This window comes from Phyllostomus hastatus, unplaced genomic scaffold (genome assembly GCF_019186645.2).
Source record: "Phyllostomus hastatus isolate PE091 unplaced genomic scaffold, TTU_PhHast_1.1 phas_contig_38, whole genome shotgun sequence".
Lineage (NCBI taxonomy): Eukaryota > Metazoa > Chordata > Mammalia > Chiroptera > Phyllostomidae > Phyllostomus > Phyllostomus hastatus.
The window spans coordinates 3,773,085-3,883,633 of record NW_025333869.1 but is presented as its reverse complement, the minus strand read 5'-3'; the positions used below and the strand labels follow the sequence as shown (position 1 = coordinate 3,883,633).

General features: G+C 38.4%; 1 protein-coding gene and 1 pseudogene across 2 annotated transcripts; one reads left to right on the top strand and one right to left on the bottom strand.

Annotated features, from left to right (window-relative positions):
* Window positions 1–18,494: 18,494 nt before the first annotated feature.
* Window positions 18,495–109,214, bottom strand: CSGALNACT2 (chondroitin sulfate N-acetylgalactosaminyltransferase 2). Of its 2 annotated transcripts, XM_045842074.1 has the most exons (8): window positions 109,108–109,214; window positions 57,595–58,525; window positions 56,039–56,255; window positions 54,636–54,737; window positions 50,746–50,924; window positions 47,815–47,909; window positions 44,576–44,657; window positions 18,495–22,848 (listed from the first exon to the last, which is right to left on the bottom strand). In XM_045842074.1, exons 2-8 carry the CDS (start codon window positions 58,253–58,255, stop codon window positions 22,556–22,558), a joined length of 1,629 nt encoding a protein of 542 aa, XP_045698030.1. In that variant the 5' UTR covers window positions 58,256–58,525; window positions 109,108–109,214; the 3' UTR covers window positions 18,495–22,555. The 2 variants fall into 2 exon arrangements, with proteins under 2 accessions (XP_045698030.1, XP_045698031.1); XM_045842075.1 differs by lacking the exons at window positions 47,815–47,909; window positions 50,746–50,924 and having other exon boundaries at window positions 22,715–22,848.
* On the top strand, window positions 80,494–89,689 carry LOC123821120 (annotated as a pseudogene).
* Window positions 109,215–110,549: the final 1,335 nt, after the last annotated feature.

Sequence of the window (110,549 nt, the reverse complement as noted above, 5' to 3'; positions counted from 1 at the left end):
CAGGCCTTGTGTTTGCCACCTGTGCACTAGAGTCTGGGCTATTTCTGTGTAGGAGCCAATTATGTAGCTGTGTGGCTATCAATCAGCATGGTATACAGCTCCTAATAACATCATATGATGACTGAATGCTACCTTTTGCTTCACACGTTTCAGGAACAAATCTGTTACAGATCAGCTGTGACTAGAAGATAAGCTAAGGTCATAGAGACTTCTGTGACAAAGCTAAGATTATTTGTGAAATATACACCAATTATGCCTGTAAGTAAAATGTGTATCAGATCGCTTAAGCTGGGTACCCTTGGACAAGGTGTTTACATTTTCAAGTTTCTGTCTTCTCTCAATTAAATTGGAATGACAATACTCTGTATCTCATAGGGTTGTTGTAATGGTATATGGCAGAAAGTGTGGCCCCTGTTCCTTAGATGCTTCTAAGTGTTAGCTGGGTACTCACAATGGCACCTCTGTTGACAATGAGTGTCTTTCCTCCTACAGAGGGCAGAATCTTCTGGAAAAGTGAAACACAGGAATAGAAGTGCCCTTCTCAAAGGAACAGTTGAAGTCCTGGTCAACAAATATATTCTAAAAACATTAACAAAGAGTCACTTACATGTTGAATTTAACCAGTATATAAACTTCTCCACAAATTTGGAATTTAAAACTACTTTCTAAATGAAAAACCTACTACCCACCTACAGGCTGGTAATGTTAGATTACACCAACACAATTTCTATCTTAATTCCCAATATTGGAATTCATGATATTGTGAGAAAGGTAAGAGCTACCAGAAACATTTGTCCATTTGTCCATTTCTAGCAGCATGAAAGACTAAGTGCTTGCCTGCTGAAATCAATTGATAAAATTATGTGAAATTTAAAAAGTCCAAGTGGACACAGGAACCCAGAAGGGTTAGGGAAGCCTTTGAAGCTAGCATTTACCCTGAGGAAAGAGACCCCAAACTTCCACTTCAAGTCCACAGGGGGATGGAGAATAAAGTCTAGGGCTTGGCTCAGAAGAAGGGTCAAACAGGAGACCCTTGTCCATAAAAGCTGGCACCCCTATGCACAATAGTGAAGTAAAATACTCGACCCTCCAACCCCACCAAGAGGGTTGGTTAAAAAAAATCCCTGTTTGGAACCTCAGTATGAATGGAGGAAAATTTTACCCCCAATAGTTTGTAACCACAACTTAGTGAATTTCATTAAATTGTGCAGCATAAATCACAGTGGTCAAAAATATTTTAAGCCAAGGATTTAGTTTAATGAGGCCCTGAAATAGCACTGCCCCTAAGTTACTCAGTAGAAGAAAACATTCCGACCTACAGTATATTCTAGTTCAAAAAGTGCCTCCCCCTAGCTGTGTCTAATCTGTTAAACCCATCTGTTGGATTTTAAAAATTCATTTTCATTTCTAGAAGAACCAAATAGAGATTCTTTCCCAAATCCATTTGGTCGTAATTCTGAAGAAATTACAAAAATATAACACAGACAAAAATAAGGGAAAGTGAGAGCTAGGAAGATGGTAGTGAGGTAGGTAGAAGCAGAGCCCAGTTCTCCCTGTGGCCAGCTGGAACACCTACCCAGTCTTCTGAGGAACAAAGTGAACAGCCAACAGAATCCCAGCTTATATGAAATTTGGAGGCCAAAAATTGCAGAGGGCATTGAAAAAACAGATGGGGAGGAGATTGTGCCAAGAAGGTAAAAGGTCCCTGGGATCTGTGCAGGGACCAAGGCTGCTGCAGCCCCTGGCCCAGTGCCTGCCACAGGATATGAGGAGGATAGTTAGATCACCAGCTCCCTCCCCTACCGGAGCAGGTAGGGCAGCCCAGCACCAGGAGAGACCTGGATGCTGGAAGTCACTGGGGGGAATAGAGACACAGAGGTGGACCACATCTGCTGGGACTATGGATGCCAGCACCAGAGAAATTGAGGTCCCAAGGCAGTACCTGGAGAAGGGGGGAGTGGGGTTGTGTGTGACCCTAACTCAGATAGTCTCCCAACTGGTTGGAAAGTTGGGCTGTGTAAAAAGTGGGGCACTAGTTAAGAACGGTGGGCAGCTGCTTTGTAAGGAACTCTGGAGCAGCAGCTGACTCGCCCTGGGGGCAATTTCAGCTGCATACACCTAGAGACTGAATGGCTGAGCAGAACCTTAGGTGCCTGGCTTGTCTCTGGGTTCCACACAGGAGATTAACTCACTGAGTGCTCAGAGACTGAGTGGCTGATTTGAGCCTGGCAGCTCATGGAGGGCCTAAGACAGCAGAGGCTGGGAAACTGTGAATATTGCAACCCAGACCTGCTCCAAATCCTCTCAAACCCATAGGAAAGGAGAAAAGTGAAGCCCAGCACCCCTCTTCCTGTGGCATCCAAGAAGACCAGCAGAACTCAATGAACAAGTTTAAAGTCAGCAAGAGGCTTATTTTTTCTTTGTGGATCCTTTCACTTTTTTTTTTCTTCCCACAAGTGAGACAATAAGAAGTTACTAAGGGTCCAGAGACAGATCAAAAGGGGAGCACAAGGTTAACCACAAACACTGAGAAACTGAGACAAATGTCACTTTGCTATCCCATAGAGCTGACATTTTATTGTTTATGTGTTATCGTTTCATTATTCTTACTTTTTTATTTCTCTTTCTTATGTTTAGTTTTCCTCCTTTTATTTCTCTGTTTAATTGCATTGTTTGACTGGTTTTCCTTATTCTCTCTTTATTGTACTTTAATTTTCCTTCTTTCACTTCACCTGTGTTCCAATAACACACAGCTCTTGATCAGGTACTTTCTATTCTGGTTATCTAAATCATACATTTCTTGTCATATTACTGTTGTTCCAGTACTACTGTAAATAATTGTTGTTCCATACAATTATGCATACTACACAGCAACCCTCCCTCATCTTAGCCCACTTCATTTCAAATCCTGAGCATTATTATTATTGTGGTTAATTCTACTCTCTCTCACAATACGCCTACTTTCTATCCTTTACTCTCACTATATCACATCATCTAACTTTGCACAAGTACACTATTTTCTAGATTCAGCTCACAATCCTCCTCTCCTCGAACAAGAATCTTCTCTCTCTTTCACCTTTTATAAAAAGTGGCTAGTTGGGTGAAATATCACAGTTAACACTATACTTATCCAAGACTCTGCTATCTCTTCTCTACTTGCTGGTATTTAAATCCCATAAAATACTTTCCTGCTGTCTTAATCCATTTTGCCTATTTGCCTGCCACTGATCACATACAAGAATAGGTGGGAGCTCTGAACATCATTATATCTCCTGGAGGAGAGAACCCACCAACAAAGAAACCACCAAAAGGTAAAACCCCAAGTATAACAAGAGAGTCCACGCAAACAGAAAAAAGGGCAAACCTAGAGCGTCCAGACAAAAAGGTAAAAGAGACCACACCACTGAACCCCAGAGAATTCCTACCATAGAAGTTCACTAGCAAAGTGAAACATCAGAAAGCACAGAAACAAACAAAAAGAGTCATCTAAAATGGGGAGACAAAAAAAGAACATGCAATCAAAAGGAATGGAAGATGCCCCACTAAAAGAGCACAACAAAATGGAGGTAAGCAAACTATCAGATATAAAATTCAAAATAGTGGTAATAAAGATGGTCAAGGAACTCACAGACAACTACAAGGAACTGATCGAGAACTACATCAGCATGAAAAAGGAAACAAACTATAAACAAAAACCAGGAAAAACTGACAATAAAATCTCAGAAATAAAAAACAAATTAGAAGGAATAATAACCAGGCTGGATGAAGCAGAGGATCAAATCACCAAGCTGGAGGACAAGGTAGAAAAAAAAACCCAGATAGAGCAAGAAAAAGAAAAGAGACTCAGAAAAAATGAACAGGTGGTAAGGGAGCTGCAAGACAACATGAAACATAACAATATCTGTATAATAGGGATACCAGAAGGAGAAAAAGAGGAGCAAGGGATAGAAAACCTGTTTGAAAAACTAATGATGGAAAACTTCCCTAATTTGATGAGAGAAAAAGTCACACGAACCCAGGAAACACAGAGAGTCCCAATCAAGAAGATCCCAAAGAGGCCCACTTCAAGACACATCATAATTAAAATGGTAAAATTCCAATACAAAAAGAGAATCTTAAAGGTAGCAACGGAGAAACAGGAAGTAACATACAAGGGAGTCCCAATAAGGTTAGCAGCTGACTTATCAATGGAAACCCTCCAAGCCAGAAGAAAATGGCAAGATAATCCAAGTAATGGAAATCAGAGGCCCGCAACCAAGACTACATTATCCAGCAAGGCTCTCAATTAAGATGGAAGGCCAAAAAAGGACCTTCCCAGACAAAAAAAAGTCTAAAAGAATACACTTCCACCAAATCAGCTCTGCAAAAGAAGCTGAAGGGACTGCTCTAAGAAAAGGGAGAGAGAGAGAGAGGGAGGGAGGAACACAGGTACAAAAAAAAATGACAATGAATAAGTGCCTATCAATAATAATCTTAGACATAAATGGATTAAATGCTCCAATCAAAAGACATAGAATAGCTGAATAAATAAGAAAGCATGACCCACACATATGCTGCCTACAAGAGACTCATGTCAGGGACTGTGCAGGACAAAAGACCTAAACAGACTGAAAGTGAAGGGCTAGAAACAAATTTTCCAAGCAGACAGACAGGAAAACAAAACAAAACAAAATGGTAGCAATACCCACATCAGACAAAATAGGCTTCAAAAAAGGGCCATAAGAAGAGACCTAGAAAGTCACTTCATAATATTCAAGGGAAGAATCTACCAAGAAGACAAAAACGTTGTAAATATAGATGCACCCAAGAATGGAGCACCCAAATACATAAAGAAAATCTTGGAGGACTGCAAGAAAGATATTGACAGCAACACAATTATAATAGGGGGTTTTAACACCCCACTGTCAAAAATGGATACCTCTTACAAACAAAATATCAACAAAGATATTGTGGCATTGAATAATGTCCTAGATCAAATGAACTTAACTGAATATATATATATATATATATAAAGAGAGCCTTTCACCCCAGAGAAGCAAAATACACATTCCTTTCAAATGCACATGGAACATTTTCAAAAGTAGACCACACCACAGTATACAAAACAAGCCTCAACAATTTGAGAAAACTGAAATCTAGCAAGCATTTCTCTGACCCCAAGGCACTGAAACTAAAAACCAAGCTCAAGAAAAAACTCAAACACACTCAAATTCTTGGAGATTGAGTAGCATGCTATTAAACAATGAATGGGTTAAGAATGAGATGAAGGAAGAAATCAAGAAGTTTCTGGAAATAAATGAAAATAAACTCACAACAACCCCAAAATTAGGGAACACTTTCTGGAGAGGAAAGTTCACAGCAATACAGGCCTACCTAAAAAAAGTAGAAACATTTCAAATAAACAACCCAACCTATACGTACAAGAACTCAAAGAACAAGAACAAAGACAGCCAGAGCAAGTAGAAGCAAAGAAATAAGCAAGATCAGGGCGAAATTAAATGACATAGAGACTAAAATCACAATTCTAAGGATCAATGAATCCAGGAGCTGATTCTTTGAAAAGATAAACAAAATCAACAAGCCCTTAAGCAGACTCATTAAGAAAAAGAGGACTAAAATAAACACAATCAGAAATGAAAGAGGAGAGATTACAACTCATATCACAGAAATACGAAGGATTGTAAGAAATTACTACAAAGAACTATATGACAAGAAATTTGAAAACCTGGGTGCAATGGACAAATCTAGAAAAATATAATCTTCCAAAATTGGATGAAGAAGCAGAAAAAAGCCTGAGCAGACCAATAACAGCAGATTAAATTGAAGTAGTAATCAAAAAATTCCTGACACACAAAAGCCCTGACCCACAGAATGGTTTCACAGAATTTTGCAAAAAAATTTAAGGAAGAGCTAATCCCTATCCTTCACAGACAGTCCAAAACATCCAAGATGATGGAAGACTCCAAATTCTTTCTGAAGCTAGCATCATCCTAACCCCAAAACCAGATAAAGACACAACAAAGAAAGAAAACTTCAGGCCAAAATCGCTGATGAACATAGACACTAAAAACCTCAACAAAATATTGGCAAATGATCCAACAATACATTAAAAAGATCATACACCATGACCAAGTGGGATTCATCTCAGGGATGCAATGATGATACAATATTTACAAATCAATAAACATAATACATCTCATAAAGAAAAGCAAAGGAAAAATCAGAATATCATAGCAATAGATGCAGAAAAAGCATTTGATAAAGTACAACACCCATTTAGGATAAAAACACTCAGCAAAGTAGGAATAGAGGGAGCATTCCTCAACCTAATAAAGGCCAAATATGAGAGACCTATAGCCAACATCATACTCAATGGGCAAAAACTAAAAACTTACCCACTAAGATCAGGTACAAGACAAGGTTGTCCACTTTCACCACTTCTATTAAACACAGTATTGGAAGTCTTAGCCACAGCAATCAGGCAAGAAAAGGAAATAAAGGGCATTTTATTGGAAATAAAATTGGAAAAGAGGAAACAAAACAGTCATTGTTTGCAGATGACATAATAGTGTACATAAAAAATCCTATAGATTCCACCAATAAACTGCTCGACCTAATAAATGAATTTGGCAAAATAATGGGATACAAAGTCAATATTCAGAAATCAAAAGCATTTCTGAATACCAAAATGAAACATGAGAAACAGAAATGAGAAAAAAAATTTTACTGGATATAGCAACAAGAAAAATAAAATACGTAGGAATAAGCCTAACCAAGGAGGTAAAAGACCTGTTCTCAGAAAACTACACAACACTGAAGAAAGAAACTAAAAAAGACACAAACTAATGGAAACATATACCATATTTATGGATTGGAAAAATTAACATCACCAAAATGTTCATACTAAAAGCGATTTACAGATTCAACATAATACCTATTAAAGTGCCAATGGCATATTTCACAGATATAGAACACACATTTCACAATTTATATGGAACCACAAATGACCCCGAACATCTGCAGCAATTTTGAGAAAGAAGAGCAAAGTAGGAGGGATCACAATACCTGATATCAAACTGTATTACAAGGCCACTGTAATCAAAACAGCCCGGTACTGGCATAAGAACAGACACATAGACCAATGGAACAAAACAGCCCAGAAATAAACCCAAGTTTGTATGGTGAATTAGTATTTGACAAGGGGGAAGCAGCATAAAATGTAGTAAAAATAGCCTCTTTATCAAATGGTGTTGGGAGAGCTGGAGAGCTACATGCAAAAAGAAACTTGAACACCAACTTACATCATACACAAAAATAAATTCAAGGTGGATAAAAGATTTAAATATAAGTCATGGCACCATTAAAGTCCTAGAGGTGAACACAGGCAGGAAAATCTCAGATATTCCACACAGCAATAGTTTTACTGACATGTCCCCTAAAGCAAGGGACATAAAGGAAAGAATAAACAAATGGGACCTCATCAAAATAAAAAGCTTCTACATGGCTAAGAAAGACAATTAAAATGAAAGAGAACCAACAGTATGGGAAAACATATTTGTCAATGATACCTCAGACAAGGGTTTGATATCCAAAATATATAAAGAACTCAGATGACTCCACTCTAGAAAAATAAAACACCCAAATTAAAAATGGGCAAAGGACTTAAACAGACACTTCTCCAAGGAGGACATACAGAGGGTCCAGAGACATATGAAAAGATGCTCAGTATCACTAGCCATCAGAGATGCAAATTAAAACCACAACGAGATACCACATCATACCAGTCAGAATGGCCATCATTAACAAAGCAACAACAGTAAGTGTTGGAGAGGTTGTGGAGAAAAGGGAACCTTAGCGCAACCACTATGGAATTTCCTCAGAAAACTAAAAATGGAACTGCCTTTTGACCCAGAAATTTCACTGCTGGGATTATCTCCTAAGAACACTGAAACACCAATCCAAAAGAACCTATGCACCCCAATGTTCATAGCAGCACAATTTACAACAGCCAACCGCTGGAAGCAACCTGAGTCCATCAGTAAATGGATGGATGAAAAAACTATGGTACATTTATACAATAGAATCCTATGAAGTAGAAAGAAAGAAGGAGCTCCTACCTACCCTTTGCAAAAGTGTGGAAGGAACTGCAGAGCATTATGCTAAGTGAAATATGTCAGGCAGTGAAAGACAAATACCATATGATCTCACCTTTAACAAGAATCTAAACAACAAAACAGGCAAGCAAGCAAAATACAATGAAAGGCATTGAAATTGAGAACAGGCTGACAGTGACCAGAGGGGAGGGGATAATGGGGGAAAATGTGAAGGTTTTATAGGAACAATTATAAAGGACATATGGACAATAACAAAAGGGGATGGAAACAGGGGAAGGAGGTGGGGAGGGCTAGGGTGGTGGGGCGGGGTGGGAGGAAAAGGCAAAAAGCTACTTGAACAATAAAGATTACTTACAAAGTCGTATTAGCTGTTGATAGCTCACTTTACAACAGAAATAATTGAGGCTAGAGGACAATTAAGTAACATCAATGTGTTAAAAGAAAATTTTCCAATCTAGAATTCTATATCCTTCAAAACATTTAAAAAATTAGATAAATATATTTACAAACTAAAATGGAGTTTGCTCTTGGAAAATCTTTACTCAGCAAAATTCTAAAGGATGAATTTTCTATTATACAGGGTCCAGAACAAATAACACCCCTTTTATTACAAAATCTTTTATTATAAAATCATAAGCATGTAATTCTGTAACATAACAATATCATGCTGAAGCACACCATATGACATTTTAGGTGAAATGTTCAAATTAAAACTATAAATTATAACACCCATATTATCACCCTACCAACCACACTCAAGCAAGACCTTATTTCTGTGGGACCCTCTATATATAAAAATTATTTCCAGATGGATCATAGATTCAAATATGAAAGACAACACAATAAAATGCCTAAAAGAAAATATAAGCACTTCTTTAGAGTACACAGGGTTTTTTTTTTAAATAGACACCAAAATCACTAGTCATAGAAGAAAGAAAATTGATAATCTAGATCTAAAAAATTAAGACCTTTTGTTTATTAACAGATAACAGGAGAAAGAAAATTGATAATCTAGATCTAAAAAATTAAGAACTTTTGTTTATTAACAGATAACAAGAGAATCAAGAAGAGTCTCCTGCCTTGGAGAAGATATTTGTAAGACATAAATCTGACAAAAGACTCATATACAGGATACAGAAGTAACTCCTAGAAATAAATTTTTTTAAAAGGCAACAAGAAAACAGCAAAACATTTTAATAGGCATTTCATAAAAAGATAAATGACCAATAAGCATGTGAAAATATATTTAACATCATTTCCTTGATGATAAATTAAAACAAAAATGAGGTAACTGTATACAGGGGTGGGCAAACGTAGGTTTACAGTTGTAAGTTTGTGAAACAGCTCATTCTTGTGTTGTTGTTATTGTATTTTTGTCTATATGAACAACTGTAAACCAACTTTTGTCCACTCCTGTATACACAACAGATATTAAAAAGTCTAAATTAAAAACACTGAAAATGCTGTGTTGGAAGGATGAGAAGCAACTGGATCTCTCATATGTGGCTCATAGGAGCTAGTTATTTGAAAGGACCTAAAAAAAAAATTGCCAACCTCTGGCAAAGCTAATTTTAAAAAAAGAACAAAAAAGGCAAAAGTAAACAAGATCAGGAATGAAAGAGAGGATATCATTGTAGGTCTTGAACATATTACACAGATAAGAAGATATTGCAGACAACTTTGTATATTTCATCTACATTTTCAAATTTATCAGTATAAATTCCTAGAGAACTTCACCTTACCTCAAATAACCAAAGCTGACTCTAGAAAAAATAGAAAAAATCTGAACAGTTCCAAAATCATTAAATAAATTGAGCCAACAATCATAAATCTTTCCATATAAAGAAGTTCATGCCTACGTGGCATTCAGGCAGTTCTGGAAAATATTCAAGAAACAATTCCAGTCTTACAAAACTTTTCGAGGAACAGAATAAGAAGGAACATCTGCAACCTATTTTATAAGCTAGAATATTTTATTTTTTATAAAAGATTTTATTTATTTTTAGAGAGGGGGAAGGAGAGAGGGGAAAAAAACATCAATGTGTGGTTGCCTCTCACATGCCCCCCTACTGGGGACGTGGCCTGCAACCCAGGCATGTGCCCTGACTGGGAACTGATCCAGTGACCCTTTGGTTCACAGGCCTGCACTCAATTCCCTGAACTATACCAGCCAGGACATAATCTAGTATATTTCTATAGAAAAACTCAACAAGGATCAGAAAGGAAAGTTGGAAGCATTCTCACTCATGAACATAAATGAAAAATACCTGAAACACATATATACATACATCCTTGCACACACAAATTCATACACAGATATGCTCATGGTGTGTGTGTGTGGGCATGTGTGAGTATATATGCAAATGATCTAGCAAAATGTAATAAAGATAAGACATCATAATAGATTGTAGTTTACTCCAGGAATGCAAGGTTACTTCAGAAGTTTGATTAGTTCATTTCATCAATTTAACATATTAAAGATAGAAAAAAATTATGTAATTATCTTAGTAAAGTAACAGTATTTAATTAATATTCTTAAGCATGATAAAAAAAACTCACCAAGTAGTAACAGAAAGTAATTTTGTTAACCTGATGAAGGGTATTCACAAAAACACCTCCAGTAAATATGACTTAGTGATAAAACACTGAGAGTGTTCCCTGTGATGTCAGAAACATAGGCAGGAAGTTCACCATTATCAGTTCCAGTCAACACTGCATAACAAATCCTAATTAGCATAGTAAGACAAAAATATAAATATTGAAAAGACAGAAACAAGATTCTCACTACTCATAGATATATGTGATTATATAACAAAAAATGCAAAAGAAACTAGAAATACATTTTAGAATTAGGTGTTTTGGCAAAGTTGCTGAACACAAAAATCAATTTGTTTTCTAAACCCCACCAGTAGACAGTAAAAATACAAGATAGTTACAATGCCATAAAAATGCAACAGATCCAGAAAAAATGTAAAATGATACTTGTTTCAGTCCACTGTGTGAAAAATATAAGACTTATTTGAAGACGGATTGGGGGCTAAGATGGCGTCGGAGTAGGAAGGAGCAGATTCGGCTTCCCTCTGCTCAGGGGAGAAAATGCTGACATATCTATGGAGTAGAGAAGCAAGCAACCAACATACTTGAGCATTTGTGAAAATAGGGGACAAAGGATTGTGGTGAAACCAAAAAACTAGACCCTAAGAAGAGTTTTGCAACAAGACAAAAAAGAATAGGTGGAGGTGGTGAACACCAGGATACCTACCGGAAGAGGAAACCCAACAAAGGAACCACTAACACATAACAACAGAAGAAGGTGAAGGTGGGAGTAGTAACCACACACACCTCAATCCAGGACCTATCTGGAAATACAACTAAACAGTCGAAACAGTACCCAATACAAACAAATGAACAAGAGCAGGAGAGAATTCTTTAAACCTTATACACACGAAAGAACCACCTTCAACACAACCTGCACTCACCAGCACAACAAAATACAGGAGGTGGTGGACAGAGTGATCCTCATTTAACCAGCTGGTGGGAAGGAACCACCAAAGAAAGACTCAACAACAATCAAAACCCAAAGACAAACACCAAGCCAACTTAAATGACAGCCCAAGACCAGCGAGCTTGGGAGATCAAGGAAACTGCATCACTGAAACTCATTGCTATTCTACTAAAGAAGTTCACACCACAAATCCAGGGACCCAGAACAGATCAATTTAAGAAGCTGAGGCTAACAAGAAGAGTCTCACAAACAATGGGAAGACAAAGAAACAATACTCAAATGAAAGGAAAGGAGGAAGCCTGAGAAAGAATGCTAAATAAAATAGAGGCAATTCAACTATCAGATATTGAGTTCAAAGCAATGATCGTCAGGAAGCTCAATGAGCTCACAATGAGCTACCAGAAACTACAGGGAAGCTACAATGAACTCACTGAAAACTACATCAGCATGAAAAAGGAAATAGAAACTCTCAACAAGGGCCAAGAGCAAATGAAGAATACAATTTCTGAACTGAAGAACACAGTAGTAGGAATGAAAAGCAGGACTGATGAAGCAGAAGATCCGATCAGCGAGCTAGAGGACAAAGTAGAAGAAAACACCCAGAAAGAGCAAGAAAATGAAGAGGCTCAGAAAGAATGAAGAGGGATTAAGAGAAAGGCAAGGCAATATGAAACATAATAATATCCATATAATAGGGATACCAGAAGGAGAAGAAGAAGAGCAAGGGATAGAAAACCTATTTGAAAAAGTAATGATGCAAAACTTCCCTAATTTGATGAGAGAAAAAGTCACACAAATCCAGGAAACACAGAGAGTCTTAATCAAGAGGAGCCCAAGGAGACTCACCTCAAGACACATCATAATTGAAATGGCAAAATTTCAAGACAAAGAGAGAATCTTAAAGGCAGCAAGGTAGAAACAGGAAGTAACATACAAGGGAGCTCCAATAAGGCTAAGGGCTGACTTCTCAATGGAAACCCTCCAAGCCAGAAGAGAATGGCAAAAAATAATCCAAGTAATGAGAACCAGAGGTCTCCAACCAAGGCTACTTTACCCAGCAAGGCTCTCAATCAAGATAGAAGGCCAACTAAGAAGCTTCTCGGACAAAAGAAGTCTAAAAGAATACACCTCCACTAAACCAGCTCTGCAAGAGATGCTAAAGGGATCTCTTTAAGGAAAGAAAGGAAAAGAGAGAGTGAGAGAGGAACACATGTACATAAAAGGCAATGAATAAGTACCTATCAATAATAACCTTAAATGTAAATGGATTAAATGCTCCAATCAAAAGACATAGAATAGCTGAGTGGATAAGAAAACATGACCCACACATATGGTGCCTACAAGAGACACACCTCAGGATAAAAGACCTGCACAGGCTGAAAGTGAAGGGCTGGAAACAAATTTTCCAAGCAAATGGACAGAAAAAAAAAAGCCGGGGTAGCAATACTCATATCTAACAAAATAGACTTCCAAAAAATGACCATAAAGAGAGACCCAGAAGGTCATTTCATAATACTCAAGGGAAGAATCCACCAAGAAGACATAAATATTATAAATATATATTCACCCAACATAGGAGTATCCAAACACATAAAGAAAATCTTAGAGGACTTCAAGAAAGATATTGACAGCAACACAACTATTGTGGGGGATTTTAACACCCCACTATAAAAAATGGACAGATCTTCCAAACAAAATATCAACAAAGATATTGTGGCATTGAACAATACCCTAGATGAAATGGGCTTTAATGATATATACAGAACCCTCCATCCCAAGAAGCTAAACACACATTCTTTTCAAATGTACATGGAACATTTTCAAAGCTAGACCACATGACAGGACACAAAACAAGCCTCAACAATTTTAAAAAAAATTGAAATCACACCAAGCATTTTCTCGGATCACAAGGGACTGAAGCTAGAAACCAATCCCAAGGAAAAAAACCCAAAACACTCAAAAGCATGGAGATTAAATAGCATGCTATTAAAAAATGAATGGGTCAAGAATATTAGGTAAGAAATCAAAAGGTTTCTGGAAACAAATGAAAATGAACTCACAACAACCCCAAAATTATGGGACACAGCCAAGGCAGTCCTGAGAGGGAAGTTCATAGCGATACAGGCCCACCTAAAAAAGTTACAAACATTTCAAACAAACAACCTAACCCTACATCTACAAGAACTCGAGGAATAACAACAAAGACAGCCCAGAGCAAGCAGAAGGAAGGAAATAACCAAGATTAGAGCAGAATTAAATGACATAGAGACTAAAAGCACAATTCTAAGGATCAATGAATCCAAGAGCTGGTTCTTTGAAAAGATAAACAAAAATGACAAGCCTTTAAGCAGGCTCATCAAGAAAAAAAGAGAAAGGATCCAAATAAACACAATCAGAAATTAAAGAGGAGAGATTACAACTGACACCACAGAAACACAAAGGATTGGAAGAAACTACTACGAAGAACTGTATGCCAAGAAATTTGAAGACCTAAATGAAATGGACAAATTTCTAGAAAAATATAATCTTCCAAATCTCAATGGAAAAGAAACAGAAAGCCTGAACAAATCAATAACAGCAAAAGAAATTGAAGCAGTAATCAAAAAACTCCCAACACACAAAAGCCCTGGACCAGATGGTTTCACAGGAGAATTCTACAAAGCATTTAAGGAAGAGCTAACCCCTATCCTTCAGAGACTATTTCAAAAAAATCCATAAAGATGGAAGACTCCCAAACTCTTTTTAAGAGGCCAACATCATCCTAATTCCAAAACCAGATAAAGACCCAAAAAAGAAAGAAAACTTCAGGACAATATCACTGATGAATATTGATGCTAAAATCCTCAACAAAACACTGGCAAATGGCATCCAACAGTACATTAAAATGATCATACACCATGACCAAGTGGGATTCATTCCAGGGATGCAAGGATGGTTCAATATTCGCAAATCAGTAAATGTAATACATCACATAAACAAAAGCAAAGAGAAAAGCCACACGATCATATCAATAGATGCAGAAAAAGTATTTGATAAGGTACAGCACCCATTTATGATAAAAACACTCAGCAAAGTGGGAATAGGGGGAGCATTCCTCAACATAATAAAGGCCATATATGAGAGACCTACAGCCAACATCATACTCAATGTGCAAAAATTAAAATCTTCTTCACTAAGATCAGGAACAAAACAAGGATGTCCACTTTTACCAGTTCTATTCAATATAGTACTGGAAGTTTTAGCCACAGTGATCAGACAACAAAAAGAAATAAAAGGCATCCAAACTGGAAAGGAGGAAACAAAACTGTCACTGTTTGCAGATGACATGATAGTGTACATAGAAAATCCTATAGAAAAAATCCATAGAAATCCACCAAAAAACTGTTGACCTAATAAATGAATTTAGCAAAACACCAGGATACAAAGTCAATATCCAGAAATCAAAGGCATTTCTGTACACCAGCAATGAAACAGCAGAAGCAGAAATCAAGAAAAAACATTCCATTTGAAATAGCACAAAGGAAAATAAAATACCTAGGAATAAACCTAACCAAAGAGGTAAAAGACCTGTATTCAGAAAACTACATAATACTCAGGAAAGAAATCAAGGAAGACACAAACAAATGGAAACATACACCGTGTTCATGGATTGGAAGAATTAATATCATCAAAATGTCCATACTACCAAAAGCAATTTACACATTTAATGCAATACCTATTAAAGTACCAATGGCTTATTTCACACACATAGAACAAACATTTCAAAAATGTATATGGAACCATACATGACTCTGAATGGCTGCTGCAATTTTGAGAAAGAAGAGTAAAGTAGGAGGATCACAATACCTGACACTAAACTATACTACAAGGCCACTGTAATCAAAACAGCCTGGTACTGGCATAAAAACAGGCACATGGATCAATGGAACAGAACAGAGAGCCCAGAAATAAACCCAAGTCTCTATGGTCAATTAATATTTGACAAAGGAAACAGCAACATAAAATGGAATAAAAATAGCCTCTCCAACAAATGGTGTTGGGAGAACTGGACAGGTACGTGCAAAATAATGAAACTTGAGCACCAACTTACACCTTATAAAAAATAAATTCAAGGTGGATAACAGACTTAAATATAAACTGTGACACCATTAAAGTCCTAGAAGAGAACGTAGGTAGGAAAATCTCAGATATTTCACGCGGAAACTTTTTTACTGACATGTCTCCTAGACCAAGGGACATAAAGGAAAGAATAAACAAATGGGACCTCATCAAAATAAAAAGCTTTTGCACAGCTAAAGAAAACAGTATCAAAACAAAAAGAGAACCAACTGTATGGGAAAACATATTTGCCAATGATACCTCAGACAAGGGTTTAATCTCCAAAATATATAAAGAACTTACATGACTCCACTCTAAGAAGACAAGTAACCCAACTGAAAAATGGGCAAAGGACTTGAACAGACACTTCTCCAAGGAGGACATACAGAAGATCCAAAGACACATGAAACAATGTTCAATATTGCTAGCTATCAGAGAGATGCAAATTAAAACCACAATGAGATACCACTTCACACCAGTCAGAATGGCCATCATAAACAAAGCAACAAACAACAAGTGTTGGAGAGGTTATGGAGAAAATAGGACCCTAGTGCACTATTGGTGGGACTGCAGACTGGTACAACCACTATGGAAAGCAGTATGGAACTTTCTCAGAAAACTGAAAATGGATCTGCCTTTTCACCCTGCAATTCCACTGCTGGGACTATATCCTAAGAACACTAAAACACCAATACAAAAAAACCTTTGCATCCCGATGTTCATGGCAGTACAATTTACAATAGCTAGGTGCTGGAAGCAACCTAGATGCCCATCAGTAAATGAATGGATCAAAAAACTATGGTACATTTACACAATGGAATTCTATGCAGCAGAAAGAAAGAAGAAGCTCCTACCCTTTGCAACAGCATGGATGGAGCTGGAAAGCATTATGCTAAGCGAAACAAGCCAGGCAGTGAAAGACAAATACCATATGATCTCACCTTTAACAGGAACCTAAACAACAAAACAAAGAAACAAGCAAAATATAACCAAAGACACTGAAATAGGGGACAGACTGACAGTGACCAGAGGGGAGAGAAGAGGGAATTTCAGGGGAGAATGGGAAGGGTTTACAGGAACAAATTTAAAGGACACATGGACAAAAGCTAGGGGGAGGGTGGTAGTGGGAGGGAAGTGGGGAGGGTTCGGTGGGTGGGCTGGAATGGGAGTAAAAGAGAGAAAACTGTACTTGAACAATGATTAAAATAAAAAAAAAGACTTATGTGAAGACGATGAAGACCTAAGTAGATGAGTCAAGTTCAAGGATTGGAAGGCTCTAGCATAAAAATGTGAATTTTCTCCCAGATGACCTTATAGATTCAGTGATATTCCAACTGAATTCATAAAAGTTTTTGTGGGAATTAAGAAGCTTATTCTAAAACTTGTATGAAAGACCAAGGCTTCAAATAGACAATCTTTAAGAACTTGGCAGATAGACTTACCCTAAGAGATAATGACTTGTATAAAATTAGAGTAATTTAGACTGTGATATCTAAATTACATACAGCACAATGACAGATAGAAGGCCTAACTCACAGGTGGCAAACACAAGGCCCACGGGCTGAATCTGGCCCTTCACCTTGTTTTATCTGGCCCGGCACCTTGTTTCTACCTGGTGGGAACCCCAAGCTCCTTGCCCCTAGTTAGGGTAGTTAGATTTATACAGCCCTAAAATTACATTCAGACCTTTGAAGGCAACTGCAAGGCTGATGTGGCCTCTGGTGAAAATGAGTTTGACACACCTGGACTAACTGAACAGATGACAGCCCAAATCAGACCTGTGAATTCATGAACATCTGACAGATGAGAGTGGTTTTGCAGATCAATGAGTAAAACAGATCTTATAAGAAGGTGATGCTGGAAAGAAGTAAAATGCAATTATTTCTCACACAAATTCACAAAAATCTCTTCTACTTAGGTTAAGGACCTAATTGGAAAAAGCAAAGCTATGTTTGAAATATTCAGAAGATAATATTTATTCACAAAAGTATATGCACCCCTACATTCATTGCAGCACTATTCATGGTGGCCAAGTCATGGAAACAACTAAAGTGTCCTTTAATAGAAGATTATGTAAAGAAGATGTGGTACATATATACAATGGAATATTACTCAGCTATTAGATGAAGTACTGCCATTTGTGACAACATGGATGGATCTTGAGAATATTATGCTAAGCAAAATAAGTCAGTCAGAATAAGCTAAGAACCTTATGATTTCACTCACATGTGGGATATAAAACTGAAACTCATAGACACAGACAGCATTGTGGTGGTGACCAGAGGGAAGGGGATTGGAGTAAGGAGTAAAGGGGCAAAATACATGGTGCTGGAAGACGATGACTTTGGGTGGTGGACACACAATGCAATATACAGATTATGTATCATAGAAATGTACCTTGAAACCTATACAATCTTATTAACCCCCAACACATTTAATTAAAATAAGATACATTCTGATTTGTATTTCTTCTGCACCAACTGGGTTTAACTAAGCAGGAAGTGGCAGAATCAGATGAATTTTACTTCTTTCCCATCTCCTCCCAGGGGGAGGCCTAGGTAAAGAATGAGGCAAGAGGACAGGAGGGTTGCTCTGGGAAAGCTGAGGAGTGGGAACAATGTAAAACCCCCACACTGCATCATAAAGTCTAAATTCTATGGTTAAAAAATTATATATATAAAAAACAATAGCTTTAAATATCCTTCCCTTTGAGGTCAGAACTCAATAATGAAAAGTAGGATACAAAAAAAAAGTAGGATACATAAAGGAAGATTAGACACAGTAAAGTTAATTTTTATTCATCAAAAAGTACCAAAAAGAATGGGAAAAGATATTTGCATACATGTAACCAACAAGAATTGGTATCTGGAATACATAAAAAATTCCTATGAACTGAAAAATGGGCAAAATGACTGGCAAAATGCAAATTACAATTTTTGTTCCATTGATTCATGCCTAAAACCCATTAGATTAGCAAGAATTAATAAGCCTGACAAAATTAAGTAGTGCCTAGAATGCAAAGTGAGCTCTCTCACAGTACTGGATGTCCTCAGTCTACTTTGGAAAGTAAGCTGAATGTGCATACCACAAATGATCCAGCACCATCACTCCTGGAGAAACTCTCACATTTTTAAGAGACATGTAAAGTGGCATTTATGACAATCCTGCTTGTGATGGCCAAAACCAAATAAACAACAAAAATCTACAAACTCAAATATCTATAAAAGTAGAATACTGTAGTATACAGTTACATGCTGCTTAATGATGGGATACATTCTGAGAAATGTGTCATTAAGCAATTTCATCCCTGTGTGAACATCATAGAGTACGCTTACACAAACCTAGATGGTATAGCCTACTACACACCTAGGCTATATGGAATAGCCTGTTGCTTTTAGGTTACAGGCCTGTACAGCATGTTACTGTACTGAATACTGTTGGCAATGGTAACATAATGGTTAAGTATGTGTGCATTCAAACATATCTAAACATAGAAAAGGTACACTAAATATACAGTATACAAGTTAAAAAATGGTACACCTGTGTAGGGAGGGCACTTACCATGAATGGAGCTTGCAGGACTAGAGTTGCACTAGGTGAGTAAGTGAGTGAGTGAGTGAGTGATGAGTGAATGTGAAGGTCGAGGCTATTACTGTACACTACTGTATACTACGCTTAGGCTACACTAAATTTATCAAACATAACATTAAATCAAGCACAAGAAAATGATATAATCTAGAGGAAGCAGTAAACATGATTTGTAAGAGGCTGCTGCCAGTGTAATACCACATAATGTTGCACAGCAAACATTTTTTTGTAAGAGTACACTTTAAAATAATGATAGAAAGTATAGTGTAGTAATACATAAACCAGTAACACAGTCATTTACTATTATTATTAAGTACAATAACTGTATGCTGTATGACTGGCAGCATAGGTCTGCTTATACCAGTATCACCACACACATGTGAGTAATGCATTGTGCTACAATTTATGTCTCTCCAGAAGTACATTTATTGATTAATTTTGAGAAAGAAAGGGAGAAGAAGAGACAGAGAGAAACAGATTTTTTTTTGTTCCATTGATTATGCATTCATTGGTTTATTCTTGTACATGCCCTGACTGGGGATCAAACTTGCAACTTTGGCGTGTCATCTGGGATGACACTCTAACCAACTGAGCTACCTGACCAGGACTCTCCAGAGCTATAGTATAAACTCTACTACTCTTTTTTTTTAATCCTCACACAAGGATATGCTTTTATTGATTTTTAAAGAGAGAAATGAGAAACTTCAATTGGTTACCTCCTATATGTGCCCTGAACTAGGACTGAACACACAACCTAGGTATGTGTCCCGACCAGGGATCAAACCTGCAACCTTCTGGTGCACAGGATAATGCTTCAACCAACTGAGCCACATGGCCAGGGCTAAGCTCCACTATTCTTGTTCACTGTGGTACACAGTGTCTAGAACAGTGCTAACTAAACATATAGTTGGGTTTCAATAAACATTCCGGAATAGTTGGTTTAAAGGCAATGGTGTACTCCTTAGTCCTCAAGACAGTAATTCTGATATTTTAACATCACAAGGTGACAGGAATTTGTCAGCTCCATTTTAATCTTATGGGACCACTGTCATATATATGGCCTGTCATTGACTAAAAGGTCATTATGCAGTGCATGACTGTATTCACAGTGGAGTACTAATCAGTAATAAAAACAAATTAATTTTGAGATTAACATGGGTGAACCTCAAAACCTGAAAGTTAAAAATATATACTGAAATAATATGTATACAAATTCACTGGGTAGATATAAATACGCAGTTGGGAAAACTACGAAGAAAAACGTAAAAAATTACCATAAACATCAAGTTGGTGATTATTATGGAGAAAGAGGCTAGGTGATTAAGCAGCAGCACACAGAAGGTGTTTTACTGCTAATGCTCTGTATGTTCATCTGGGTAGCTGGTGTCCTGGTGTTTGCATTATTATTCTTTAAAGTATACAATTATGTGCTATACACATCTCTGTACTTAAGATATTTTACAACAGAATGAAATTAATTTATCACATTTTTACTTAATTTTTGGTAATAAAATACTTTATTGGTACCATTTAATGTAAAAAACATGATAATGTCTCCATGCTTAGCTTCCATCTTTAAAATAAAAGCTAGTTAAAAAAAACAGGAAAGATAAAATCATTTGATTCTGTCACAAAACAAGCTGAAACTTACCTTTGAAAATAATTAGGTTCCCTCACTTTTCACTGGTCTTCATAATACTTATACATAAAAGGAGCCAACAGCCTGAATAACTTTGCACAGACATTTTACACATCTTAAAAAAGCAAGCCTAAGTGCTATCCCAACTTAAAACTTATAAGGGTAATTAGTAAGAGTTATTATAAAATTGAATTCATATAGCACCAAGAAATTTAGAATTCATAATATTTCAGATGATATGATTTACTGAGTCGAAAGAATAATGTGCTCTGTGATTTCTTCTGCAATTTCTCAGAGGTGTATATACAAACAGAGAGAATATAACATAGGTTCCTTTTTAAAAGCCAAAGGTTAAAAGATCTACACATGCCTTTCATCATATCTAATTTCTGGATCTAGCAATTGACCCAATGGTAAAAGATCCACGTGTGATATATAACATAGTATAGTCCTAGCTGAATACAATTTCTTATTCATCTTGTCTTTTAATGTAATTTATACCTCAAAACATCCTACTATCTGCAAGTAATATACATCTCTAAAATATTCTGTGATCCAGATTTCCATTCATACTGCTCTCCTCTCTTCCCCTTTCCTCAAATCAGTGTGATCTTATGTTATATATACCTCATTTTGCTTTTCTCCCTTCAGTGAAACTATAAACTCAAAAGTATTATAATAATGCAAATACAGATGTAGCATATATTCACACATTAGGAAAAAAGCACACTAATACATATGGATCCATGCTAAATGAGACAGTGTAAAGCAGAAACACATAGCACCATGCTATGTTCATCTATTCTGAACCACCCACCACTAGAAGGCCCTTATAAGCCCTGGCTCATGATGTTCCCAGACCACTGGTGTCCTGTGCTCCAACATAATTATGTCTGTTAAAGACATTTCCATGCTGATTGTAGTTTGTTCAAAACAGTCTGCAGAAACTTTGACTTCTAATCCTGAACATGATGACAGAGTAATAACATTGTATTTTAATCAAGTCATAGATTCTAAGTATTTCCTATTATTACCTATTTCTTTAAAAACAGACATTTAGGGGACTAAACAACAAGAAGGGGTTTTTACTTCTGTCTTGACTGGTTGGAGATTTCAGAATTGTCATTTAAGTATCCTCTGCTTCAGTGAAAAAGGATTCTTCAAGCAACCAACCAAAGATCTTGATTGCTTGATTTAAAAACCAAGCAAGTTGACCCAGTGGTTGGCAGGTGAAAAACCTTTGTCCACACAATCCATCTGTAATTCTCCATTCCTGCAGGAACAAGATGCTTCTTACCCATCATCATCACAGATGCAACCAGGACACATAAGAACATGGGCACAGAGCAGAAACTAACTCAAAACTATTTTTGGAGCCAAACACCAAATTTTGATTTATCAATGATTCCATAGTGCAGACTTTGCATTGAAACAGTTGCTTTCTCTGTTCTATGAAGTTAAACTGCTAGAGTAAAGTAATGTCAGAAAGAACACAAAACATAAGCACATCTTCTCTGAAAGAGGCACTCCATCTGGAACTGGAATTAAGGCTAAATAAATAGTGCTGGTTTGAGGTTCAGTGCTGGCTTGTGGTTTGGACTAATGATCACATTAACCAACAACTTCACTATTTGTCCTGTATGCTTGTTTGTGAAGATGTGTCTCTATCTCCTCCCTGAAGACCAGCATTCCCATGTGTGAGTGAGAGGCTTCATTCATAGCTTTGGACTGGATGCACATGCGATACTGCTCGGGGGTCAACTCATCAGCACAGCGTTTCTCATGCCAGAGGTGGAAAAGCCCAGGAACCGGAGTCCGAATCACAATCAGGTCACCATGTAAGTATTTTCGATAAAGATGAACATCTTCTCCACCCCAGCCTTTAACTTCCATGTCAAATCCACCTGTGGGATCAAAATTAACACTCTAAGTAACTTCCTAGAAGCTGGAACATAGTCAAATCTTATAAAGATTTAAACATTCTGCTTCAAATGAGATGTCATGGAATATAGCCCACAAACATCTCATGTTGAGGATTGTATGTCCTGGTTTGGAAGTCCAGTTACCAGATGACATCTAGGAGTTCAGTCTGTTGTTTAGAGTACTGAAATGAAATTAAATATTTGAGACTACTTTGTAGACTTCAAAGTCTATAGAAAATTTTTAGAAAGCCAAGGAGAAAGAAATATAAATCACCCATAATCTAACCACCATTAATATTTTATTATGTTTTCTTTCTCTCCTTTGAGATGTAAGTTTTTCTGGGTTGCATAATACTTACCAGTGGGGAGATAAAAGAAATGTCTAAGCTAGAGATATAAATTTAAGAATGAGCACACGGATGATTTAGATACAAGGAATGGGTGAAATGAATGGTTTATAAAAAAACTGAGTCCAAGTCTAAATGCTAATAAATAGAGGTTAAATAGGCAGAGGAAGATAAGTCTACAAGAGAGACTGAGAAATGGCCCCAGAGGAGGGAGAAAATTCTGAAAAATGTGCTATCACAGTAGTTAAGTGAAGAAAATGTCTTGAAGTGTGCTGCTCAACTAAGAACATAAAAAGGAATCAAGTAGATCTGGTAACACAGATGCCATTTAGAACCTTGTGTAGAACAATTCTGAGAGAATGACATGGCAGAAGGCTAACTACAGAGGGCATATGGAATGGGAGTTGAGTTAAACAAAAAAACTTTTTAATGAAGCACGGAGAACACAAGCCATTTTCAGTTATTTTTTGAAAAGCTCCAAAAGATTCTTAAATACTAAAAACATTACTTTAAATAGTCACGGCTTTACTAAATGCCATGTCTGATATATCTGGGCTTTTTCTCCTTTTAAGTACAAATAAATTCTTCAAATGTCAGGGATGGTGTAGATACTTAAAATAAATGGGGAACCTCAAGTTTCTGGTTCAGCATGTAAAGACCTTAGAGGTCAACACTCTGTCCTAACAACAAATTTTAAAAACTGAACAAATTAAAAAACCAAAAACTTTTCTCAGCACTCAGAGAAATAAGGTCACAGTTTGGGGCAAACTGCCTCCCTGCCCCAAGCTGGAGAGACATGATAGATGGGTAGGATAAAATCACAATTATTAGAAGAGAAATTATGAGTAGAAATCTCCAGGGGAACCAGTGTAAGGGTAGACAAATCTCAGCTGTAATCAATGAATTGCTAGAGGCTCAGGTCCAGGAGGGCCTATTCATAGGAGGGCCCCTACACTTCTATGAGTTTTACTTCTAGGAGCTCTACAAGGTTATAACAGTGAAGATGGGAGAAAAAACCCCTAATGATTTCAGCAGAAGGAAAGGAAAGTAATGGTTCTAAAACACACCAAATTTATTTTATTAATTGTTCTTTAGTTACAGTTGTCCTCATTGTTTCCCCCATTACTCTTGCCCACCCTCCCCTCCCTTATCTTCCACATTCAATCCTCTTCACCCCAGGGTATCTTTGCCCATGTGTCCCTTATACATGTTCCTTGACTCTTCCCCTTCTTTCCCCCAATTGTCCCCCTCCTGCATCCCCTCCAGCCACTGTCAGTTTGTTCTTTGTTTCCATGTCTCTGTTCCTATTTTGAGCACAAGTTTGTTTTGTTGATCAGGTTCCACTTACAAGGTGAGATCATATGGTATTTGTCTTTTCATCACCTGGATAATTTCACTTAGCATAATATTCTCCAATTCTAATCATGTTGCCACAAATGGTGGGAGTTCCTTCTTTCATTCTGCTGTGTAGTATACTATTGTGTAAATGTACCACAGTTTTTTCATCCACACATTTAATGGTGGGCATTTAGGTTACTTCCAATATTGGCTATTGTAAATGGTGTTGCTATGAATATTGGGGTGCATAGGTTCTTTTGGTGTTTCAGGTTTCTTAGAGTATAATCCTAGCAGTGGAATTACTGGGTCAAAAGGGAGCTCCATTTTTAGTTTTTTGAGGAAATTCCATAGAGTTTTCCACAGGGGTTGCATCAATCTGCATTCCCACCAACAGGGTACTAGGATTCCCTTTTCTCCACATCCTCTCCAGCACTTGTTTGTTCATTTGTTCATGATGGCCATTCTGACTGGTGTGTAAGCCTCTTTGTGATTTTAATTTGCATCTCTCTAATTGCTAGTGATACTGAGCATCCTTTCATATGTGTCTGTGTCCTCTGTATGACTTCCTTGGAAATGTGTCTAGTCAGGTCCTTTGCCCATTATTTCCCTGGATATTTGTCTTCCTGTAGTGGAGTCGTGTGAGTTCTTTATATGTTTTAGAGATTGAACCCTTATCTGAGTTATCACTGGCAAATATATTTTTTCATATGGATGTTCCCCTTTTGATTTGACTATTTTCCTTAGGTGTGCAGAAACTCTTCAATTTTATGTAGTCCTATATGTTTATCCTTTCATTTATATCCCTTGCTCTAGGGGACATGTCAGTAAAAATACTGTTGCATGAAATATCTAAAATTTTCTTGCCTATGCTCTCCTCTAGGACTCTTATGAGGTTGCAATTTATAAGTCTTTTATCCATGGTAAATTTAGTTTTGTGTATGGTGTAAGCAGGTGGTTGAATTTTCTTTTTGTGCATGTAGGTGTCCAATTCTCTCAACATCATTTGTTGAAGAGGCTATTATTCCATTTTATGTTCCTGCTACTGTGTCAACTACTAATTGACCATAGAAACTTGAGTTTATTTCTAAGTTCTCTATTCTGTTCCATTGACCTTTGTGCTGCCAGCTGATCTGTTGTTATGCCAGTACCAGACAGTTTTAATTACTGTGGCCTTGTAATATAGTTTGGTATCAGATTTTGTGATCTCTCCTTTGTTCTTTTTTTCTCAAAATTGCTGAGGATATATGGGGTCATTTATGGTTCCACAAGATTTTTGAAATCTTTGCTCTGTATCTGTGAAATATGTCATTGGTGCTTTAATAGGGCTTATGTTGAATCTATAAATTGCTTTGGGTAAAATGAACATTTTGATGATGTTAATTCTTCCAATTCATGAACAAGGTATATGCTTCATTTATGTCATCCTTAGTTTCTTTCCTTAGTATTGTGTAGTTTTCTGAGTACAGGTCTTTTACCACCTTGGTTAGGTTTATTCCTAGGTACTCTATTTTCCTTGTTGCTATATAGCAAATGGGATTTTCCCCTTAATTTTTGTTTCTGATATTTTGTTGTTAGGTTACAGAAAAGCCTTTGAATTCTGGATCTTCACTTTGTATCCCACTGTTTTGCCAAATCCACTTATTAGGTCAAGTAATTTTTTGTTGGAGTCTATAGAGATTTCTATATACACTATCATGTCATCTTCAAACAATGACAGTTTTGCTTCCTCCTTTCTAATTTGGATACCTTTTATTTCTTTTTCTCATCTGATTGCTGGGGCTAGAATTTCCAATGCTACGTTGAATAGCAATGATGAAAGTGGACACCCTTGTCTTGTACCTGATCTTAATGGGAAAGCTTTTAGTTTTTGTCCATTGAGTAAGATGCTGGCTGTAGGTTTCTCATATATGGCCTTTATTGTGTTGAGGTATGCTCCTTCTACTGCCACTTTATTGAGTGTTTATCATAAATAAGTACTGCACCTTATCAAATGCTTTTTCTGCATCTGTTGATATGATTATATGATTTTTGTCTTTCCTTTCATTTATGTGATGTATTACATTTATTGGTTTGAGAATATTGTAACATCCTTGCATCCCTGGGATGAATTCCACTTGATCATGGTATATGATTGTTTTAATGTATTGTGGGATGTGGTTTACCAATATTTTGCTGAGGATTTTAGCATCTATGTTCATCAGCGATATTGGCTTGTAGTTTTCTTTGTTGTGTCTTTATCTGGTTTTGGGATTAGGACAATGCTGGCTTCATAAAGAGAGTTTGGGAGTGTTCTGTCTTCTTGGTATTTTTGGAATAGTCTGTGAAGGATATGGGTTAACTCTTTCTTAAATGCTTTGTAAAATTCTCTTGTGAAACCATCCAGTCCAAGGATTTTGTGTGTTTGGAGTTCTTTGATTACTGCTTCAATTTCACTAACTGTCATCTGTCTGGTCAGGCTTTCTACTTCTTGATTTAGTTTTGGAAGATTATAAGTTTCTAGGAATTGTACACTTCATCTAGGTTTTGGAATTTTTTGGCATATTGTTGTTTGTAGTAATTTCTTACAATCCTCTGTATTTCTGTTGTATCAGTTGCAATTTCTGCTTTTTAATTTCTGACTTTATTTGGGTACTCTGTCTTTTTAAATTTTAATATATTTTATTGATTTTGCTATTACAGGTGTCCAATTTTTTTTCCTCCCTTTATTCCCCTCTGCCTTTTAACCTCCCTGCCACTGTCATTCCCCGACCTTAGTTCATATCCATGGGTCATACATATAAGTTCTTTGGCTTCTCCATTTCCTATACTATTCTTAATCTCCCCATCTATTTTGTCCCTATCCTTTATGCTTCTTATTCCCTGTACCTTTTCCCCCATTGTCCCCACTCCCTGCTGATAATGTTCCATGTGATTTCTATTTCTGTGAATCTGTGCCTGTTCTAGTTGTTTGTTTAGTTTTTTGTTCATTTTTGTTTTTATAGGTTCAGTTGTTGATAGTTGTGAGTTTGTTGTCATTTTACTGTTCATAGTTTTGATTGTCTTCTTTTTCTTAGGTAAGTCCCTCTAACATTTCATATAATAAAGGCTGGGTGATGATGAACTTCTTTAACTTGACCTTATCTGGGAAGCACTTTCTCTGTCTTTCCATTCTAAATGATAGCTTTGCTGGGTAGAATAATCTTGGATGTAGGTCCTTACCTTTCATGACTTCGAATACTTCTTTTCAGTCCCTTCTTGCCTGTAAGGTTTCCTTTGAAATATCAGCTGATAGTCTACTGGGCACTCATTTGTAGGTAACTCCTCTTTTCTTGCTGCTTTTAAGATTCTCTCATCTTTAATCTTGGCTAATGTAATTTTGATGTGCCTTGGTGTGTGCTTACTTGGGTCCAATTTCCTTGGGGCTTTCTGAGCTTCATGGACTTCCTGGAAGTCTATTTCCTTTGCCAGATTGGGGAAGTTATCCTTCACCATGTTTTCAAATAAGTTTTCAGTTTCTTGCTCTTCCTCTTCTCCTTTTGGCACCCCTAGGATTTGGATGTGGGAACATTTGAAGTTGTGCTGGAGGTTCCTAAGTTTCTCCTCATCTTTCTGAATTCTTGTTTCTTCATCCTGTTCTGGCTGAATGTTTATTTCTTCCTTCTGCTCCAAACCATTGATTGGAGTCCCAGTTTCCTTCTCCTCACTGTTGGTTCCCTATACATTTTCCTTTATTTCACTTTTAATAGCCTTGACTTCCCTCTATTTTGCGACCATACTCAACCCTTTCTGTGAGCATCCTGGCTACCAGTGTTTTGAACTCTGCATCTGATAGACTGGCTATTTCTTCATCACTTAGTAGTAATTTTCCTGGAGCTTTGATCTGTTCTTTCATTTGGGCCACATTTTTTTTTGTCCTGGCTCACCTGTTATGTAGTAAGGGGCAGAGCTTTAGATATTTGCCAGGGTGGGGCAATCTATGTCACTGTATTGTGGAACTGTATGTGGGGGATAGGTCCAAGAGGGAGCAAAGCCACTTGCTCAGCTCTTGGCAGGCTGTCAGTTTCTCTGCTACCCACAAGCAATGTCCTTCTGGTGCTGGTTTCCAGGTGGATGTGCTTGTGTACATTCTAGGACCCTATGAGTCTCTGCAAGGAACTCTCCTGTGAGGCTGGGAGTTTCTCCTGGCAACACAGGTTGTTTCAGTGAGAGGTTTTGAGGCTTTATTTTCTGGTGCTGGATCCCTGGTTTAGGCTGTCTGGCTGGCTCACCAGTTGTTCCTCCTGGTCTATCCATACGCAAATGTGGGATGAACTGCTGTGCCAGCCACTGCCTCCCTCACCCCCATCCACCAGCCTCTGCCTTGCCCTCCATCCTGGCTGCTTGTCTCCACCCTACCGGTCCGGATGCATATTTCTTATTTAACTCCTTGGTTGTTGGTCTTCTATACAGTTCGATTTTCTGGTAGTTTTGGTTATTCTTTGTTTTTAAATTTGTTGTCCTTCTTTTGGTTGTGTAAGGAAGCAAAGTGTATCAACCTATGCCTGCATCTTGCTCATATGTCTCTTTTTTTCTTAATGAGCCTGGATAAAGACTTGTTGATTTTGTTTATCTCTTCAAAGAACCAGTTCCTGGATTTATCCTTTGAATTGTTCTTTTAGTCTCTAAGTTATTTAATTTTGCTCTGATATTGGTTATTTCCTTCCTTCTACTAGCTCTAGGCTTTGTTTCTTGTTGTCCCTCCAGTTTTTGTAGATGTAGAGTTGTTTTTTTATTTGGAATGTTTCTATCTTTTTTAGGTAGGCCTGTATCAATATAAACTTCCCTCTCAGGACTGCCTTTGTGGTGTCCCACAAGTTTTGGGCTGTTTTATGTTCATTTTCTCGTTTCCAGAAACTTTTTTATTTCATCCTCGATCTCATTATTGACCCATTCATTGTTTAATAGCGTGCTATTTAGTCTCCATGAATTTGAGTGTTTTTGAGTTTTTTTTTAAAGATTTTATTTATTTATTTTAGGGAAGGAAGGGAGGGAGATAGAGAAAGAGAAAAACATCAATGTGTGGTTGCTGGAGGTTATGGCCTGCAACCCAGGCATGTACCCTGGCTGGAAATGGAACCTGGGGCACTTTGGTTCCCAGCCCATGCTCAATCCACTGAGCTACGCCAGCCAGTGTTTTTGAGTTTTTTAAAAATGTGTTATTTATTTATTTTTAGAGAGAGAGGAAGGGTGGAAGAAAGTGAGGGAGAGAAACATCAATGTGTGGTTGCTTCTCATGTGGCTCCCACTGGGGACTTGGCTTGCAACCCAGGCATGTGCCTGACTGGGAACTGAACAGGCCACCCTTTGGTTCTCTGCCTGTGCTCAATCCACTGAGCTACACCAGCTAGGATGAGTTGTATTTTTTTGTTTTGTTTGTTGTTTTAAGTTGTTTTCTAGTTTCAGTCTCTTGTAGTTTGAGAAAATGCTTGGTAAAATTTCAGTTTTCTTGACCGTGTTAAGGCTGGTTTTGTGTTCTATTATGTAGTGTATCTTTGAAAATATTCCAATGTCATTTTAAAAGAATGTGTATTTTACTTCTTTGGGATGAAAGGTTGTATATATATATATCAGTGAAGTCCATTTGGTCTAGGGCATTGTTCAGTGCCTCAAGATCCTTGTTGATATTTTGTTTGAAAGATCTATCCATTTTTGACAGTGGGGCGTTGAAGTCCCCTACTGTAAGTGTGTTGCTGTCTATATCTTTCTTAAAGTCCTCCAAGATTTTCCTTACATATTTCAGTGCTCCTATGTTGGGTGCATACATGTTGACAACATTTATGTCTTCTTGATGGATTCTTCCCTTGAGTACTATGCAGTGTCCTTCCACGTTGGGAACCACCCTGCCTGGTTTCAGAGGCTGTAACCCCCTCCATGGCTAGGACTGACTGAGCAACCTTCAGACCATAAGCCACTAATGAGACAAAGCTTATCTCCCTGGCAGGGGAGCCAATTCTGCTCCTTTTACTTCACCCTGCCTGGCCCCCAATGCTTGATCAGTTAGCCAATGATGGGTAAGATTCCCCCAAGGGGGCGATGACCTAAGACATGCACAATTATGTGGAGGCCCCAGGGAAGGACTTGGGGGACTATAGCAAAAGGGGGTGATGGACCCTTGTCCCTCAGCTTTTACATAGCCTGAGTCCTTATTCTGTCTGCAGCAAGTCTCCTAATCTGTTGGCTACCTTACTTCCCGTGCCTGACTTAAGCCTGAAACAATGCCTTAAATCTGAAACAATGCTGGTGGTGGGTATCACCCTGTGCTGGAAAGGGTGGGTTCCCTAGGGCGATCAGACCTAAGAAATAATATGTAAAATCATGAGAAACCTGCTTTGTTTAGAATGCTCTCAATTAAATAAGGGTCCAAGCAGGAAGTGAGTTTGTTCCTCAAAGTTTTATGGCTCTTTATCTATCTGACCCTGACTCAAAATAGGCCCTCAGAGTTCTTTGTATGTTTGATTCTTACTGCCTGATAATGATTAATGAGCTTTACCTGTATTCTTGTGCAAAATGAACCCAATAAAAGCCTATCAAGGCAAGAGTTGTGAGCACTCTCCTCTTGAGACAGTGGCCAGGCCACTCCAAGGCACTCTCCCCTTGAGAGGGTAGCCATGCTGTCCCTGTTCCTCCACAGGACTGGGTAGTCCATGTGAATTTGTCTCGTGTCTCATCCATAATGCCACGGACACTGCTGGTAGGTGTCTGCGTTACTTTCTTGTTTCTTTGTATGGCCTTTGTTTTGTAGTCTATTTTGTCTGATATAAGTATTGCTAACCCAGGTTTTGTTTCCTGTCCATTTGCTTGGAATATTTTTTTCCAACCCTTCACTTTCCATCTGTGTAGGTCTTTTGTTCTGAAGTGAGTTTCTTATAAGCAGAATGTGTGGATTATGTTTGTTTATCCATTCTGCTTCCCTATGTCTTTTGATTGGAACATTTAATCCACTTGCATTTAAGGTTATTATTGATAGGTACTTATTCATTGCCATTTTCCCCCTTTCTACCTGTATTCCCCTCTCGACTCTTGTTTTTTATCTTCTAAGAGTAGTCCCTTTAGCATGTCTTGCAGTGCTGCTTTGGTAGACATATGCTGTTTTAACCCTTGTTTGTCTTGGCAACTCCTTATTTCACTTTCCATTTCAAATGATAAGCCTGTTAGGTAGAGCAGTCTTGGTTGCAGGCCATTCATTCCTTTTCATTACTTGGAATATTTCTTGCCATTCCCTTCTGGCTTGTAGTGTTTCTGTTCAGTAGTCAGCTGCTAGCCTTATTGGAGCTCCCTGGTATGTTAGTGTTTCTGTCTTGCTGCTTTTAGGATTTTCTCTGTCTTTAAAATTTGGCATTTTAATTATCATGTGTCTTGGAGTAGGCCTCTTTGGGTTCATCTTTCTCAGAACCCTCTGTGATTCCTGCACATGGCTTTTCTTCTCTCCAACTTAAGAAAATTTTCAGTCATTGTTTTTTCAAACAGATTTTCTACCCCTTGCTCCTCTTCTTCTCCTTCTGGTATTCCTATCATTCAAATGTTGTTACGTTTCATGTTGTCCTGCTCTTCTAGTACTCTGAGTCTTTTTTCATGATGGTGCTCTATCTGGGTATTTTTTTCTACATGTCTTCCAGCTCACTAATTCGGTTCTGTGCTTCATCCAGCCTGCTTGTAATTCTTACTAGTATATTTTTTATTTCAGACATTGTACTCTTGATTTCTTCCTGATTCTTGTTTATAGTTTTATTTCCTTTTCATATTGTTATATTTCCCACTCAGTTCCTTGTAGTTGTCTGAGTTCCTTGACCATCCTCATAACCATTTTTTAAAATTTTGTGTCTGATAGATTGCTTGCCTCACATTCATTTAGCTCTTTACTGGGTGTTCTTCCATTCCTTTTGATTGGGACCTCTTTCTTTTTCTCCCCATTTTAAGTGACTCTTTTTGGGTATTGCAGTGGTCCAGGATGTCCTGCTTCATCAGCTGTCTTTGTGGGGTGGTCTTCTGTGGTAAGAGTTCTGTGTGCCTTAGTGGTGCAGTCTCTGTGATCTCTTTGGATGGTTGAGGGTTGCCTTTCTTCCAAATGTGGCGGCTCTCTTGTTGTACTTGCTGGTAGCTTCTATGTTGATGGATTATCCCCTCTAGCAGGATACTGGTAGCCACAACGCCCACCTTGTCTTGTACACTGTTGTATACGTGTTGATTAACAAAGCAATATTACCAAAGCAACTGAATGTATCTCAGCAAATGGGACTGCCCTACCACACCAGCAATCTCACTGCACTTGAGCAAATAATGATAAAGGGTAAAGGAGAAGAGAGCTTACAGATATTAAAAGATATGGCAAAGGGAATATGAGATGATCAAAGAGGGAAAATGTTATTAAGTGGTACGAGGGAGGAGAATTGATAAGGGTAGGGATAGAACTGAGGTTAAAATAGGGAGAGAACATTTTAAACATAAGTAAAACACATAAGGGTAAGGATGATAGGAACAATGTGGTAAGAAAAGGGAAAAGTATACTATGAGGTCTGAGGTACAATAAAAAAGGTACTAGACCAATGGGTGCAAAACTGGAGAAAAATCACAAGTAGTGTTAATAACAATGACAGCTGAAACAAGTTGTATAAAGGTGGAACTGGAATAAGAATATTGTGCTAAAACAAAAATTGAATATGAAATGTATACCTTGAAATAAATGATTTTAAGAGAATGTGGAAGCAAATTAATAAGAGTAAGAAGGTAAGAAGTAAAACAAAAACAAAAATGAAAAAACAAAAACAAGTAAAGCCTAGGTTGAGAGACAGGGAACCAAAACAAATAAAAATAATTAAAAAATAATGAAATAAGATTCCTGACTCTACTGATCCAGGGCATAGAGAAGGTGAAATGGAGTAAGATGGGGGTGGGAGGGTTTCTATGAGGTTTCAACGAATACTGAACAACTATGAATTCTGTTGGAGCAATACAGCAGTAATCATGGTATTTTGCCTAACTATCCACTGTTTATATAAGGAAGAAAAGAAATAAGACTCTTATCAGAGGGGAAGAAAAATGTGTGCTGATTTAAGAAAGAGAAGCACTTATGCGAGGTTCGATGAAGAAGCAATAGTGAGAGTAAGGGATAGGAAGTCAGCATAGTGAGAGCAAATAAGTTTACCATAACAGTAATAAAGCTCAGGAAGATGGCGAAATGGATAAAGACCAGGGAGGGGTGCTACATGGTCTTTGGAATAACAATATGAAAAAAAATATATAATCTGAATAAAAATAATAAAAAGTAAAAGACCAAGAGTAGAGAGTTACTTGGAATTTGAATGAAACAAAAAAAGAAAAGATACAATGACAAGGAGAAAAACAAGCCACAACAAGACAATCAGAAATAATGAACAAATAACCATGACTTATATAATCAAAAAGAACAAATTAAATTAAAAAAAAATGCAAGTTTTAATGAAGGGCAAGGTGAACTTTTTATCTGATGTTGATTTTTGCCTGCTGACTTTCTGGAACTGTCTCTGGTTTTCTCTCACCTCCAGGACTTACTGTTTTACTCTTGAATAAAAAACAAAAAGGAAAAAAAAAAAAAAGAAAATAAAAAGAGAGCTCCCCCCCGCTGGTATTTAATAAGCATGCTTGCGGGTTTTGCAGATCCTACCCGCTCCTGCAGGCAGTGGAGGGTGGGCTGTTTTTACTTTGTGGTGGTTCTGTTCTGAAGTTGGCTCACTCTGGGCTGCAATAATCACAGGTGCCTAGTTTCTAGCCCACACCCTTGGAGTCCTGTGTGATCCACACTCTCCACTTTGTGCCTTTGCATGTGTATAAACTACCTCACTTCACACCCCTTTGATCAATTCATGAAGCATGCCCAGAGTCTATCACAGACATGGCCAGTTGTGGCCCTTCTCTTTTCCCAGCTCCGGGTGCAGTTAGGACCTTGACCATTCTCTGGCACCATCCCTGACTATCCAGCGGCCACTGCCCTACTTGGGTGCATAGCCAGCTGTGTGTCTGTGCCTGCACACCCTACGCACCTTTTGTTTCTCTGAGCAGGTCTGCGTTTTTCTTACCCTAGGTGGGGAGGGAGCCACTAGTCTACTATCATGGACCAGGCTCTCTTCTGAAGTCCGATACTGTCCGTGCAGGAGCCATGGCTCGGGGTGCCCTGCCCAGGGACTGTCCTGGGCCAGCTGGTGACCACCACCCTGGCTCTGGTGTCCAGCTAGCTGTGTGTGCCTGCACGCCTTTTGTTTCCACCCCAGCGACTTTGCACAAACCTCTCAGGGCATGGATCCGTGTCTCACTCTCCTGGCTCTCCTCTGAAGTCCAATGTTGTCCACGTGGAAGCTATAGCCTAAGGTGCCACACTGGGGACTTTCCCCATTTGCCTTATAGGCAAACCTCTTTACCACACAGTTTTTGAAGTGTCCTCTGCTTGCTTTGGCTTTTAAACTTTGTCAGTTCAATTTTTGTTGTCTGTTAATTTTGTTCTCCAGAAAGACAGCTAAGTTGGGTGCTTGAATGAATGTGATCAGCTCCTACCTACTTTGCCACTACATTCGCTCCAACAGAGAACTTTCTTCCAGAGCATTTTAATAACCCACTTTAGCCCTCCTGTTCCACCTAAGGTGAGGAGCAGTGTTTGACAAACACTTGTGCAGTTCACAGTCCAGATGCACCTCTTCTCCCACAGCCCACTATCACATTACTAAAGACCTATTTATTGCAGCTTCCTTTGCCCAGTATGTCATGTCCAGCTATGAAGAAAAAACTAGGCATATTAAAAGGCAAAAAACTGTTTGAAAAGACAGAGCAAGCACCAGAACCAGACTCATGTGGCAGGGATGTTAGAATTTAAAACACCTATAATTAACATGTTAAGGGCTCTAATGGAAAAAGCATGAAAGAACAGATGAGTAATGAAAGACACAGAAATTGTAAGAAAACATAAAAAATAAATGCTAAAGATAAAGAATGAAACAGAAATGAAGAATGTCCTACTAGTAGGACAACAGGTGGAACTGGCTGAGAAAAGAATGTCTGAGATTGAGTACATGTTGATAGAAACTTCCAAAGCTGAAAAGCAAAGACAAAGAAGACTGAGAAAAAAAAAAACAGAAAAAAAATATTCAAGAACTGAAGCACAACTACAAACGGTATAATATATATGTAATAGTATTACCAGAAGGAAAGGAAAGGAAAGGAAAGGGAAAGAAACAGAAACTCCAAAATTTCGGAAGAAGTGCCCCTGAAGGCAGAGCCTCCCTTTCTCACCAGCCAACATAGATAGGGTGGTTTCCTTTGCTGTTTAAAGACTTTTTAGTTGATGTCGTCCCATTTGTTTATTTCTTCTTTTGTTTCCTTTGCCCCAGGAGATACATCAGAAAAACTACTGCTAAGAGAAATGTCAGAGTTTTTACTGCCTATGCTTCCTTCTAGGAGTTTTATAGTTTTGAGTCTTATAAAGTCTTTGATTCATTTGGAGTTTATTGTATATGGTGTAAAAAGGTAGTTGTTTCATTTTTTGCATGTATCTGTCCAATCTCCCAAAACCATTTTTTGGAGAGACTGTCTTTACCCCATTGTATATTCTTGCCTCCTTTTTCACATATTAATTGACCATATAAGCATGGGTTTAATTCTGGGCTATGTGTTCTATTGATCTATATGTCTTTTTTATACCAGTTATAACTATGGCCTTGTAATATAGTTTCATATTAGGTAGTGTAATACTTCCAACTTTGTTCTTCTTTCCCAAGATTGCTGGGTCTGTCTATTTGAAGTCTTTTGTGCTTCCATATAAATGTTTAGAATATCTGTTCTAGTTCTGTGAAATACACCATTGGTATTTTGATAGAAACTCCATGGAATCTATCGATTGCTGAGTAGTATAGACATTTAATGTTAACTCTTCCCATCCATGAGCACCGTATATGCTTCTATTTATTAGTATTTTCTTCCTTCAGTCTTAAAATTTTCTGAGTACAAGTTTTTTACCTTCTTGGCTAAATTTATTCCTAGGTGTTTTTTATTGTTGCAATTATAAGATTGTTTTCTTAAGTTTCCTTTCTGATAGTTCATTATTGGTATATAAAAAGCAATTGATTTCTGAGTATTTATTTTATATCCTTCTACTTCACTCCATTTATCAGGTCTAGTAGTTTTCAATGGAATCTTTAGGACTCAGAGTATACCATGTCACTTGCCAATAATGCTTATATTACTTCTTCCTTTCCCATTTATTTCTTCTTCCTGACTGATTGGTGAGGGAAGGACTTATTCTGTATTGAATAAAAGTGGTAAAAGTGGGCATGCCAGTCTTGATCCTGATGTTAAGGGAAACATTTACTTACCTTGCACTGAGTATGATGTTAGCTGTGGGTCTGTTATGGCCTTTATTATATTTCCTCTATCCACACTATGCTGAGAGGTTTTTTATATCATAAATTGGGGGTTGAATTTTGTCAAATGCTTTTTCTGCATCTATTAATATGACTTTTATCCTTCATTTTATTTGATATATTATGTTAATTGATTTGCAGATATAGTACCAACCATGCAACCCAGGAATAAATCCCACTTGATTATGGTGTATGATCTTAATGTATTGCTAAAATTCAATTGCTGGTATTTTTTTTTAAATGTAACTTATTTTTTTTTAAGATTTTATTTATTTATTATTTATTTATTTATTTAGAGAGGGAAGGGAGGGAGAGAGGGAGGGAGAGAGAGAGGGAGAGAGAGAGAGGGAGAGAGAGAGGTCAATGTGCGGTTGCTGGGGGTTATGGCCTGCAACCCAGGCATGTACCCTGGCTGGGAATCGAACCTGCGACACTTTGGTTCGCAGCCCGCACTCAATCCACTGAGCTATGCCAGCCAGGGCAATTGCTGATATTTTGTTGAGGATTTCTGCATCTGTGCTCAACAGGAATATTAACCTATACTTTTCCTTATTTGTCGTGTTCCTTTCTGGTTTGGGAATTAGAATAATGCTGGACTCACAAAAAGAGAGCTTGGGAGTCTTCCCTCCTCTTGAACTTTTTGGAGTAGTTTGAAAAGGATAGGTGTTAGTTCTTTGACTGTTTGGTAACAATTCACCTATGAAGCCATCAGGTCCAGGACTTTTATTTGTTAGAACTTTCTTGATTGCTCTTTCAGTTTCATTAGTTGTAATCCATGTATTTAGATTTTCTGATTCTTCCTGCTTTAACTTTAGAAGATTGTATGTTTCTAGTAATTTATCCATTCTTCCCAAATTGTCCAATTTACTGGCATATGGTTGTCTGCAGTACTTCCTTATAACCCACTGTATTTCTATGGTGTCAGTTGTTATTCTCCTCTCTCATTTCTGATTTTATGTATTTGGGTCCTCTCTCTTCTTTCTTTCTTTTTCTTAAATATTTATTTATTTATTTTTAGACACAGGAGAAGGGGGAGAGAAAGAGAGGGAGAGAAACATCAATGTGTGGTTGCCTCTCACACATCCCCTACTGGGGACCTAGACTGCAATCCAGGCATGTGCCCTGACTGGGAATCAAACTTGCAACCCTTTGGTTTGCAGGCCAACACTCAATCCACTGAGCCACACCAGCCAGGGCTCTTTATTTGTTTTCTTGATGAGTCTCTTTAAACATTTATCAATCTTGTTTATCTTTTCCAAGAACCAGCTCTTGTTTTCATTTATTTTTTTGTATTTTTTACATGCCATTTTGTTTATCTTCTCTGATTTTTATTATTTCCTTTCTGCTACTGACACTGGGCTTTGTTTGTTGTTCTTTTTCTAGTTCCTTTAAGTGTAATGGTATTTTTGGAGATTTTTCTTGTTGCTTGCGGTTGACCTATAATGCTATGAATTTCTCTCTTAAGGCTACTTTCACTGCATCCCATAGATTTTGGGTTGTGTTGTTTTCATTTTTTTCAAGGTATTTTAAAATTTCTTCCTTGATCTCACTGTCAACTCATTCATTGTTTAGTAACATGTTGTTTAGCTTCTGTGTGTTCATGTGTTTTCCAGTGTGTTTTATTTTTGTGATTTCCAGTTTAATACAACTATGGTCAGAGAAGATACTTGATATGAGTTCAGTCTTCTTAATTAACTGAAACTTGTTTTGTGTCCAAACGTGTGGTCTTATCCTAGAAAATGTTCCATGTGCACTTGAAAAGAAGGTCTAGTTTGTTTCTTTGGGGTGAAATGCTCTGAAGATTTCAGTTAAATCCTTTTGGTCTAGTGTGTCATTTAAGGCCACTGTTTTCTGTTGATTGTCTGTCTGGAAGATCTATCCATTAATGCCAATGGGGTATTAAAATCCCCTATACTATAACTGCATTACTAGGCATCTCTCTCTTTATATACATCAAGATTTGCTTTATATATTTAGGTGCGCCTACATTGGGTGCATAAATGTTTACAGGAGTTAAATCCTCTTGTTGGACTAATCCCTTTATCATTATGTAGTATCCTTTGTCTCTTATTATACCTGTTCTTTTAAAGACTATTTTGTCTGACATAAGTATTGCTACTCTAGCTTTTATTGTTCACTAACATTTGCATGAAATATCTTTTGTCCATTCATTTACTTTCTGTGTGCATTGTCATTCTGAGGTGGGTCCTTTGTAGACAGCATATTTTAGGGTGTTGTTTTCTTATCCATTCAGCTAACCGATGTCTTTTTATTGAAGTATTTAAACCATTTACATTTAAAGTGATTACTGATAGGTATGTACTTATTGCCATTTTATTCTTTATAACTATGTCCCCCTGATTTTGTTTCTTTCTTCTTCTTAAAGAAAACCCTTTAACTTTTTCTGTGATACTGGTTTGATAGTAATGTCTGGGAAACTCTTTATTTCTCCTTTGATTTTAAATGACAGTCTCGTTGGCCAAAGTAATCTGGTTATAGGTCCTTCCTTTTCATCACTTTCAATATTTTTTTGCCAATCCCTTCTGGCCTGAAATGTTCCTATTGAGAAATCAGCTGACTGTCTTATGGGAGCTCCCTTGTAGGTAATTGTCTTATTCTTGCTGCTTTGAAGATACTCTCTTTGTCTTTAACCTCTGTAATTTTCATGATGATGTGTCTTGGTGTAGGCCTCTGTGTATTCATCTTGTTTGGGAGTCCCTATGCTTCCTGGATGTATCTGTCTTTTTCCTTCACCAGGTTAGGGAAGTTTTCAGTCATTATTTCTTCAAATAGGTTCTCAATCTCTCTGTCTCCTCTCCTTCTGACACCTCTATGATACAGATGTTATTATGCTACATGTTGCCCCAGTGGTACTTTAAACTATCCTCATTTTTAAAAACTCTTTTTTCTTTCTGCTGTTCTACTTAGGTGATTTTTGCTATCTTGTATTTAAAATCACCAATTCAATCCTCTGCTTCATCTAATCTATTGCCTATTCCTCCTAGGGTATTCTCATTTCAGATAATATAGTCTACATTTCTGAATGGATTTTTATGGTTTCTATGTCCCTTTCCATGCTTATTATCTCTTTGAGTTCTCACTGATTTCATCCATTCTTTCACCAAGTTCCTTGAGCAACCTTCTAAGCATTGTTTTGAATTCTATCTGGTGGCTAATCACATTTATTTCATTTAGATCTTTTTCTGGAATTATCTCCTGTTCTTTTATTTGGAACATGTATCTTTGTCTTCCAATTTTGGTTGACTCTTTCTGCTTCTGTCTATTAGGTAGATCTGCTACGTCTCCCAGTCTTAGTAGGGTGGTCTTATGTAGTAGGTGTTCTGTGGGACCCAGAGGCAATGTCTCATTGATCACCTGAGTTGGGTACTCCACAAATGTCCCTTGTGTATGTTATGTGAGCTCTCCTGTTGCAACTGAGTCTTGACTATTGTTGGCCCATTTGTGCATGGGGTCAACCCTTAGAGTGGCTGGCTATGAGGAGGCTGCTGTGTGGGTGCTGACCACACAAATCAGAATTCGCCTCAGCAGGTGCTAGAGCATGCTGAAATCTCCCTTTGGATGTGCTGCTTCTGAAGCTAATTGGATCCTGCTCTGATGTTTGAAGCCCTCAACTGGGTGTATTATTTCTGGGACTTCTTGGGAGGGATTCTGGTGCAGATCAAAGTCAGATGCTACCTTTCATTGGCCCCAAGCAATCCATTTGAAGTTAGAAGGCAATATACAATTTGTGGCTGCCTCTGCGAGGCCTGGGTATGCATGTGAGGTAAGCTGCACAACCAACTTCTACCAGCATCAAGCCACAGGGCAGGTCAGTACAAGGACCAAGATACACTGGTATCTGCCTCTGCCTGCCTCCATCTGCCTCTACCTGTTGGCTGCCTTATCAGCCTAGTAGCTGAAAGAGCCTCTGGCAGTACTCAAGTTGCATGGGGTATGTTCTCAGTGAGTCACCAGGTAGGGCTGGGTGGTATTCAACAGATTGATATAGGTTCAAACTCCATGTTAGTGCTGGGTCTGAAGCCATTGAGCAAAAGTCCCACAGTAGCTCTTCCACATGGTTCAGCCAGTTGGAGTATCATCCCATACACCCAAGGGTTGTGGGTTTGATCCTTGGTTGGGGTGAGTATGGGAGGCAAGAACTGATATTCTTTCTCTATGAAATCTCTCTCTCTTTCTAAAATCAATAAACATATTCTTGGGTCAGGATTAAAATAAAAAGGCCCACAGTACACCAAGGCTAGCTGCCACCCCCCTAGTGACCTCAGACCTTTGTGGTATGGTGGCATGTCAGAGAGTCATCAGTGTAAGACCAGCAGAGTTCATCAGGCCCAAACATACCAAGGTTTGGCTGTATGAAGAGAGGGCTCTGTACAGTTCAGATGTGAAAGTGAAAAATGGTCCCAGTCCTAGAATCACACAACTCAATCTGTACCAGATTCTGCCTGGATCTCCTGGAGAGCCTGAGATCAGCAGGATGAGGTCACTGGAAATACACAGGATGAAGCCAGTAGATCTCCCCTGGGTGAGAGGCACAGGCCAGGCTCACAGGAAACTGGGGGCAGAATGGCTTCCACCTCAGAGCCACACAACTCAGTCACTGACACCTCATATCTGCTTGAAAGTCCACCCTCTGGGCCCAGGCAGCTGACTCCTCTACAAGATGTGAGCTCTGCAGTATGGTGTGACAGAGAATCCAGAGGGTGGGACTATTGCATTCCCCCGGGCTAATGCTGTATGAGGAGGAGTGATTCACTGAAGAAAGATGGTGTCTGTGGTATAGGAGGACTCAGCACAGGGCCCCTGGTGGCTGTCCCATCAGTTCTCTCTCTGGAGCCAAAAAAAACCCAGTCTCTCCTCACAAGACTCTCATCCACTCTGTCCTCCCTCAGTTGGAGCACAGGGTGAATGGCTGTGAATAAGATTTTGTGCATTGACCCTTTAATATGTGCCTGGGTCTCTAGCAGACTTTTCTCTCATTGGCAGTTGAATTTCCAGATTTTCAGAGCCAGGTGTTATGTGGGTACCTCTTCCCAGCTCTGGGGCTCTGGTCTGGGGAACCCAGTATGGGGCTGAGACCCCATACTCCTAAAGGGAAACCTCTGCAGTTGAGATATCCCTCTGGAATCTCAACCACCATCGGTAGGGTTGGGGCCAGCACCTTTTGCATCTCCACACTTCCTACCAGTCTTGATGTGGCTTCTTCTGTAAACACTTGGTTATAAGATTTCTATTCAGCCAGTCTTCAGTTGGTTATTCAGCTTGATTATTCTACATTTTAGTTGTAATTCCAATTTGGTCCTGTGAGGAGGTAGTAGTCCACCTAATCCACTGACTAATTCGTTGTTAAGGTCTCTGTGGGAGGTCTCACTGATTCATCTATTTTTTCCCCTAAGTTCATTGAGTATTCTTATAAGCAGTGTTTTGACTTCTGTTACCTAGTATATTGCTTTTCTCCATTTCATTTAAGTTCTTTTTTCTGAAGTTTTGTCCTGTTCTTTCATTTGAGACATGTTACTTTGTTTCCTTATTTTGGCTGCCTCTTTGTATCTTTATACCTTAGGTCGATCTGTTATACTTCCCAGTCTTGGCCAGTTGGCCTTTGTAATAGGTGTCATGGCACCATCTCCCCAGTCACCTGAGACAGGTGCTCCAGGATTGTCCTTTGTGTGGGTTGTGTGTGTACTCCTGTTGTAGTTGAGCTTTAATTGCTGTTGGCACATCAGTAGGTGGGAGTGGCACATCAGTAGGTGGGAGTGGCCCTCCAGATGACTGACTGATTTATAGCAGATAAGCTGTTGAGTGGAGACTGACCCCACGAAATGGGATTCACTATAGCAGGACTCTAGTGCTTGTGGAGTCCATCCATTGGGCATGTCCTTTGTCAAGATAATTGGTTGGTGATCTAGTGTGGTCTGAAGCTAGCCTCGCTGTGTTGTTCCTGGGGCCTCTTGGGAGGAGCTCCAATGCAGGCCCAGGTCAGCCATTAACCTATACCTTACCTGAGGCTACGTGGTAGGAGCTACAAAGAAATCTGCACTTGGTAGCTGCCTGTTCTGGGCTTGGAGGCACTTGGAAGTGGTTATGTTATAAATTGAAGCCTGGATACTAGTACCAGAAGTATAAGGTATGCTGAGGCCAACTGATGATTATTTGGCATTTGTGGACTTTTGAGAGATTTAAGGAAATTCATAGCACAGGTTGCAACCTGCTGCTTGTGAGGAATAGCAGCTGAAAGATGTTCAGGGTGGTGCGCAGGTTGGGTTGAGTGGAGTCTCAGGGCATCACAAAGGTGGTGTGAGCTGTGATAACTAGTTTCATGGAGACACAGATTGGTTGCCTGCCTGTGCCTGCAGGCTGGTGATAAGGAGAACTCAACAAAGGAAAATGATGCCTACCAGCACTTGTCTTAGACAGAGCTGCCCTTCCAGCATTCATCCCAAAGCCAGATAATCCAGTTCCCCCTTGTTTGTTCCTGGTGCTTTTCAAGCTGCTGCCCCATAGCTGGAGCTCAGAGCAATGTGTCCATTAGCAAGTAAGTCTGTGCTCGGGCCCCTAAATAGGGATATCTGGGACTCTAGAAACCCTCTGTCTTAACTGGATGGAATATCCAATGATTTTTACAGCTACAGGCTGTGGGGACTACTCTTCCCAGCACTGGTGGTCTGAGCTGTGGAGCACAGTGTGGGGTTGGACCCCCTTCGCTCCTCAGAGGAAACCTCTACAGCCAAGATATCCCTCCTGACTCACATGTGGATGTGAACTAGCCTGTTACACATCATCCAGTTAACAGTCCTTATATAAGGAAGTCTATGACTTCCTTATATCCTCATTTTATATTCCTTTCAACTTATTTATGGGCATTCTTTTCACCTAGTCTTCAGGTGATTCCCAAGGGTGGTTGTTTTATAAGTTAGTTATAATTTTGATGTAATGACAGGAACAGACTAGCATAGTACCTACTCTGCCATCATGGCTAAAAGTCTCAGTCTGCTTTCTGAAACTATGCTCTGACATTTTATTTTCTGCTGTGTAAGAATGGAGCTGGAGTGTGGCAGGAAGCCTCAACCAACTTCTTCATGGTCACTTGTAGTTTAGGGGAGTAATGACTAAACTAGTAACCCCAAGTCCCTCACTTCAACCAGTCAAAGAGAGCAACTGTTTTTTCATTTGTTTTAAATACTGAAATTTTTCACAACAGTTCAATAGACAACTAATGGGGGTTTCATTTCTCAACAAAAAGTATAAAAGCCCTTGGACTAGATAACCTAACATTACTTCCTGCTATAACAATCTATGAGTACAAAACCAAAGTTATATAAAGATCTTTTGTTAGAAAACTTAAATCAACTGCAAAGATATTTTTAAAAACTAGTGTTCTGATTTTGAAGAAACATTACTTTTTATTTTACTTTTATGACTTACCTCATTTTTGTTATTCACAGACAATAATCATAGACTCATTTTGCCTTTCCTATCTCCAGACTCTTCAGCTATTCTCAGACATTGACAATTTAAGAGGAAAACACTCAAATTTGAGATCTTTTAGAAAAATGACATAAGGTAATATGTAAAGTCCTATCCTTAAATGTAAGATACACTCACCAATGGTCAAGAAATCTGATCGGTACTGACAAGTCATTCCAAAGCCAAAATCTCGCCAAAAGCCAGAATCCTTTTTGTGAACCTTAAGTTAGAAGGAAAAAAATAAATTGAGTCCCTTAAAAACTAGAATTTTAATAAACAATGAAAAAAATTATACTTTCCAAATAGTTTCTCCTGTCATTTATATGACTGATAATGAACAATACACATTTATATTATTAAATCCTTATAAAACCAAACAACATACAGGGTGAGGCAAAAGTAAGTTTATAGTCATTGTATGGAAAATAATACAATAAACAACAATACAAAAATAAACTGTGTTTTGCATACTCACAACTGTAAACCTACTTTTACCCCACCCTGTATAGTAATCCTTGTGAGCAAAGATTCTGGCCACTTTCAATTTATTTGAATTAAAGCCCTGTATAGGGTGCAAGCTGAGGTTACTAATAATCAAAAAGTGTGGTGCCTGATCTCAAGGACTTTACATCCAAGCTAGTATGTACAATTGTTGAGGGCAACAATTGTACATACTGTAATACATTATGATCAGTTCTACAGAGTGGACCTTATCTGGTACCTACCCAGCCTCTATTTCCCTACTACCTTCCTAATTGTATAGTTTTGGCCCCATGAAACTCATGACCTTCACGAAAGCTCCTTCCACTAGTAGTTTCAGACTGGGCCATGAGGACTCTATACTAATGTGACACTCTCACCTTCTTTATTATAGAAATTGATTCATTAACAGGCATCAGACAAAATTCAGGCCAGAATGCTAAAATGGGAGGGGCTGAGAACTTTGGAAATGAAAACCCCCTTGTCCTTGTGAGAGAACTACTAGAAAAGACACTTGCTTGTTGTAGATAGTGTAAGGTAGAAGTCAACAAACTACAGCATCCAGGCTAAATCAGTGTGCTATCTGATTTTGTAAGTAATTTTATTGGAATGCAGTCACACTAATTTGTTTACAAATTTTCTATGGCTGACTTCATGATACAATGGTGGAGCTGAATAACTGCAGCAGGGACTATATGGTCTGAAAAGCCTCAAATATTTTCTCTGATGCTCTGTACAGAATAAGTTTGCTGACCCCAGGCATCGGGTGTAATAACGTTTGGAATTGCTACAATCCTTTCACCACAAGGGAAACCAGCTTTGAAGTGAAGCTGTCACCACTTAAGTCCAACTAAACAAAGAAAATGAAGGCTTTGATGATACTGAGTCCCCAGAATCAAGTAAAAGTTGAAGCCTAATAAACCTCCTTTATTTTACTCATAGATGCAACAAGTGTTTAATCTGTTGACATGGTTCTGAGAGCTGGGACACAACAGTGAGCAGAGGTGACAAGTACCTACCTCTCTCATGGCACTTGTTTCCCCAAGTGTTTGGCCAGTCTTAGTTCACTGCTGTTCACTCTTGTTAGAAAAATCAGTGTTCAAAAAACCATGGCTGTTACAGGGGCCTACCTCCAGTGATAGTGGAGGTGCTGAACATGGTCTAGGGCACAACATACCAACAGCAGCTCATCCCTGCTGTCTGAGGCTGTGCATCCTCCCTACAACTCAATATTCCCAGAACCCTGCCCCACCTTTCTGGCTCTAGCAGCCACACACACTGCCTCAACCTGCAGGCCAATCTCTGTGATGCCTGCTCCTCAGCACAACCTCAGAGAAGCAAGCATACATAGTCCTCTGTGTTCTCTTGAACAGGTTCCAGATTATTCTCTCCTCCATCAATCCTATATCCATCCACCACTGCCATCTTACAGAAATTTCTCAAACTTTAGACTATTAATAGTAACTGTCTCACTTTCCAATACTAATATGTGTTTTTCTTAATTTTTATGAAGGATTTAGGGTGTCAGGTGAGGTAAATGTGGGTGCTTGATTTGCCATTTTTATCCCATTTGTATCAGTATACTGGCCTACAGATAAGGTAGAGGTGTGTATATGTGTCTGTGTATGCTTTGCCAGGTATTAGTATAAAGATAATGCTGGCCTTGTAAAATATATTAAGTAGATCATATGGCACTAATATTACCTATTCATTGAAAATTTGGAAAACCTCATCAGTAAAACTGGTCATTTCTATGCAACTGTATAATACTGTTTTTTATAACTGTTCCAGTTTTTAAGCAGCAATTAGCTCTTCAGAGCTTCCATCTTTTATTGAGAAATACTAACATCAGCTTTTATAAAATGCTAACGTAAAGTTAGTTCGTATTAATGGTTTTTAAATTCTCAAATCTTTCCTTTTATTCAGAATTTTAAAAACTTATCATGTAAAACTCATTTCTCTCAATTTTCTAATTATAATTTCCAATACTAAAATTTCCGTTTTCCCTTGAATGTACCTATTTTATGACTAAAAGTTTTTTTTGCCCATAAATAACCTCCTATATTTGTCAAGCTATTATTTTTTGTAAATTAATTTCTGCCATTGCCTTTTTTCCTCTGAGTTATTCAATTTTTTAACATCTTAAGTTGACTTCTTGGTTAATTTGTTTCTATTTTTTCTTAAACGTTAACAATAAAAAATTAGGCTAAGTACAATATAGTATTCTGGACTGGATCCTGGAACAGAGAAAGGGTATTAGTAGAAAAATTGGTGAAGTTCTAATAAAATTCCATAGTGTAGTTACCAATATTAATTTCTTATTTTTGACAAATGTACCATGGTTCCCTAAAATGTTAACATTATAAAAAACTGGGTGAAGTCTAGGAACACATATGCTACCTTTCTACCTTTTCTGTAAATCTAAATTATTGTAACATAGTAAATGATTTAAAAATTTTAAAATGTTAAGTATAACTGTTAAGCTGATGTAAGTACAACTCTAAGTTGTGACATGTGATTTGCCCATGCAATGGCTTTCTAAGTAATTCCCTACGTAGTTATCTAGTAATTTTAATTTCTAGTTAATGTTTCTAAAATTAAAATTTACTTTTAGTATTAACCACAAATATGTTGGCATAAGTAATTGTACAGTTTTCACATTCTGGCACATTAAGTTTTCTCTGTGGCCTAAACTTATTTCCCCCTCCAGAATGACACAATTCTAAAACAATAAATATGAAAGCATTTCACCAAGAGTGGGGGATAGAAGAGATTATGAAAATATGTTTATAATAACTATAGTTTTTTATTGAAACTTTGCGTTCTACTTGTGAATAAAATATAAAGGAACCTAGAAAGGATCTTTGTGGCCCTTCACAACACAGTGGGAGTCTTACCAGCTGCTGCTCCACAGGAGGGGGTACATTCTGACTGGCATAAACAATGGCAGGGTTGTAAAGACTGAACACTACAGGGTAAAACACCTTCTTGCCTATAAATTAAAATATACATTTATATCACATAAAGAAGTCATAAAATGAAGGACTGATAACAGTATCTATTAATAGTCTGTTAAAGTCTTTCTTTGATTCCACATGATGACTTTATTTTATCAATATTGTATTTTATCAATAATCAGACTCCTGAACATCATATTGATTTGATGAATATGATGATTTTTTGATAACATATAAGTAGGCTAGGCTATGCAACTATAGCATTGCAAAACAATAGAGAAAAAAATAGACTAAAGGGTGCTCCACGCATTTATTCCTTGACTCTGGGGAGATGCACAAAGGCCTTCTCTCAGCTGTTCATTAGGTGAGCCATTTATTGGGTTGGCCAAAATGTCTGTTTGGTTTTTCCCATAAGGTGGCTCTAGTAGCATTTAGTTGTCTTTAATTTCATTCAAAACAGTTTTGTTAGATTGTTTTGTGACAACTGTCACATAATGTGCATTAAAAAAAAGCTTATGAAAATTAGTGAATTTTTGTACAGCCATTTTAATACTGAAGATGATAAAATATACAACATCTTTGGCATATTATACTTTATTATTTCAAGAAAGGTAAAAACACAACTGAAATGCAAAAAAAAATTTGTGCAGTATATGGAGAAGGTGCTGTGTGACTGATCAAACATGTCAAAGTAGTTTGCGAAGTTTTGTGTGCTGGAGATTTCTTGCTGGATGATGATCCACAGTCAGGTGAACCAATTAAAGCTGATAGCAATCAAAGAGAGACATTGAGAACAATCAACATTATACCATGCAGGAGATAGCCGACCTATTTAAAATATCCAAATCAAGCACTGAAAATCATTTGCACCAACTTGGTTATGTTAACTGCTTTGATGTTTGGGTTCCACATAAGTTAAGCCAAAAAAAAACAAAAACTGTTCTTGATTGTATTTCCATATGCAATTCTCTACTTAAATGTAAAGAAAACGTTCCATTTTTAAAACTAATTGTAATGAGCAATGAAAAGTGGATAGTTTATAATAATGTGGAATAGAAGAGAATGTAAGGCAAGTAAACTGAACCACCACCAACCACACCATAGGTCAGTCTTCATCCAAAGAAGGTGATGTTGTGTATATGTTGGGATTGAAAGGGAAATCCTCTATTATGAGCTCCTTCCAGAAAACCAAATGATGAATTCCAACAAGTAGTGCTCCCAATTAGACCAACTGAAAGCAGCATTCTAGCTGAAAAGCAGCTAGAATTAGCCAACAGAAAACACATAATCTTTCATCAGGATAGCACAAGACCACATGTTTTTTAGATGACCAGGCAAAAACTGTTACAGCTTATCTGGGAACTTCTGATTCATCTGCCATAGGCACTAGACACTGCACCTTCAGATTTCCAAATTCTCTTACTGGAAAAAATGTCAATTCCCTGGAAGACTGCAAAAAGTACCTAGAACAGTTCATTGCTCAAAATGATAAAAAGTTTTGAGAAGATGGAATTATGAAGTTGCCTGAAAGATAGCAGAAGGTAGTGGACAAAACAGTGAATATGTTGTTCAATAAGGTTATTGGTAAAAATGAAAAATGTGCCTTTTATTTTTACTTAGGAATTTAATGAACTTTTTGGCCAACCCAATACTATGCATTATTTCATCTAATTAGCAAGAGTAGATACAAGTTAACCTTGGCAATCACCAAAAAACTTAGAAACTGAAATTAAATCCATTCTTCAAAATGAACCATAGAAGCAGTAAATCCAAAGATCCTGCACAATGAATGGATTAACTAGAAAATAAAACACAGAATTGCAGATAGATTTGAATAAGATTTGGGAAAGTTGGAAAAGATAAGAATCAAAATGACCTGATGTAACAGCTCTTGCAGGAAGCATTATCATTATCACTCAAACTTATAGCACTGAAGGTCCCTTAAGGGCTAACCATTCCATCTCCTCTGAATAGGGAACTCCTTGCTAAGACTGGGGTCAATCAGATAGATAATATGAAGTGCTCAGTAACTGTCAAGGACCCTGTAAGTTTCTTCACTGATACTCATCTCACCTTCCTCAAAACCCAATTAGGGAGGAGGAGCTCAGTTTCCCAGAGGCAAATGTATTTCTGGATATAAAAATAGTTCTTTCACATTAAACCAATGTCTCCAACTTCCACATTTTGAACTTTATACCGTTTGGTATAACAAAAGTAAACCTAACCCTTACATGCTTATTAGGCTCTGAGAGTTCCTGACAGTTATCCCATTAAACCAATCAGTAAGAAGTAGTAATTTGCATGATATAAATAGTTCTACATTAAAAAAAACTATGAGATTTTTTTAAGTACAAAAAACATTTTCACTTAAAGATTTAAATTATGTTTAAAAGATTAAAAAATTCAAATAATGTATTAAAACATCATTTGCTCATACATTTTCAAAAATATAACATAAAGCGAAATATAGTAAGTCATCCCAAATGCATAGTCTTGAGACCAAGCAATCTCTGTAACAAGACTTCTCTGCCTATATAAGCCTGTGTGTGTGTTGGTGCCACTACCTGATGTAAGTTCTTATGATTCTCACACATCTTCACAGTCTACTTGGCTTTTTCTGATGGGTGCTAGTTCCTCCTCGTCAATTTCCAGACTTTTTATTTCTTTGTCATTTGTTTAGTTGCATTCAAATATAAACATCAGAATTTGGCCATGAGAGAACAAAGGGTATATGAACTTCAGAGGGAGAAATTTTCACTTTTCTAGTTAATATTCCAGTTAAATTATGCCTAATTTAACTTTAAAAACATAAGTTGATTCATAATATGGGACATGCTAACATTGTTCTAAATTCTACACTCTTTTACGCACCTGGCTCAGCATTTAACCGGCAGCTGTTAAGGAATTCGGCTGAGAAATATATATCAACATCACAGAAAAACATCAAGACCTCTCCCTTGTCCCAAGCTCGAGCACCCACATTTAGTCCTCGTCCACGATTAAATTCTTCATTCAATGAGACCAAGGTGTAATTGTGAAAATTAGACTCACTATGAGGAAAGCACATATAACAAATTATAAGTCCCACTTAAAGTTTAACAACTCGCTCCCTTCAATACAACTTACAAATATGTTTTATGCTTCAGATATATTATCATGTTGGTTTTACATTCATATAAGGAAAAGAAATCATCAGCTTCATGTGTATGATCATCATCAGAGACATATATTCACTAAATACCCACATGTGAGGCAACATGATGGTGGTATGAGGTTTGTAAGTGTTGAGGGGCCGCTGCCCTTCAGAATCTTAAAAATCTATTGGAAAAGATAAGAAATATATACATGGAAAACAGCCATAATGTTTGATAACAAATAATATATTCCACATGAATGATACAAATAAAGAGTGCTTTTCTATTGAGTTCTTCAGATCTTTGCCAGTCCTCTTATCAGAGATACTCCTCATACCATACGTGAAGTAGCCCCTACTCCCTCTATTTAATCTGCATCCCACTGCCCAGCTTTGTTTTCCTCAGTTCCACTGGAATGCAATCTCCACTAGAGGAGGAATTCTGTTTTGTTCATTCCTCTGGACACAGTGGACCTCGCAGAGTAGGAGTTCAATAAATATTTGCTGAATAAATGAACAAACAGCAGTTCTGAGAGAAAAAAAGAGTGCTTCTGCCTGGAGTAGTTAGAGAAGATGTTAGAATTGGAATTTAAGTTAGGCCTTGGTTAAAATCCTGAATTCAGTGGCCAGTGTGAAGGTTATTCCAATTAATTATCCTCAAAGGCAAAGAGGAAAGTAAGTACAAAGCACTGTCAAGAACAGGGATCAGACATATCAAATTGGCTAAGAGGGATACTAGAATGGGACCAATAAGAGAAAACCAGAAAAGGTTTTCTGGTTTTGAGTAGTACCTTCCAAGGGAAGTTAGAGATCTTGGTCAGTGTCCTAAAGGCAATGAAGAGTCAGGGGTTTTCCATCAGAGTGTTAGTTCTCACTGTTAAGTCCCTGCATCCAGAGCATCAGCTTACCCTGGACGTGTATTAGAAATGCAAATTCTCAGGTCTCACCCCAGACTCCTATATCAAATGCTATGGGTGAAGTTGATTATCTGTGTTAGTAAACCCTCCAGGTGACTCTGATGTCAAAGGTAGAGAACTGCTGCACTAGGGTATAGTTGGATCAAAAAAAGGAACCTTTCAGGAAGATTACTCTTATAATAATATACAAAGTGGGGACCCCAAAAAGATCTGGAATTATCTTCTGGAGGGCAGGCCCCTTGTAGTACAGGCTTCCCTAGCTAGGTGAATGTTCTCAGGACACATCTGTATCAATGTACCAGCTGGCATTATTGTGAGTGGCTGCATTTGGCTTCAGTGAACTTTTCTGAAGAATCTTTCAACACATTTGCCCATTTCATGATGAGTGATTTGTGTTAATGAGCACACCTGCCCACACCAGGCTGAGTGTTCAGCAGTTTTTGACCAAAAGCAGCATAACCCCTTTGCCCCACCCTCCCTATTCACCTGATCTTGCCCTGAGCAACTTCTTTGTTTCCCAGAGGAAAAAAGTCCTCAAAGGGAAAAGTTTTGCCAATGGGGAAGAAGTGAAACAAAAAACGCCAGAAGCACTAAAGGCATGAAAATTGATGAATTCAAAAATTGAGCAGGGGAAAAAAATCTTGATAGGTGTGTTGCATCAAGGCAAGTACTTTGAAGGTGACTGAAGTTTAAACATGTAAGAATAAGGACATAATTTTTTTATAAATAAATTCTGGGTTTTTTTGGGTCTCCCCTCATAGAATGGGAAATGGAGAGATGGAAGCAAAGACTCAAATAGTGTATGAAGGGGACTCCAAGTGCTCTAAGTGTCCATGATCCCCTTATTATAGAATATAAATCTCTCCCTTCTTTTGGTGAAATTGCCATTCACCACCTCACACTCCTAGCACCAAGTGGAAGAACTAATCATAGAGCACCCCAACCATGGTAATTTCCTGAAAGCAGGCACCAGACTCAAGCTGGGCTAATTGCAATACCCCCACCTGGCCATAATAATTGGCTCAAGAGTGGGCAAAAGTTCCTCCCTGGGATTTTCTTAGCTGGATCTGAGAGAAAGATGTCTTCCTCTCCGATAGCAAAGCTCACAAGTGGAAAAAGACAATATGCAATGGAGAATAAAGTCATGATGCAAAGAAAAACAGAGAGAATCAAAATTTTGATGGTATTCAAGTCTCTGGTTCAAGTCTATAAGATATCAAAGCTGATTTTTTTTTTCTTCAAGTCTGGTTGTAATGATCCCTTTAGCTGCAAGTTACCCAAGATTCTTCAATAACACTCATTTTCCTTGCTCTCAAGACAGGATTCCATCATTTACCACAGAGAAGTCTTGACTAATGCAGGGATGGCTTCAGATATACCAATGTGAGTGCCTGGCAATTAGTAGGTGACCTAAAAATGGTAAGGAAGGAAGAGAAGGGAAGAAATGAAGGGTTAAGGGGAAGATGTGTGGTGGCAGCAGCAGCAAGGAAAGGACAGAGAAGAGATCCTATGCAGTAAGCAGAAACTGACTAATGAGAGATGGAAAGTAAGTGAAAGATGCTGGTTCTCAGGCATCAAGCGCAGGGGATCACAGGAATGGTCTTAATCTGAACTAAACGAGGGCCATCAGGAAGAGAAGACAATGTTTGCACATCAATGTTATGAGAAGGCCCTTTAGAGGTAGGAGGTACAATTCCCTCTTCCATGCACAGTCCTATTCCAACCATGCCAGTCAGGCTCTAAGCAGGGTATCTCGAACATAGCTGGTGGGATTCAATGAATGTTAGTGGAATGATTCAAGAAGAATGGCCAGTCAGACCTGGACTCTTCAAAAATGGCCACAACTAGCAGAAAAGCAAAGAAGCAAGTAAAGGATACAGAATTGGCATGGTCAGAAAACAAAATCAACTTAATATCTTACATTATAAAATATTTACATTTACAAAATATTTACATTTTATAAATATCAGAGGAACGTTTCAAGAAAGAAGTATTTGTCAGGTATCAAATGTAAAAAAGTGATAGAAGGATGACAGAGAAAAGGCTGACTTTGGCAATTAAGTCATAACTTTGGGATAACTTAGAGATGAAAAGGCTGAGCAGCTAGGGAATTAATAATGAAGTATTAAGGAATTACTAATTCATTCATTCAAAATTCTGAGCACCTACTATATGCCAGGTACTATATGAGTTGTCTGGTTAGAGAATTACTGTCTTGTGAGATTAAGCTATGAAAGGACAGAAACCTAACAGTAGTACCTAGTGGATATTGTAGAGTCAGGTGGAAGTTTCTTAAGGGTAAGGGGACACCTAAGCATCATTTACAGAGTGAGAAAAAATGGAAAGACAAGTGACAAGTAAGAGACAAACTTAAGAGATATTATCAAAGTGAAGGGATTAGATTTAGAAAAAAAGGAGAGTTCAACAGGAGGAATCCAAGGAATGATAAATGGAGGCAAACACAGAAAGTGGGTGAGCTCCAGAATGAGAGCACACTAACCATACCAGGCTTTCTGCTAAGAGGGTAAGTGAAAATGAGTCATTTACATTGCATGAGGGAACCTGGGGTGACATGAAGAAAACTACCACCACTCACATGCTCAGCCAACTTTTAAACAGCAGCTATTCCAAATTAAATCATTAAATATCTGAAATTCTCACTCTTCTAATGTTATATATCAAGGAATTCTATGTGGACAAGGCTCACCCACCTTGTGACAGATTCTAGGATGGACTTGACTTTAGACAGTCCTTCTTTACCAAAATACACCACTGTCAGATGAATCCTCTTGTCCTGATAAATACATACATCCCTAACAGAATTGAAAAATAAAGTTTATTCAGGAAATATGAAGCTCTATTTATTCAGAAAGCAATCATGTGAAAAAAATGAATAAGGCATTACTAAAGACAAAATCACATGAGTTTTAAGTAAATATACAGTACTGAATTATTAAAGACATCACTGTGAATGAATAATAATGTATATGTCTAAATAAGAGCAATCCTTGGAAGGCCAAGGAAGCAGTCCAACAATGTTGCCAAATTTCAAAACATTCTGGAAACTTTTGCTTTGATATTGCCTTCAGGAGCAAATTACAAGCTACTTAAGGAAATAAGCCCAATCAGTTCAGAAGCAAATAAATAAATATTCATTTTTTGATTAGAGACTTATTTTGTCTTCAGGCTGACTAGTATTGAAACTATACTTAATATTCAAGAAATAAAATATTTGCTACTAATAAGGTTACTAACTTTAAAGAATATTGTATCTGAAGCGAATTCCAAAAAAAGCAATAAAAAATGATTTAGGAAATCAGATCTCAAGTGAGCTATTTTAGACATACAAAACTCACTTGGAAGCATGACTTCTAGATATTGTTACAGAAGAGTGTTAACTAACTTTAAATCCAACAATTTCAATATAAGAATAAAGACTGGAATTACAAAGCATTAAAAAGAGCATATTAAAGTATTTAAAACAAGGCAATTGTTCAAAAAAAGGCAAAACTTTACTCAAAGTTATTCTAATATGTAGCTGTTAATTCTTTAACACTTCAGTGTTTTTAAAATATCCAAATCTAATGGCAAAAAAATCCTTTTAAAAAGTGTTAGTCTCTGCTTCCCAAGATGGAATAACTTTCTCCCATTTTTAGTTCAATGTTTATATTTCTAAAATTTATTTCAATTTTAAAATTCAAATTGTTCTTAAGGGAATTTTCTGGGGAGATAGCAATGTTCCATATATTGATTAGAGAGGTGGCTACATGAGTATACATTTGTCAAAAGTCATGAAACCCATCTCTGAAATACATGGATTTTACTGTTATGTAAATTATGCCTCAATGTTACTTTAAAAAATGTAACTTGTCTTTACATGAATTCACAAACAATTATAAAGGCAATCAAAGTTAGTTTCTTATAACCGTCACCCTCAACTTATTTTACTTCATAGTTGAAATTATCAAAAACAATATGTTATACATGTTTTAAGAAAAAAGATAAAATTATCCTGTAATTCTAAATAATCATACTCAGTGAAGATAAGTAAATGTGTATGAAGTGTGATTTTTTTCAGGCATGCTTAGACCAATCATTAAACTCTGAGAGTTACCTGAAGTTCTGCATGAACTGTACAAATGCTTCAGTTCTTTCAGCAAGTGGGACGATTATATTAATAAGTGATCTAGTAATGTCAATCATCTCGCTCTTCACTTTCATGAGAGGTCCAAAAGGGCGGAAGAGGGTCACATGTCTATATTCCATAAGGTCTGTTTTCTTAAAAAAGAGTTCATACTGTGTGCCCTTATCTCTCTCAGTGCGGTAATAACCTGAAGGAAAGAGTTAGGGACAAAGATGTCTCCGTGTCAAAGTTTATAAATTCAATGTGAATATGGATTTTAGTCAAAGATCGAAAGTCTTAAACCAGATCTGTAGGATTTTTATGTTTGTGAAAATATTTATCCCTACAACTATTTCTTTATAAAAGGAGAAGTTAAACAAAGTTCACTGCTCTGCTTTTTTATCTATATTATTATTCAATCCATAGCATATGCTTCAAATGACAAGGAGAATTATAAGCAGAATATAAAAATGGCATTGGTTCCTTTCTTTTTGGGTAGATGTGAACACATTTTACACATTACTTAGTTATTTCCTCAGCAGCTTTCAATTCTGCTGTAAGCCACAAACATAGAGTGAAAAGACAAAAACCTGAGCTTGCAGAAAAAATAGAATAGTTTTGAGAGAACAACCCATTGATAATGGCAGGAAATGACAGCAGAAAAAAGAGGTGGCTACAGGGAGAAGACAGTTGAAATGCCAGAAAGCACAATGTTCTCCCTGATAGCCTCTATGGGCCCAGAGGTGCTGTATTATGTATAGCAAGTGACATCCATGATGACCTGGGGTCAAAAAAACTGTATATGGTAGACAATGTATATGTCAAACAAAGAGAACCTGTAAGGAAGATTTTATCTAAAATGGTTTTACATCTGCAATTAAATATCCAGCAGAGGATATTAAGATGGGGATGGGTGGAGACCTATAATTATTCCTGTTTATATCAATCAATAATTATCTAAGACTTATAGCAGTATTCCTCAACTTTTGAGTCATGTCCCATTTGATGTGTAAAAATCCCATGCTCTTGTTGCCATTTGTATTAGGAAAATACTTTTCCAAATGCCAAATATGCTTTTTAATATTATAATGCCTCCTTGATATTCTCACATGTGATGCTCTCCTCCCTCCAAAATATAGAATAACCACTAATCTACAGAATCAGGATTTTTCTTTATCAAATAGTTTAAAAATCTTGAGCCTTAGTTCATGCAGTTTTAAAATACATAAGAAAGGAACACCAAGACCAGTGAAGAGAGGAAAGCAAATACATAGACATGTAAATACACAACAGCCCTAAGAGCTCTTCAACTTGGGTAGCAGTCTTCTATATAAGCTTAGATTTATTCTATTTCCCTAGTTCTTATTTTCTACTTTATTACAATCACATTATAACTTTTTCTAAAAAGCCATTTCAAACTGTTGGTGGAATCAAATGGGTAAACAAACATTTTAATACTGTGGAAAATGACTGACATATTACCAGCATACAATAATAACATTCTGTCATACTAATATAACTATGGACCAACACATTTTTCACATTACCTTCTATGAAATCATTTTCATTAAATATCGGTTTCTCTCCAAAGGGACCATCCTCATCTTCCTGTTCATCATCTTCATCAGGATTATTAATGACCTCCAAGCCAGCTTCAATAACTTCCACCAATTCATCTCGTTTGTCTTTTCTAACTGGCTTTTCCTCAGGATGGCGAGTGAGACCCATTTCCAGTTGAAATACTTTCATTAAGGTAAAACTTTCAAACGGAATGACGCCATACTCACTAGGTAGCTTGGCTCCTATGCTAATTTCAGCTTTGTCAATTTGGGAATGAAGAAACTCTAGAAGATCACTAGGTACTTGTTCTTTGTGACCTTGATACCCTATGCCATTAGACCCTACATTCTTTCTCTCTTGTAATGATCTCATCTTCTCATTCATTTCTTGCAATTCTTGTTTTAGTTGTGCAATTTGGCGTTTCAGACTGGTTGCCCTGGTTTGATAATGTTCTTCTTGCTCCTGCAGTAGGGCCTGATAATACTCTTTACCATAATTTTCCCCAATGACCCCAGGAAGAGATGCATTTCCATCAGTCTGGGGGGCACATTCCAGAAGATACAAAAACAGTACCAAAATGCAAACTAAAGCAAGACTCAACAGTAGCCACTGAGTCCGGGTCTGAAGAATCAGTCCTCTTCTAGGCATTCTTATTAATGTGGACTTGCCTACTGAGATAAGTTCTTTGCTTGTTCATACCTTTAGCAAAAGGTTATTGAAAATTTAAAAACAAAATTAGGATTTCCATAAAAGTTACCAAAATGAATTTTGCTGTAGCTTAAAAAATGTCTTCCTTCAGCAGTTAAGACTACTTGCAGAAATGAGAAATTATGCACATCTCCTGTATTTGTTACCTTGATATCCAGAATGAAGATCTACAGAATCAGATAAAATTCCATTATATGTCTGGTGACATTTCTGAAAGAAACAGATCAGAATCAATCAGAATTTTGTTTCCTTAAATATAGGGTCCAGCACAAAGAGCTCCCCTCTTTTATTACAAAATCATAAGCAGGTAATTCTGTAACATAACAATATCACACTCAAGCACACCATATGACATTTTATGTGAAATGTTCAAATTGCTGCCCACCTCGTGCAAAACATTCATGTATGCTTCCAACCACACTCAATGGTGTTACTTCTGCTGGACCCTTTACATCAAATTATTGACAGCTTCAGTAAACTTATGTGACCACTATATGTCAAACACCATGAGAGGTGCTGATACAATTCAGAATATTCAGTAAATTGTGGGAGAAATTATTAAGAAAAATATCTTATAAAATTAAGATATGACATGTAATACTCAACCAGAATGTCTACATATCCATAACCTTCTGAATGAATAAAAATATCATTAAAATTATGTTTAGAATAGTTTGTATTACATATATTCTATAGTTCTCTAATTATTTGGAAATTATATTGCTTATAGCTCTATATTAACATCATATTTTGATCAACACACCACTTTCCACCTATTGTGTATCACAATTTGGGAACTGAGTTTCTATAAATTGATTTTGTTATATTAATAATGGCTTACTAGAGGGAGAGAGAGATTCTTCCAGTAACTAATTCAAGAATTCCACTTCATTAATTTCTATGGCTCATATCTAAGAGCCTTAAAATTAAGTGAAGGAAAAAACAGTTTCAGAAGTTCAGAAACATCTGGAAAACACATTAAGAAACATTTTTACATCCAAAATCCTCCAGCAGATTATTTCAGCATTATATCACATGATTCTTTCAGAGAAACAAATTTCTGACAAGTCTGGAAGGGCTTAGAGTCTTATAAAGAAAAAACATGAACATTTTAATGTTTTTTTCAGGGAAATAATATTAAAAACCATTTATAAATTTGCAAAATTATTCAATACATAGTACAGTTCATACCACAACCAGTTGTGAGAGCTCTCCTGTTTTCTTTATAAATTAAGGATTCTTAACTGTAGAAACAGAGATGGTTAAACTTAGCAGACAGGAGAACAGGGGAGGCCTCTGCCCCAGAGAGAAATTCCATTTTAATGAAGTGTTTGTCAAGAACTGTATGTAATACTATGGTAAGCTTTTAACAGATGTTCTCTACCAGTGCAGGAGAACCTGTGGAAGATGATCACCTGGAAACATGAGTCCTAGTCACTTTTTCACTGATTAGGAAAGTCTAGGCGCTTCTGCAAGAAATGCTACAATATGTGTGTATTATGTGGTACATTATTTATATAAAATATAGGCTAGTAGACCTAAAAGGATTTAATTACTCTTAGCCATTTATTACTTTAGTTAACCAAATGATAACTAAGTATCTTGGAAAGTTTAATTCACCACTGAAATAGCAGTGTATATCACATAAAGATTTGTGTTACAATCATATATACATGAGGCAGAGAAAAGATATTGGCGAAGTAGGTGGGAGTCAAGCCCACTTGCTTGTGCACCCAAGTCAGACACTTAGCTGATCTCCCAAAAAACAAAGTGAACAAGCAACAGAATCTTAACTGATACGAAATTTGAAAGCCAAAGAATAAAGAGGATACTTCAAAATGGGTGGTAAGGATGTTTTATAGGTGAACGGGAAAGTCTCCAGGCATGGCACTAGCAGCTGTGGAAAGTCTGGTCAGATAGTAACTTAGCAGCTCTCTCCCCTCCCAGGGCAAGGAATCTCTAGACCCAGACAGGAGCGACTTAGAGCAAATCATGGGGGAGAAACAGGCTACACACTCACACAGCTTGTGGCACACCTTAGCTGTGGTGTGGATGCCAACCAGGAGAGTGCCTGCACCTGGACCTGTGGAAAATGAGGGCTCTGACTGGCATGACTGAGATAGACTCTTGACTTACTGGAGAGATGGAGTGTGTGGAAACCAGGGCACTGCAGTGGGAGTGCCCCAAGAGACTTTCAAAAGAGGAGCTGAAGTGTGATTGGCAGGAACCTTGCACGAGCAGCTGCTGCCTTGCCAACAAGGACAGAGGACTGTGTGTGCAATCTGCTCCCAATGGGTACATCTAGCCAGTTTGATCAAAAGGGTGCAAAGTGACGTGATTTCTTGGCCTCAGCCTGGTGTACAGTGGTACAGAGTTTAGAGTGTGGGACACTGATTGCTGTGAGGGCAGTGGGCTGGGAAATGTTCACCTGAAATTAAGTGAGGCCAGATTGATCCCCCTTCCTTGGTGAAACCTTTGGGAAAGGAAGATTGAGCCCAACCCCACCTCCTGCAGGAGCAGGGAAGATCTGCAAAACCAACTAGGCAGGCTAAATAACCTGCAGGGGGCATTTCCACAAGAGTAAGATAGCAAGACAAATGTCCAAAAGGGCCCATTTTGAACTCCCCACAGGGAGACAAATACACTGGGTCCTAGGGCCCTATTTATTGAGGCCATCAAACCAGGAAGCTCAGAAAGTGTGCAGCAAGGGAGATTCAAGGTGCCTCCCAGCCTTGATTCACACACAGAGCTGCAGTCTACACCAAGCAGGAGAGAGCTGACACTCTTACACAGATTGTCCCCCACACCCTTGTGAATCAGACAGCTATTTAATCAGAAACTATACAATACTGGAAATAAACTAGGACAGACTAAGACGGGAGGTGCAGGAGCAGGGGGAACACATACACAAATTTCCTAAGAGTGCACAGCGACTCCTAGGGGACAGAGACCTAACCCTCTCTGTTACAACAGGAACTCCCTCTAGAGGCAGGGGAAGGAGTTACAGGCAGTGTTACCAGAAGGTGGACAAACCACCCTGGAAGTTGAACTAATAAAAAAACAGAGACAAACCTAATCAACAAAACAAACAAGCAAGCAAAATAGAACCAAAGACACTGAAATTGAGAACAGGCTGACAGTGATCAGAGGGGAGGGGGGAGGAATTTCAGGGGCAAAGGGGAAGGGTTTGCAGGAACAAGTATAAAGGACACAGGGACAATAACAAGGCAGGGGTGGAAATGGGAGGAAGGTGGGGACAGCTGCGGGTAAAGGCAGAAAACTGTACCTGAACAACAGTTACAACAAACAAACAATATATAACAGAGATGGACCCAGAAAGAAGTCAGAAGGCAAACTCCAAGAGCTGAGATAAATTTCACCTTGCTCTTCCTCAGAACTTGTTTTTTTTCTCTTTTTTCCCCTTTCATATAGCCTTTTAATATTTCTTCTCTCACTTCAATTGGATTCCAACTCACTCACCACTCTTGGTCTTTTATTTTTTATTATTTTTATTGAGATTATATATATTTTTCATATTATTGTTATTTCAAATCCCACATAGCCTCCGTCCCTGGTCTAATTCCATTGTGCCATCTTCTTGACCATTCTCACTGTTGTAAACTTTATTTTCTCCCATGCTATGCCATGTTCCTATTCCTTACTCTTACTATTTCTCCTCCATCTATCCTCACAAAAGCATTCTTCCTTCCTTAAGTCAGCTTACATTAATTCTCCCCTCTTGTAACAGTCTTATATCCTTTCCACCTTTATAAATTGTGACTAGCTGAGTGAGGATATCACTGTTATTGCTGTTCTCCAACAGAACTCCTACTTGTTCACTATTTGTACTTTAAATCCCATAAGATACTCTCCACCTTTTACTCCATTTCACCTTCACTCTGACCTTAATCACATGAGTTAGGAATTTTAATTTTCTTGGTCCCTTCCTTACCTTGGGCTCTACAGTGTACTCTTATTATTTTTCATCCCTCATCCACTCAAAATCATTTTTATTTCTTTTTAAAAATTATTTATTTATTTATTTATTTATTTATTTATTTATTTATTTATTTTTAGACAGAATGGAAGGGAGGGAGAAAGAGAAGGAGAGAAACATCAATGTGTGGTTGCCTCTCACATGTCCCCTATTGGGGACCTGGCCTGCAACCCAAGCATGTGCCCTGACTGGGAATCAAACCAGTGACATTATAGTTCACAGGCTGAGCTCCATCAATGATCCACACCCACCAAGGCTAAAGTCATTTTTCTTTACCATAGACATCTCTTTCACTTTTCTCCTTATACAATAGTCTCATTCCCTTTCCACCTTTAATAATCTTCACTCAGCTGTTGTTGCTATTGACCTTCCTATGGTTTTTCTGCAATTTTGTTCCTGTTGGTTCAGTACCTTTTCAATTTTACTTCAAACCTCATAGCATACTCTTCCTTTTTCTTACTCCATTTTTGCCATTGCCCTTACAAGTTTTACATATATTTTAAATTTTGTTCTCTCCCTTTCATTGCCTCATTTCTATTCCCTACACTTATTATTTCTCCTCCCTTTTTCCTCTCAAAATCACTTTTCTTTTAGTCATCTCATATTCCCTTTGTCCTATATATAATATTCTTAATCTCTCTCCATCTTTATTATTCTTTGCTCATCACTCTTGGTCATGCTGATGTGGTAGGATTTTCTTCTTCTAGCATAGGTTTAGATGGTGCTAATACTGCTTTGTTAACATACATATACAACAGCATACAAAATACAGCAGGGCTTGTGACTACCAGTAAGCCAGCTGGAGGGGAGAACCCAACAAATGAGTCAACAATAAGCAAAGCCCAAGTACAACAAAAGAGCCCATACAAACTAAATAAAGGGCAACTTTAGGTCAGCCAGATAAGAAGATCAAAGAGAATGCACCACTAAGTCCCAGAGAACTCCTACCACAGAGGTCTACTCCATGAAGACAGGCAGGCAAAGCAGAGCATCCTGAGACACAGAAAAAACAACAACAAAGAATCATCTAAAATGAGGAGACAAAGAAAGAATCCCCAGTCAAAAGAAATGGAGGAATCCCCAGAAAAAGAGCTAAATAAAATTGAGGCAAACAATCTATCAGACACAGAATTCAAAACAGTTTTAAGGGTGCTCAAGGAACTCAGTGGGAACTACAACAGCATGAAAAAGGAAATAAAAACTATAAACAAGAACTAAGAAGAAATGAAGAATACAATATCTGAAAAAATACACTGGAAGAAATTACAAGCAGGCTGGATAAAACAGAGGACCGAATTACCGCGCGGGAAGACAAGGTAGAAAGAAATACTCAGGCAGAGTAACAAAATAAAAACAAGACTCAAAAAGTATGAGGGTACTTTAAGAGAACTTCAGAACAACATGAAACAGAAGAACACTCGCACCATAGGAATACCAGAAGAAAAGGAACAAGGGATAACCTGTTTGAAAAAATGATGGAAAATTCCCTAAGTTGGGGAGCAGAAAAATCACACAAGTTCAGGAAGCAGAGAGCGTCTCAATCAAGATGAACCCAAAGAGGCCTATTCCAAGATACATCACAATTAAAATGCCAAATGTTATAGACAAAGAGAGAATTTTAAAGATAACAAGGGAGAAACAGATAGTAATATACAAGGAAGTTCTGATAAGGTCAGCAGCTGATTTCTCAACAGAAACACTACAAACCAGAAGGGAATGGCAAGAAATATTCTAAGTAATGAAAAGCAAAGGCCTGCAACAAAGATAATTCCACCTGCAAGGCTCTCATTTAAAAAGGAAGGCAAAATAAGGAGTTTCCCAGGTAAAAGAAGGCTAAAAGAGTACACCTCCATGCTAAAGAGACTGCTTTAAGAAGATAACAGAAAAGAGTGTGAGAGAGAGGAACACAGCTACAAGGGAAAAAATGGCAATGAATAAATACCTATCAATAATAACCTTAAATGTAAATGGATTAAATGCTCCAATCCAAAAAGACACAGGTATGTTGAATGGGTAAGAAAACATGACCAGCATATATGCTGGCTACAAGAAAACCACCTCAGAATAAAACAATTACACAGACCAAAAGTGAGGGTTGGAAAACAATATTCCAAGCAAATTGACATGAAAAAAAAAAAAAAGCCAGGGTAGCAATACTTGTATCAGTCAAAATAGGTGACAAAACAAAGGCCATTAAAAGAGACGGAGAAAGGCACTGCATAATACATAAGGGAAGAATCAATCAAGAAGATAAAAACATTGTAAACATATATGCACCCAATTATATAAAGAAAATCTTGTAGGAATTCAAAAAGATGTAGATAACAGCATACTTATACTAGGAGTTTTAACACCCCACTGTCAAAAATGGATATATCTTTTGGCATTGCATAATGCCCTTGATCAAATGGATTTAACTGATATATACACAACCTTTCACCCCAAAGAAGCCAAATATACATTCTTTTCAAATGCACAATGAACATCTTCAAAGATAGACCACATGATAGGACACTAAACAAGTCTCAACAAACTCAAGAAAACTGAAATCATATCGAGCATTTATCAGACAACAATGGATTGAAACTAGAAACCAAATTCAAGGAAAAAAATCTCAAAAACATTCAAACACATGAAAATGGAATAACATTATTAAATAATGAATGGGTAAACAATCAGATCAAGCAAGAAATCAAAAACTTTCTGGAAACAAATGAAAATGAACACACAACAACCCAAAACCTATGGGACACAGAAAAGGCAATCCTGAGAGGGAAGTTCATAGCAATACAGATCTACCTAAAAAAGATAGAAACATTTCAAATATACCATCTAACCATCCAACCATGAGAACTTGAGGAACAACAACAAAGTTTGGAGCAAACAGAAGAAAGGAAATAATCAAGATCAGATCAGAATTAAATTACTTAGAGACTAAAAGAACAATTCAAAGGATCAATCAATCCAGGAGCTGGTTCTTTGAAAAGATAAACAAAATCGACAAGCCTTTTACAAACTCATCAAAAAAGAGAGAAGACCCAATAAATAAGAAACAAAATAAATAAAACAAGAAAGAGGAGAAATTACAACCAACACAGAACACAAAGGATTGTAAGAAATTACTACAAAGAACTATATACCAAGAAATGTGAAAAACTGAGAGAAAGGGACAGATTCCCAGAACCACATATTCCTCTAAAACTAAATCAAGAAAAAGCAGAAAGCTTGAATAGACCAATAACAGCCAGTGAAATTGAAACGGTAATCAAAAAAATCCCAGCACACAATAGCCCTGGACCAGATGCTTCACAGGAGAATTTTAATAAACACTTTGAGAAGGATCTGGGTTAGCGCTTTCCTAACTATTCAAAAAAATCCAAATAAGGGAAGATTCCCAAACTCTTTTTATGAGGCCAGCATTATCTTAATTCTAAAACTAGATAAAGACACAACAAAGAAAGAAAAGTACAGAACAATATCACTGATGAACACAGACACTAAAATCTTCAACCAAGTACTGGCAAACCAGATCTGCAATATATTAAAATATGATACACCATGATCAAGTGGGATTCATCCCAGCGATGGTAGGAAGGTACATGTACGCAAATCAATAACGTAATACACATCTTATAAACAAAAGACAAAAATCACATGACCATATTAATAGATGCTTGAAAAGCATTTGATAAAGTACAGCACCCATTTATGATAAAAACACATAGCAAAGTGGGAGTAGGGGTAGCAGGATACTTCAACATAATAAAAGGCATATAAGAGAAACCTATAGCCTACATCACACGCAATGAGCAAAAACAAAATTCTTCACCAATAACATAAGGCACAAGAGAAGTCTGTCCACACTCACCACTTCTATTTAACATAGTACTGGAAGTCCTAGCCACAGCAATCAGACATGAAAAGGAAATAAAAGGCATCCAAATTGGAAAGGAGGAAGTAAAACTATCATTGCTTGCAGATGACATGATAGTGTACATAAAAAAACCCTATAGACTCCACCAAAAACTACTCAACCTAATAAGTGAAACTGGTAAAAGAGCGAGATATAAAGTCAACATTCAGAAATTGAAGGCATTTTTGTACATTATCAATGAAATACAGGAACAGAAATTGGGAAAAAAATTCTATTTTTTCATACAACTATAACAACAAGAAATATAAGTACCTAGGAATAAACCTAACCAAGGAGGTAAAAAACCTGTACTCTGAAAACTATACAACACTGAGGAAAGAAATTAAGGGCAACACAAATAAAGGGAAGCATATACCATGTTCATGGATTGAAAGTATTATCATTAAAATGTCCATACTACCCAAAGGAATCTATAGATTCCAAGCAATCCCTATCAAAATTCCAAACACATTTCTCAGATATAGAACAAATATTTCAAAAATTTATATAGAATTATAAACAACCCCGAATACATCAGAAACTTTAAGAAAGAAGAACAAAGTAGGATGGGTCACAATATCTGAAATCAAACTATATTACAAGGCCACTGTAATCAAAACAGTCTGGTACTGGCATAAGAACAGACACATAGAGCAAGGAACATAATAGAGAACCCAGAAATAAATCCATGTCTCTATTGTCAATTAATATTTGACAAAGGAGGCAGCAGCATAAAATGGTGTAAAAGTAGCCTCTTCAATAAATGGCGTTGGAAGATTGGGACAAGTACATGCAAAAAAACGAAACTAGACCGCCAACTTACACCATACACTAAAATAAACTGAAGATGGATAAAAAAAACCTTAAAGATAAGTCGTGAGGAGTCCTAGAGGAGAACACCATGGACACCATGAAAGTCCTAGAGGAGAACATAGGCAGGAAAATTTCAGATATCCCACACAGTAATATTTTCACTGGTATCGCCCCTAGGGCAAGCAATATAAAGGAAAAAACAGACAAACAGGACTACATCAATTTAAACAGTTTCTGCAGGACTAAAGAAGACATCAACAAAATGAAAATGGAACAAACTGAATGGGAAATCATATTTGCCAATAATACTTTGGACAATGGTTTGATCTCTAAAATCTATAAAGTACTCACACGACACCAGGAAGACAAATAATTCAATTAAAAAATGGGCAAAGGACCTGAACAGACACTTCTCCAAGGAGGACATACAGAGGGCCCAGAGACATATGCAAGAATGGTCAACATCACCAGCTGTCAGGGAAATGTAAATTAGAACCATAATGAGATACCACTTCACGCCAGTCAGAATGGCCATCATTTAACACATCAATGCACAACAAGTGTTGGCGAGGTTGTGGAGAAAAGGGAACCCTAGTATGCTATTGGGAATACAGACTGCTGAAGTCATTGTGGAAAACAGTATGGAAATTCTTCAAAAAACTAAAAATTGAACTGCCTTTTGTTTCAGTAATTCCACTGCTGGGATTATACCCTAAGAATCCTGATAACCAATCCAAAATAAACTGTTCACCACAATGTTCATAGCAACGTTATTTAGTGCTCCCCAGTAAGTGAGTGGATCGAAAAACTGTAGTACATTTACACAGTGGAATACTATGCAGCAGAAAGAAAGGCGCTCCTACCCTTTACAACAGTATGGATGGAACTGGAGAATAGTATGCTAAGTGAAATAAGCCAGGTGGTAAAAGACAAATACCATATTATCTCACCTGTAAGTGGAAACTAATCAATGAAACAAATAAGCAAAACAGTACAAGAGACACGGAAATAAAGAACAAATTGACACCAGAGATGAGGAGGGAGCGGGATAATGGGGAAGAAAAGGAAAGGGCAAGCCAAAGAATATGTATAGAGGGCCCACAGTCATGGACAACAGGGTGGGAATTAATTGTGTGAGCAGGCTGGGGTGGCAGGGCAGGGTAGAGCAACATGGAAAAATGTGGGACCACTTAACTGAACAACAATAAAAAATAAAATATTATATTTATGTATATTTTTGAGATCTTCACATAAATGTATTTATAAGTGGGTTGAGCTTTACTATGATAGCACCTATTTTACAAATTGTAAATATTCTTTTATTATAAATGACGTAGACAAAAGATAGGAAAAGTTTTGCTATGAAATTATCTACAGACTTCCAGCCAAGATGGACTCATAGGTAGACACACTGTGCCTTCTCATACAATGAAAAGAAGGACAACAACAAATTTAAAACCAAAAAAACAACCAGAACTGACAGAAAACTAACTGTATGGAAGTCTGACAACCAAGGAGTTAAAGAAGAAACACTCATCCAGACCGGGAGGAGGGGCAGAGATAGGCAGTGAGGCAGAGTGCTCTCAGCAAGGTGGCAGCTGGAGGACCAAGGTGGGCAAGGCTGAAGCTGGCAGGCAAAGTGGCAGATTGTAGACTGGACGGTCCCACATTTGCGTGCAGATACACTGGGAGGCACACCTGGGAAGCAGGATAGACTGTGCAACCCAGAGTTTCACTAAGGGGAAATAAAGCGTCAAACCTCTGATTGAAAACACCTGTGGGGGTTGAGGAACCAGCGAGAGAAACTCCCAGCCCCACAGGAGAGTTCATTGGAGAGACCCCACAGGGTCCTAGAATGTATACAAACCCACCCACCTGGGAATAAGTACCAGAAGGGCCCAATTTCCTTGTGAGTAGTTGGGAAAGTGACTGAAATCTGGCAGAGAGCAGAGCAAGTGGCATTGTTCCGTCTCAGACCCCTCCCCCACATACAGTATCACAAGGCAGCATGTGGGTTGCCCTGCCCTGGTGAACACCTAAGGCTCCACCCCTTACTACATAACAGGTGTGCCAAGACAAAAAAAAATGGCCCAAATGAAAAAACAGATCAAAGCTCCAGAAAAAACATAATTAAGCAAAGAAGAGGTAGCCAACCTATTAGATAGATGCACAGTTCAAAACACTGGTAATCAGGATGCTCACAGAACTGGTTGAATATGGTTGCAAATTAGAGGAAAAAGGGAAGGCTATGTAAGTAAAATAAAGGAAAATGTGCAGGGAACCAACAATGACAGGAAGAAAACCGAAACTCAAATCAATGGTGTGGACCAGAAGGAAGAAAGAAACATTAGACCAGAACAAAACAGAGAAACAAGAATTTAAAAAAATGAGGAGGGGCTTAGGAACCTCCAGGACGTCTTTAAACTTTCTAACATCTGAATCATATGGGTGCCAGAAGAAGAAGAGGAAGAGCAAAAAATTGAAAACTTATTTGAACAAATGATGAAGAAGAACTTCCCCAATCTGGCAAAGGAAATAGACCTCGAGGAAGTCCAGGAGGCTCACAGAGTCCCAAAGAAGTTGGACCCAAGGAGAAACACACAGAGGCACATCATAATTACATTAGCCAAGATTAAAGATATGAAGAGAATTTTAAAAGCAGCAACAGAAAAGGAGACAGTTACCTACAAAGGCGTTCCCATTAGATCATTGGCTGATTTCTCAAAAGAAACCTTATAGGCAAGAAGGGGCTGGTAAAGACATATTCAAAGTCATGAAAGGCAAGGACCTACAAACAAGATTGCTCTATCCAGCAAAGCTTTCATTTAGAATGGAAGGGCAGATAAACCGCTTCCCAGGTAAGGCAAGTTAAAGGAGTTCATCATCACCAGGTCCTTATTATATGAAATGTTAAAAGGACTTATCTAAGAAAAAGAAGAAAATCAAAAATATTAACAGTAAGATGACAACAAACTCAGTTATTAACAACCACACCAAAAACAAACTAAGCAGACAACTAGAACAGGAACAGAATCATAGAAATGGAGATCACATGGAGGGTTATCAGCAGGGGAGTGGAAGGGGGAGAGAGAGGGGAAAAGTGCAGAGAATAAGTAGCATAAATGGCAGGTAGAAAATAGTCAGGGGGAGGTTAAGAATAGTATAGGAAATATAGAAGCCAAAGAATGTATGACCCAAAGAATGTATGACCCATGGTCATGAACTGAAGGGGGGGAATGTGGGTGGGAGGTGGTGTGCAGGGTGGAGGGGAATAAAGGAGAGAAAATGGGACAATTGTAATAGCATAATCAATAAAATATATTAAAAAAAGAAATTATCTAGAGAACATTTTAGATCTTACTCCCCAGTATATGCCGTTAGTTTGGCTCAAATAAACTCATAAAAATTCTCTACAGGTTTGGACATTTCTTACATCAACATTTACTTGGTGTAGTGTGGCAGTATTCTGAAGACCCCCACCGAGGACCACTCTGCAGCCCTGGACCCCTACTAAGTACAAACAAGGGCCCATTGTATGCTACAGTATTCAGAATGAAGTTGGGTGAATACTGGGCCATGAGTTTATTTTAGGTGTTCTTAGAAAATCCTTGAGGTGGATAATGGTTGAGATAACCGAGAGAGAGGAAAGAAAAGGTGGGCTGCTGTTTTTAATTTTACCTTTTTAATTGGCTTGCTTACTGAGAGTCTGAATAAAATATTTGCTAATTAAATGAGAGCCTGAGCCGTCTTTAGCTCCGAAAGAGAAAGTTCTTGCTTCCCCAACCTGACAACAGTTGTTTCAGACTCCCAAATCCATAGTGGCGAAGATGGGTACCAGAAGTCACCCAGTGAAGTACCGCAGCCAATGCCAGAGAAGCACGAGCCCCACAAGAAGGATAGGGCACTTTGAATAAGTTCACCCTGAGAGAGAGACCTGAGAGAGGGGCCTGTGTGTTGAAAAGTGTTATAGTTTTTGCTGCATTCAGTAAGCTCTTGCTGGCCCTTGTTTGGGTATTCTTAGATGATGAAGAATCTTTGTGGGGTTTCTAGGGAAACATTTCCTCTAGGGTATAAAGCAGTCTTATCGAGATATCCATTGCAATCAGCTTGTCTGGAGACATGCATGCAAGAGCTGTTTTTTCCCAGAACTTGTTTGGACTCTACAGATCTTGAAATGAACATGGGAAATCATGCCTCCCATGGTCAGCCCCCCCATTTATAATTGAGATGGCCAAAATGAGGATCCTTTGATACTTCTAAATTATTATTGTGTGCATAATTAGAAAAAACTGGCTATAAAATTAGGCAGAATAAAAATTATATTTAATTGATTTCTTAAAGCTTCAAAAAGAGAATTTAGATAAACTGATCAACATATAATGTCAATGCAATTCTTTGTGCTATTAAAAATGGCTGCTATTAATTTAAAATGAAGGTCATTTAGAACTTGACTTGTCAAGGGCAGATATGAATTGTAAATGCCTCCTAAACATAATTTAGATCTGACTGTTCTCTCTTTGTGTTTGTCTGTATGTTTCTACGTATGTATGTTGTAAATGTGAGATAATTTTCTACCTCTGTGTGGTACTGTTAAAATTAAAAAGTCAAGTGCTTGTAAGAATTGGGTACTCTAAAATTCTCAGAAATATAAAAACTAACTCAGATGCTTTCCAAGTACATGTGATCTAAGATTAATCCTTAGTAAATAAAGCTTGCTTAAGTTTGTTGCTTTAGGTAAAACAGACGTATCTTCATTTTGCCTGGGTTTTACAAAAATAAGTCCATGTGAATAACTGACTTTTATGTCTATGAAAAATGTTTCCAGATGCTATAAAATGTCCAAGCTAAAGAATGCTTTTCATTAGAAATTGAGGTTTTCACTAGAAATTGAGGTTTTTATGGGTTAAAATCTAAATATATGTAGTAATAACTCTGTGGTGTTCCAGAAGGGCCTCTAGAACATATCAAAATACTTGTCTTTTATGTTAAATTGCATAGGAAAATAACAGATAAAAAATGAAGACTTGGGGCTATGGAAATGAAGACATGGCTGCTTGGTTCATCTCATTTTTCAGTTTTTACATTCCTTCATGCTTCACAGTACATTTAAGTTGAACTTAGAAGAAACTATGGGCTGAAATTATTGAAAGAAGGATCTTACACTGTTGCCAAAGTTCCACAGATTTACGTCAAGAAAATGCCAACTTGGTAACTGCTTCCTTTCACAGTGAACTTCCAGGAGATGAAGACTTTTGATTTTGATTATTAGAAAGAAGATCAAATAAAAGACACTATCCAACTTTGTTGGAAAGGACCTTACCAGGCCTCTAACCAGAAATGGACATCCACCCTTATCTCTGACACTCATCTCCATGTACAGCAGTCATCAAAGTCTTCTAGGATAAGAGGCTGCTGACATCAGAAGTAAACAGTTATTCCAAGACATCAACAATATCTGTATACTTATGGATTGATACTGAACTTTGAATCCATTTTGTTTTGATGTCTTTACCTGTCTGCTAATAATAGTGGTCTCAATAATAGTTACATTTGTTCTTTGGGTTTTTCTATATAGTCCAACTATTTATCATTACTCTACATGTATAACTATTAATACTCTTTTCATGACTTACATAATTGTTATACTCTATGCCAAAGGCAGAAAAATAAGACAGCAAAATTTGGATCATGATAATTAATAGGACAGAAATGATCCAGAGTGTTTCCCCCCCCCCCCCACAGTGAAGGCTATAAGACTTGCATAACTTCCATTTACCTGCCCTTCTCTTTTGGGGAAAAAAATTTGACCTCAACTCAGATGCCATGGTTCCAGTACTGCCCCATTCCCAAAGGTCAACAAGATGACACTAATACTGAGACTTCCTAGGAGTGAAAACACATTATCTGACCTAAAAGTCAGTCATCAATGCATCTGAATCTTTCATGTTGATTTATGACCAAAAGGGGGAACTTTTGAGGAAGAAAAGGGGGCTCCATGGAAAGTAACCTCAGGTGGTCATAAATTCCCAACTGGGCAGGTCATGGTGGACAGTCGTGCTCCAAGAATAACTTATTGAAAGGGTTTCACTTTAGTGAAAGGGTTTAAGCCAGCCCTGTCCATAGTTCTCATGCATCCAGGTTAACAAATCTTTAAAATACCAGAAATAATATCCCTGAAAAGGTATATTAACTCTCAAAAAAGCACATAATCTTGTTAACTAACCTGTAATCCAATCCCAATCTTGCCTTCTCCAATATTCCTTAAGTTCCCTCCTTAATTTCAAATGCAGAGAAACTACAAACTGTTATTCTCCAAATCATTTCAGGTCTTTTCCCCTGGAATACGTCATCAGTTTGGCTCAAATAAACTCTTATAAAAATTTTTAAAAACTATCTAATTAAAAAATAAGGATGCAAAGCTATTATCAGTTCCAGGACTTTACCATGCCTCAAAACTCTATTTCTTCACATAAGAAACCACTCAAATTTCATTAATTAAAAATAAAACTCTGCAGTATCTCTTTTAAATAGTTGTAAGTTATTGCTCACCCATTTACTATGGAAAAGAAAGACTAAAACCAAGACATAGAGACATAGTCTTGTATAAATTATTAATAAAGTTATACATATTTAACTATTCTACACTAAGACTGTTTTGAAGTAAAACTTAATAATGGAACTAACAGCATATAATCTAAGTACCTCTATCTTTTATTAACATGGTACCTCAAAGTGTTTTCTTTAAATAGACAATGGATGTTAAACTATGAGATATAACCCATCAATTGGTAATTACCAAAAGTTTATTTTTCAATGAAATACAACAGAAAATATCAGTGCATATCACATATAGCAGTATTTTATGTTGCAATTATACATATATATAATCTCCACAGAAAATATTTATAAGTAGGATTTGGTTCAAAAACTCTGAAAAATACATTTATACATTTTTCTGCTGTTATATCGTGATTGCTATCATTCTATGTCAAGTGGTGGTATCATAAATAAGGTTCATTCATAGCACAGATTTAATCCCAAGTAACTGTCTAAGCATAAACAGGAAATGGTTAAGTGTTCTGAGGAGAGAATGAAATATACTATGGAAACGAAAAAATGACCTATTGGAGATCCAAGATGGCAGAGGAGTAAGTAGAAGGTACACTAACATCCTCCCAGGACCAATCTAGAATTACAGCTAAATTGTAGAGAAACCATCTTGAATAACCAACTGAACACTAGCTGCAGAGAAGCCTTACAACCATGGACAAACAGAGGAAAACACTTCAACACAACATGACTGGTAGGGAGTGCAGAGCAGATGAGAGAGGGCTGGCTGGGCTCCCACCAGCAGCAGCTGAAGTGCTGGAGGGAAATTTCAGTAATCAGGGGGGTCATCCACAGAAGTGTGGGGTCTAAATCCCACACTGGGCTCCTCAGCCTGCAGCATCAAAACCAGAAAGGAACCCAGATAACATCCAGCTGTGAAAAACAGCAGTAGTTCTGTCAGCTAGAGAGAAATGGTTGGGACGCAGAGAGCCTTTTAAAGGGCAAAAGCACAAAATTTCATTGGTAGCCACTTAGCTAGATGCCAGCAAAGGGAAGGTAGAGTGAACTGGAGACACTTGAGGATAGTCTGGAGTTGGTGGCTCTGGGAGAGAACTGAAGTAACAGCTGCCAGGATCCATGTGCTGAGTCATTCCCCATGCTACAGGAGCCACCTCTCTCAGGCAGAGTACTTCTCTGAATGGCATCAGCCTGAGTGGAAGCAATAGCCCCACCTGCAGGAATTACTGTGCCCTGCCCATGCTGTTAAAGCCTGACTGGGGATTACAGACTGATTAGATTAACAGCCAATCAGTTTACCTCATTGGTTTAACATCTAAGGCAGAAAATACAAAGCAGCAGCCAAAAGGAAAGACAAAGAAACATACCCCAAATGAAAGGACAAGAGAATTTTCCTGAAGAACAAGATGAAATGGAAGTAAGCAATTTATCAGATAGAGAGTTTAGAGTAAAGATTATAAGGATACTCAATAACATGAAAAAGACATAAAAAACGTAAAAAAGGATCAGTCAGAAATAAAGAATTCAATATCAGAGATAAATAATACACTGGTAGGAATAAAGACTAAATTAGATGAAGCAGAGGATCAAATCAGTGTTTTGGAAGACAAGGTAGAAAAAACAAATAGGCAGAGCAGCAAAAAGAATTTTCTAAAAAATGAGGAGAGCTTAAGAAACATCTTGGACAACATAAAGCATTAACAACATTGGCATCATGGGAACATCAGAAGGAGAAGAGAGTGAGCAAGGGATTAAGAACCTATTTGAAGAAATAAGGACCAAGAACTTCCCTAATCTGGTGAAGGAAAAAGTCATACAAGTCCAGGAAGCTCAGAGAATTCTAAACAAGTTGGACCCAAAGAGGCCTACACTGAGACACATCATAATTAAAACGACAAGGCTTAAAGATAAGGAAAGAATACTAACAGACACAAGAGAAAAAGCAGGTAGTTAGCAATAAGGGAGTGACAGTTAGACTCTCATCCTATTACTCATCAGAAATATTTCAGGCCAGAAGGGAGTGGTGTGAAATATTCAAGGTGATGAAAAGCAAGCACCTACAACCAAGGCCACTTTACCCAGCAAGGGTATCATTTAAAATCAAAGGAGATAAGGAGCTTCTCAGACAAAATAAAGCTAAAGTAGTTTGTTAACACCAAACCAATACCACAACAAATATTAAATGGCTTGTGAAGAAGAAGAAGAAGAAAGAAGGAGGAGAAGGAGAAGGATAAGAAAGGGGGAAAACAGAGGAAAACAGTCTAACAATAAAATGGCACTGCATATGTATCTATCAATAGTCACCTTAAATGTAAATGGCTTAAATGCTTCAACAAAAAGACAAAGGGTAACTGAATGGATAAGAAAACAAGATCCAGATATGTGCTGCCACCAAGAGACCCTTCTCAGATCAAAAGATACACACAGAATAAAGGCAAAGGGATAGAAAAAGATATTTCATGCAAAGGGAAAAGAAAAAATAGCTGGAGTAGTAATACTTATATATGACAAAAGACTTTAAAACCAAGGCTACAGGCAAAATGAGAACACAACAACCCAAAATCTGTGGGACACTGGGAAAGCAACCCTAAGAGGGAAATTCACAGCATTACAGGCCTATCTCAAAAAAAAAACAAAAACACAAGAAAAAGCTTAAATAAACAATCTAACTTCACACTCAAAGGAACTTGAAAAGGAACAACAAACAAAGCCCAATGTGAGTAGAAGGAAGGAAATAATTAAGATCAGAACAGAAATAAATGCAGAAATAAATAAATACTTACAAAACTCAACACCAAAAAAAACAACTCAGTTAAAAAATTGGCAAAAGACCTGAATAGACACTTCTCCAAAGAGGTCAATAGACATATGAAAAGATGCTCAATGTCACTAATCATCAGATAAATGAAAATAAAAACCACAATGAGATGCCATCTCATACCTGTCAGAATGGCTATCATCAATGAATCAAAAAACAGCAAGTGCTGGTGAGGATGTGAAGAAAAAGGAACCCTTTTGCACTGTTCATGGAAATACAGACTAATGCAGCCACTGTGGAGAGCAGTATGGAGATACCTCAAAAAATTAAAAATGAATATGCCTTTTGACCCAGTGATCCAACTTCTGGGAATATATCTGAAGGAACCCAAAACACTAATTTGAAAGAACATAAGCACCCCTATGTTCACTGCAGAATTATTTACAATCACCAAGATACGGAAGCAGCCCAAGTATCCATCAATTAATGAGTGGATAAAACACACCTATGGGACATTTACAAAATGGAATTCTACTCAGCTGTAAAAAAGAAGAAAATTTTACCCTTTCCAACAGTATGGATGGACCTAGGGATCATTATGCTAAGTGAAATAAGCCAGTCATAGAAAGACAAATACCATATGATTTCACTCATATGTGGAATCTAACAAACTAAACTAACAAGCAAAGCAGAAACAGACTCATAGATAGATAACAGATGACAGCTAGTGGTGGGAAGCGGGTAGAGGGACTGAGCAAAAAGGAAAAAGGGCTCCTGGACATGGAAAACAGTGTGGTAATAGCAGGGGCCAAGGACTATAAGAGGTATAAGGGGAATATAGTAATGGAAAAAATATAATAGAGATTATATATTTTAAAAATTAAAAAAAGAAACAAAAAATTTGCCATTAAAAATATGGAATACAAATCAAAGGTCTCAGAGTTTCAAAAAACCTTAGAAGCCTTCATTCTTATTTCTAAAACAGACTAAAGAGACTTTCTCTAATGGCCAGATGGAGTAACAGGTACCAAATTTAATCTCAGATTTAGAACAACCAAAAAACAACCCCACCCAAATATGAAACAATGGTTTTCAAGATACTGAACAATGATAATAAAAAACAGTGATCCCTAGTGAAACAAAAAACAAACAATTGCCTATCTTAAGGACTTAGTTTCCTGGCTATAGCACGGGTTGTAGAATCTAAACAGAGCCTAGGAGATTCCTTAAGATGATGAGATAGATCTGACAGTCTGAGGAGACCAAGGCAGCTAGGTTCAAAGGATATTCTATTAATTTGACAGGAGAGAGCTGCACAGAGAGAGAGAACTCCAGATATCTCAGAAGATACTCTTTGGGTATTCAGCAAAGCACTGATAGATGCAGGCATATGAAGAAACTAACTGATGCTAAAGAAAGAACCACACCAAAAATTAGACACAGAACTCAGCGCTCATACGTGGCCAGGAATAGCGCATGTTCCCAAAAGACAGGCAGGAAAATCCTCAAAATTCATGTGGAAATGGGTCGAGTACTCAATAAGGTCTTGCTTCAGTAGGGAAATAATTTGCTCTACACTAAACATAACTAGGGTCCTGCCAAATAAATCATTTTTAAAAAACTATTTTTGTTTCTCAACAGTGAACGTACATTATTATGTAAGTTTCAGCTGTATTCCCCAGTGATTAGACATTATATTGTGATGGCCAAAAGGTTCATTTAGTTTATTCTGTAAAAGAATAGACACTTTTTTCAATTTCACCAATAACTTTATTGATTTGGATATTTTGATTATGTTGGCTATCTCCCATGTGGTATGAGGTTGATTGTTCTCAATTAACATCTCAATTTAGCTGCTATCAATTTCAACTGGTCTACCCAACTGTGCAGCATCTTTCAACAAGATATCTCCAACACAAAACTTCACAAAGCACTTTTGACACATTCAATCAATCACAGCGCCTTCTCCATACACTTCACAAATCTTTTGCGCTTCAGGTGTGTTTTTACCTTTCTTGAAATAATAAAGCATAATATGCTGAAAATGTTGTGTATTTTCTTTCATCTTCAGTATTAAAATGCTACACAAAATTCACCAGTTTTGATAAGTTTTTTTTAATACATGCTGCTATGACAGCTGTCACAATACAATCTAACATAATTATCTGGAATGAGGCTAAAGACAACTAAGAGCTACTAGAGTCATCTTACAGAAAAAAACAAATGAACTTTTTGACCAATCCAATATAAGTGATGAAGTGATCATCCCAATAAATCTCACACCCATATCTGACCCCATACACAGTTAATGGAATATTATTGACTATATTCCCTATGCTGTACTTTATATCCCCATGCCTACTCTATAACAACCAATTTGTACTTCTTAATCCCTTCATCGTTTTCACCAAGACCCTAAACCCTTGTACTATCAGTTAACTATCAAAATGCTCTGTATCTATGAGTCTGTTTATGTTCTACTTGTTCATTTATCTTGTTTTTTTAGATTCAATTGTGATTAGATATACTTGTATTTATTGCCATTTTACTGGTCATATTTTTTTTTTCCTCTTCATAAAAAAAACCCTTTAAATTTCATATAATAGTGGGTAAAGGATATGAATAAACACTTCTCCAAAGAGGACAGATGGCCAATACACATACAAAAAGATGCTCAGTGTCACACTAATCATCAGAGAAATGCAAATTAAAACAATGATGTATCAGCTCACACTGGTCAAAATGACTATCATCAATAAATCAACAAACAACAAGTGCCAGTGCCGGTGAGGATATAGGGAAGGAGGGACCTTTTTGCACTGTTAGTGGGAATGCAGATTCGTTAAGCCATTGTGGAAAGTATTGTGGAGATACCTCAAAAAATTAAAAATGGAACTGCCTTATTTTGGTTTTTAGATTCAATTATTGATAGAGATGTATTTATTGCCATTTTATCATTTATAATTTTAATATTTTTTCCTCTTCTTGTTCTTCAAGACTACCCTTTAACACTTCGTATAACACTGGTTTGGTGATGATGAACTCCTTTAGCTTTTTCTTGTCTGGGAAGCTCTTTAGCTGTTCTTTGATTGTAAATGATAGCTTTGCTGGGTGGAGTATTGTTTGTTGTAGGTCCTTGCATTTAATCACTTTGAATATTTCTTGCCAATACAATCTGGCCTGCAAAGTTTCTGTTGAGAAATCAGCTGACAGTCTTATGGGTACTCCCATGTAGGTAACTTGCTTTTCTCTTGCTTTTAAGATTTTTTCTTTGTCTTTGACTTTTTGGTATGGCCCCTTTGGGTTCATCTTGTTTGGGTCTCTGTGCTTCCTGGACTTGCATGTCTATTTCCTCCCCTAAGTTAGGGAAGGTTTCCATTATTATTTCATCAAATAGGTTTTCAATTTCTTACTTTCTCTCTTCTCCTTCTGGCCCTCCTGTGATGTGAATGCTGGTACCCTTGAAGTTGTCCAAGAGGCTCTTTCACTATCCTCATTGCTTTTGGATTCTTTTTTCCTTTTTGCTATTCTGATTGGGTGTTTTATGCTTTCTTATATTCCAAATAGCTGATTTGATTCTCAGCTTCACCTACTCCTCAATTGATTCCCTATAAATTATTCTTCATTTCAGTCAGTGTACCCTTCATTTCTGACTGGTCCTTTTTCTGTGCTGCTGAAGTTCTCATTAAGTTCACTGAACATCCTCATAACCACTGTTTTGAACTCTACATCTAGTAGATTGCTTGTGTCCATTTTGTTTAGTCCTTTTAATGAAGTTTTGTACAGTTCTGTTATTTGTGCCATGTTTCTTTGTCTCCTCATTTTGACAGCCTTCCGGTGTTGGTTTCTATGTATTATGTAGAGCTGCTATGTCTCCCAGGCTTGTTGAAGTAGCCTTATATACTTGGTGTTCTGTAGAGTCCAGTGGCACAGCCTCCCTGGTCACCCAAGCTGGGCACTGGAGGTGCACTCCCATGTGGGCAGAGTATACCCTCCTCTTGTAGTTGAGCCTTGATTACTGTTGGATTAGCTGTGATCACCAACCACCAACCTCTGATATCTGTGGAGATCAATGGTGCCAGAGCCCACCCCACAGAGCAGAACTTACATCACCAGGGCTTTAGTGGCCAATGAATCTGCCTGTTGAGTATGTTGTTTGTGGAGGTGACTGGGTGGTGATGCTTCAACATAGTGTGAAGCTGTCTACTGAGTGTTCTGGCTCTGTGGCTCCCCAGGAGGTACAGGCCAAGGTCCCCTGCCACCTGTGTTCTGCTAGTGGTCACAGAGCATGAGCCACAAGGCAATCTGAAGATGGTTGCTAACTGTGCTTGGCTTGGATTACCCAAGCAAAGACAAGCTGCAAGCCAAAACTGGCTGCTGCTAGTGCCAGACCTGGGGTGACTTAGCAAGAGGTACAGGGCACACTGAGACCAGATGCTTCTTGTTTAAGATATTTTAGGAAAGTCTTAAGCATGAGCCTAAGACAGGCCATTCCTATGGAAAAACCATTAGAAATAACTTAGGTGGCCCTGAAAGTTCGGTGGGGTAAGGCCTCAGTAAATCACCTGAACAGGGCAATCAGTGTTAGCCAGGTTGATGGAGTTTCAAATATGGCACTCACCTACTGGTTCTGTGGGGGGAAGGCACATCAAAGTAACAATGGGTTCTGCTAGAACTTCAGTCTGAGAGAAAGTTGCCAACCCAGCTTTCTCCCTGATATTGAACCTCCCCATATGTCTTTGGTGCCTTTCAAGCTGCTGCCCCAGCACTGGAGCTCAGAGGGGTGAGTCTGAGTAAGCCCATGTATTGGCCCTTTAAGAAAAACTGCCTGGGACCCCAGAAGCACTCGGTTACTATCAGCCTCAACCCTTGCTAGTTTCTACAGCCAGAAGTTACAGGGATTTCTCTTCCTAGCACTGAAACCTTGGGCTGAAGGGGGGACCTCTGTGGCCAAGATAGCCCTCCTGATTTTTATCTGCCGGACATGGGTATGGACAATCCAGTTCAGCATCTCTGACCCTCCTGCCATTCTTGATATGGCTTCTTCTTTGATTCCCTGGTTGTAGGAATTCCATGATAGTCACTCTGTAGTTTAGTTGTAATTTTGATGTGGTTGGGAGAGGAGGTGAGTACTGTTTACCTACACCACCATCTTGACTGGAAGCACCTGCCTACCAAATTTTACAAGCAGGACCAAGTTGACTGAAATTGGCCAAAGATCTAAATGTGAAAGTGGAAACTGTTGACATCAAAAAGCCAAAGACAAAATCAATAAAATGGACTTCATCAAAATGAAAAACTTTTGTGCTGCAAAGGATAGCATCAAGACCAAGATGAGCAAGATGGCAGTGGAGTAGGAAAGTTTATCTTGCACCACCTCCCAGAGATAAGCTAAAAATAATACTAAAGAGGGGAACATTCACCCAAAATTAACAACTGAGGACTACCTGAGAAGAAGATACTTAACTCAGGACATGTAGTAACCACCTCATGACTGGTAGAAAGGGCAGGGAAGCAAAAGGGGCTAGCATCACTCTCATTGGCAGCAGCCAGCACCAATTTCATGGGCAGCTAAGAGAGCTTCCCCCAGAGAGGCGTGAGGCCTTTGCCTCAGACCGGGTTCCCAAGCACAGAGCACCAGTGTTGGCATGAACTGCCCATGCAGCATCCAGCAATGAAAGGCCATGGTTTTTTTTGTGTTGTTGTTTTCTTTTTTGCCTGCCAGAGAAAGACCAATTGAAACAAAGCTACCTTTCCCCACCCTTCTTCAGTTCTCAGGAGCCAATACACAGTTTCACATTCCCAGCCACTCACCTTTGGCTTGGGTGAGAGAGGTCAGTGAACTGGAGGTTGGGGAAGAGGTGTGGAGAAGCCACTGATGTGTTCCCAGTGCTGGGATATAATACCATTCAGCAGCAGCCATTTCTGTTGAGAAAAAGCAAGCTCCTCCCAGGAGAAAAGAATGACCCCCCCCCCCCCGCCACCCTGTGGGAAAACCACTAGCCTCAGTCTCAGAAAGCTTTCTAGCTCCATCCTCTGGAATCCTGCTTGCCCCACCCAGCATCTTTCTTACTTCCCCCCAACCTTCACCTTATCCCCTGCTGAGGAGATAGTAACATAGCCTAACTCAAGGGTGTTAGAGAACGGCTCTAAGGCACAGCCATTCCATATGTTTTCCCAGGAACCAGACTGGCACTTCTCCCTCACAGGACATCCTGGAAACACTGTCAGACCCAAACTCTGGGCTCTGAAGGCCCCACTTGCTCCCCTACTAGGGTCATCACTCTACTGAGTTCAGGAAAGTAATCTTGGGACAGACTCGGGCTGGTGAACACACCCACCATCTTCCCTGAAGTCTGAATAGCACCTCCCACAGGAGATGCAGGGGTCCCATCCTTCCAATTCCACCAGAAGCCCTCTCAGAAACAGAAGGGTCAGCAACTAGACTAATACTAATGCCAAAACCACAGGCAGAGGCAGGAGGAGGCAGTACCTTTGGTGCTTTTAGTCATCAGTTAACACACCCTTGGGCCTTGCGCTGAAAAAAAGTCAGCAGTGCAGAGCAGCAAGGACCACCCCTGGCACAGCCAGGCCTGAAGGCAACAGCCACAGACTGTGGATGGCTTGTAGCTTTGAACAGGCTGCCTAGAGCTAGACAGGGACAGCCTCCAATATTGGCTTACAACAGCTTCAGAACACTAGAGGTGTGTCCAGGAGGAGAAGTCAGCATGCAACCAGTAAACTCTGCTAAGACAAATTCCACCTCGATCTTTTTCATTATTTGTGTTATTTTTTCTTTCACACAGCCTTTTTACATTTTTTCCTTTTCTTCAAGTGTGTTCCTCTTTTTCACTATTTTTATTTCAAATCTCATATTTTACTCTTCCTTTATCTTACTCTATTTTGTCTTTTTCCTTCCCATTCTTATTTTCATTTTATCTCTTTCTTTGTTGTTTCTATTCCTTGCTCTTATTATTTCTCCTCCCTCTATCCTCTCACAATCATTTCTCTTTCCTTTAGTCATGTCACATTCTTTTTTTCTTTCTTATAAAATTCTTATTCTCTTTCCATCATTATTAATCTTTCTTCATTTGTCATTGATATTGCTGTTCTTGTTAGGAGGTATTTTTGCTGGTGTGGGTTTTGTTTTCTGTGTTGTTTTGTTTTGTTTTGTTCTGTCAGCACCTGTACAATAGCATATAAGATGTGGTGGGGGTTACACACTCAGGTAGCCAGCTGGAGAACAGAACCCAACAACAAACATGCCAACAATCAAACCCAAATGCAACAAGAGAGCCCACATAAAGTGCATACAGGGCATCACTACAGCATCTAGCTCAGAGGTTCAAGGAGACTGTACCACTGAGTCCCAAGGGACTCCTATCATAGAAGACCATCCCACTAGGACAGGGTATCAAAGCAGATCATTCTAATATGAAGAAACAAACAAAAAGACTCACATTAAATGGGAATACAAAGAAACAACCCTCAATCAAAAGGAAAGGAGGAATCCCCAGAAAAAGAGCTAAATGAAATTAAGGCAAGCAATTTATCAGACATAGAGTTCAAAGTAATGGTTACAAGGATTCTCAAGGAACTTAGTGAGAAATACAAGGAACTTTATGGAAGCAACAAGGAACTTGGGGGGAACTACATCAGCATGAAAAAGGCATATAAACTATGAATAAGAACCAGGAGGAAATGAAGAATACAATATCTGAAATGAAGAACACACTAGAAGGAATTAAAAACAGACTAGAGGAACCAGAGGATTAAATCAGTGAATTGGAAGACAAGGTAGGAAAAAACTCTCTGTTAGAGCAACAAAATGAAAAGAGATTGAAATTAATGAAGACAGTCTAACTGAGCTTTGGGACAACGTGAAATGTAACAATATCCATATCACAGGTATACCAAAAGATTAGGAATGGGAGGAAAGGATAGAAAAGAATGGAAAAAATAATGAAAAAAAAAAAACTTCCCCAACTGGTGAAGGAAAAAGTCACACAACTTCAAGAAGCACAGAGTCAGAATCAAGATGACCCAAAGAGGCCCACTCCAAAAGACATTACAATTAAAATGCAAAATTTAAAGACAAAGAATCTAAAGGCAGTAAGAGAGAAACAGCTGGTAACATACAAGGGGACGTCTCATAAGGCTATCAGTTGATTTCTCACAGAAACACTACAAGCCAGAAAGGATATGCACAATATATTCCAAATAATGAAAAGCAAGGACCTGCAACCAAGACTACTCTATCCAGCAATGCTCTCATTTAAAAAGAACAGTGAAATAAATAGCTTCCAAGACAAAACAGAGACAAACACTAAGAGTACATCTCCACCAAACCAGCATTGCAACAGATGTTAAAGGAACTACTTTAAGAAGAAGAAATAGAGAGAGGAACACAGATACAAAGGGACGAAATGGCAATGAGTAAGTACCTATCAATAATAACCTTAAATGTAAATGGATTAAATTCTTCAATCAAAAGACATAGGGTAGCTGAATGGAAAAGAAAACAACCTGCATATATGCTGCCTACAAGAGACCCACCTCAGTACAAAACATTTACACAGGCTAGAAGTGAAGGGATGAAAAATATTACATGCAAATAGCTATGGAAAAAAAAGCTGGGGTAGCAATACTTGTATCAGACAAAACAGATTTTAAAACAAAGGCCATAACAACAGGCAAAGAAGGTTACTACATAATACTGAAGGGAGTAGTCCAACAACAGAATATAATCCTTATAAACATATATGCACACAATATAGGAGCATCTAAATATATAAAGATAATCTTGGAGGACTTTAAGAAAGACACTGACAGCAATACAGTTATTGTAGGGGATTTTAAACTCCACTATCATCAATAGATAGATCTCTCAAACAAAAATTAACAAGAATATTGTGGCATTAAATGGCATCTCTAGATCAACTAGACTTATGATATTTATAGAACATTTCACCCCAAAGAAGGAAAAATACATATTCTTCTAAGATGCACATGTATCATTTTCAAAGATAGATCACAATGAAGGACACAAAACAAGACTTAACAAATTCAAGACAAATAAAATCATATCAAGCATCTTCTCAGATCACAAAGGCTTGAAACTAGAAACTAAACTCAAGGAAAAAACTCAAAAACATTCAGACATAGGGAGGCTGAATAACATGTTATTAATAATGAATGGGTTAACAATGAGACCAAAGAAGAAATCAAAAGTATCTGGAAACAAGTGAAAATAAACACATGACAACCCAAAGCCTATATAACACAGCAAATAAGTCCTGAGAGGGAAGTTCATAGCATTGCTGGCCTAAAGAAGGCTGAAAAACCTCAAATGAATAACCTAACCCTACATCTAAAGGAACTAGAGGAACAATAACAACCAAAGTCCAGAGTGAGTAGAAGGGAGGAAATAATTGAGATCAGAACAGACATAGAGACTAAAAAAAACAATTTAAAAGATTACTGAATTTAGGAGCTGGTTGTTTGAAAAGATTAAGAAAACTAAGAAACCTTCAACCAGACTCATCAAGAAAAACAGACAGAGGACCCAAATAAATAAAATCAGAAATAAAAGAGGAGGAGTAACAGCTGATAATGTAAAAATACAAAGCATTGTAAGGAATTACTATGAACAACTATATGCCAAGAAATTGGACAACCTGGATGAAACAGATAAGTTTCTAGAAACATAAAATCTTCCAAAGCTTAATCAGGAAGAAGCAGAAAACCTGAAAAGACCAGTAACAACTAGCAAAATTGAAGCAGTAATTAAAAAAAAAAAAAAACAACACACAAGAGCCCTGGACTGGGTAACTATCCAGTAAAATTTTACCAACATTCAAAGAAAAACTAACAACTATACTTTTCAAACTATTCCAAAAAAAACTCAAGAACAGGGAAGACTCTCAAACTCTTTTTACTAGGCTACTATTATTCTAATTACAAAACCAGGTAAAGACACAACAAAGAAAGAAAATTACAGGTGACTACCTCTGATGAAAATAGATGCTAAAATCCTCAACAAAAATATTAGCAAACCAGATCCAGCAATACATTAAAAAGATCATACACCATGATCAAGTGGGATTATTTCAGGGTGCAAGAATGGTAAAATATCACAAATCAATAAATATAACACATCACATAAACAAAATAAAAGACAAAAATCACAAGATCATATCAATACATGAAGAAAGAGCATGTGATAAAATTCATCACCCATTTATGATAAAAACACTCAGAATATTGGGAAAAAAGAAGCATACCTCAACATAATAAAGGCCATATATGAAAAAGCTATTTCCAATATCATACTCAATGGGCAAGAAGAACTAGAAGCATTTCCTTTAGGATCAGGAACAAGACAAGGGTGTCTGCCTTCACCTCTCTTATTCAACATAGTACTGGAAGTTCTAGCCACAGCACTCAGACAAGAAGAAATGAAAGGCATCCAAATTGAAAAAGAGGAAGTAAAACTGTCATTATTTGCATATGCCATGATAGTGTACACAGAAAACCCCAAAAGACTCCACCAAAAAACTACCCAATCTAATAAGTGAATTTGGCAAAATAGCAGGTTACAAAGTCGATATTCAGAAATTGATGGCATTTTTATATGCCAGCATAAAATGAACAATCAGAAAGAGAAACCAAGGGAAAAATTTCATTTACTATACTACAAAACAATAAAGTACCTAGGAATAAATTTAACCAAGGAGGTAAAAAACCTGTACTTAGAAAACTATACAACACTGAAGAAACTGAGGAAGATACAAATAAATGAATGCATATACCATGCTCATGGATTAAAAGAATTAACACAATTAAAATGTCCATACTACACAAAGCAATCTATAGATTCAACGCAATTACTATAAAAATACTAATGGCGCATTTCACAGATCTAAAACAAATATTCCAAGAATTTATATGGAACTAAGAAAGACCCCTAATAGCCTCAGCAATCTTGAGAAAGAACAAAACAAGAATGATCACAATATCTGATATCAAACTATACTATAAGGCTACTGAAATCAAGATAGTCTGGTACTGGTATAAGAATAGACACAAAGATCAATGGAACAGAATAAAACCCATATCTCTATGGTCAATTTATATTTGACAAAGGGGGCACAAGCATATAATGGAGTGAAAATAGTTTCTTCAATAAATGATGTTGGCAGAACTGGACTGGTACATGCAAAAAAATGAAACTAGACCATCAGCTTATACCATACACTAGAATAAACTCAAAATGCATACAAAACTTAAATATAAGTTGTGATACCATAACAGTCCTAGTGGAAAACATAGGCAGGGAAATTTCAGACCTCATGTAGCAATATTTTTGCTGATATATCTGCTAGAGCAAGGGAAATAAAGGAAAAAACAAACAAATGGGACATCCACAAATTAAAAGTTTCTGCACAGCTAAAGAAACTATCCTCAAAATGAAAAGAACCAAATATATGGAAGAACATATTTGCCAATGATACATCAGATAAGGGTTTAATCTCCAAAATATATAAAGAACTCATATGACTCAACACCAGGAAGACAAACAATCCAATTATAAAATGGGCATAGAGCCTGAATAGTCACTTCTCCAATGGGAATCCTAGTACACTGTTGGTTGGAATGCAGACTGGTGCAGCCACTGGGAAAACAGTATGGTATTTCCTCAAAAACTAAAAATGAAACTACCTTCTGACTCAGCAATTCCAGTGCTGGGATTATATCCTAAGAATACCAAAACACCAATTCAAAAGAACTTATGAACCTCTATGTTCATACCAGCACTATTTACAATAGCCAAAAGTTGGAAACAGCATAAGTGCCCATCAGTAGATGAGTGGATCAAAAAACTACAGTACATTTACACGATGGAATACTACATAGCAGAAAAAAGAATTTCTACCTTTTATGGCAGTACAAATGGAACTTGAGACTGTTATGCTAAATGAAATAAGCCAGTTGGTGAAAGCCTACTACCATATGATCTCACTTACAAGAGGGATCTAATGAACAAAAGAAAACTAATGAGTAAAAGAGAACCAGAGGCATAGAATCATGAAGTAAACTGACAGCAGTAAGAGGCAGGATGGCAGTGGGAGCTGTTTGAAAGAAGTTGAAGGTGTTAGTCAAAGAACATATATGAAGAACCCATGAAAATGGACAACAGTATGGGAACTGACTATGGAAGTGGGAGACAGGCTTAACACAGGAGGGTAAAGAGGGAAAACTGGGACAACTATAAAAGCATAAACAATAAAACATTATAAAAACAAATACATAAAAATAAAATAAAATAAGAATATCATCAAGAAAGTGAAAAGACAACCCACAAATCGAGAAAATATTTGTAAATCAGATATCTTATAAAGATCTATGTCTAGAATATATACAGAATTCTTACAACTCAATATTAAAAAGATAAATAACTCAATGGGAAAAAGAGCTAAATGGACATTTTCTAAGTAAATGTAAGAATGGCCTATAAGCACATGAAAAGATGCTCAACATCATTAGCCAATAGGAAAATGCACACCAAAACCAAAATAAACTACCCTACAAATCCCACTGCTGCCACTGCCACAACCATGATGAAAGAAGCAGAATCAGCAGCAGCAAATCCAACTGGCCACCCCAACTGGAGACCAAGAGGATGGGTGTCCTATTGGACCACTCAGCCTTATGGCCCCTTCCATGACCAATGGAAAGTTTGGTAACTACAAGTCAGCACCAAACTGGAACCTATCCATATGTCCACCATCAGTAGAATGGATAAATGGTTGTGGGTAAGACACTGCAATAAAAAATGAACTGCTGCAAGCAACATGAATGACTCCCACAAACATAATACTGAAGAAAAAAGAAGGCAGACGCAGAATGCAAGTTCTCTTCACAGAGAGTCATCAGTCACCTCCAGGATAAAGGTGACTGATGACTCCACCAATGCTAAATCTCCAACCTCCTCCCGGGCAAAGGCCCAATTTGGGGAGGCTTAGGCCCCAGGTCTGGCCTATGGCGGTGGTTGGTGGTAGTCGGGGGTGGTCAATCCTGAACCTCCTTTTCCCAGATCAGGCATGGTAGTCCCTCCAGGGGAGGTTTTCACAAAGAACAGAGACCTCCTCAAAGGCTCCAAAGATGGTCACTTGTCAAGAATTCCTGCCCTCCCCAAGGATGAACCACAGGTTATGGAAGACAAATCTGACTATACTGTTTGCCAAAACTTTGCCAAAAAAGGGCCACTGTTGATATGAGGACTTCTGTGCCTTCTACCACCCAGGCATCAATGGATCTCTGTGAGACTGTGCCTTCCCCTCCAAGCTGGAAGGATCCCTTTGTGACCTAGTGGCCACACATTTCCCTGTGGCCCTATGATGGCTACTGTGATGCTGTTCCACCTACCATCCCCAGTCTGTGATGCCCACCCCAATCCATCACTTCTACTATTTGGGGTCTCATCACTTGCATGGTTGTTACAGGGTGCAGACAAGAGGAGGGACCCCAAATGGGCATTTGAAATGGGGTCTAGAACTCAAGGTGTCCAGGAGATTTTAAGATGTCTCCACCCCCCCGCCCCCACGGTGTGGGTTGGGGGAAGGGACAAATGGAGCAGGGCCATTGAGATCTGTTTTGCATAGCAACAGCCTTGCAGCTACCCTCTGGCGTGGTCATTTAACATATCTATAGCCTTTGGCTGGTCGCTTAGATATGTTAAATAGCTGTGATCATCTCTGAGCCAGGGGAATGGAAGTAACTTCCCCACCAACACGTGACTGAGGGGCAGATCCCCCCAAGCTACAGCGCCTGCGTGGGAGCTTGGAGAAGATTGGCTCCAGGACATGGGGAGCCACACCTGCCCAGACTCAAGATGGCAGCCCAGTAAAGCTGGCAGGATACGAGTTCTGGCATGTGAAGCCGAGTGTGGGAGGAGTCGGAAATGAGGCTGCAGAGGGAGACTGGCCGCGGGGATTTAAAACCCAGACTTGGCGGCCATTAGGAGAGAACCATGCACAGCCCTGAGAAGGAGAACCATGTGTCTTTAGCAGAGTGGAGACTCCCGCATCCCTGAGAAGAGAGAACCACGCGGCTTTGACGGAGTGGGGACTCCTGCATCCCAGAGAGAACCGTGCTGCTTTAGGAAAGAGAACCACGCGGCTTTGGCAGAGTGGGGACTCTCCCCTTCCCGCAGCCCTGAGAGGGAGAACTACGAGGCCTGGACAGAGTGGGGACCCCCACAGCTTTAGAAGGGGAACCACCACCTGGTTTTAGCAGAGATCCCGGCGACTCAGCCGAGGGTGCCGGGAACCCAGGGAGGTCTCCCAGTTGAGATGGAGGACTAAGAACCAGAGGACTGTCTGAGCCATGGACTTCGTCTTCCTTTCCTGAGATATGGTACTCTGGACTGGGCAAAGGGGGAAGGAAGGAAGGACTGTGTGTGTTTGTGGGTGTTTTAACGGACTTTGGGATTTTTGATAAAGACATTAGGTCACTACTTTAAGTTCGTATAGCATTAAATAAACATTTCCTTTCCTTTTCACGAATCTCTGGCACTGAGAGATGTCTTTCCTCGGGCGGCAGACATAATGGACCCGGGGCTTTCTTTCAATAATAGTATATCGTTCCAGGCCCCCCTTGTGTGTTCTGTAACAGTTTTTGGCGACCCAGATGGGATCATAATTGTCCGTGGCAGACCGACCCCCTCAGGTGCGAGAGAGTGAGACTTTGGAGTTTTCCCAGTCTTGAGAATTCCTCTGTACTCCTCCTGAGGGCATCGGCCACCTATCACGCCTGGAAAGGTGGAAAGGAAATGAAACGGGGAGGGAGAAGAGAAGTGAAAATGGTTTGGTTCAAAACTGGTTTCTGAACACTGTTTTGGAATAATGGAGCTGTGGATAATGGTTTGGTTAGTATGCTGCTCCCGGGTTGCCACTGTCTGCTCACTTACAGTTTCGGTGAGCCCAGGTGGCACTAAGGGAACCTATACTCAGGTTTGGGGAGGAAGCAAACCCCTAGGCTCTGTAGGCCGAGCCTGCATGTATGGTGGGGATCAGACAGCAAACCATGTGGGTGTGTCGCCATTTTGGGTAAAATGGAGGATGAGCCACGTGAGTGCCCCACCCTGGAGGGTGGGTTGTGCATGGGCGCCGCCATCTCGGAACTGGACAAGGTGGTGGGCCAAGGGCTCTCTTCAGATTATGGGCTGTGTGCTCCTACTGTGCTGGCATTGCATCAGTCAGGTTCTCTGTGTGACTGGTTCTGATAGGAATGGCTCTGGTTCAGAAGGTCATGAACTGAGGTCCAAAGGTGACCATCTGATTTATAGGATGTTTGCAAGGTTTAAGCTTCAGAAAGCTGCAGGATGTCCCTGCGAATCTAGGGACTTTTAGTGGAAGGTACCTGTAGTGTTAGGGACTTTTAGCTGCCACATGCTGAGTTTTAAGTACTGAGTTAAGTATAATCCTTCCCAGTGTGGGAAAGGAACCAGGATTAAAAGAGATTGATGGTTAAATCTGGATGTGAAAATTATGTGTAAAGGTTGTGAAAGTTTTAAACCTGGAGTAATGGAAACCTGAACTACCTGTTGCCAGTTTCATGGGAAAAGAGCAAAATTCTCACACTGGTTTTGTTTCTGGATCAGAGACTTTCTGTACTTTAAGACCTGAGAAAGGTTGGCTGTAACCGGTTGGGGAGCATGCCTTTGCCAGTCAGGACCCAGGAAGGGTCATTTGGGGCTGACGAGTGCTTCAGCCAGAGGCAAAGGGGGCATGTCTCTGCCATGAGACCGGATCGGAAGAGAGCAAGTCTCTGCCATTGGTGTCGTTTCTGATCAGAAATCTGTATTTGAGGACCTGTTTAAGGTCCCCTGAAGACCTAGGAAAGGTCACCGGTAACCGGTTGAGGAGAATGCCTTTGCCACTCGGGACCCAGGAAGGGTCATTTGGGGCTGACGAGTGCTTCAGCCAGAGGCAAAGGGGGTATGTCTCTGCCAAGAGACCAGACCTGAAGGAGCATGTCTCTGCGAGGCACCGATGGACGCATTGGTGCAAGAGAATGCTTCTACCTGTGTATTATCCTGGAACTCTATGTTTGGATTTTGCTCTGTATCTGCTCTGAAAAAGGAAATTGAGGATTCCAGGGAAGGTTGAAACTTCACACTCTGTAGGAAAGTTTTGAGAAGCCTAGTGGGTATCAGAAGGAAAAGGATTTTCCTTCACGTTTTGTACTTTTCTCCCTACCTGATCCCTCCAGAATTTGGCATTCTGAAGGAGTGATAATATAAGGTTTCTTTGCATAAAACCAATAAGACCAGTCGTTAATAGTGGTTTTGTTAACTAAGACTTTGACTGGAATGTCACTCCTGAAGGAGGCATGTATGGGTTCTGGTCATCACCGGAAAGCCCTGAGGAACTGGGATTGACTTGTGAAGCTAGCGTAAGCCCACGAAAAAGCCTGGTACTTTGGTTGGTTGTGTGGTTCATGGCAGTCTTTCCAGGGAAGGAACGAAGGTTGCTTTTCTGAAAGATGGCCAAAAAGGAACCTGGAAGCACAATGGAAGCCTCAAGGATTTGAGTGAAACAACTGGTACAGGCGAAGCCAGATGGCAGATGTGTGGCTCTGCTTCTGTGCCCCAAGAGGGGTGGACTGAGAAGTCAATCTAAAGGCACCCTGTGTGAGTTCCAGCAAGGTAGACTCAAGGATCATAAGTGATCCAGGCTGCTCTTGGTGTGTTTATGCAAACGAACAGTCAAAATTAAAAGTGGGACTCAAAGTAGTCCCTGTAATAACAGTGAGGGTGATCTTAAGGAGAAAAACTGTGGTTCAAGGAAAATCACAATGCTTAGTATTGGACATCAAAATGGTGCAGCTAACTGTCTTAAAAGTTTGTTTTCATTTGAAAGTTGAAACTGAGTTTGTAATGTCACCAAAGATGTACAATTTACAGGTACGGAAGACCTGTGAAGTTGCCATTGCTAAATGTTATTGCAGGAAGGACCTTGCAATTAAATGTCTTCCCAAAAGACAGTCTCACAGGCACAGAGACTGGTTTGGGGATTGCTGTGTGAATTTAACCTGTGTGTTCTTCTGTTTTCATAGGGCATATGCCTATGACTTCATTACTTGAGTAATTGGTTGAATGAGTGAGTGAATATAAACCTCGCTTTAAGGAGCCCATTTTCATCATCACCCCCTGAGACTCAACGGTTTGGCTGAACTAAGTGGTTGGGTTGGTGAATGGTTTGGGGGTCTGTGGGCTTCACTTTAGAACTAATTTTGCCTTTTTCTGTCTTGATGGCTTGGACAGAAAAGGCCCAAATATCTGAAAGGAGGGAAATCCTAACATATTCCCCTCAGCCCGAGTGAAGTATAGTGGGCCACAAGTTTCGGAGAGGTGTAGCATGCCTTGTACACCTTCCTCCTGATAAGCCATTCCTTACTTAAGTCCCTGCCTTTGTCATTTAGTGGTTATGATTTAATTGTGCCTTCCAACTTCTTTCCAAATCTGTCACCTCCAGAATATGACCAGGATGCCAATGGTCCAGTAATGCCAGCCTTTGGACACCGAACCTGCAACTTTCTGGTGATGGCCAACTGACCAGGATTCTGTAAGGTCCTTCCCCTTACAGGAAGGACTCCTTCCGTGCTGCAACCCGCCCCCCCCCCGCCCCTTTCAGGGCACCCCTGACCCATGGGTGGGTAAAACAACGTCCATTCCCAGCCAGAAGCAGTTACAAGAAGATAAGACCTTTTGTCCATTGTCCTTTAAAAGAATTTAAAGTGGGTGTGTATCTGAAAGGAGGGATTGTTACAGGGTGCAGCCAAGAGGGGGGACCCCAAATGGGCATTTGAAATGGGGTCCAGAACTCAAGGTGTCCAGGAGATTTTAAGATGTCTCCACCCCCCCGCCCCCACGGTGTGGGTTGGGGGAAGGGACAAATGGAGCAGGGCCATTGAGATCTGTTTTGCATAGCAACAGCCTTGCAGCTACCCTCTGGCGTGGTCATTTAACATATCTATAGCCTTTGGCTGGTCGCTTAGATATGTTAAATAGCTGTGATCATCTCTGAGCCAGGGGAATGGAAGTAACTTCCCCACCAACACGTGACTGGGGGCAGATCCCCCAAGCTACAGCGCCTGCGTGGGAGCTTGGAGAAGATTGGCTCCAGGACATGGGGCCACACCTGCCCAGACTCAAGATGGCAGCCCAGTAAAGCTGGCAGGATACGAGTTCTGGCATGTGAAGCCGAGTGTGGGAGGAGTCGGAAATGAGGCTGCAGAGGGAGACTGGCCGCGGGGATTTAAAACCCAGACTTGGCGGCCATTAGGAGAGAACCATGCACAGCCCTGAGAAGGAGAACCATGTGTCTTTAGCAGAGTGGAGACTCCCGCATCCCTGAGAAGAGAGAACCACGCGGCTTTGACGGAGTGGGGACTCCTGCATCCCAGAGAGAACCGTGCTGCTTTAGGAAAGAGAACCACGCGGCTTTGGCAGAGTGGGGACTCTCCCCTTCCCGCAGCCCTGAGAGGGAGAACTACGAGGCCTGGACAGAGTGGGGACCCCCACAGCTTTAGAAGGGGAACCACCACCTGGTTTTAGCAGAGATCCCGCGACTCAGCCGAGGGTGCCGGGAACCCAGGGAGGTCTCCCAGTTGAGATGGAGGACTAAGAACCAGAGGACTGTCTGAGCCATGGACTTCGTCTTCCTTTCCTGAGATATGGTACTCTGGACTGGGCAAAGGGGGAAGGAAGGAAGGACTGTGTGTGTTTGTGGGTGTTTTAACGGACTTTGGGATTTTTTGATAAAGACATTAGGTCACTACTTTAAGTTCGTATAGCATTAAATAAACATTTCCTTTCCTTTTCACGAATTTCTGCCACCGAGAGATGTCTTTCCTCGGGCGGCGGACATAATGGACCCGGGGCTTTCTTTCAATAATAGTATATTGTCTCAGGCCCCCCTTGTGTGTTCTGTAACATGGTGAGTACCATTTTCTTCTGCTCAGACTCCAGAGATTCGCCTTCAGGATCCCTTCTTGCTCCCTTCAACTGCCTTCTGGATCCTCTTTCCCCTTGTCAACTGACTGCTGAGCAGGAAACTTATTAGGTACTGTTTCTTGTGCACTTGTCCACCCAGTCCCAAGTAGTGCCCTCAATTCCTGAGCCCTGGAACAGTTTCCTACCATTCCCTTCTTAAAGTTGCTTGTTTTAAGTACCTCTTTATGTGATATCCCCTAAGCCCAAAGTTGTAAGCTTGCTCTGTGAAACGTATCAGGTTGTCTGACCTGAAGTCAAGTTTGGATGCCTGGTATGGAATCACTCCCTGCAAGGCTACTCTCCTTGCTTTTAGATTTCATGGTTAGTGCATTATTAGCATGATCCCTGCCATTATGGTCTATGATCATTGTGCTTTGTGGTACATGCATTCCCTCATACTCTTTCCCAGTGTTCATGGCATATTTGTGGCTTTTCAACACTAGAATATATCTGCCCAAATAATGAGCCTCTTGGTGCCCTCTAGACTTTATCTCCCCAAAGGCGAGAACTGTGAAACTTTATGCAAGACTGCCCCCCTGATCCTCCTCATTCTTCTGGTGTCAGTTTGATACAGACCATAAGATGTCCTCTAAATCCTATGATAGGCCTACCTTATCCTATCTACAGCTCATTTTAGTTAGACTACGTCATTGTGAGGCCACCAGCCCTTTTGTTTGAATTCTTGAATCTCTATCTAGCCTATCTTTGGGTGGAATCTAGACAGTACTGTTGCCTTCTTCCAACCTTCTTCCCCTATACCTCTGGCATTGGTTGTTTTCTGTGAAAATAACATTGAACAGGCTCAGTTTTGAACTGGCCCTGAGGAAACATGTTAAGAACTATGTGGGCAGGATGGAGGGATGAGAGTTGTTAGAGAACTGAAATGAATTTTTCTTTTTAACAATTTTTATATTAGTAATAAATACAGTGGAACCAGAAAACAAAACAAAACAAAAAACTCACTGTTGGGAACCACCCTGACTGGTATCAGGAGCTGAAACCCCCGCCTAGGCTAAGGCTAAGGGAACGCCCTTGGAACCGTAAGCCAGCAAAGAGACAAAAACTTATCTTCCTGGCAGGAATGCTGCTTCTGCTGCTGAACCCCAAAAAGCTTGGTCGGTTAGCCAAAGACGGGTAAGATTCCCCACGGGGGGAATGACCTAAGACAGGCACGATCACTTTGGGAGGCCCCCCAAAAGAAGGACTTGGGGGGGGGGCTGCAGCAAAAGGGGGGTGATGGACCCTCGCTCCTCGGCTTTGACATAGCCTGAGTTCTCAGCGTCTGGGAAAAAACCTCCTTGTCTCCCAGTTGCCTTAGTTCCCTTGCTCCACCGAAGCCTGAAACAATGACAGGGTGGTGCAGCTCGGTACTGAGAAGTGCGGATTCCCTGGGGTGATCAGGCCTAAGAAAGAATATGTAAATTACTGTGAAACCTTCTTTGTTTAGAATGCTCTCAGCTGAATGAGAAGGGTCTTAGGAGGAAGTTATTTTGTTCCTCAGTCTTGCAGCTCTTTGACCCCCAACTCAATAGACTGGCAGAGTTCTTTGTTTTCTATGGTTCCTTACTTCCCCCTAATGAGTACTGTACTTTACCTGAATTATTATGCAGAATGAGCCCAATAAAAGCAGGTATGGACGGTAAATCGGCGCGCTCCCCACTAGGGGGGGTGGCCATTTCGTCCCTACTTCCCCACAGAAACTAGTCTGTCTCTGTGCATGTGTTTTTTCTCGTGTGTTTATCGTCGAGCCATCCACAGCGTTCCATGATCACTGCCGGCTGGTGACCCACGCGCAACAACTCACAATGAAATACACATCATATCCACTAGGATGTAATTAAAAATGAATCACAGATCTAAATATAAAACCTAAAACTATAAAACTAGGAGAAAGCATAAGAGAAAATTTTTGTGGCCTTGAGTTAGGCAAAGATTTCTTTGATATGATACTAACAGTATAACCAATAAACTGGACTTCATCAAAATTATTAACTGATGACTAGGGGGTTTCCAGTCAATGTGGTAGCATAGGCAAACACTGTTCTTGCCTCCTCCCATGCCCAATTCAAAATTACAACTAAACTATAGAACAACCATCATTGAGAAATGCCTAAAGTATAGCTGAACAGAAGTCCCATAACTAAGGATATAAAGAAGAAGTCCTGCTGAGATTAGTAGGAGGGGTGGAAACACTGAACGGGCTAGTCCCATACCCATGTGTGGCAGTGAAAAATTGGTAGGGATATCTCGGCTGGAGAGGTCCCCACTGATGAGCAAGGAGTCTAAGCCCCTACCAGGCTCCACAGCCCAGGCTTCCAATGCTGGGAACAGAAATTCCCATTACCTCTGGTTATGAAAACTAGTAGGGATTGTGGATGAGACACAGGGCTTCTAGAATCTAGGCATTCCTCTTAAGGAGGTAACATACAGACTTACTTTCTGACAGACTCATTTGCTCTCAGCTCCATCACAGTGACAGCAGCTTGAAAAGAGCTAGGATCAACAGAGAGGAAGTGAATTGTCTGTCTTAAGGCTAGGGCTGGAGGGGCAGGTTTCTTCCAGACAGAATTGCTGGCAGATGCCATTATTCCTTTATTGAGCATGACCTTGACCCAGGCTACAGGTGCAGGTCAGTGCCATATCTAAGTCTTCATCAACCTGGTAACACTGTTTGCCCCAACCTGGTGATTCACTAAGACCTCACCCCATTCAAAATGCAGACCCATCCAAGCCACTTTGAATAGCTTTCCCATACAAATATCTTGTTGTGGCTCATTCTTCGGACATTCTTGAAATCTCTCAAATGGTCACAAATCCCAAACAAGTCAGAATCTGGGGTCAACATGGCCCACCCTGTGCCTTGCTCAATGGCCCCAAGCCTGGCTCTAGTGGCAGCCAGCCTCATTTAGCAGCTTAGACTCTCTCAGGTACCTACAAACATCTATAGATCACTTTGTAGCTCATACCAAGTGGCCCTAGGAAGGGCACAGGCAGCTGCTGACCATGGCATGCACTGGAGCCTCTCCCAAGAGACCTCAGAACAAACACACCCAGTGGCCAGCTTCAGACTACACCAAAGCACCACCCAATTAGCTTCACAAGGAACATACCCAAAGAGTAGAAATAGCAATTACCAGAGCCCCCCTTAAGCAAATCCTGCTACATAATGTCAGCCCCTGAATAACAGCTCAGTCACTGTACTCATATACAGTCCTCACAACCCATCAGCCTGAGGATCAATCCCGCCATTTACATGTTACACCAATCAAGGCTCAACTACAATAGGAGAGCACACACAACAACCACAAGAGACTCTCATGAATCACCTGGCTCAGGTGACCAGAGAAGACTGCATCACTGGGCTTCACAGATACAAACTACATAATGCCATTCTACGAAGACTGGGAGACATAGCAGACCTACATAATAAACAAAAACAAACAGTGAAACAGCTCAAATGAGGAGACAAAGAAACGTGTCTCAAATGAAAAAAACAGAAAAAATACTCCAGAAATAGAACTAAACAAAATAAGAGACAAGCAGTTTACTAGATGCAGAGTTCAAAATACTGGTTATAAGAATGCTCAGTGAACTTAGAGGAAGAATAGATTATTTCGGTGACAACTTCAACAAAGAGACAGGAACCATAAAAAAAGAATCAGCCAGAATGAAGAATATAATGACTGAAATGAATACACTGGATAAAATCAACAGCAGATTAGATAAAGCAGAGGACTGAATCAGTAATTTGGAAGACAAGGTATCAGAAAATACCCAATCTGAACAGAAAAGAAAGGTAAGGAAGGTATGGAACATAGGGAGGGGAGGGGAGGGGAGGGGAGGGGAAAGGAAAGAAGAAAGAAAAGAAAAGAAAAGAAAAGAAAAGAAAAGAAAAGAAAAGAAAAGAAAAGAAAAGAAAAGAAAAGAAAAGAGAAAGACAGAAAAGAAAGAGAGAGAAAGAGAAAGAGAGAGAAAGAAAAGAAAGGAAAAGAAAAGAGAGAAAGAAAGAAAAGAGAGGGAAAGAGAGAAAGAGGGAAAGAGGGAAAGGAAAGGAAAGGATTTTAAAATAAGGATATGTTTAAAGGACCTTGGGGCAACATCAAATGTAATAATATTTGCAACACAGAGGTACTGGAAGAAGAGAAAAAGAGCAAGGTATGGAAAACTTATTTGAAGAAATAATGACTAAAAATTTCCTCAAGCTGGTGAAGGAAACTGACACAGGGTCTGAAAAGGGAAGAACCACAGAGAAGATGAACCCAAAGAGGCCCACACCAAGATGCATCATAATTAAAATGACAAAGGTTAAAGATAAAGAAAAAAATCTTAAAAGTAGCAAAAGAAAAGCAGTTAGTTGCTTATAAGGGAGCACCCATAAGACTGTCAGGCAATTTCTCAACTAAACATTTAAGCCAGAAGGGAATGGCATGCAATATTCAAAGTGCTAAAAAGCAAAGACCTACAACCAAGACTACTCTACCAATCAAGGCTATAATTTAAAATTGAGAGATAAAGAGCTTTCCAGAAAAGAAAAAGCTAAAGCATTTCATCACCACTAAACCAGTATTACAATAAATGTTTTAAAAAGTTAGTTAAGAACAAGAAGAATAAAAATGTAAATATGAATAATATAGTGGCAATAAGTACATAAATATCAATAATCACTTTAAATGTAAATTAGTTAAATGTTCCAATCAAAACACATAGTGTACCTGAATAGTTAAGAAAATTGTCTACATGAGACCCACTTCAGATCGAAAGACACACACAGATAGAAAGTAAAAGGATGGAAAAAGATATTTCATGCCAATGGAAATGAAAAACAGAAAAACTAGGGTAACGATACCTATATCAGACAAAATAGACTTTAAAAAGATAAAGAACATTTCATAATGATAAAGGGATCAATCAAACAAGAGCTATAACCCTTATGAATATTTATGCGCCCAATATATGAGCACCTAAATATACAAAGCAAACACTGATGGACATAAAGGGAGAGATCTACAGTAATACAGTCATATTGAGGCACTTTAACATACCATTAATGTCAATGAATAGATTTTCCAGACAGAAAATTAAGAAGAAAACAGAGGTCTTAAGTGATATATTAGATCAGATTGATATTTTTACAGCATTTCATTCCAAGGAGCAGAATATACATTCTTTTCATGTGTACACTGAACATTTTCTCACACTGAACACACGTTAGGCCACAAAACAAATCCAACAAATTTTTTAAAGATTAAAATCATACAAGCATCTTCTCCAACCACAATGGTATAAAACCAGAAATCAATTATAAGGAAAAAAATGAAAAACACACACACAGAAGCTAAAAAAACACGCTATTACTATACAATAAATGGGTAAACAATGAGATCAAGGAAGAAATCAAAAGATACCTTGAGAAAAATGAAAATCAACACAGAATGACTCAAAGGCTATGGTACACAAAAAAAGCAATATTCAGAGGTAGAAGATTCAAAGCAAAACAAGCCTGCTTCAAGAAACATCTAAAAAAAAACCTAACCTTATCCCTAAAGGAACTAGAAAAAGAACAAAAACAAAGCCCAAAGTAAAAGAAGAAAGTAAAAAATTATCAGAGTGGAAATAAATGAAATGTCTATAAAAGCAATACAAAAGATCAATAAAACCAAGAGCTGATTCTTTGAAATGATAAACAAAATTGACAAAACTTTAAGTAGACTTGTCAAGAAAAAAGGACAGAACCCAAATAAATAAAGTAAAAAACAAAAGAGAAGTGACAACAGATTCCACGGAAATTAAAAGGTTTATTAAAAATACTACAAACAATTATATACCAAAAAACTGAACATTCTGAAAGAAATGGATAAATTCCTAGAAACATATAATCTTCCAAGACTGAATCAAGAAGAAACAAAAAATCTGAACAGACTTAGTACAACCAACAAAGTTGAGGCAGTATTCAAAAAACTCCCAGCAAACAAAAGTCCTGGACTAGAAGGACTTCGTGGTCGATTTTAGCAAATAAAGAAGAATTAACATCTATCCTTCTCAAAGTATTTCATAAAATTCCAAAGGAGGGAAGGCTCCCAAGCTCATTGTACAAGGCTATTTCAAAGCCAGGCAAAGACATTACAAAAAGAAAAAATATATGCCAATAAAAAATTATTAACAAAATATTAGCAAACTAATTCAGGAATACATTAAAAAGATCATACATACTTGATCAAGTAGGATTTATTCCTGGTATGCAAGGTCAGTTCAATAGCCACAATCACTTATCATGATACAACACATAAACAAAATGAAGGATAAAACCTACATGATCATATCAACAGATGCAGAAAAGGCATGTGACAAAATCCAGCATCCATTTGTGATGAAAATTCTCAGCAAAGTGAGAATAGAGGGAACATACCTCAGCATAATAAAGGCCACATATAACTGGCTGGTGTAGCTCAGTGGATTGAATGCAGGCTGCAAACCAAAGGGTCGCCGGTTCGATTCCCAGTCAAGGCACATGACAGGGTGGGGGGCAAGGTCCCCAGTGGGAGCCACGTAAAAGGAAACCACACACTGATGTTTCTCTCACTCTCTTTCTCCTTTCCTCCCCCGTCTCTAAAAATAAGTAAAAATAAAAATAAATAAATAAATAAATAAAGGCTATATATGACAAACCCACAACTAACATCATACCCAATGAGAAAAACCAGAAAGTGTTTTCCTTAAGATCACGAACAACTGGAAGTCCTAGTCACAGCAATCAGACACAAAAAAGAAGTAAAAAGTATTCAAATAGGAAAGGAAGAAATAAAACTGTCATTATTTTCAGATGACATGACACTACATACAGAGAACCCTAAAAATTCTATGCCCCTAAAAAACTATTAGAACTGATAAGTAAATTCAGCAAAGTAGCAAATGCAAATTAATATTAAAAAATTGGCTGCATTTTTATACAGCAAGAAGGATATACTGTGTTGATGGGTAGAAAGAATTAATATTGTTAAAATGTCCATGTTACCCAAAGCAATCTATAGATTCAATGCAATCCCTACAAAAATACCAATGACATTTTTCACAGAATTAGAATAATCTAAAGTTTAAATGAAACCACAAAAATCCCCAAATAGCCACGACAATCTTCAGTATATCAAACTATACTAGAAGGCTATAGTAATGAAAACAGCATGATACTGGCATAAAAACAGACATTATAGATCAATGCAACAGAGTAGAGCTAAAAATAAACTCATAGCTATATGGTCAATTACTTTATGATAAAATAGGGTAGAATATACAAATGGAGTACAGACAGTATCTTGAATAAGTGGTGTTGGGATAACTGAACAAATATCTGCAAAAATAATATGAAACTACACAGACACTTTCTTACACTATATACAGTAATAAACTGAAAATGGAGTAAAGACTCTAATATGAGAACCAAAAACCATAAAACTCTCAAAAGAAAACATAGATAGCAAACTCTTTGGCAGTGCTGATACACACACAGATACACACACAGATATATATATATATATATATATATATATATATGCATATACATACACATATGCACATATATACATGTAAACATACACACATATACATGTATGTGTGTATATTTTAGATATATCTCCTCAGTCAAGGGAAACAATACAAAAAATCAAGAAATGGGACTACATCAAACTAAAAGTTCTTTTTTTTAAACAGCAATGGAAACCATCAACAAAACAAAAAAAAACCTACTGAATGGGAGACGATATTCTCAAATAATATATCCAATAAGGGGTTAATATTTGAAATTTATAAATTAACTCATATAACTTAATACCAAAAAAAAACAACCCAATGAATCAATAAGTTATGTAAATGTCTAATCACTATGCTGTACACCTGAAACTAATATAATATTGAATGCCAAGTATAACTGAAAAAAAGGGTATGAAAAGACAAGTCACAGACCTGTAGTAAATATGTGCAAAGCATATATTTCATAAAGGACTTGCATTGAGAATATATTTTAAAAACTATCAAAATACAATTATAGCAAAACAAAGACAACTCAATTAAAAACTGGTAAAAGATTTGAATACATCTGTGAAGCACATGAAAAAAAAATGTTCAACATCGTTAATCATGGGGAAAATGCAAATTCAAACCACAATGAGATACCACTACACAGAATGGCTAATTTTAGAAAGGCTAAAATTAAAGACTGATGTATTAGTCACAACATGGAGGAAATAGAACTTTCATAAACTTCTGGCAGGAATGTAAGATTTTTCACAGTTTCTTAACAAGGTAAGCATAAACCTACCATATAATCAGGCCATTCCATTCTTAGATATTTATGCAAAAGAAATGAAAGCATATATACATACAAAGACTCTACACAGATGTTCAGAGCAATTTTATATATAACCACCAAAAACTAAAAACTCAAATGCCTGTCAATATGTGAATGAATAAACAAACTGGTACAGCCATACTTTGGAACACTGTTCAGCAATAAAAAGGAATAACTACTGATACATGCTTCAACATGAGTGAACCTCAATTATTATTCTGATAGAAGCCAGACAACAAACAAGCACAAACTGTATGAACACCATTTATATAAAATTCTAGAAAATGTAAGGTAACTTGTAGTGACAGAAAGCAGATTGAGTCAGTGGTTGCCTGGGATTGGGGGGAGGGTGGAGGAGGAAGTGAGGAGGAAGTAGGGCATAAGAGAAGATATACACCAAGAAGGAATAATAAAAGGGCACAAAGAAGCTTTTGATAGTGATTGATAATGTCCATCAATTTTTGTGCATATGTACACACAGATGCATACATATGTTCAAATTATCAAATTATATCCTTAAAAATGCATAGTTCATTGTATGCCAATTATACTTCAATGAAGTTGTTTAAAAAATAAAGACAAATCAGATATAGTTTTAGCAGTAGTGCCAAATAGGCATGTATAAGAAAACCCCATTCTGTTCATTAAGAAAACAAGTGTGAATATTTGTTGCCTACAAGTCTGGATTTAGAAACAAACTAACCCCCCCTGCCACTCCCCAAAAGTAGAATCATATTATTCTGAAGGTCTTATCATATCTTTCTATTGGCCTTGTGATCTTGAGACAACAGAAAAGTGTTAAAGTTAGTTCATAATATGACCTTTAGGCAGTTCCACTTATTCTTCTGATTCTACAATTTTATGATCCTACTAATACATATTTCATACATCATTTCCAGGATACTTACACTGCAGTGTGCCAAACTAACTTCTGTGATAAGAGTAACCTACTGCCTACTGCAAAACACAAATAACCCATTTCAATCTACTTATTTTAAAGTTACATTCTATATAATTTTCCTAAATTTTCTGTATAAAATAATAATTATTAAAGTTTTCAAAAACTAAATTTGTAATTTTCAGTTCACTCTTTACACAACAAAAAGTCACAAAATTATTTGGAAAACATGACCACTGTCAGGAAAATAAAACTAAAAAATCATTAAGCATAAATATTATGAAGAAGGGAATTAGATTTTATTTCTTGAGCAACTAATGAGTATTAAAAATAATATGTGAATTCTTTAACATGTCAATGAATCAATGGGTTGTAAGTATTTAAAATTAAAAATATGATCACCAGAAGACAGCACCTCATTCAACAGATATTTTGAGTACCTACTGTGTGTCAGGCACTAACTGGTAATGTCCTTTATCATAAGCAAAATTCCTGCATATACAGAGGTCTGTTTCTGTCCTCTAATCAGGGGTTAGCAAACATTTTAGGTAAAGAATCTGACAGTATACATCACAACCAGTCAGCTTTGTCTTGTAGCACAAAAGCAGCCATACACAATGTATAAATGAATGAGTACAGCTGTGGTCCAAAGGACACTGAAATTTGGACTTCATATAATTTTCATGTCACAAAGTATTCTTCTTTTCTTTTCTTCCCAAGAACTTAAAAATGTAAAAACCACTTTTAGGTCACAGGCCATATTAAAATAAGTGGCCAGCCAGATTTGGTGACCGGTGCTCTAAATCCTTACCTTTTTATACTCCCCCCCTATTTTTTATATTTCTAAATATAAATTCCCTAAACTAAATACATGTGATTAAAAGGTTAAACATGATATAAGGCCATACCACAGTGGTATGGTCAATCTCTCCTTTCTATCCCAGAGGCACACTTCCCCTCTCCAGTTTTGTATCCTTCCAAATCTATTGCCACTATTACACATTTCAGCATAAATAACTTTATATATACATGACTTTCCACATTATTTTATATAGGATAAATCCCTGGAAATGGAACTACTGGGTTATAGTTCCTTAAAGAGTTTATTCTAACATGTAATTGGTCTGTGTGCATAGCTTCTCCCTTGCACATGATAAGCCTTCCCAAGCAACTTCAAATCACATTGAATGTTTGTTACAAATTATAGACTCTAGGCCCTAGCTAGGAAGCTCAGTGTGTTAAAATGTTGTCCGGTTGTCCTGATGTGCAAGCAACCAATGAATGCATAAATAAGTAGAACAACAAACTGATGTTTCTCTCCCTGTCTCTCTCTCAAATCGATCAATAATTTTTTTAATTATAGACTTTAAAACTATACCCACTCCATTTTATAAATCCTTTCTTTGCACTGCATTGCATTAAATTTCTTAGCTGTAGTTAAAAATACCTTGGAGTTGAGAAATAAGTTTTACCATTTTCTTTGATCACTATTTCTTGAATTCCACACCTATTTTTCTTGGATTAATTTTTTTATTTGATATAGCCCATCCTAGAGTATTCCTAGTGGGTATAGGTAAAAATGACTTAATTTTGCTTCCACTTTGAATGGCAGTTCAGTTATGAATAAGATTTTGAGTCCCATGAGCACATTTTTGTTAGATGACTGTTCCACTGTCATTTAACATTCCATGTCCAGATTAGAAGTCTAATTGCAAGTGTGATTTCCATTCCTGTATAGATAACCATATGCTTCTCTTTGGCAGCTTATGAGATTGTATGTTTATAAAAATTTCTTCAGAATGTATCTGTGTGTGTCTATGAATATTTTTTAAGACTCTCAGTATGTCTTTCCATTCATAAACTCAAATACCCCTCTCAAGAAACATTTCCTTGATTTCTTCCATTAACCCTTTGACAATATCTTGGTTCCATTCTACTATAAAGTAGGAATGAGAAAGCTGGCATCTATTGTGAGTTGTGAGGGGAGGGAAACAGGGGAAAGGGGCTGGTAAAACAGCCAGAACTCCTGAATCTGTGCCACATCTTCCCACAAGCTCTGAAAAGGTATATTTTCTGATCATTCCCACTGTACAGATGAAGAAATAGACCAGACATGGGAGGGTTGATTTATGTTTGCTAGTACTTTGTCTCATAACTGATACATCTTTCTGTTTGGGTTCCACTACCCAAGACTCTGCCAAGGAATTCCTAACCTCATGAGCTCTGTTCTCTCTGTGGTTATTTCTCCTCTTCCAATTTCTATTAACTCCTGAAACTCGTATGAGATGTAAAGTGGCTCTTCTAGATCGACATGTGATGGCTATTTTTCCTATTTTCTATGTTTTAATATTGAATAACTTACTGCTTATTTCCAGGGCAGCTTGTATGTGTTCAAAAGGCATAATATCCTCCTAAATCTAAGCATACCAATATTTATTTTGAAGTTTCTTCTGTTTCTTACATTAACTCCATTGTTTCAAGTCTACTTATATTTGTTCAGTCCAGGGCATTTCTCACATGTTACTGATTTCCCACAAATGCATAGTGATTTTTGTTGTCTGTTCCCATTATAAATGTATCAGTATCTTAATACCCTGGAAATCACCGTACTCCTGTAGTAAACTCACATTTGTAATTAATCCTATAATTAATTTATATATTTTTACCCATACTTGTGTAGTATGATGATAAAAATGCAGTAAGTTCTTTGATTTGCAATCCCATGTTTCTTCAATCCATTTTTGTCATATCTTTCTGATGTTTCATTTCCCCTAACAACGACTAACTTGAGCAACATAACTCTTACCTACGTGTTATACAACAGACTTCAGGGACATATCATCACCAGCTTTTACAGACTTTTCTAACACTTAAAGAAGTAACGATAGTCTGGTACAAGATCATCATAGATACTGCAAACCAAGGAGTAAATAATAATAAGATAATGAGTCACTTAAGTCTTGAAATCATAACAATTATGCCTTTTACTAATCTTTAATGTTATATAAGTTAAAATAAGACATTCTATTTTATAAAAAAGGAAGGCTTCATGTTAAAAGTAATTTTCCACCTATCTTATGATTCAGCCATTCCACAGCTCACAGAAATATTTACAGATGTTCACCAAGACATTACAAGAATGTTCACAGTAGTCTTCAAAATACATGATATACAAATATTAGAAACACAAATATAATATCCATTAGCCAGAACAGTAGTCATGTAATCAATGCAAATGAGTATCGCACAGCAATAAAGAATGAACTACTGTTACATGAATCATCATGGATGAATCAATCTCACAGTAGTGTGCTGAACATACTGCACAATTCCATTTACATGAAGCCCAAAATAGACAAAACCAATAGACAAAGACAGAAATGCAGATACTGATTACCGGGCAAGGGTATTACTAAGCTGGAAGCAGCAGAGAGAAACTCCTGGGATGATAGAAATGTTTTCTTTATATATATATATATATACACACACACACACACACACACACGCACGCACACACACACACTTCACCTAGCTGGTGGTTACACAAGTTAATAAATATATAAAAAATTCATTGAGCTGTACAATCAATATTTATGCCCTTAGTGACTTCATATATATTTCATACCTCAATAAAAAAGATAAGAAAAAAGTGTAATTTTCAAACTCATTTAAACTGTGCTTATATAGGTCAAAATTCTCTGAGCTATAAACACTGGACACCAACATCCCTTTTTACATTTAGTCACATGACAATTTTAAACAAAGGGTATAGAATAATAATACAAAGTGAATATTAACATTCACAGTCATAAAATACCTGGTTCCTCACTTCCCAGTTCGAAAGTTCTATTTTAAATACAACATGAAAAGACAACATTAATTCCACGATAAATTAAGACCCTACTCCTGAGAGCCTTCAATGACGGTTAACTGTCCAGAATGGTTTATAATTCTCAATGAAGGATAAAAGTTTGATTTATAATCAAATTTTCGTTCTGCCAAAAGCATCGTCACAAACGAAAGCATCGTTAGTGCGTTTACAAATTATTCCTCAGCAAATTGCTCTAAACTAATGTAATTTTCAAGACGAACTCTGAAAATGCCGGCGGCCCCCTCCGCCGTCTCCTCGGCCTTCTGATTTCCACACAATTGTCCATCTTTTAAAGGTGCTGCCGTCTGCCACACAGGGCTGCTGTACGAGAACACTTGTTTCAAAAAAAAGAAAAGAATAAAAATAAACAAGCAGACCAACGATCTCTTGCAGCATCGTTCTCAAAAGAAAACTCAAACTGCACCGAAAACACGCGGCTTTTTCCGACAGGGAGACGTCTCCGACAGGGAATTCCACGAGGATGACCCCACCCGAACACTGACGCTTGTCCCCCGAGCCGCGCCAGGGTCGTAGCATTCGCTGGCTCGCCTGACCGAGTAGACTAGGTACTCACCACTCTCCCGAGTCTGCGCAAAGTCCCTGCCACCCTGCCGCGCCCCGGCCGCACTGCCACCTCCCGGGTAGTGGAGAGGTGTCCAAACACTCGGCAGCCGCTCCGCCCCGTCCACACCCGCCACTTCCGGCTTGCGTAAGGAAACGTTATCGCGGCTTTGGCGTACAACGGCTCCAGCCCGCCCCCCACGCCCGCCTCCACCCCCCCCCCGCCCCCCCACGCCTGCTCCAGCTCCGCTTACTTCCCTGCTGGAACCTATTGCTGGGTTTGCAAAGCTCAATAACTGGCCTACAGTATTAATCAATCCATTATCCGTTAAAAATATGTGTGTGTTGTGAGTGTCCGTGTATATCGAAAAATGGTTTGTGGAGGTAGAGTGCCCGAAGCAGGAAAGCGAATCTACCCATGCAATCGTCTGCAGAGATAGAGATTTCAGTTAATACGCACTGCTGACTGTCCTGTCTGGGTGTCCTGTTCTGGAACCTGGCAAGAGCGATGAGTGCCTGCCTGCGTGGGTACTAAGCTAAGGACTGACAGGCTGCCAGAGGTGTCTGACCATCCTTGGGGGCTGGACTGCCCTTCAGACCCCAACGAGGGGCCCTGGACTGCCAGTAATCTTTAGGCTAAGTAGTCACTGCACTTCTTTGGACCTGAGCTTCCTTATATGAAAATGAGGTAGTTGAGGTAGATATTCTGGGAAATGGCTTCTTAGTCTCACATTGTATGAATTTAGTGAAGGAAAAAAGAAAAGTTCTCTGTTCAACTACTTATTCCAGGAGTATCCCCAGGACATTTTACCCTGTGCTGAGCAGGCGAGAGGATGCCAAACAGCAACAACCTGCCTGCGTCTGGGTAGATCGGCTGTGCTGAGAATAGCCCTGGCATGTGCCTTCCACTTCTCTGCTTTTCTTACCTAGTGGCCTTGGTAGGCTATTTGGGCTTAGGCTCTCTAAGCCTCAGTTTCCTTGGCTGCCTAGTGGGGACAATAACAATAGCATGTGACTCCTAAGATTGTTGTAAGGATTAAACACAATTTTGTATCTGGATGTTTGTTTGGTGTTTTGCCTAGCAGGAGGCGAGCAGTGAAAGCGCGCTGTCATCACTAAGTGCGTTAAGTATTAAGAACAGAAGGCTAAGTTGACTGGGGGGTGCATCTAGTAGAACTGGCATTCCAGGGGGACAGGACTTGTTCTTAACAACACTTCTCCCAAACTGGCCCAAGAGTAAAGAATTCACTAGCCATAGATTCCATGGGTATGTGAGCTCCTGAAGGTGAGGACCATGTCTTTTCATCTCCCAATACTTCGCAAATAGTAACTGTTCAATATATATGAACCGAATTGATTAAAATAAGAACATGGAAGAATCCCTCCATTGTCTCAAATATTTGCTCCTTGACTAGCTCCTCAAGGACATGGCATGCCTGATTAAATTTACTGCCT

Excerpts from the sequence above, each read along its gene's own strand:
- CSGALNACT2 (XM_045842074.1), bottom strand. The coding sequence starts at position 58,255 with ATGCCTAGAAGAGGACTGATTCTTCAGACCCGGACTCAGTGGCTACTG. Across the intron at positions 56,256-57,594 it reads TGAAAATGATTTCATAGAAG|GTTATTACCGCACTGAGAGA; the intron begins GTAATGTGAAAA and ends TCTTTCCTTCAG. Across the intron at positions 22,849-44,575 it reads ATCAGATTTCTTGACCATTG|GTGGATTTGACATGGAAGTT; the intron begins GTGAGTGTATCT and ends TTGATCCCACAG.